The following is a 144,179-nucleotide window of genomic DNA, read 5'->3' on the forward strand; positions in this document are numbered from 1 at the left end:
AAGCAGCGAGTTACTCGTGACAAGCTGAAAGGTATCGGGGGAATTCTCTACGATTATGCGGCGCTTGTGGAAATGTCATTCCTTAAGAACCGTGGATATAACCGGCTACCAAATAAGAATGAATTTGCGAATGTTTCACCACACGTACAATCATAACACTATAGGGCAATGTTTATGAGGCTGTGGCTAAGTGGAATTTTGGGCCCCTCGATATCCAAACGAAGATCAACCTTCCTGTACCCGATGGAGGGCAATGCATGGTCTTTCCAGGCCACCCAAAGTGTAAGCCACTCAGATCTGTAATCCTATTACTGACGATTTGGCTGTTGCATCTCTGTAACAACAGTGCTCCCTACGGCATTGAAAGTGACAGCTGCACCTAGTGTGATGCCACCAGATCATTGCAAGTACCAGCTGCGGAGTTAACCAGGCCTTTGTGTGTCGTTGAATTGGAAAGGTCACAGAGGTGCCTGACAGCAACGCAGGCAGATTTAATTTGGCAGAAGCATTTTACTAATGAAGCCTGCACAGTCAAGGTGCAAGGGCGATAGATTGCACGCTACAGCAACCCTACTTAAAAGGTGGGGGATAGGATTCACTTTATTGATACTCGTATCATCTTCTGCTACCAGTGCCATACAATACAATGCATATCAATGCCAAATCCCATATGGAAATCACTACGCCTTGTTTCCACAGAGATCAGCATTAAGCTGTTTCAATATGGCCAAGGCTCCTTTGTGGCACACACACCGCAGCGGAAATAAGACTTTAATCAGTGATCACATGGACACTGATGCAGAGGCCGGTTTGACGCATTGAAGCAGACATTGACCATGAGGGGAGAGGGGCAGGGTCTCCCAATGACTGATCAGTGTAAACAAAAAATGATTGTAAGCACATTCAAAAGAGAAGGTCTTCAGGAGTCATTTGAAAGTGGGGCGAGAGGGGGCAAGGCAGAGGGATTGAGGGAGAGAGTTACAGAGTTTCGGAGCGTAAAGTAAATGTATATGCAACATAATTCTTATAATAGGGTATTATTTACTGAGCAAAAGTTGTATAAAGAAAAATACACATTATATATGCAGCTACAGTTTAAATTGTCTCACTTCAGTCAATACTCCTTGTAATCCTAGTATTGCCTCATTGCCTTTTATGTCAGGAGGATGTCTCAAAGTGCTTCACAGAATAGGCTGTAAAGTGGAGTGACTGTGTTTGTAGGCAAAAGCGGCAACCTACAGCTAAGTCCAAATAACAGCCAAACTAGTTGGTCTGGGATCTTTATTACAGTCCACACTTTTATCTCTATTTGAAGCAAAGACACTTCCTAATTAGGGAATGAATGTTCACAATCCAATCTGTAATGTTACAACTTATTTGTGGAGTCCTGTAGCTCAGTGGTTAGAGCACTCGCTTTGCAAGCAAGAGACCTGAGTTCGATTCCCGGCACAGGGCGAAACCTTGGGCAAATTTCCTTACTCCACACGCCTGATAATAATCCCTCAAAAACAAACAATAATAAATTAGTCATTTCAATCCATGACTGTTTGTGGGACGCTGCTGTGCGCACTTGGCTGCCGCATTTCGCCCACAAATATACAGTCAATTCACTTTACAGTCTATTCTGTGAAGTGCTTTACAACGTCTAGAAGACGTGAAAAGCGCTATATCAAATGCAAGGATTATTATTATTATTATTATTATTATTATTATTATTATTATTATTATTATTATTATTATTATTAGTCCCGTCTGGTTTCTTCAACGACATTCTCCTTAGTGTGAAATCATTGGTATTGTCTTTGCAACTCAAAGTGCACAAGTGCCCTCTTTTGGCAGAAATGTGGAAACACACAATCGAAAGCAAAACTATTCTGAGGGCTTTCTGTAAAATCTTTATTGATGTTACATCGATTTACTTTTTTAAATAATTGAACCATCAAATTAATTTGTTTTTTTTTCTTTTTTTTAAAAAAAAACCTTTTCATCATCACCGTCGCAGGTGAAGGATAAACAAATCTGTATCCATCCAGTTTTTTTTTAATATTCTTAGCTGCATGATCTCAACTCTGCCTCGTGAGTCGGCAGTTACAGATTTTGAAGGATTTACATTGCCACCAGATGACAAAGTGTTCCATCTGACAAACCCTCCTTAGGAACATTGTTAACTCTTCAATTGTATTAATGGTTTGTTCACAATTGTCTGTCTGCCAAGTTAGTAGCTAAGTAGCAGTCACACTACCTGATCTCCCCATCTCTATTGCATAGACAGTGATACCCACTGTGGCACCCCATTGCTACCCCAGCTGAACACAGTAAACTCAGTACAGACTGAGAATTAAATCTACAACCATTGTGGGTTCATTGAGCGATGCCTTTATCCCCAGGACCGCTGTTGCGCCCTTATAATAAATTAACCGTTTACACACATCCAGCAGTCCTTTGGGCCTCGGCCACCATAGGTGCCCTAGTGCCAGGGAGACATGTTCACACTCAGCTGATACTTGCAGGAGCCTCTCACAGTGTGAGCTTCTCTTAATTCTGCCCATAAAGGAGGACCATTGCTACAAATGGCAAAAAAAGGCTACTGAGGAGTCTATCCTGATGTGGGACAAGGGATCTTTAAAATGATAACTTTTTAAAAACCAAACGACGTGGGGAGATGGTCTGTAAAGATAACAGTCCATGGCTTTGACGTAGAGCTTTTATCACTTAACAAATCATCACAAAGCGTTTCCTTTTGCTGTAAAGTGTAGTAACTGTGTAATTTGTAAGTGAATGTTGTAGCCGATTTCCATTCATCAAAGTCGAACAAACAGCCAAATAAAGTAAGTGATCAATTTTATTGGGGGGGGGGGGAGGGGGGTTGTTGGCTAGGACACTGGGAGAAACTTCCTTCTCTTTTCGAATTAGTGCCATGAAATCTTTAACGTCCATTTGAACAGGAGGACGGGCCATCAGTTTAACGTCTCATCTTAAAGGACTCGCGCCATGCTATCGTGAGCACAACCAAAAAACTTATTGGGGTTAACACATAAATGTAAGAAAATTCTAACCCTGCATCTCGTTAGATTTGTTGCTCATTTGAAAATAACTGAACTGAAATGCAACAGATACACCAAGCTAGTACACTTTTCCATCTTTAACCAACAACACTGAAACAATGACGTACCCTGAACTGTGTCACATGAAACACCCAACAAGGCTAATGGGTATTGAATAGTTATAATATGAAGATGTTAACCCTTTTTTGAAATACAGGCAATACAGACTAACATAAAGAATACAGTCTTCGAAATATAAACAATGCAGACGAACGCAAGCGCCTTTAAAAAGTGTGGATTTGACATACAACAGTAAAAATAAAGATCCAAACATTTCTTTGTTATATATACAAAGTATCAAACGATCACACCAGCATTTCTAACCCTACTTGAAATTTATCTCAAACAGCAAAACTTTAGAACACAAATATATAGTCGCTTTTCAAAATACTTAAAAAATTGAAATTTTATAATACTGAAATCAGGTAGCATTAATGTATTAAAATAGATCACTTTGTTTCATAAATGGTAAACATAATTTCTCTGTCTTTAAATTAAATTATTAACTACTGTTAAAAAGAGTTTGCTTACAGGTGATCAACTCATAACATCTGCATGAAACGTGATGGCCATTTGTTATTGACTGAAACAGATTGAAACAAGGACACCTGATATTTATCCCTGTCGATGCGTCTGCAAAAGCAACACTGAACTAACTTACCTTCATTGTTCTTGGTGCTGAGAACTTGTATAAAACGCACCCTTCATCCAAGACAGTCAAAGATACAATGGGGAGGTGGCTAAACATTTTGGGCATCTGTTAGACAGCACAAGAAGCTGCAGAATTGGATTCAATTATAATGTATTTATTGCGAAGGTGCCACGACAGGCCATTACTTCAAAATAACCATCTAAGACGCGCTGACATCAACGGCGATCAAGGAGAGAATGCAGCCGAGGAACAAACAGCTTCCGTAGACGGGGATCAAGGAGTTAAAATAAAAACTACTAAAGGCAACATAAATAACTTTATGCCAGAAATGGTGAAGTGATAACAAGGGAATAGAAGGTGGCACACTCACTGGTATTATTCTGAATACTGAAAGTATCATTGGAAACTATATTTGGAAACTGCTGTAACTCAGCCCCTGACAATTCCACAGCTGTGAGTAATAATAATCCTTACATTGGACAGAGCACCTTTCACATTCAGGAGGATGTCTCAAAGCGCTTCATGGGATGTATTGTAAAGTGGAGTGACTGAATCTTGTGGGCAAATGCGGCAGCCAATTTGCGCACAGCAATGCCCTAAACTGTGAAGTCAGGAGAATAACATAAACCACTGAAATTCAACTCAAATATTAGTCATAATGACTCAAAGAAGTGTGCCTATCATGCACCTGCGTCAGTTTTAGCACTCTTGTTTTTCACGTACAAACAGTTCCTGGCATGCCAAGCTCACGATTAATGCATTTGTTCTCAGAGGCTGTTTGAAACCAAGATGTGACATTTGTGTAGGAGGGATTTTCAGCAAGTGGTGCTGTGTGCAACCATTAGCAATTCATTTGAAGGGGTGTGGGGGTGGAGAGGGGAAAAACACTCAATGTGGGCATTCATGTCAAGTCTCTGAAACATACAGTTCCAATAATTTCACTGTGGTACCATGATTGATTGATTGATTGATTGATTGATTGGTTCTGCGAGATTGCCTCAACTATCTGAACCTCTCAGCTGTTCTTCACATACATGGAAATTCACTCCAGTTTTCCTATTGCTCCAATCGTTTCTGAATAACCTGCATCCTTGCATAAGAACAGAAGTCATTGGGAACACGTAGCAGGCCAGGCAGTATCGATTGAGAGAGGAAAATGAGTTAACGTCTCTCCATAGATGCTGCCTGACCTGCTGCGTGTTCCCAACGACTTCCGGTTTTTATTTCAGATTTCCAGCATCTGCCGTATTTTGCCTTTTGTATCCTTGTATATGTTGTATTCACTTCCACTCAGCCTGGTTTAGCTAAGTCTCTGTGATTCCTAACACAGTCATTACTATCAACTTGTAGCATGACAGGAAACTTAAAAAAGATAAACCCACTTGGTTCCATAGTTTGGTGATACTGACATGACACCTACTGACATCGCATATCCATCCTCTACTTTAAGCCATGTCAAATATCTTGAGAGAAAGTTTACCCAAAAATTAAAATTTTTTGTTGTGNAAAAAATCTGTCAATTTTCCTAAAAGCATCTGACTCCTGTTCCTTTCTACTGTAATCTGGTTTATCTGTTAATAATGTCCGGTTAATAATGTCTGAGCCTTGATAGTGAGGACGGCTGCCAATTTGACTGCAGGGCACGTCTAAGCCAAACCTAAACCTGTCATTATCCAACGGCTGCTTATCTTGCAGCAGGAATGACTGGATAGTGATCAGAAACAGGAATCATAACTGTTTTTATTCCTGTCTCTAACCTGGGGGAGCCGAACCCTTACTCTACCCCAGGGAGCCTGAATTGTTGAGCCTCAGCTGTTGACCCAGTTGGGATCAGGGAATCCTACAGCGCTGAGTAGGATTCAGACGTAGTTCCACGTGTCTGGCTCATGCTCGCTGGCTTTTGCCTTCACTCACCAAGCCTGCAGAGAAGATAATAGCACCTCCTAAAGTTCTTCAAACAGGCTAGTACCAGTGAGTTGGGATATGTCTTAAACAGAACGCAGATATTCATTCAGTTTAAAAGCTAGTAAAGCAGCTTTTCCTAGGTTTAGGGTCAGTTAGGATGGCTACTTGCATGTTTGATAATCATATATCAGTGTTATCTTGTAGTAATGCAGTATAATGATAGATAACAGTTCTTGTTAAAGACAGCTGCATACTATAGCTGCAACAGTGCCGGATCAATTCAAGATTGAGGTGGATAGACTTTTGTTAGGTAAGGGTATTAAGAAATATGGAGCAAAGGGGGGTAAATGGATCAGCCCTGATTTAGTAGAATGGGGGAACAAGCTCGAGGGGCTGAATGGCCTACTCCTGTTTCTAACAGACAATACGTTGAAAAATGTGTCCTCAAAGCATATGGAAATTTAATGTTGCACCTTCACAAACTAGATGTAATAAAAGGTTATGTTATAATCTAATTACCGGATCAGGTGATTATTAATACTTTATCTGTATGTTTTGTTTTGCAGACTCATTCATCGATGCAATCCGTTTCCTACTTTGGTTTTTGTTAGTAAATGTCGGGGCAAAAGACATCAAACAATTCAACGTGTGAGATTTATGAAGCAGTTGCATTAACAATACATTGATCTCCCATCTTGCCTACCTAGAGTGACCCTGCCTACTTAGCTAACCCTTAAATCACATATTCACTGTAGAAGTATTTCCTTAGAGCTCACTAGCAGTGTACTCTAGGTAGGTGTGACAGAGTATATCAAAGGCGTGTTCAATACCTCTGTGCTGATGGCAAACACTTTGAAATGTTGCAGCCACTATCTGTGAGATTGCCACATAATGTACAATCGCAGTTGTACATTTTCAGCAAACGTGAATGTTTCTGCTAACTGTTCAGCCAATGATTGAAACAGCGTCACAGACAATGCAGAGTTGGGGCCCAAAGAGTGAGCCACTTTCTTTACAATCGCTGAAAAATGCAATAGAAGCCTACACACAGGCTTCATTTCTGACTTTTCATTCACTTGCACACATTTTGCACAGTTTCAGACATCAGCAAATTTCACGAATGGTTCCTCAAAACTGAGCTCTCTTTGCTGGAGTGAACGCCATTGTGTTTGAGAAAAATCATTACCAGTGACATTGTTGCGTTAAAGAACATTCTTGGACGTTATGTAGACCTGCAGAAGTCACCAAAATCCTATGCACCCTTAATCAAAGACTAAAAATGCTGGTTGTGTTGGTGAAGTAATTTCTGTGATCTTCATTACAACGGTAGCTGAATGACTAATCAAATGGTTCAATATGCCCTGGTTCAATGGTAAGATGATTTTGATCATAAATTAAAAGTGATGGTTGATTTATATTAATATAGTTTACTAAGACCTTGAATTTGTTCGCTCAAAACATACTGATGCTTCTAACAGTTTGATATAACTGTACTTGTTGAAATATGACCAGACCCTTGAGCAGCACAATGTCATTTCGTTAGTAAAAAGCAAAGCTTTCTTTCTGTGTGCATTAAGTCCAATGCCTTCTTCCTCCTTGATGCGCCGACTCTTCAATGAGTAAAATACCAGTTTTATAAAAGATATTGCAAATATGGTTCAAACCAGGCATCTTTCTTGCTTGTTTATTGGGCAAGCTTCGGTGCCACCATTAGACGTAGAGCCACTAGTGTTTCTGGTGGGGAAGTGTTTGTCAATGCTGTGAGCTGTAACTGGGGAAAGTTTCTGCCCGGGGAATCCTCACAGAAAACGAGTCATCTGAACAAACAGAAATAGAGAAAGGTTAATGTTCACTGGCAGAAAGAATATGTAATAACGACATTTGGGAATCTAAGCCTCTATGAAGCATCTGTAGATGGCACAGGATGTGCCCAAACCAAACCATTAGAGTTTCATACGGTTGAGGACATGCTCACATCTCTCTCCAAGGCAGAAAGGGACATTAACTTGCAACAATGCTTTGGACGACTGTAGACCCACCTGCCTTTATCAGGTCACATCGTAACCTGCTCACCTCCAATGACAAAAGGTCATAGTTGCTCAAGGCTCTCTTCATAAATGAAACCCCTCATCCTTAGTAACATCCTAGTGGATTTACTCTTCGTTTTTCTATTACTTTTACATCCTTCCTACAAAGAGAGTGCCCGATACAACAGTGCCTTAATGTTCAATATTCCCTCCTCAATTTTGTATTGCTTAAGTCAAACTCTATCAAAGCACTTTGTCTCCTGAGCCATCCATTAGTGTCCTACGGATACACAAGCCAATCCTGAACTCACTTAAACAAGTATTAGGAGTGCAGACACTGACCTTCATTTGAAGGTAACAAACGATCCGATTTTAGGCAAAAACAAATCCATCCCAGTCAGAGCTGAACTAACCAATTAAAAAAAATTCCGAGCATAACAGAAATTGATGGGAAAAGTTACAAAGTACAAATCTGTAAGAAGGACAATTCTATTTATAGCTTTGAATAATTGTCTTAGCAATGATCTCTCTGTTCTCTTTTAATGCATTTGGTGGCTAACTGCTAAAAATATTGACTCCTGTCTTTTTGTTTTCAAGGACAAGTTAACTAATCCTTGCAATTTGTCCACTGCCATCAAGCAGTGTTTCAAAGCGCTTCATGAGGTTTTACTGTGAAGTGTAGTGACTGTCTATTTGTAGATGAACAAATGACGAATTTTATCTGGAGGATTGTTGGCAGGATACTTTATGGAACTCTTCTCTCATCGAACAGTGCTTTGGGATCTTTAAAGTCCAACTAAACAGACAGTGAGGCCCTCAATTTAACGTCTAATCCAAAGGAAGGACACTCCAAAACTAGTGCTTTCCCAGCACTGCTCTGCACCTTTGTGACCTGCTAACTCCATATTGACCTGTTTGCTCCCTCCGCTCAGCGGGCTCCGACCCACTCCATGTTCCCGCTCCGCCCCACCATCAGCCACTCTGCTGCCACCCTTTGGAACTGCACCCCACAGTCCCTTCGCCTCACTCCCTCCCTTGCCTCTTTCAAGGCCCGTCTCAAGACCCTCCTCTTCGACAGCATCATCGGTCACCCTCTTAACTCTATCCTTCCTACCCTCCACTCCTCCCATCCCAACTCCCGGCTCGGGTCCAAATCCAGTGCCTTGGTGCATCTTCCCAACGTGAAAGGAGCTAAACAAATGTTGTTGTTGTTGTTGTTGTAGTGACAGCCTAGAATGTGTGCATTCAAAACCCAGAACCTCTGATTCAGGCACAAGAATGCTACTGACTAACTGAGCCAGACTGACAGGTCTGTAAAAGGAAATCAATGCACGTGCTGCCCTCTAAATAGAGATTGCAATTCACTCCAAAACAAATTATAAATAGAATTTTGCACATTTTGGATGAACTGTCTATTGGATGCCTCTAAGCCTCTTAATGTTTTAGTAAAAGTTGAAATGTAACTGGCATCGAATACAGGTTGGTAGAGTCAGTTGCCCCTCCCTGCACATAGCTCTCCTCAGGTTCTGGGGAGCGATTTTGGAAATGAAAATATTCACTAGGTTTCCTGCTGTGAATCCCTCGACAACGACGAGCTAATCAAATGACTTCCAGTGATACGAACGGAACATTTTTTTACGTTTAAATCGTGCCCTCCTTTCAAGTGGCAATAAAAAATGCAAATCTTTCAAACTCAGTAAACAGTGAATGCTATCTCCTCCGGCTGACGTCTGGAGATGTTCTGCTCTTTATAACCACTAGATGACCCCATGCGTCAGAAACCATTCGCAGTGGCTTCAGGTGTGTTGAATAGAACTCAAGATACATTTCCCCCCAAGGTTATGACATGTACGGAAATTCCATTTTGAAGGAAGCAAAGAGAAAACGCAACAACCAATGCTTGCTTGCTTTGTTGTCATGATTTACATGAAACTGGAGCTGAGAAAATCCACTTAAAGCACATTTGCTGTAACTCAGACAATCAAATCTCAAGTGCATTCACTCACTTTCTTACTGATTTTCTACACAGCATATTTGTTTTAACGTATCACTGTCATCATGCCATTGAAGAGAAATACTTCTAATGTGCTGGACTGAAACTGAAAAAATATCCAATGTCAGAGATGCTTAACTATACTTTCCTTCGCTAACAACAATAACTTGCATTTATATAGGACCCTTCATGCAGGATACTAACAGTAGTGGTCTTGGACACAGAGACATATCTAAGGCCGTGGAACTAGTTTTAACATTTAACTCTCTAATCCTGTATTTGCCTGCACAATTTCCTGTAAAGTGCTCAAAGATAGCAGGAGGTTATTTTGTTTTATTTGCATATCGCATTAGCATGTTGGCGCAAGGTTTGATTATTTTCTTTGTTTTTCTTCCACTATCAGGTTCAAAAGTCAATACATAAACAAGGATGTGGGAAACATCAGAAATGCTAGGGTATTAACAAAGGACATGTTTATGCAGAGTTCATCTTATAACTGTGCTGTCATACATATTGAGTTATGCAGTGTGAATAGAAAGCAAATGAAAAGTACTAAATGCTGGTTAAGCTAAACTCTGCAGAGACTGCGAACACGGATTCTTTTACAAATATATTGTCATATTTGTGCTTTCATTATCAGAAGGTTATGCGAGATAATTGTAGTTTCCATTGAATTTAATTGATTTGAATTTTGAATTGTGCTGTTTTGTCATTTATCTGGAATGTGCAAGAATAGCATTAGCACAGAAAAGAGACTCAAATCTCTCTCTTTATCTCATATGATTGAATTGTAAAACCCAAAATCAAACCCAACATCATTGTTATATGAGTTGACCAAATTAAGAATAATGAATGTTAAAAATACGAGCATATCGTATACATCATTGTACCCTAATAATAATCCCTCCAAAAAAACAAAACAATAATAAATTGGTCATTTTCAATCTACGATTGTTTGTGGGACATTGCTGTGCGCAATTGGCTGCCGCGTTCGCCCACAAATCTAGTCAATTCACTTTACAGTCTATTCTGTGAAGCGCTTTGAGACGTCTAGAAGACGTGGAAAGCGCTATATCAAATGCAAGATTATTATTATTATTACCCGCTTACGATATGAAAGAAGCTTCATAAATATTTAATACCATTTATTATTGATGATCGGACTGGTCAATACAACCTATTTGTTGTCTTACACAACACCAGACAAACTGGTCATTCACTTTATGGCTGTTTATGTAATTGTTGTTATGGCATTGTTGTAATAATAATAATCTTTGCATTTGATAATAGTCCCATAACACACCATTGAGGCGTCTCAAAGCACTTCACAGAATATATTATAATGTGAATTGACTGCATACTTTGTGGTTGAAGTTGGCTGCAGCATTTGCCTACAAATACATTGTCACTATACTTTGCAGTATATTCCGAGAAGCACTTTGAGACTTTTTGATGATGAGATATGTCTTTGTATATCAAATACAAGGATTATTATTGTATTATTATCATTTTACTACCACCAATTCATGTGATGGATCTTGTCTGGATGGCTATCACTTGTATAAAATCAATTCTATCTCTGGTGAAGACCAACACTGTAAATCGTATGAAATGACAATACATATTACAACACAGCTTTTGAAAACACGGAACATTTTTAATGCATATTTTAAAATCATTTCCACTATTTTCATGAATCTTTTACCTCTTCAGTTCTGTCCCCAGTAGAGGCAGAGTATGCAAGGTCTCCACTCCATAACACAGACAATCTGGGCCAGTTCTGCAAGAACGGCCTCAGTGACTTAGCAATTTCCTTTCCTGTGAAGAAGCGCTTGCCATCTGCTTGGAGCTGCTGCCCAGCAAAGGGACATTAGATACGACAGACATGCCATGTGGTGGATCATAAGCACAAACCTATATTCTACCACTGGAGCATGGCACACAGAGGAGAGACATTCTGTTCCATAATAGATCTGAGAGAATACAATCATGAGGCAAAGGAAGTTCCTCATGATTGAAAATATTAATAATAATAGTAATAATCATAATAATAATCCCTGCATTGCACATAGCACCTATAAACTTTTAAACATCTCAAAGCGCTTCACAGGCAATTTCCTTCATATGTAGCGACTGTGTATTTTGTGGGCTAACCCAGCAGCCAATTTGCGCACAGCAAGGTATCACACGCAGTCATGAAGCTAATGACCAACATATTTGGAGTACTTTTGGCCAGGTTAGTGTTAAGAGGGAAAAAACACAGCATGTGATATATTACACTCAATAAGATTATGGCATGCTGTGTTTTCCCCCTATAATTAAACTTCACTGAAAAAAAATCCCCATGAAGGAGTTATAGATCAGTACTCCACTAATAAAAAGTCCCCTGAAAAATGTAATGAAAAGCATTTTAAAAATTGTTGGGTGAATGGATTTTAGCAAGGGTAGAGGGTGTGTATCATTAGTACTGTCAGGATAACAAAGACAATATTGCATTGCACAAGTCTCACAATTCTGATCTTTGCTTACACCCACTCCAAAATTATTCCGATAGCTCAGGGCAACCAAATTTTATGTGCAAAATTCCTTTCTGGTGTATAAAAATAACACATTAACAAAACGCTTCAAGCCTATTGATTTAGATAGAAACATGTTTGCCCTTCAGGTCCACATGACACGTCAAAAATATCCCATCGTTTGAAGGAAGGGTGAGATGTGCACAGCGTAGCATCAAAATAACTACACGTGCTGATCTATAACTCCTTCATGGGGTATACTTTGTCAAAATAACTAGGGCTATGTTTCTGCCGTGACACTTCGTAGAAGCTCATGTAACAGTTGACGAGTTATAGAAATACAGTCTGAAGTCACTTTGAATTCCTACTCTTAAAATTGGACGATGCAAAAATAGCAAAGTTTTTAAGAGGACACAGGTCAGTCTGGCTCATTTGGTAGCACTTTCACCGCTGAGTGTGTTCGAGCCACACATGGGGAGATGGAACTAGTATAGTCCAGACCGACATTTCATTGCAGTGCTGGGAGGTGCCGCATTGACAGACGTGATCTTCCTTCAGATAAGACATGAAGAGCGACGTATTGTCTGGTCTGCCTTTTAAAGTGGACGTTAAAGAACCTATGCACTATTTAAAAAGAGAAGGGACTTTCTTAAAGCCCGCAATGTCATAAATAATAGTGGTCATTCACTTCATGGCTATTTGTGGGACATTGCTGTGCGCAAATTGGCTGTCCAGTAGCAGCCACACCGACTGCTCCATTTCCCACTACTGCCCGCAAGCCACCCCCGACCCTGACCCCGGGGGCTAACCTCTCTTCCCTCATCTGCATCCTCAACCTCCCTGTCAACCATTCCACTAGCCCCTCCCATCCCACACATCCCCCTGCCAACTGTCCACTCTGCATTGGACTTCAAAATGTCCGCTCCATCTCCAACAAGACCCTGGCCATCAATGAACTCATCCTCGATGAGAACATTGACATCATGGCACTCACAGAAACCTGGATCACCCCAGGTGACACCTTCACCCTCACTGAGGCCACACCACCCGGCTACACCTACCACCATGCCCTACGCCCCAACCATCGTGGGGGTGGTGTGACCCTCATATCCAGGGCATCACTTGCCCTTTCCCACTCCTCCACCAGCTCGTTCCCCTCTTTCAAACACCTTACCCTCTGCCAACCCTCCCACCTCTCTCTGAAAATTCTCTTACTTTACCGCTCCCCAAAATCCTTTCCCACCTTCATCTCTGACATCTCCACCCTCTTTGCTTCCCTCTGCCTCTGCTCCGACCAACTCATCATCCTAGGCGACTTCAACCTTCTCATTTCTCACCCTCCTGCTCCATCTCCTCAGATTTCTCCTCTCTCCTCTCCTCTCTCAACGTCTCCCTCCACATCCACTCTGCTACCCACACCCACAGTCACCCGCTCGACCTGGTGATCACCCAGGGCCTCAGCGTCTCGGATGTCACCATCACTGACGAGGCCATCTCTGACCACCATTTCATCTCCCTCAACTCCCATATCCCTCTCCCCACTGCCTCCAAACCTAGCAGCATCTTCTACCGCCCGTGGAAGAAGATCTCCCTCTCCGCTGCCCAGGAGTTCTCTGATCTCCTCCCCCTCTGGCCCACCTCTCGCAACAACCCACTCGCTGCACTCACTCTTCTCCACAGCACCCTCTCCACCATACTCGATGTCCTTGCCCCCCTCACCTCCTGAACTGCCTCCTATTCCCGATCCTCACCCTGGTTCACCAGCCAACTCCGCTCGCTTAAGGGCCAGGTGCGGTCTGTATGGCACTTGGCTCAAATCCGGCCTAACGGTCCACCACCACATCTGGCTGGACCTCATCAAGAACTACCGCTCCGCTCTCACCTCAGCCAAATCATCCTTCTATTCCAGGTTAATCCTGGAGGCGAAAGGCAATCCCAGGCTCCTGTTCTCCACCACTAACCGGCTCCTCCGCCCTCCCCAACACGCCTCGCAGATACTTTCCTCTGGCTCTCACTGCGAGAAATTGCTGGACTTCCTCGAGTCCATAATCGAGGGAATCCACTCAGTTGCCACTACCCTCCCAACTTCTAACCCCTCCCTACCCCCCACCCCACACAATTACCCGTCCGACAAATATCCATCCCTCCTTCCACACCTTTGAACCTGTCACTCCCTCGTCTGTCTTCAACACGGTAACCTCCATGAAATCCACCACCTGCTCCCTCGATTCCATCCCTACCCCTCTCCTTAAATCCCAGCTCCACCTTCTTGCCCCACTACTCGATGACATCATTAACCTCTCCCTGTCATCTGGCACTGTTCATTCCCCCCTCAAAACAGCCACTATCACCCCCACCTTGAAGAAACCTTTCAGCCCATCACAGCTATTCAGCTACCAGCCCATCTCAAATCTTCCCTTCCTATCCAAGGTCCTTGAGAGAGCCGTTGCCTCCCAACTTCGTTCTTTTCTCTCCTCTCACTCCCTTCATGAACCCCTCCAATCGGGTTTCCGTGCTGCCCACAGCACAGAAACTGCTCTGGTCAAGGTCACAAACGACATCCTGACTATGTGTGACCAGGGCTCCCTCGCCCTCCTTGACCTCTCCTCCGCCTTTGACACCAAGGACCACTCAATCCTCCTCCACCGCCTCTCCTCCCACTTCAAACTTCAAGGTTCTGTCCTTGACTGGTTCAGGTCCTACCTTTCACACTGCCTCCACTTCGTTGAGGCAAACAGCTTCTCCTCCAGCCCCCGCACTGTCTCGTGGGGTGTTCCTCAGGGCTCTGACCTCGGTCCCCTCCTCTTCACCCTCTACGTGCTCCCCTTTGGTGATGTCATCTGCAGACATGGGGTAAATTTCCACATGTATGCGGATGACACCCAACCCATGCATTCGTCACCTTAAGGCTTGATTACGGGAACTTCCTCCTCATCGGCCTTCCCAACTCTCCCCTTCACAAGCTGCAGATCATCCAAAATTCTGCAGCTCGTGTACTCTCACGCACCAGGCTCCGCGACCCCATCACTCCCCACCTCGCCCGACTCCACTGGCTACCCATCCCCCAGAGGATCAAGTTCAAGATCCTCGTCCTCACCTTTAAGGCCATCCATGACCTTGCCCCCTCCTTCCTCTCTGACCCGCTGACTCCCTACTAACCTGCCCGCTCCCTCCGTCATCGGGCTCCGGCCTGCTCCATGTCTCCCGCCCGACCCGCCCTACCATCGGTGGACGGGCTTTCAGCCTCTCTGCCCCCAAAACCTGGAACTCCATCCCACAGTCTCTTCGGCTCGTTTCCTCCCTTGCCTTTTTCAAGGCCGTTCTCAAGACCCTTCTCTTCGACCGTGCCTTTGGTCTCCCTTCCACCTCTCTGCCTTCCCTCACCCCTACACCCCCTCCCCCATGCTCGGGCCCCGACACCTGACTGTTCAGCGTTTTGGGATGTCCTCCTGACGTGAAAGGCGCTCTATAAATGTAATTTTGTTGCTGTTGTGTTTCGCCTACAAAATATACAATCACTACACATAACAGTATCTACTGTACAGCACTTTGAGATATCCTCCTGAATTGAAAAGCCACTATACCAAATGTAAACATTATTCTTATTCTGATTATTATTATCTACATCAATGGCTTCAACACGGAGCATGTCAAAACGGTTCATTTTGAAACACAAACCAGAATGGAAATAAGCATCATCTTTCAACACTAAAAATTGTTCAGCACTCTGTTACGTCAAATGTTTACTCATTAAATCAAAGGAAAAGCATCTCAAACATCTTGGTGAAAATCTCCCGCAGCTAGGTATGAGCTGGAGCATTTTGCTACGGTGCATCTGACACCTCTCTTTTTGTGCTGGGTAAAGATGAGCGCTGATCAAAGATTTTATGGATGTGACAACCTGTCACCTGCCCAATAATCTACACACAGTGTTAAACCACAGCAGGATCAATAGCAACATCACAGTGTATTCTGCACTAAATGATTGGGATATGTATTCAGGAATACTAGCAATTGCTAGGGAGAAAATCTCATTATAAAAAGGACTTGCTTAATGTAGACAAATGTTTGTAACGTGGACAACAAATCAGTCATGTTCTCAATACCATTAACTTAATAGTATCCTACAGAATAATATTAATAATCCTTGCATTTGCATTTGCCTTATCATGTTGTTGAGACGTCTCAAAGTGCTTCACAGGATTCACTGTAATGTGGATTGACTGTGCATTTTGTGGGCGAAATGCGGCAGCCAGTTGCGTATAGCAATGTCCCACAAACAGTGTCTGGAGTATGGAAACTTTGCCCATCATTTCGCTCTGCCGGGAATCTAAATCCAGGTCTTCTTGCTTGCGAGCCGAGAGCTCCAACCACTAAGCTATAGGACTCCACAGAATATTAACATAATAAACCTAACTGAAATACATACTGCTACGCTAAACATATACTGCACTACAGTGATAAGCTTAAAATGGCCCAAAAATGCAGATAAACATGGCCATTCTCATCTATTGTTTCTACAGTACTGTGCATGCACTAGCTGTGTTTGTTTCAATGAACAAAATGCTGCTGACAGACTGACTCTTATCCTCACCCTGACAGCTACTGTTTCTGTGGAAACAGCTACCAGATTCCCTTCTGTATTACACATGACAGGCTGCTTCATCCTAAACATCCACCTCTTTCTTTCAGATAGTTATGTTGCTCAGGAAAACAGAGCTCAGATTGTTTTCCCTCCTCTGCTGTGCCTCGTGGAGATGTCAGGTAATAATAATAGTAATAATAATAATCTTTGCATTTGATATAGCCCCTTATAATGTCGTTGAGAAGTCTTAAAGCGCTTCACAGAATATACTGTAAAGTGAATTGACTGTGTATTTTTTGAGTGAAACGCAGCAGCCGATTGCGCACAGCAGCGTCCCACAAACAGTCGTGAATGGAGTGACCGAATTCTTCTAATTATTTTTTGAAGGGATTATTACCCCCAGAAAGCAATCTTCTAATCGACTAACAACCAGATTCCTAGGCAGGTAGAGTAAAGAACTTGCCTAAGGTTGCGACCTGCCCAAGAATCGAACCCGGGTCCTTTCGCTTGTGAGGTGAGTGCTCGAAACAGTACCTTATAGGACTCCAGGTGGTGACAGTAGGACCTGCTCAACTTTCCATGCAGTGGTTTCCCCCAGCACAGCGCTGGGTCAGTTTGTACTATATCAGTTCCAAGACCTGTGGTGGAACTTGAGCTCACAACCTTCTGACTCAGAGGAGAGAATGCTACGAACTGAGTCAGACCGACACACTTCATCTCTATTTGGTCCATCAAATACCTGGAAATAGGTTTATTTCAAACCTTCTTGTGCGTACCTTCTAAAATGTGAAGGTGGTTTACGCTGTGTTGTCTTGCAATGTGCTGCCAGTAGGCGCTTCGAGGAAGAGGCATCATTGTGCCCAGCGAGGCTGTCCTTTCGTTCCCTTTCATCTGATGCTGGGGAAAAAAACAAATAAGTTCAAAAGGCACAGCTTAAATAAAAAGGGTTTACACAGGAACAATTTTGAGTTCAGACCACACATTGGTAGTGTCAAAACATTCATCGTGCAATTTGTGATTGAACTTTCAAACATTTTACCTACAGTCAAATAAACATATGAATCCATTGCTGAACACAATTATGTTTTTTAGAGGATGTTCACTTGTGGTAAACTGACAACTGCAGCTTAGAAGTCAGAAAAATAGAGGTCTTTTACTCATGTACTGTCAAGACACATGGCTTTCCCTTGCAAGACAGATCTTGAAAACCTTCCGCTATAAATATCTCAACCCAATATCGCTTCAAGTTTAGATTTATTTACTTTTCCTGAATGACCTGACACAATCTCTCACAAAGGGAAAGAAAATAGATGGAACCCATCATTGGTAAGACGTGGGGAATACTTCACCTTTGATGGCATCTTATAACAGTCCACTCACAGTGAAATACCTCACTGTATGTGTGAGAGGAAGGTTTTGCTATATAGAGGAGCATCTCTAACATGAATAATAATAATAACTTCTGCATTTGATATAGCCCACATGATATACGGTCAATTCAGTTTACAGTATATTCTGTGAAGCGCTGAGAGACGTCTCGAAGACATGATAAGGCGCTATATCAAATGCAAGGATTCTTATTATTTATAGTGTCTTATCATTTTGTTGAGGCGTCTCAAATCCTTTAATGGGCAACTTCTAATGCTTTTTTTTTAGGCAATTGAGCTCCATTAAATGTATTTTATGGTGCATTGGGTAATAAGAAGACCATCCAAATCCACAAAATTAATTGTCACTGTATAGGAGAAAACAAGCCCTGAAATATTAAGCAGCTCTTAAGTTAATCCTGAACGGAGAGTGGGCAGAGGTATTATAACTTTTGGTTCCAATCCATAGACAAAGAGTTTAAATCTCAGATGTTTCTCTTAAGCAGGAGCTAAGTGCACGGAACTGCTTACTGCCTGAAACCCTCACTGTTTTTTTTCCCCAGCATCAGGACCGAAAATAATAATTATAGCACTTTCCCCAAGTGTTTCATCTAAATATTTTGGATCACTAATCTAGCCTAACAGAGAGAATATTGACTATCTTTCATCTAGAAGCTAACACTTGGTAATGATGAACAAAGCAAAGCAGCGCTCAATGGTTAAAGCTAAAACGGCAGATTCTCGACTTAGTAATAGCTAACTAAATGGCCTTTCAAATTTAATTTAAAACTCCAGCTTGATCTGATTTGGAAAATACAGATCTACTTGGACTTATTTTTGCCTCTTTTATGCTACATTGTAGCATAAAATGTATGCACATTTATGCAATGTGATTCACTTACAGCAATACGGAGTGGGAGACCAGCTTTTACATATACTCCTCTGACTGATGGCTCACTGTGGCTTGTTCTTTATAATGTTATTGAAGAGCATAATTTTACTCAAACAGAATGTCACGACTCGGAAACAAGCCATTCACCAACTTGTCCATCCCAGTGTTTTCTCCGCACAACCTCTGCTTCTGCTCTACCCCATCTATTCTCTTCTTCCTCGTATCTGCATCAAGTTTCTCCTCAATTACTTTTAGCTTCAACCACAGCTTCCGACATTGAACTCCACATTCTCACTTTACCACCCAACCCATAAAATCCTAAACTGTATTTATATTCTCCTAAACTCTATATTTATATCTAATACCAATTCATTAGAAACTTAAGGGTACTTTGTGCTTTCAGCCTATGCACACTAGGAACTGTGTTGGAATTTCTCATGGACATTGTTAAAGGATCTAGGGATCCAAATTCATATGGAAATCTCTTCATAGTCATATAAGGGAGCAATTATCAGGATTGACAGCAACAGTTGATGACCTGAGCCAGCTGTGAAACATCAATGTACACAAACAGATGTTCTTCTCCTCTGCATGACCACGTCTTATCTCTGTCAGCAGAGGCATCAACCAATAAGTAAAAGTACAATAAATTAAATCAAAAATACCCATTGATTGCTCTGTTGAAGGTTCATTGGTTTCTACAAAATACAGGTCCAAAAGCTGTCCTAGAGAAGGGCAACATCTGGGTGCGACATCTATTTAGTATCCATTTATATAAAGCTGTTTTTACTGCTAAAATGACTCTGGATCACAATTAATGAACCAGCAGTCCCACATGAGAGGAGGATGGTCATTCATCAATCATTGTTGCTGTTTACTCTAGTGTGTAACTGAGTTGCTCGATTTATCAATAACCGACCCCACAGTATAAACACTTTAGTTCGATAAAGAATACAATAAATCTCAGCATGATTTTTTTTCCCACTTAATTACTCCAGGGACCTTCACTTCTGATGCAGCCTTATTGATATTTACGGTGCATGGCATCACAACCTTTGTTACATTCAGCAAATAACTGTAACTTCATCTTTGCAGTGAGCTCTAAGGTTCCGCAATTTCCAACCAAGTCCTTCCGGTAACCTGAGATATGTCACACGAACTCTCAGCAACCCGGCTTTGGAAGTAGGTAATAATAATAATAATCCTTGCATTTGGTATCGTGCCTTATCATGTCGTTGAGACGTCTCAAAGCGCTTCACAGAATATACTGTAAAGCGGATTGATTGCGTATTTGTGGGCGAAATATAGGTGGAGCTGGAACACAGTTCCTACGCTCATGAATCGCTTTTGGTTTCCTTATTAAGGCATTCCATTTCATTTGAAATCGCTGCATATTAAATCTTACTGTTGAATCTCTCGACTTTACTGCTGCACAGCACAGTGGAGATGTGATGAGATGAGCCACTTTGTGTTTTGCCTCCAGCACTAGCTCTCAACAATAGAGCTGTGCAGATGCTGAGCTTCTGCTCACTTATGGAAGTGCTACTGAAATTGGTACAATTAGATAGCGGCTGAAAATCAAATGTACATAAGGGATTAAAATATCTGTAGAAAGTTTTCTTTCGAGTATCTGAAATAAAATCGGTTAGTAATAGCATTTGCATTTGATACAGCGCTTATCACTTCATTAAGATCGCTCAAAGCACTCCAGAGAATTTTTACTGTGAAGTATAGTGACTGGACTTTGTAGGCAAATGTTACCCAACAAAATGAGACATTAATACCAAGCCATGCTTAGTGCTATCTCTCAGTCCTTTACACTAAAGTTACATATGTAAATTTAAGTTAATCTGGTCCACTCCACAGTCTCGGAATACCACAGATATTTATTTCCTGTAATATCTGGGTGCAATTTTGTATATTTCCAACAGAGAAAAGTGAGAATGGATCAAAAGTATTGGAACAGTTAAGCAGACAAGATGTGTTAATCAGTGCCATTCTTGGTGTACAATAAGATATTACATCAAGGTGCTGCCTGCCTGTTCAGGTGGATGTTAAAGATCCAATTATTACAAGAGAGAAGAGAATTTCTCCCAGTGCGCTGGCTGATAATCCTCTAAATAAAATCGGTCATTCACTTCACGGCTATTTGTGGGGCACTGCTGTGTGCAAAACGGCTGCTGCATTCAAATTACAAACAAATAGTGACTACATTTTATAGTAAATCCTGTGAAACACTTAAAGAGACATTTTGATGATGTGTTAAGACACAATAATAAATGTACGGATTATTATAATTATAGATTCTCCTATTAATTATAGGTATTGCGGTAGATATAGGAGGGCTGTAAATAGCCCTACTCCTTACACATCACAAAGGATACAGCGAGTGCAGTTGGGAATACAGAATCACCATTGTCCTTGGGGTTGGTACAAGCCAACATGTGATCAAGCTCCAAGCTCAGAAACTATCCGTGCAGATGCACACAGGGTATCTATGCAAAACCATGCCAATAATTCTGCCCCAGGACGTCTAAAAAACAGCTGTTCTGCATATTTCACAATGCAGAGCTCTCAGCCTCTGAGAGTCTTGCTAGGGACATGTGAACATCAAACAACACCCCATGAGTGCATACAACCCACAGCATGTGGGCTTCGTATTGGAACCTGCACCTTCCAGGTTTGAAAAAATTACCTTGCGCTGAAATATTACAAAGAAATGGCTAATAGAAGAGCTAATACGTTCCTTGTATTTGCAAGACTCAGATCTTACGAATTCAGAGTTCACATTTAATTGTGCACACTTTGCCTGAAGCCTGAATTCCCATCGTTCCCGCAGCACTAACAATATTAGATTGCCAGGTGCCAGCCAGCCTGACTCGGTAGGTAGCTCTCTTGCCTCTGAGTCAGATGGTTGTGGGTTCAAGCCCCACATCAGGACTTTGAATTCATAGTTTAGACTGAGTCTCCACCGTAGTGTTTGGGGAGCCTGCATTGTTTGAGGTGCTGTACTTCGGATAAGATTGTTGTGCAATAAGGTCACGGCTGCCTGTTCAGGTGGACGTTAAAGATCTCATGGCACTGTTCGAAAAGAGAAGGGAGTTTCTCCCAGTGTTCTGCCATTAATAAAATTGATCATTCACTTCACGTTTGTGGGACATTGCTGTGGGCAAATTGCCTGCCACGCTTGCCTGTCAGATGCACCTACTGAGCCGGGCTGGCACCTGACAACCTAATATTGCTAGTCCGTGCGGGAAAGACAGAAATCCAGCCACCACATTTTACTGTAAATCCTGTGCCGTGCATCATAATGAAATTTATTACATGGGGTTCAACTGTACAAGTCATTTTTTTTTAATTTCAGGAATTTACACCATCAAAGAAGTTTTAAGTGATAAGTGGTCGCTGTTTATTTGGAAGAAGCAAAGCTGCTCATGAATAATGAAAGCTGTGCAATGCTGCACAGCCAGCTCTGCCACGATGCCATAACCTTGTCTGTATTTTTAAGAGATAGCACCTTGGCTATATTTACAGTTTGGGATACCAATCAGTGGCAGACAGCAAACTGTCACTCTATGACTATAACCCGTGATACAATAGTACTCATTATCTGGATGCCCAGTGATGGATGTCTGTGGAGACTAGGCAAGGAAACTGGTCAACCAACACTCAGGTCCTCATCTACACTGCCTTTATACTGCTGCTTAGATTTTGTGCAGCCACCTCTTCTGATACAGGTTAACAATGTTGAAAGAGGATCTTACAGCAACATCAACTTGGATTTTATATAACATGCTTCACCTACGATAACATCCCGGAGTGCTTCACAGGGCTGGGGTAGTGGCTCCGAGCTAGGAGGAAGGGGAGAGTGGCAAGAGGGAGGTGACCATAGGCGCAGTCAAAGAGATTTTAAAATGAAATTGGAAGATGGATAGAGAGAAGCTGAGGTAGAGGGATAGAGGCAGAGACTTCCAGCAGTTGGGGACATGATGAGTGAAGGCTTTAAAAGGATAAAAGTGCTGGTTGGAATGTGGATTTCTCCTACATAAATCATAGTTGAAGCAAAATTCATAGACTCGTAAAGAGAAGGAATATTAAAGGGTATATGGGGAATGAGGAGGAGAGTGAGATTAGGTTGATTCATGCAGAGAAAAATAACTGTGGATTTGATTCGGCTGAATGATCTGTTTTCGTGCTGCAGTTGTCTATTATGTTCCGCAGGATGGGGCTTTAGCAACAGAAATCTCTTTGGGAGTCATTGAGTTGCATCAGAAGCAAATATACTCTGACTAAGAATATCTCTCCAATATAATACATAGATAACCTAATACCAGTGTATAACTCACCCTCCCTCTCCCCCACGCTTTCCCCCCAAGCAGTCAGCAGCTAATATCATTGATTATGTGACACAGTATGATAAACCATTGTGTATATAATAAATCAACCAAATCACAGTACTGCTGACAAAATTATCTATCTCCCTGAATATGAAGCAGCAGCTTAATTACCTAATTAAAAGAAAAATAAACCCAGATGTATCTGTTTAAGCAAAACACAGGCCCCTCCCCAAAAAAATCTCAGTGCTGCTAAATACCTTAGTCGGATGATACCTTAAACCAAAGTCCCAACTTTGCTATTCAGGTAGTCATTAAAGATCCCATGATACGATTTGAAAAAAGAAGGCAGTTTCTCCCAGTGTTCTGGTCAACCAAAAAATTGATCGTTCTGTTCATGTCTGTTTGTGTGAAATTGTTGTATTCCAAATGACTGCTGCATTCACCTACAAAACACTACATTTTACACCAAATGCTGTAATAATGTCCTCGGTCTTCACCTTAAGCCATTATTATTACAATATGCGATGGATGTTGACAATATTGAGACCTAGGTTCGACTGTTTGTGGGACACTGCTACTGCATTTCTCCCACAAAATAAACAGTCAATTCACATTACAATATATTCTGTGAAGCACTTTGAGACGTCCAGGAAACGTGATAAGGTGCAATATCAAATGCAAGGATTATTATTATTATTATAGTTATCTCAGAGCAGGTCATAGCATGCCTTAAAAAAACACTTACAAAGTTCTCACCCACCTGAGATTGTTAGTCTATCAAACGGGAAACAAAACTCTTGTTTAGAAATAATTCTAGTAAATGCTTCAACACTGAATTCTTTTATCTTGGGACAATAAGAACCAAAGCCAGTAAAATAATTCTACACTTATTGAATTCTACAAAGGTTTGCTCCTGAAATAATACCACTTTGGGTGAAATGCATTCATGATGTGTTGAAGAGTAAGTTGGCAACTTTCCCAGTCTCCTTCAATCCACCAGAAATAACATTAACACAGAGAACTATGGAAACAAATGTCATTGTGATGAATTGATGCTTTATAAGATGACAGGTTCAATAGTTTAGCTTTCCCATCAACAGTTTCGAGATTAACCATATTTTAAATGCTATTTCCAAGACTCTTCAATTTGCCATCCCAAATTGTCAGTTAAAAAGGATGAATTATTCCCAAATTATTTGCTCAAGCAAATTAAATCTGGAAAAAAAATAAAAAAAACAATATTATGTGTTTGACTTCAAGAGGATTTTTTTTCTCTCCAGTAAGTTGCAATTTTCCCATTATAATAAGCAGTATGCTTATTGGTCAATTTACTTTAAACCTAATTTTCCTTGCCCTCACCCCAAAAAAACAGCTCGTCTCAAATTAGGATTTACAATTTAATAAGAAAAAGATTTACTTTTAGATTTTGTCCTAATAAAACGTAAGCTGGGCTCTTTTGTTTCAAACAAGGCTTAAACCCATTTGTCAAGCCATGATTTAATTTGCATGTATTGTTATAGTTCCTTATTTGATTACAGCCCAAATTTTGTAATTTATTACCTAAATCATTGTGCAGTCCAGAAAAAAAAGCAGCATCAAACCCAGGCAATTGGATTACGCTGCAGACATTGATTAAATCCATTCTATTTCTGCTGGGCTTTTTGCTCTCTTATGAATCAGCTGAAAATTCAATTCAAACTCGAACAAAGTACTGGGGCAGAATAATATTTGAGTGTTGTGCTGCCTGATTGCTAGATTGCAATTTAATTGGAGCTCTGAGTTAAAGTTTAACAAAACAGCTTTTTTTTAACCTACATGTCACATACATCAAGAAAACACTGGCAAAAAAAAATGATTCCCAGAGATGTCATTTCAGTTGAGAAAATAGTCTTTGCAAAACTGAGATGAACAAGTATTGCAATAGCCAGGGCTTTATCGTTGGCTAATGTAACAAAGCCTGCTCTAAATAGGAGACAGACGCACCATCTTAATCATAAAGTTTGCTCAAGAATATGATAAAAAAATAAATATTAACTCCAGGCTTTTGGCTACAACTGGCAAACCATTGTCAGTCAGATTATAAAAAGAAACTCAATATGTAATAATGTCCTCGGTCTTCACCTTAAGCCATTTTAACTCGTACTAAATCATTTCTGCAACCCTTCGGGAAAAGGTTTACTGCTGCAGCCCCTGACTGCTTTCAGTGAATGTCAATATGGTTCTCTCTTGTATTCACTGCAAAAGGAAAGAATTCCCTTGTCACACTCGTCTTGCCCTTGTTAAATAACAAGAATCATCTTTGCATTTCATACACTGCCTTACACGTCAAAATGTCTCAAAGCCCTTTACAGGATACAATGCAAAGTGTGGTGACTGTGCAGATTGTAGGTGAACACATCTGCACACAGCAATATCCCACAAACACCCAAGAAGTGAATAATCGCTTTATTTGTGAGGTATTGTTGGCCAGGACACAAGGAAAAAACCCTTCTCTTATTAAACAGTGCCACATAGTGCAATTGTTGTCTAACGTGTGCCTAAATAACACAGAACCTAAGTCTAAACTGAAGGTCAGCACCTCTAGCAATGCCATTATTCTGTACTTCAATGCAAAGATTTACAGTGGATGTCACAGCACAGAAAAAGGCCAACCAGTCCGTGCCAGTGCTTATACCCCACCTGAGTCTCCTCCCATTCCTTACTTCCTCCCATATATTTCTGTTCCCCTCTCCCTCAAGTAAAAGTCTAGCTTCCTCTTGAATGCATCTGCATTATCTGAGACGCTACCCTGGGTAAGGGACACTATATAAATACAAGTGGCTGCTGTTGTTGTTGATTCATCCACTACTTCTTGCAGCACATTAAAACAGTCTCACTACTCTCTGGTGAAATAGTTCCTCTTAATTTCTCTTTCGGATTTCCAATTCAATATCTTACACTTGTAGGAATGCAAAAGTAAAGAAATCTCTGCCCTGTTCACCTCATAGTTCACAGCATGAGGCAGAAATACCCAAGGATCCCCAACTGGTACTTGATGTGTGATTTTGTAATCAAGTAGTAATAATAGGTTGTTCAGCCAGGACCCACACAATCACAAAGAGCTGACTCTAACCAGATCGGAGTTTCCATATACACCTTTGTCTTTGTAATCACATAGTAATTATAGGTTTCACAAGCAAAAGCATATAATCAAATGAAATCCCCTAGAACTATATCCAAGGTTAGGATTTTGCCCATCTGTATTTGATAGAGGGAATGTTCCACCCAAAACTTTCTTAGCGATAGCTTAGCGAGAGACTTGGGCAATCCCATGTGGTAATAACAAGCTGCAGATCCAAACATAAAATGGAAACACTTCAAGAACTCATAGATGCTAAGTTTTCCACTGAATGATTCTGACAACAACAGGCTAGCATTTGAGCAGATTCTAATAAAATAAAACCCGTGGGCCGTTCAATACAGTCATACTTGATTCAACTCGGTCTGCAAAATCACATTGTGTCGTCTGCTTACGGAATCATAATAGAATCTTAGAGCAGTGAAAAGGGCCATTTGGCCCATCGAGACTAGGTTGGAGCTTTTCTCCACCCGGTCTAACCCCACTCCCATACCCTGTAATTATGAAGAGTCCTTTTCAAACATTCATCGAAACCTCTGCTTTTCCTGTGTGATTCCTATACCCTAAGTCCAACGGTTTGAGGGCCCTTGAACATAGCCATAGCAGAACGCAATCCTTGTGTTTCTCTTCATTTCCTGTTGTTTTTCCTTCTATTTAAACTTTCACAGAGATCATACCACAGATGGGAGCTTCCAGTTAGACCTGAAAATTTGGAGCTCTGACGCAGAGAAAGGTTAAAAAGAGTTGAACCCAAAGAAGTTTTTCTAAAATGAAGGTTCTATGGGTAAATAGAGAAAGACTATTTCTGCTGTTTGGGAAGTCAGTAATAAAACAGCAGAAAATGAGAGTTTATTACTAGAAGAAGAAGAAAAGGGAATTAAGAGACGTTATTATTTTTATTTTGATGGGATTATTACCCCCGGAAATGACGACAGCAAAATTACATTTGTATAGCGCTTTTCACGTCGGGAGGATGTCCTAAGGCGCTAGAAAGTCAGTGATTCGGACCCAAGCTGTGGGTCGGGATTGGGGAGAGTGGAGGGTAGGGGGATCGAAGGCACGGTCGAAGAGGAGCATCTCGAGATGGGTCTTTGAAAGAGGCAAGGGAGGGGGTGAGGCAGAGGAACTGCGGGATGGAGTTCCAGAGGATGGGGGCAGCGTGGCTGAAGGGTCACCCGCCAATGGTAGGGTGGGCGAGGTGGGGGACGTGAAGCAGGCCAGAGCCTGCTGAGCGGAGGAAGTAGACAGGCTGGTAGGGGTTACGAGGTCGGAGAGGTAGGGGAGCTTTGAAGGTGAGGACCTGGACCTTGAGCTGTATCTTCTGCGTGATGGGAAGCCAGTGGAGTCGGGCGAGGATGGAGCCTGGTTCAGGTGAGGACAATTGCTGCAGAGTTCTGGATGATCTGTCGCCTATGGAGGGAGGAATTAGGGAGGCCGACAAGCAGGGAGTTTGCATAGAAATGGATGGAAAAGTGATCAGCCAATCGACTAACAACCGGTTCCTACTTACTGCTAGATAAACAGAGGCATGAGGAGGAAGGAAACTTGTCTAATGTTTTGCTTGCGAGGCGAGTGCTCTAAATAATATGTTACGGGACTCCATATAGATTCCATATATATCCACTGAATAGATTCAATGTCAACTTGGCAAAAAATCTGTAATTGGAGACAGACGCAAATTACACGTGCTTTTGTTGGCTCTTTCCCCTCTGGCAAATGTCAATAGCAGGAACGAGCAAATGGAGTAATCAAATTAGATCACTAATTTAGCTGATTATTAATCACAAGAAACATTCATTGCAGGTTGTCTCAAAGGAAAATGAATTAAATTAGAGAAACAAAAGTATGCCTCCATTTTATTGCATCTCTTCTTCTCTTTAATTAAAATAGCTGTGAATTTTACAGCTACAGACTGGTGTCAAGAGACGGATAAGCAAGAATGCCCGCACTCAGTTATCACCAGGTAATCACGAGTCTCACATGCACTTGTAATGTACAATGTGCATAGTTACTGGCTATGCAGAAATATTTACAATTGTTGATAACATTCAGTGCTATTATTGCACACAGATTTTGTCAGCAATGGCCCACAGTATAAACATCTTAAAAGATGGACAGCCTTGGATGCCTTGGATTGCTAACTTGGTCAAAAAAAACCTGTCCTGTAGAGCAAAACTGTACCACGCAGATGTCAGGAGAGTAATTAGTCTCAAAACTCTTGAGTTAGGGAAAGGGGAGGAAAAAAAAGCCAGAATTTCTGCTCCACAATGTTATTCCTGCAGGGTAAACGCAAAGACAGGCTCGGCAACAAATGCTCTAATAACCTGCTGACCATCTAAACAGGATTACATACAAAGAATGGACTCTTGAGTGTAGTGGTGTGGGGTGTTTCGTGTCCATGAAGCCAGATGAGTCAGTGCCTCAAGAAAAGGAAAGGGGAAATTGACACTACTGTGGATGTGAATTCAGCATGAAAGCCACATGATTTTCAATGATGGTCTTAGTGACTGGGTCAGCTATAAAATAACTTGAAGGTCATCATTATTAATTGGAGAAGAAGTTTCTCTCAGTGTGCCCTGCCAACGATCCTCCAAATAAAATAGGTCATTCGTTTCATGGCTGTTTGTGGGACATTGCTGTGTTCAAATTGGCTACGCGCAAACAAATGCACAGTCACTCAAATTCACAGTAAACCATGTGAAGCACTTTGAGACATTCTCCCAACAGGAAAGGTGTTATACCAAATGCAAGGATTGACTATTAGATTTACCATCCAAGAAAGTGTCTATACACTTGTGAGTGCACAAACACTTTCTTGGATGATAAATCCAAGTGAATAATCTATTTCCCTGTGAATAATCTATTTTTCTACCCAAATTTCACCACCTGAGCAAGATTATGGTCATCACATATGGTTAACACCTTGTCAGGGAGGATAAATGGGGAGGGCGAGTCAGATAGGTCGAAGGGACTTCTTCAAGCAAGCCTTTCTAGTGATCATGAAATCTGCTGATGAGCAGCCTAACCACAACCATGATAGAGAAAGCACAAGATTCTCAATGAATACAATATTTATAAAGCCCTGCATCCCAGCACTTATAATTTCAGGACTCTTGCATTATTCAGTCAATAGTCAGTGCACAAGTTGTAAACAGATCATATTAAGTAGAACCCAATGACCTCTCTAGCCTTCCCCTATTTCTCTTTCTTTCTATGCCTCCCAGTCTCTTTCCCTCCACATCTCTTCCCCTCCACGTAATAAGAATAATAATCATACTTGCATTTGATATAGCGCTTTTTAAACCTCTTCGAGACGTCTCAAAGCGCTTCACAGAATATACTTTAAAGTGAATTGACTATATATTTTGTGGGCGAAACGTGACAGACAATTGCGCACAGCAGCGTCCCAAAAACAGTCGTGGAATGAGTGACCAAATTATTTCTTTATTCATTTTGAAAGGATTATTATCCGTGGAAAGTGATCCACCAATCGACTGACCACCGGGTTCCTACTTACTGCTATGTAAACAGAGACGTATGGAGTAAGAAAACAAGCCCAAAGTTTTGCCCTGCCAGGAATCGAACCCAGGTCCTCTCGTTTGTGAGACAATTGCTCTAACCATTAAGTTACAGGACTTTACATCTCTCCATCCAATTCTTCCCCACCCCAACCCCCACTTTCACTGCCACAATGAGTTGTGTTATTTTACTGCATCTTAGCTTCCGTCCGATATGCTCTGCTCGCTACCTGCACTATTTAACCCTTGAGAATTATCCCTCATTAAAAGTAAATCAGAGTCAATTGGACCATCAGTTCCAGTTTACAAACCAATTACCACACTGGAGATGCAATGAATCTTACAATATAAGAATCACTGCTCCAATTCTCGCAAAACACGGCTCCAAATTAAGAAGCACAACAACAGCGTTCATTTGCAATTTAAATCATTTTTCTTTTTATAAAGAACGAATAATGTGCATAGCTAAAACGAGTTTGTCGTCTGGAATCATTTCATGTAATTTCAAGACTCCTAGCTGAATCCTCCAGCATAATTAAAAAGGATCATAAATATACAGAACAGGTGTCAAATGATTTGTGGTGTATCGTTGAAATTCAACACGGCTGCATTTAATTAATATGCCTCGGAAAGACTAAATCTTTGTGGAAAGCATTGCATATATGCTTAATTACTACAAACCATCGTTTCGGCCCGTACAGAAGAATACCAAGCCAACCCAGGTGATTATTTATTCGCATTATGAAGCATCCAGTGAACTAATGTGGACTCGTGATTCACACACTGTAACTCAGACAGAGCTACAAACATTTCTTGGGTTCACTTTCATCAGATATGTGCAGACCACCCCTTCTCCCCTCACCCCGATGTCAGTTTCATCTACTGAGAACTCACAGACACAGATTTTTCACTCGCCAGTTCCAGAGAACATCATTCCCTCCCCTGAGGAATACACCTCAGCAGGGGAACGCAGTAATGGTATGAGGGTTCCAAACTATAACATCCAGAATGAGAAACGTCTGAAGGGAACGTTGGATCTACAGAATATTATGAATCCTGTTTAATTCACACCAGACTGTTACGTGCAAATTCTGTCTCTGTCAGCAACCACACGCCACGCCTGGCACTTCCCTAACCTAGGCCACAGCCTTCTATTTGAATGCAATATTGATTTCAACGCAATATTGTGCGCTCGTCCCCACAACAATCCTTGTATCTGATATACCATTGTATCACATCGCTGAGATGTCTCTCAGGACTTCACAAGATTTTACCGCGCAATGTGTAGTGATTGTGTATTTGTAAGCAAACGCGGCAGCCAATTTGCGCCCAGAAATGTCCCCCCCCAAAGCCATGAAGCAAATGACCAATTTTATCTCAGAGACTATCAGCCAGGACACTGAGAAATTCCTTTCTCTTTTCGAATAGCGCTGTGAGATCTTGAACAGCCACATAAACAGTTTATTATCTCATCTGAAAGACGGCATCTCCAACAATACAGTACAACCCCCAGCTCTGTACTGATGTGTCAGCCTAGACTGTAAGTTCAAAGTCTTGATGTGGGGTTTTAACCCATATCCTGTGAATCAGAACGAGAGTGAGCTCGGCTGACGCCCAGGTGTATGGGGTTGCCTATTTTGTATCCTTTGTATCAGCAAGTAGGTCTCATTAACATATTATATTAATATGTTTAGCTCACAAAAATAAGCGATAGTTGGTTGCTAAAGACAGGGGAATTCGGTACATGATTTATAATGAAACTTCTCTCTCCAATTAACCTAATTTGCACATGCAAGTTAAAGCAATTAGCATATTTCATTAATATATTATTCCTCCCTGAAAAATTATCATACGCTGCAAATCTCTCAAGATTATGCTATTTTGAAGTTATGGAGAGGAACTATTTTCGTAATTATCATAATTTGTGTACAAATTGAAATCTAATAGTACCATTCATTAATGTATCATGATTGGCATAACGCATGAAAACTTCACCTTTTGAACTTTTTTGAACGATTTAGAAAGGCATTGGATCCGCTGACAGTGAGATTCCAAATGTAGCATTCGCACCCTGTGAAAGTATCCCCCAGATCAGTTGATCATTCATGTCACGGCAGTGTACCAGACTTTGCTGTACACAAAAATGGCTGCTGTGTTTACTTGCAAATATGTTCATTAAAATTGATAGCAATTACTTGTGAAACGCTTTGGGACATTCTGACGTTCTACGATGCTTTTAAATTGCAAATTCTACTAAATATATGTCTGATAAATATTTATCCAGAGAGAGAACTTGCATTTTATTTGCCTAATGTCTCAAAGAGCTTTCAGCAATAATAAAGTGCAAGTGTGGGTAAGTTCAACTTGGCGCGCAGCAAGTTTCCACAATCGGCCATGAGATGAAAGCCCAATTAATCTGGAGGATTGTGTACAGGACACCGAGAGAATCTCCCTGCACTTTTCAAATAGTTTCTGGGACCTTTCGCACATCCATCTGAGGACAGGCAGACACGATCTGAGTTGAACATCTCATCAGAAAGACAACACACCGCTCCTTCCGGAATTGCACTTGAGGGTCAGTCTCGACAATGAGTTTCAGTCTTGATGTGGAGATTTAGGTGGGTCTGGACTGAACAATCTCCTTGTACCTATTTATTGGAGCAAATACAAGAGGAAAATGGAAAGTTGAACAAACATACCCGTGAAGTTTTCTCCCTCTGTAACGTTAGTTCATGCTGTTCAGCAATGGCCAGGGCTGCGGAGTGCACTTTCTGGTAGATTGCCTCACCTTCTCTTGTCTGGAAGGTGAATAATCCTTCTCCTGTCTCGCACATTCTGCCAAGGTACAGAAAGGAACAGTGAGTGTGCGACGCAGTCCAAGTTAAAAAGGCAGACATTTCTGACACCTCTGCAGATGCCAGAGGTGTTGCATTTCATTTTCACTGTCAGCCATTGACGCTCAACGCTTCAAACGTGAAAAATGTGGAGAAGGTGGATAAGAATTGCAGCCAAAATAAATACAGAATGGAACCAGACAAGAAGGTCTTCTCTAGTAATGAAACTTCCAGTGCTGAAGTAGCCAGATCTGTTGGCACGGGACATTGCAAAGCATATTTAGTTGTTCCTTGATGTGACAAACGTAAATCATTTAATTAAGAAATACCACTGAAATTTGTTTTCATCTTTGCCATGTTGTTGCACTGTTTCGCTGTTGATGCTTTTATTATCTGACACGTGAGAAAACCATCGCAACATTTAAAGCCAGTGAACTGCATACAAACCAGACCAGTGAGAGTTGCACGTATGACTCCATCGTGGAGTCCCTTTGAGTTGATAGTTAAACTTAAACGGCATTAATTTGCTAACCTGAACTTTCAGTGGCCCTCAAAGATGCGAAGGTACATGTTGACACTAATCAAGCCCACTATCGTAGGATCTGTCGCCAAAACTTGCAGGAGTAACAAATACCATGCAGATTTGTTTTTAAAAAAATCTATGCTCTAAAGATAGGTTAGATTATTTTATCCTTTAGATTATTGGCTGTTGGGATTGGCCTCACTTGCTTTACCATCCTTACAGGTTTGAGTAATGGTTAATTATCAGAGGAACAATCGGAGCTATTACAGACCATGTCTCAGAGATTCTAAATTCAAAAGCTCCAACAACTAATCTCCTGAGACAAAATAAACATTGTTAGTAGAAATTATGTCTAAGCAGGAGACAACAGTTCACTAGTGCCTATGTCAAGCTGCAAAGTAGTACTGTAGCTCACTAATTGAAAATATACAGGAATGGGAAATGTATACACAAAGCTCCGGCTATTTTCCTTCCAGCTTTGTTTGTCTTCTCGAGGTGATTCATACCTCTTGCAAAAACAGTGAATGTCAACACGCTGTTGAGTCCTAGCCATAGTGAAGTCCAATCTTATCCTACCCTGACTTTCACACATGCACATTTTCCGGCCAGGTGGAGTAATGGATGGAGAATCATTCGTCAAATATTTTCCTTTCTTTGATCGACAATCCCAATTGGGGTATCACCCCACTGAAATTTATCTCCTGGACCTTTCATGAACAAGATCAAGTGCTTCAATTCCCTGAAAAGGTCATAAAACCTCTGCGTTTTTGGTTTCTTTGATATATAATAGAAGCACGCTTGTTCTTCCTCCAAGGGTTAATCACAACGCCAATAAACCTGCCTTTCATTTCCTGCATGCAGATTCCTTGTAAAGTCTCTTAGAAACACATTGCATACAAAAAGAAAGATTGTATATTGGATCAAGGCTGTTGAATTTTATTACTATCATAAAACAACCCTGATTCTTTATCTAACTTTTTATTGGCACAACATTATCCCTATTGAACTGAATTCCTCGCCCCTTGTCAACCTTCAAAGAACACGGAATAATTTGTGTATCGAAATAATAAAAAAACGAATGAGTTCATTCATTTCCACATCATTCCAAAAATATGTATACAGAAGTAATGTTCTGTTTTATAACATTCTGATTCAGAAACTCATATAGAAAAGCCAAAAAGAATACGACAGGCCCTAAATCAATGTTGGTTGATTTTAAGCCAGGTGGCTGCAAGGTTTCAAGCTCCAGTGAGGTCCAGTTCAGTATCACCTCTTATGTCCACAATGGTTTACAATCCTGCTGATATCTATTGAACTACTGAACTTAATTCTTTTTCGATTTAGCCAGGTTTCTGACGCATGCGGAAACCCAACATTCTTAACGCGGTGAGAGCCATATAACATAAATTGGTCATTCACTTCATGGCTATTTGTGGGACGTTTCGCCCACAAAATATAGTCAAGTTACTTTACAGTATATTCTGTGAAGCACTTTGAAACATTTTGAAGATGTGATCTATCGTCTATATATAGCTATATCAAATGCAAGGATTATTATTATTATATTGCTGTGTGCATATTGGCTGCCGCATTCACTGACAAAAACAGTCACTACTCTTTCCAGTACTGTATTTCCTGTAAATTGCTTTGGGACCTCCATTTGGACGTGAAAGGTGATATATCAAATGTAAAGATTATTACTATTAAAAACAGAAGTTATCAATATCTATCCAGTTTCAATATTCCTGAAGGTTTTCCTCGATAAGTTCCCATTGACAAAAACAACAACAAAATTACATTTGTAAAGCATCTTTCATGTTGGAAGGATGTCCCAAGGCGCTGGTCAGACAGAGTTTTGGATCCGAGCTGGGGGTTGGGATGGGGGAGGGTGGAGGGCAGGGGGAGAAGCAGGGAGATCGAAAGCACGGTCGAAGAGGAGGGTTGAAGAGGAGGGTGTTGAAAGTGGCAAGGGAGGGGGCAAGGCGGAGGAACTGCGAGATAGAGTTCCAGAGGGTGGGAGCAGAGTGGCAGAAGGCAATAGTGGAGCGAGCGAGGCTGGGGACGAGAAGCAGCCTGGAGCCCGCTGAGCGGAGGAGCGAGCAGGATGGGAGGGGGTTAGGAGGTCGCAGAGGTAGGGGGAGCAAGATGGAGAGCTTTGAAGGTGATGACCAGGATCTTGAACTGTATCCTCTGTGTGATGGGAAGCCAGTGGAGTTGGGCGAGGATGGGGTGATAGGGTCATGGAGCCTGGTGTGGGAGAGGACATGGGCTGCAGAGTTCTGGATGATCTGCAGCCTATGGAGGGAGGAGTTGGGGAGGCCGACATCCAATGAATTTGCATGGTCAAACCTCATTATAATGAAAGCATGTACGAGGGTTTCGGCGACCTGAGGTGTGAGACAGTGTCTGAGCCGGGCGACGTTGCGAAGGTGGGGACGACAGAGCGAGTCATGGAGCAGATGAGGGGTAGAAAGGATAGTTGAGGGTCAAACAAGACCCTAAGGTTCCGGACTAGCTTGGCAAGGTGGAGTGTGTAACCATGGATGGTGATGCTGTCAGCAACTGCATCACAACTCTTTCTTTTACAAAAAAATATAAGAGCGTGAAAATGTGGTGTTCCACAACAGATCTGACATGATCCTCACATTGCATCTGTTATGAATCATCACACTCTTGACCCTTATATGTGAAATCGGATAAAAGAAAATTAAAGTGCTTTGGTAACAGAAGAGAAAATCTTTCAGATGATGCCAACTGGAAAATAATGCAACTGTGCTTTACTTCAATCAGCCTACAACAGAACTTGAATAACTAATTCTATGTGGGCTAAGTAAATGGTGATAGTGATGGATTGCATGTCAGAATAAATGCAAGAAAGAAAACAAGTCAGTCATGTAATTTTTCCATTGTTTTCTTGGAAACGTGACTGTGGGGTGAAAATTGCGATGTGGGATTTGCTAATTAGTATCACAATGCCAATGAATATGAGGAGCAACATCATGATAATTAGCACATTGTCTGGTCCACTGGGTGTCCTGCAGATGAAACAGTCCACATCCTTTTCAACGCTTGCGACAGGATGTCAGTCAAAGTACCATCCTGGACTTCCATTGGTCCGTCAGTCAGCGGAACATTATCTTAACTCTGATTTCTGTTTCCCTATAGTTAAGCCATAAATCCCACTCAATCAAGGCAATATTTACATCAAAGAAAAGGGTCTGGCTGAGTTTGGGCCCAGGATTTCAGATCCAAACATATGGTAATAATAAACTCAGGCAAGACTTTGTCACTATATTAACATTGAAATGTGTAGGTTACAGCGCCATGATTACGAGTCTGTGTAGTTTTATGTTTAATTGGTAAATATAGCTCTCTTATTTGAAGATAGGTCCAATGACTAAGGGATTAAAAGCATAGCCTATCATTCAATTTTGAAAGATATACTGTGCACAAGTTTCCTAATGTTCAATTACACTACATGACTATTCTCACATACTTTTTTTTAAGTAATCAGGTGTCTCTTGAGGATGCAATCCAGTTTAACATCACACGCCAGTAAAATAAAGAATTAGCATTTTTATTGTGCCTTCTCACATCGAAATTCCCCAATAAGTGCTACACAAGTAATCTCTGTCAAGTGTAGTGACTTAGACAATGCAAGCATTTGCCCCAGCAGTATCCCACAAGCAGCCTTGAGGAGAAAGACTAATTCTTTTGGACGAATGTTAAGCAAGACACTGGGACCTAAAGAGCAGACAAGATATCATCTTAGCATCTCATCCAAAAGATGGCACTGCTGACAATCCACAATTGTAATGGAAGTGTCAGCCTAGACTATGAGTCCAGTTCAAGATCAATGTGGGCTTTGTACCCAGGACCTACTGACCCAGAAACAAGACTTTAGCCAACTGAACCAATCTGACATTGTCAAGCTGTTCTCCACTGAGCTTTGCCCTCGTTTTACCATTCAGGATTATTTTGAAATGAAATGCGATTAATTATTTTAATACGAAAACTAAAGTCCTTGTTCTTTGAGGACTTTTTTTTATCCTGACTCAACCAAAATTCCACCCCGAGGGTCATTCAATCATCCCTGTCATTTGGTGATGAATTGCTGTTCTATTTTACTTCTTTTCCCCACTGTTTCAGCCATTTTTGTAAAGCATATGTGTCTAAAAATGTCTTTAAGGCAATAACTCTAAATATTTGTGATTAATGATAGCTATGATAAAAATTGATTGGTAAAATGAACATTCCTCACAGTGCTCTGAGGTTGTGTGATACACAAAGGACATAACATAGGGGCTTCTTTTCACAATAGCGATGGTAAGCATAGGGGCTGGAAGAAACTGGATGTCTCCTTGCATCAAATCAGGAAACATGTACTCCCTGCCAAACTAAGGGTGTAGAGCTCACATCTTATTTAGACCTTCTTCCAAAGGATTTATCCCGAGTTCTGTAACTTGACTCTTAGTGTTCGATTTGGGCCAGTAACATTCAACAGTCACTGTCTCTAACACGTTGTAGCATTTTGCCCAATGCATCTTTACGTAGCTGGAGGAAATATGTACCTTTTCTAAACACATCATCTCCTAGAACAGGAACAATGAGGGAATGGGGAGGGGAGTGGAGGAGCAGGTAAGGTTAGGGTTAAGTGCGATGCTTCACTTTTAGCCAACTCAGTGAAATGCTCTTTTCTAATTTTATTATCTTGAGCGCTACATGTCTTGACAGAGAGCACCTAACATAATCAGGTCATCTGTACCTTGACTATACTGTCATTCGTATCAAGCAGCAGCTGCAGGCTATACTTGAATGGAAATATGTCAGGCTGTATTTTGTGTGGAGCAATAGGAGACAGTCAGGGAGGTAAATTCTGTACATTGCACATGTTTTGAATAGGAGTTTACACAATAACTGGTGAAATACAAAGAACGAAAAGAGAGACAGCAATTTTGTAAGGCAACAGTTTCTCTTACATTTTTTCGAAAACCCTGTTATACATAAAACCGGGGCAATTATTTCTCTAACAGAGGCAACTACCTCATTACTAAAATATTTGAATGGCCAGTCAATCTAGAAGAGATTCAACGAGGGGATGTTCGCAAAGGCAAGAGTGATAAATATTGGATCATATTTCTGTGTTGGGTCAAAAAATAACAATAATAAGGAATCTGAGTTGTATAAATCTGTTCTTCTTCCAATAACTGGAAGCTCATCATACCAAACTGTGGGAATTCCTCTCTGATGATGCCTTTTTTTAATTCAAAAGCAGATGGGAATTCCAATAGGAAATTCCAGTAGGAAATTGGTCTCAATTCAGAAAATAACATAGTTTGGTTTTGCTGAACAATTTTAAACCAAATTTACATTAGTTCAACATAATGTAAATTATGTATTAAATTATGACTGTTTATTTTGTGGGGCACTGCTGTGCGCAATTGGCTGTCGTGATTCGCCCACAAAGTACACAGTCAATCCTCTTTACAATATATTCTGTGAAGCGCTTTGAGATGACTCATCGGCGTGATAAGGTGCTATGTCAAATGAAAGTATTATTATTTAAAATGTTCCGTAAAACAGTGACTTTCAGGATGTACCCTCTGAGCTTGGAATTGAAGCATGAGAAAGATTCTATCTTCCTAGTCGCTGATAACCGAATGTCCCTGTTCTCTGGCTATTTACTTCCAGAGATGCTTAGATAAGGAATAATAATCATCCTTGCATTTGATACAGTGGCTTATCAGGTCATTGAAAAACCTCAAAGTTCTCTAGAGGATTTGTACCGTGAAGTGCAGTGACTATGTACTTGTAGTTGAGCACACCAGCCAATATCTGTAAAGCAATGTCCCACAAATAGCTATGGAGTGAAATATAGTCTGAATAGAACTGAGATTAATATGGTTTTACTAGATAATTAATTCACAAATCTTTCAGCAGTTACAAAAGTCATTTCAGATACTATGTTGAGCTAAATGTAGGTTGCTTAAGGTTAATCCTTTATTGTAAATGCAGGAGAGAGGACACAAACATGGGGAGGGGGAAACCTAAGAGATTATAGGATGATTATATTGTACTTATAATTTTGAGAGCTATGACTATCTAGATTTGGAAGTTGTTTCATTGCACAGCATCCTATAACATTCATTTATTTTGGAAAATGAAAGGATTATGACAGGGTTTAGTGCGGAGTACTTGAACGCATCTGACATCAGAGATAAATCTCATCACTGTTCATACAATCAAGTAATTGACTGATACCTTTTGAACAATAATTTCTCTCCAGCCTTCAACATATCTGCTCTTCAGTCAATGTTCATAAAATTGACTCCATAAATTTCAAATGCTAAGCACTAAAAAGTGGAATCATAAATGTGGAGTATCAAGTGGCATTTGTCAATTCATAGCACTTATAAGCTAAACAAATAAATACAGGTATATATATCACTGCATTTTTAATATAGTTACAGACCAGATTCTTGAAGGGTTAATTTCCTTGCAGCAATAGATGGAAGCTGGCAGCAAGCACTATTGTGCGTCAATTGATATGTTTGCAAACTTCAATGGGATTATTGATTGAGTTCTCAAATCATTAATTTTCTTCTTTGCAAGATGATGCTTCACATTCTAATTTTGCTTCAAGTTGTATTTTGTTTTAATGTTATAATATTAAAAGGAACAGAACTAAACGGCCTTGTGATGGGAGAAATGGGGATAAAAAAGAATGTTGCTCCATTTGCACTGATCAGAAGTGATCTGAAGACTTTGGAGAATTAAGCAAAGCACTTCAGTTAGCACTTAGCTGGTCCTCATTAAATGCTTTACTTGGTTTGCCAGTAGCTGAGCACTTTCAACATTGCCGTATAATGACTGTGTTAGGTAACTTGCACTTAGAGAGTTGAAACCAGATTGCAATTTCAAATATATCTTCACTAAAATCAGTACTGCACACAATTTTGCATCTACTATCTCTTAAGAATACACTCATTATCAAAGAACCAACAGTCTTGCACGGATCTCAATGCAATTTTCAACCAAAGCCATAAATTCATAAAATAACAACATAATATTTGACTAAGGCAGTTTCTCCTCAATGAGNTTTTTTAGAATAAAAAATAAACTCTAATGGGTGATGATTTTGCTTCCCAGATGAGAGTGCAATGCTTAGTGACACTTCTTTCAAAGATCTCAACAATTATGTGTTTATTGCAAGCTGACAGTACAACTATCAAGCCATACCAATAGCCATTTTCTACTCAAGCAATTTCTAGAATGGCTTTATATAATAATGATGATTGCTATTTGCTAGCTGTTTGAACTTTATTTGCTGTAAATAATTTTAATTAGAGCTCAAGTGATTTTGCATTAAATACTGACAGAGAATTCCTTTTACGACGGGGAATAGATCCAATTTCAGTGAAGCTCACTGTCCTTTGCATGGGGGAAAGGGCACATTCTTTAAACTATCTGTTATTTGTTTACCCAGAACAATAATTGCAGAATTCAACAGTAGAAGAGAGGATGCCGGTTTAGAATAGCAAAGGGCAATATTAGGACAGGCACCAGGATTGTTTTCTTTACTCAGAGGGGCACTAATGACTGGAACAGGTTGTCAGGAAGGGTGGTCTCAAAGTGCTTCACAGATAATAATGTAACAGGTAGTGACTGTTTATTTTGTGGGCAAACATGGCAGCCAATTTGTACACAACAACTTCTCCAAACAGCCATGAAGTCAATGACTAATTTTATTTTGGGGGGCCAAGACACCAGGAGAAACTCTTTTCGAATAGCGCCATGGGATCTTTGACGTCCACCTGGACGGGCTGACACGACGTCAGTTTTAACATCTCATCCGAAGGACGGCACCTCCAACAATGTAGGACACTACAGCGCTAAACTGAATCATCAGCATAGACTCTCTGAGTTCAAAGACCTGATGTGGGGCTTGAACCCACAAACTTCTGACTCAGAGGGAGTGTGCTATCAACTGAGTCAGGCTGAATGAACCACAAAACACAGCATGAGATGCTCCGCTAACAATGTTGTTGGTATTCAATGGCTAATCAGAATTTGTTGAGATGCGAAAAGTGTTTTGTTGCTGTATGTTTCAGAAAATAGCTGGCTTTGATGAGCATTCTACAGATGTTTCCAGAAGGCTCATCCACTTTGCCTCCAGTATTTTGTTTTGATGAAACCAAATATAAAAGAGAACAGCTTGAAACAAGTGAGAATCGGGCCGTCTACAATAAAAAAAAGTAAAGACTTCACTCTCTGTACCAAATTTATTAACATCTCCTCATTAATATGGACTGTAAAAAGTGGAGGAAAAATACTTGCGGCAAACCAGAACAAATCTTACTATACCATTATTATGGTGCAATTGGGACCCATTAAAGAAAGAATTATTTCAGATTGTTTAGGAGTCCTTTTTTTCCCACTCCTTTGTAACCACTAAGATGTCTAAATCAAGAGACGCTTGTTCAGGTGAGAAATAACTTGTAATCTTACAGTACGTATTCTGTTTATTCAATTAAAGTACTGACATTGGAAAGAATCGCTCAGCATGGGCTTTCTCCTCCGTGATGATAGAAGTTACTTCAACATCTCGTCAGGGGGCTCAGGCTTCCCTGCATAGGTCACATTGCTGTCGTTGTTATGATGCATTGGACCAAGTCCACTGCAATATTTTTGACTCTCGTGTTTTTGAAGCTTTTAGAGAGCTCCCGAAAGGAAGTTTACCGTATTATGTTAGCTTATGCGTAATATAATTGCTGTTGGTGCACAGATTATTCACGCTAATGTACCAGCACAAAGGTACAGCGAGAGTTGTGAGTATTTGCTGCTTCAGTTAAAGACATTGCCTTATACTTCGGTAGCCTGGAGTTTCTAATGTACAATCAATTTCATCAGACATGTACAGATAATTGCAGAGTCGACAGAGGGGGTGATTAAAGAAGTAAACACTAATCTAGGTGAAGCATGCAGTGTTCCGCAAAGGTTGTCTATATTTTAGTGACTGCAGCCATTAATTGAACAGCTCGCACCACCGCACTGACTGAGCCCCAGCTCTTTGGAAGAAGAAATGAAACATGGACCAGCATAAGTGATGTTAAGCACTAACATTACATGTGTTCAGTCAGGCTCAATGCACTGATCCCATTGGCATTGTTTCAATCGCCATCGAAGAGGTAATCCCCAACAGTGAATAAAAAGCAATTTTTAATATCAAAACAGCTACACACAACCATAAATTCAGATTTATATCTTTCTCCCTCTCAAGCAACCATCTGCTGCTATGACACCCGCCCCATTTGCACACCAATTGTGAGATTCGCAAGCAACGGATGGAGATAAGAGAAGGGAGTTCCTCCTGGTGTTCCAGATGGAGTCATTGACTGCTGTCATGGCGGTTTGTGGGTGCAAATTGGCTGCCGCCTTTGCCTGCACATAATACGCAGTGACTCTAATGTTGCAGTAAATCGTGTGAAGCACTTTGGGACGTCCTCTCGATGTGAAAGGCACCATCCCAAATGCACGGTTTATTGTTACTAACATTTACGACAAATGCAAAGGTCAAAAGAGAGAGACCGGCGGGAAAAACACTCATCCCTCTTGCTGCTAGTTGCGAAAGTAGCTGTTGAAAAGTTCCAAACATCTGGCAATGAGAAAGCTACCATTAGCAGCATCCGCTATAGGGGAAGAATAATCCAGTGTGCAAACATAAATGTGACTTTGCATTGTTTTTCACTCTTGTGCATGCTACAAATCAACTATTGTATATTGTACATTTTCCCTAATGCAATACAAAGGTTGTGTTTTCTGAAACTCTCTTGTCCCTCATTTAACTCTTTTCCTCTCCCCCACTCCCCCACACACACACAACACCATGCGTGGAATCAAAACAGAACAATTTGCAAGGATTAATAGAAGTCAAACTATGGCCTCAGTTGGCACCTGCTTTCGTGACAGTCTCAATGTAAAGCTAGCTACAATCCGGATACATATTAAGCTGCTTTTATATGAATAGCAGCACCGCTTTGGAGTGATTCACTTTGATTCAATTTGGGCGCAGCTTTAATGCAGCTTCACTGGAGTATTGAGAGCAGGAGCAGTGTGACGGACTGATATTTTCTCAGTAAGCTGCACACCAGCATCTAATTTATCACTTAGGCTGCCAGGAGATTGCAAGAAGAATGATCACGTTCTAGCAGAATTAACAGTAACCCGTTAAGTGCTGTGCTAGTGTTAAGCACCAGAAGCCACAACTGTTGGTGCACGTTTCACCTACAAAATGCACAGTCACTCCACTTTACAGTATATCCTGTGAGATAAGATTTGAGATGTCTCCACAACATGGTAAGGTCGTTAGTAATACTATTATTTATTATTAATAATAAAATAATCTTTGCATTTGATATAGCGCCTTATCACATCTTTGAGACATCTCAAAGCGCTTCACAGAATACACTGTAAAGTAAATTGGCTGTATAGCTTATTTTTCTTAAACAATTCTGGACTGCAACTTCCATTTCAACTGTCTCAATAACTGAACTCGAATCAGAGATATGACACAAGTGGACTGAAGGGAGTAAATTATGCAGTTGAATTTCTAATCTTGACTTACGACGTCATGACGTACAATAAAAATGAAAGGCTAACAGCCTAAAGCTGCAAGTATTAACCTTACATTGAATGTCAAATGCAAGACTAATCCTGGAGCAATCTTGAAATGTTGCCTGATTTCAAAGCTAAACTATGCATGAATGGTACGTCACACGTTGGATAGCATGTCCTAATTAATATGAATATTGCCTCTGAAGCAAGAGTCTTATTTCCTTCTTTACATACAATACAATCTGCATTTGATATAGCATTTCATGTTGGAAGCATGTCTTAAAGTGATTGCAACAGATGATGGGGCATCTGAGCTGGGTTGGGAAGGGGAAAAAAAATTACTGAAAGCAAGGTCAAAGACACAGTTAGAATCCGCAAATCACCATAGTGAAAATGCAATATTAATTCTTACATTTGATGTAGCGCCTTTCAGCTCAGGAGAATGTTTCAAAGCGCTTCACATGATCAGAAGGTTGTAGGTTCAAGCCCCACATCAGAACTTGGAATCATATAGTCTAAGATGACACTCCATTGCAGTGCTAGAGTTGTTGGAGATGCCGTCCTTCAGATGAGACATTAAACTGAGGTCCTGTCTGCCTGTTCAGGTGGACGTTAAAGATACCACAACACTATTCAAAAGGAGAAGGGAGCTTCTCCCGGTGTCATGGCCAATAAATCCCCCCAAATAATATTGGATACTCACTCCATGGCTATTTGTGAGACACTGCTGTGTCCAAACTGGCTGCTGTGTTTCGCCCACAAAATACAGTCAATCCACTTTACAGTACACCCTGTGAAATGCTTTGAGACGTCTCGAAGACGTGATAAGGCACTGTATCAAATGCAAATGTAAAGGTTATTATGTATGTACTGTAAAGTGGAATATCTGTGTGTTTTCTGAAGAAATGAAGGCCACGCTGAAGATACTCTAAGGTGCCATTGGTAGCATGTGAAGCACGGAAACGCTGCTCTTAAAGTTCTGAGACTCAAAGTAAATAAGCCTAAATATTGCTTTACTGAGAAATGCACCATCTCACACTAAGACACATCCCATTGATGCACTCTGCAAACAGTCGATAGAAAGTAAGCATCTTAAGATCATCAATAAACTAATTTTACGCACAGTCTCCATAAGAATCGCAGCCTAGTCCTGATTAAACTACAGATGTAGCTGCATTGCTTTCCAGTTTACAGCTGTTTCAAATTGAATTGCAGGATGTAAATGGGGTCATTTGAAGCTGCTCCATCAGATAGGAGCAGACACCACCACTTCTTGCTGCCGGGCGTGAGCTCACAAAGCAGAGGACCAGATGGTCTGGCTCGAAACCCCAGACCTGCTGCCACTGGAGTTTTGCCTGAAATTGCTTGAGAGGAATTTTTTTTTGTGGTTGGAAAGAAAAGCCAAATTGCCTTGGAACAAAAATCTGTCGGGACTTTGATATTAATTTGTAAGTGCAGCTCAGGCGAACCGAGCCGTGAGGACGGAAGAAGAGGAGAGGGGAATGGTATGGTAAAACGGGTGCTCTGAAATGTGCACATGGGCAAGGGCCGCGAGCTTACCCGAGTGTGTTCTGATGCAGTGAGTGGGCACATTACCTTGCACGCCATTACCTCTCACCTTGTGCCATGTTTCGCTCAAGTCGCTGTGGCGTTTGTCCCAGTGGGACACGGGGCATACAGCGATGTAACTTACACGGGATGTTTAATCCTCCCCACCCCGCAAGCCCCACCAATTGCAGAATAATCACGTGGGAGAGGTGAACAAAATGCAACGGGTGATGTGATAATTATCACCAGTGATATTGGATGGCGGGCAATTGGAATTGAAACATGAATCAATAATTATTGCAATGCCAGATGTGTAAGCACCCTCAGTTAGTTTACAACAATGCTAGTGCCAACCCCAAACCTGAGCCAGCATTAGTGAGCGCGCACACATCCCAAAAAAGATTTGTTCCATGTAAAAACCATGAGTCATGTAATCGCTCTGTTTCCAGCAGCGTAGAAGGAGTTTGCGATGACAAATGTAAAAGGTCGGATCTAATTTATTCAAATGCTAGTGAATTACGGGGTGCAAAAATCATGACGTGCGTTGTGTCCTCTCGGCCTCCTATTTGTCCCTCGTGCCCTCAGCTCCACCATCAGTGACCATGCCATCAGCCACCACGCCCCGAAACTCTGGAACTCTCTCCCTCGATCCCTCCGCCTTGCCCCCTCTCTCCCCACCCCACCTTCAAATCCCGCCTAAAAACGGTCCTTTGTGAGGGTGCTTACGGTTACCTCCCCCGGCCCTCTCCCCCCCGGCTCGTTGTCAGACGCCACCACTGTGAAGCGCTCTGGGGTGCTACCCCACGTGAAAGGCGCTATATATACATGCTAGTTGCTGTTGATGTGTTCATCCTAGAGGGAGAGAAATGGATGTACTGGGTCGGAGTGCTCATAACTACCTGCCCGCTTCAAAGGTGAACCATGTTGAATCCCGACCGTATCGTCGGAGAGCACTGAGGGGCCACGACACCAGCTTCGCTCGGGGATTGTGAATGTCCCAAAGGCAGATGTTTTCGTACGTGATCTGCAAGGTGCACTCCCCGTGGACATCCAGATTAGGCGACGGCATCAAATAAACATTGAACCTTTCTGTAGGAATAAAAAATGAACGGATCATTCGAGGCAGCTGCGTCGATTCTTTCTTGTGAGAATTCCACTTGCCGTGGAAGCTCACTCTTCTATAATCTTCGGAGGAAGGCCCTTTGGTGCAGGACAACACTGTTAGAATTGCATCTGGAATCCTTGACTTTATAAATAGAGACAGAGTACAACAGCAAGGAAGTTATGCTAAACCTTTATAAATCACTGGTTAAAAATAAAATAATAATCCTTGTAATTTGATATAGCGTTTTTCACGTCTTCTGGACGTCTCAAAGCGTTTCACAGAATATACTGTAAAATGAATTGACTGTATAGTTGTGAGTGAAACGCAGCAGCCAATTGTGTACAGCAGCGTCCCACAAACAGTCGTGGATTGAGTGATCAAATTATTATTGTTTTTTTTCTTGAGGAATTATTATCAGGCGTGTGGAGTAAGGAAACTTGCCCAAGGCTTCGCTGTGCCAGGAATCGAACCCAGACCTCTCGCTTGTGAGCCGAGTGTGCTCTAACCACTGAGCTACAGGACTCCTTAGGCCTCAGATGGAGCATTGTGTCTAATTCTAGGTATCATACTTTTGGAAGGATGTCAAGGCCTTGGAGAAGGTGTAAAGAAGAATTACTAGAATGATACCAGAGATGATGACTTCAGTTATGTGGTGAGATTAGAGAAGCTGGGATTGTTCTCCTTAGAAGGGAGAAGGTTAAGGGGAGATTTGATAAAGTTGTTCAAAATTGCGAGGGGTTTCAATACAGTAAATAAGAAGAAACTGTTTCCATTGATGGGTGGTTCAGTAACCAGAGGACACAGATTTAAGATAATTGGCAAAAGAACCTGAGGGGAGATGAGGAGACTTTTTTTTACGCAGCGAATTGTTACGATCTGGAATGCACTGCCTGAACGTTTGGTGGAAGCAGATTCAATAATAACTTTCAAAAGGGAACTGGATGTATATTTGAAAAGGAAAAATGTGCAAGGCTATGGGGAAAGAGCAGGGGAGTGAGACTAATTGGAGAGCCGGCACAGGCCTGATGGGCCAAATAGACTTTCTATGCTGTAAGATTCTATGACAAATATGTGGGTGTGTGATGTGATAAGTGGTTCAGCCTGGCTCAGTTAACAGCACCCTCACCTCTAAGTCAGAAGGTTTTGGGTTCATCCCACGTCGGGACTTTAAGCTCACAGTCTTGGCTGACACTCCAATACAGAGCGGGGGAAGTGCCGCTTTGTTAAAAGATACTGACCCTTCAGATAAAACATTAAACTGAGGTCCCATCTACCTGTTCAGGGAGATGTTAAAGATCCCATAGCATTACTTAAAAAAATTGTGGAGTTCCTCCCAGTTTCCTGGCCAACAATTCCCCAGTTAAAATTGGTCACTCACTTCATAGCTGTTTGTGGGACTTTGGTTTGTGCAAATTGGCCACAACGCTTGCCTACAAACACATAGTTATTACACTTTACAGTAAATCCTGTGAACGCTTTGAGATGTTTCAATGACATGATATGACACAATAACAAATGTACTCTGATCTCAGTGTACATCGCTCATAACCAATATGAACCAATGACTGACACCATTATTTATTATGGCCACCTAATGTAGGGTGGTATTTTGGGAGTTCAGCCTCAGGATACTGGTTTAACATAGACTGAGCATGCTAATGCCCATCACATGTCATCTCATTTTTAAACTCACCCGGGCCAGGTGTTACAAACGCATCGAGGGGATCAGAATACTCCACTATGTGTTATTGTGGACCGTGTACACAAGCAGAGTTCGAGGATTTTATGAGATCTTTGTCGGGACAATGAGAGGCAGCAGGTATCTGGGACCACATCCGGAATGTGAATTCAACTGTAGCCTCACCGAGATTTCTATCACCTTGTATTACAGAGGAAGTACGTGCGATTATCACATACTACTTGACTTTGAGCCTAATGTTGCCAATTCCATTTGTCTATCAGCAACAAATAAATATCATAGCTGATGTCAGTAGCTACCAAAACATACCAGTTTGTTCTCTCTGTACTCCAGCTGTCAGCAAGTCAGGCTCCCCTAGGCTGATGTCGTTGATCCTGCTGCCCAGACACTCCATACGCAGGAGTTTGCACCATTCCTCTGCCTCAAGGTCTATGAAAGAGCACAGATTCAACTGATTTGCGATGAACAAAAACACAATAGGGACCTGAAGACAACTGCAAACTATATGACCCTATACTTGCATACAAGTCATCTGAATTACTTTTTAAGATGTAGCTCAATTCTGTTCCAATTAGTCACAAGATTTAGCTCCAACAGCAGCAGAAACGAATGGCCATAAATACAACATAGCAGATCTCAAGGGGATTTCAAGGGGAACATCTTAAGGGTGGTGAGATTGTAGAACTGTGGTTGAAGCAAAAAACATGAAAGTATGTTATCCACTTAACTGCATATCGGAACAACTACATACTCAATTTAATTGCATAACAATTTCTAGGTACTGAAAATTTGCTATTTGTTTGCATGGTATTGCACACTGCTCAAATGCATATTGGATAATTGCACAGTTTGCTAATTGCATGGAAGATCATCGATTTCATTCGCACCTGTATAATTATTTTAGGCCTTTTGCATTGGTTGAGTAGTTGGTTGTGTGAGGTGTGCGTATGGAGAAGAGGCGGTTATGGGATTGGAAGGTGGTACCACGAATGAACTTCGGGTAATTGCATAGTCCGTGCGATCGGGTGAGCAATATAGACTGGAAACCCCCAGTTTTGCACTCAGTGCTGTGTTCAGTTCACAGAATTTAACTGGGTGGGTGACAATTGGCAGCAATGGCATAGGTTAGGAACTCTGCATCAATAAATCAGCATCCGGTTCTGACTGACAATGGGTTTTTGTTATGGACATTGGGTGATGCCAGAAATGGGCTCAACTGAACCCCCAACTGTGCTGCCACTCACTGTAATGAGTTCAACTATGGTCAATCAATCAAGTTCCCTAAATTCCTTCCCATGGAACCACGACTCAACAGAAGACCATAAGACGTAGGAGCAGGAGTAGACCATTTGGCTATTCGAACCTGACCCGCCATTTAATAAGATCATGGCTGATCTTCTAACCTAATTCCATTTTCCCCCCTATCCCTTAATCCCTCTATCCTTTAGAAATCTATCAACCTCAGTCTTGAATACGTTCAAGAACTGAGCATCCACAGCCTTCTGGGGTAGGGAATTCCACAAATTCACTATCCTCTGAGTGAAGAAATGTTTCCTCAACTCAGTTTGAAAAGGCTGACCCTTAATCTTGAGACTATGACCTAAGACAAACTAAGACAAAGTGACACAAATATCTTAAGAAGAGTATGAACTGAGAGAAAAAAAATCGACAGGGAGAAATGGATCAGGGAAAAACAAACATCTCTGATAGTACAAACTAAACAATTCAAATCGTCTTTATTATCCAGAGATAAAAAAATACAATTAAACAAACGCATAATAGGGTTCTCCACCCAGACACATCACAAGTTCACAAAAGTATGCATCACCCACCTGAATCACATGCAAATGTTTTTGAAGTATCATCAATGAAAATGATGGCCACAGCATGCTTCTTTGTGCTCTTTGGCAGTCTTGTCACAGTCTTGATATGACTGAGGTCAGTTACCTGAAAGATGAACAGTTTGCACTTCTTAAAAGGCCTTTTTCTTGCTTAATTTCTAGAAAAAGGGAGATGTAAACCCAGAAGTGTTAAAACGCATCTTAAAAGGCTTTCGTTTGGTTGGTGTCATTTCCATTAGTCAGATCAATATGCTCAATCAATGAAAGTACCACAGCTGTGAGCAAGCACAAGGTTAGGAAAGTCTAACAAAGCAAACAGAGAGGTAAGGGGAATAATAGAAAATAAAGCAACCCTATGCATAGAAATATGCCCACATCAAATAAAGTGAATGGTGAATCAATATCTAAATGTTACCAGTCATATTTAGATCATTCAGACGTATCTAGGCTATAACTCACATTTTGGAATTGATGTGGGCTAAGAAGGTGTGTACAATGGGAACAAAGGTTCACGGGGGGAAAAAAATACTCTGACTGAGTGATATCAGATTCCATTTCTCTTCTGGGATATGAGATTCACATCGCAAGTCAGATAGCTGCTGTAAATCATTCTGTCACATGTTCTATTTATACCACACGTCATTGTGAGATGATGCATTTGAAATCTCTCAAGAGTAATTTTTCTTTTTAAATAATGTATTTAATGAGGCGGGTGAGTGGGATGATGATGCTTCTGAAGGTCAGGATGAGGAGCTTCACTGCAATTATAGTGCCCATTGAAGCCGTATTCACTGTCCTTGCGCTGCATAGTGCACAGTGGAAACAACGTAAAATGCGAATCAAGTCATGTGTTTATGTATTGTGTGTCGTGCAGCTCAATTACCAGCAAGTAAATCTGGGGAAAAGCCCAAAACACCGTAAATCATTGCTCAGGGGTAGTTACTAGGTACAGTGAACCCCTTCCTACCTGAGCAGCACAATTGATACCTACNAAAAACATTGTACTCTGTATTTACAATTAGAGTATAGTAAACTAAATCATCATAGTCTAGGCCAAGGAGATCCAATTGGTGGCCCGCTCCAGATGTCTTGGCCATCAGTTCTTCAGATAAACGGGTCCTTCACCTCAGGGCCATTTGTGGTACCTTGATTTTCTGCTACATATAACCTGAGGAATAACTACAAAATTAACACTGAGACTTTCAACGTGGTAACCCACTATAAAAATGGAAATTCTGGCCTTAAATATGTCAAGTTATTACAATCAATTCTCAGTGAACCTCTCATATTCACAGTCTGGTTCACAGTGACAGAAGCTGATCCATTAAAGCCTGGCATTCGGGTCTACTTAAAGGATCCTGGATTGTAAAGATCTAAGAAATATACAGTATGTTTTTTTAAAAAATCAACCCAAATGTTTTAGGACCATTGGTTATTTATATTTTCTTTAGGAAAGATTAACATTTGTGTTGAAAGTGGTGTCTGAGTATAGTTTGGTTACGTCGATTTGTGGGCTTCAGATTGAAGTTGCATTTCTGCATTAAGTGTGGCCTTCATTGCTGCTCATTAGGTTCCGGGACCTTTGGGCATCAGTAATCAATTACACCACTGCTTTCAGGTTTTCCAATATCTATCAGAACTCAATGTACCCAGACATTATTGCTAAGCTGATTAATGTAATCGCTAGATATAGCTGACAAGCTTAACACAACTTAATGCTTTGGACATGGACTGATACCAGCCTACTGTGTCCATTTTAAATATGGGAGCGAAAGTGTGGTGGGAGATTTGATTAGTGTACTGACCCGGCCCCTCCCTTAGCTAAGGCCACTCCCTTACGATTAGCTAAGCAAGCATCAGCCTGCCTCTCTGCTCCACTCTTGGCAGTCAGGCTTTCAATTTATCTGCCCCAACTCTCTAGAACTTCATCCCGGAGTAACCTCCAAATTGTCCTGTCCCTCACCTCGTTCAAGGTCTGTCTCAAGACCTAATTCTTTGAGTCATCTTTCCCCTCCTCCCCATCCCTCTCTGCTCCTACCCGTAGCTTGGCTCCCAAGCTAGGATTGTTGGGAGCCTTGGGACGTCCTCCCAAAGTGAAATGCGCTACATAATATATATATATATGTATTGTATCACACTCAGGAGAGACTTTCCCTATCAATGTGATTTTCCCTACAAAGCAGGACAATCCATCCACACAGAGAATTGACACAAGGACATTGCGCATCATTGAATAAAGTGTTCCATTGGGCTAAAACAATGAGAGAGGCCAAATTGCTAATCTGGTTAATTCTTAACATCTGCGTAGGAAATTTGAATGCAGGAGTCTTACAAAATAGATTTACTGGCTCGTTGTCCAATATTTTGTTATAAATGTTCCAACAGCTGGCTGAACTGATTTATTAATATCCACTACACTGCTTCAATTGGACTCCTTTGCTTGAGAGTAAGTTGAATCTGAGAATTCATGTTTTATTAACAGCGGGTTTTGTTTTCTCTCATTGGAAGACTTTGCCATCGTCTAACTCAGAAAGGTGGGGCAAAATTAGATGTATTCATAGCATTTGAGCTTGGTTGCCGTTTATTTTATTTGCTTTCATAAGGGCACGCGTTTATCGGATGTGAGTCTAAGCAGGTTATTTTTGTATTTGATGTAGCCCCGTATGTTATTGAGACGCCTCACATTATTTCACATAAATTTTACTGTCAAGATATGATTTTTTTTAATGGATCTGACCCGAACATGACATAGCTATATGACAGCAGTGCATATATATATGGGAAAGGATCTCATTAATGACCCTAAAAGAAATGAATCCACATACCAAGTAAAACTTATGAAGTGCTTTTTTATTTTACCTCAGCCAAAACAAGCATGAGGGCTCCCACCTTGAGTAGGAACCCAGTTGTTAGTTGCTGGGCGGATCGCTTTTACCGGGGTAATAATTCTTTCAAAATAATAATAACAATAATAATTTGGTCACTCAATCCAAAACTGTTTGTGGGGCATTGCTGTGCGCAATTGACTGGCGCTTTTCGCCCACAAAATACACAGTCAGTTCACTTAACAGTGTATTCTGTGAAGCGCTTTGAGGCGTCTCGAAGATCTGATAATATATTGTTATTATGTGTAAAACCTTAAACAACCACCTCAAAGGGGTGTTTGCCAGACTCTCATTACACATGCCATTCCCGGTCAGTCCCAATTCCTATAGCAACGTATACTGATTCAAGACAAATTCCCAATGATACACGGACTCACTGTTGCTAATGTCTGATTAAACAAAGCAGTAAATACAGGATTAGCCACTTCATGCAGTAAATATGTACCCTTAAATGTGTTCCAGATATTTATTTATCTTTGAAATACTTTTTTTTAAACAATTATGGTGTGAAAAATATTACAGGCAATGAGGCGAGGTCAGTAAAGAATGAGAATTCTGTCAAATCATTCTCTGTTTATTTATTAACATAATCACTGTATCAGCAGTAATGTTGCAGAACATTTCGGTACAATTGCAGGCTACACACTGGTGGGACATCGTCGGGGAGTAGAGCTACCAATTAATGCAGTGGATTGAAAGGTGAAAAGGATATCTCTCATTTACTCAGGTGTTTTACTGCTGGATGTACATCCCCAAAAACACGGAGCAGATCAACAAGCCATTGAAATCTATTATCAGACAAAATATAGTCAAGTCGCTTTACAGTATATCCTGTGAAGCGCTTTGAGATGTCTCGAAGATGTGATAAGGCACTATATCAAATGCAAGGATTATATTATTATATTATAAATAGGATCTGCTCGTATACTGGAGCACACAAGTCTTTACTCAGGCTCGTGGAGTCCTGTAGCTCAGTGGTTAGAGCACTCGCTTTGCAAGCGAGAGACCTGAGTTCAATTCCAGGCAGAGGGCGAAACCTTGGGCAAGTTTCCTTACTCCACACAGAGCCTAATAATAATCCCTCCAAAAAACCCAAAACAATAATAAATTGGTCATTTTCAATCTACGACTGTTTGTGGGACATTGCTGTGCGCAATTGGCTGCCGCGTTCGCCCACAAATATACAGTCAATTCACTTTACAGTGTGTTCTGTGAAGCGCTTTCGGACGTCCTCCCGACGTGAAAAGCGCTATATCAAATGCAAGGGTTATTATTATTATTATTATTACAGGTATCTATTCTTTGCCTGTTTCTTCCTCAGATAATAAAGCTTACTTCAGCACAGAGAAAACAAGGAACATCAACCACTTGGATGCTATGGTTTTCAGGATTTGCACTCCCACCATATTTCTTGCCTTGTCACATTTCTAAGTTCCATCGTTTTCGCACAGCCTTTAATTACCCACTTGGGACCAGTGTTGCTTTGTTACTTTTGGAAGCTCCATCCCTTATAGGAGGAGCATTCGTTACAGATTAATATCATTGTGCAAAGCATGTCTAATCTCTCAGACTTAAAGAGCAGCAGCAGCATTTTTCTTTAACGCATCCATTTGTTTTGACTTGCAAAATTAAAGCACGGTTCTGAACGTATAATTAACGTCAGGTAACGCATAATTAAATGAGAGAACATTGTACTTTTCAAGATTCATAAATTATGAGGCACTTTCACTTTTAAAGGTCTATCAGCGTTTTAATTTTTCATGCAACTATTGGATACCTCGAAGATATAACTGATGGGATTCATTATTTTACTAAATTTTTGATTTGAACGCCTCACTAAATTGGATACATATCTGCGAAAGTACGGTGTTGATGAGCATAGGGGATAGATGCAACCTTGATAACAACATGTTCAGGGTCAAAGTGGCAAGGAGGGTTGCATGTGGAAGGAAGGAGAGTTTGATTAGTACAGATGTAAAATAAATAGTTTTTGCTCGATTACCTTTGGAGATTAGAAAATATCAATGCAAACAAAAGTTGATTTAAGTCAATATCCCCTGAACCAGCAAGTGCTGGGATGGCCTCAGAACCAAAAGCTGCGTTCAGCCAGCTCAATAAGACCAGCGAGCTCAATGGACAATTGACAACAACAAGATTACATTTGTATGGCGCCTTTCACGTCGGGAGGACGTCTCAAGGCGCTGGACAGAGTACAGGATTTCAGAGCCGAGCTGGGGTCAGGGGGGGAGAAGGGAGTTGAGGGGAAGGGGGGTGGCCAATGGCATGGTCAAAGAGGAGGGTCTTGAGGCGGGACTTGAAGGAGGCTAAGGAGGGGATGAGGCGAAGTGACTGGGGGATGGAATTCCAGAGGATGGGGGCAGAGTGGCTGAAGACTCTCCTGCCAATGGTGGGGCCAGTGGGTCGGGGGAACGTGGAACAGGCCAGAGTCGGCTGAGTGGAGGGAAACTATGTGAACCAAATTTGGGGGAGAGGGGAAATGAAGATGTTCACTTGCAGCTGGGATGGACTGAGGCATCTCCATGAGCTGAATTTAATATCACTGCTGATAATTATTACAACATTTTCCAATAAATATTTTCAACTGCTTTAAAATTGTTGCTACTAAAGGAAACAGGTATTCATTTTTTTGGGAACCTGGATCTTTCAAACTAATACCATTTACATGAAGTGGGACATGGCCAAAGGGCAGAGAATTGGGATTAGAAGACCCACCAGATCTGACAACCTAACTGGAACAGGATTAATGGGTTAAATGGTCTCTTCCCATTCTTGTTTCCCTATGTTTTAACCTGCACTGATTATGATTTTCATTTTCTCATTTCAGGAGCTTAGTTTGCTTTGCTCTTCTGGTTCAATAAAAGTCTGTAATCCCATTGTGCACGTCTTCTCCTTCTATTTTGTAACACTCCAACAGATTATTTGGCATAGTCATTTTGGCAAAGAAGATAGGCAGGCAATCTATTGACTGCAGAAGCCAATTGGAGATGTAGAGAATATCCGTCCTTAAAGTTCCATCCTCAGGACATGTATCTTGTTCCTGTCTCAAAGTCTTGAAAATTGCAATGAATTTTTTTTTAAAATGTACGATTACAAAAATGTCATTTCTTCCCATTTGAAGAGGTCACCTTGAAACATTTTATATCAAACTTTAGAATACAGTGGATTAATGTGGATCTGAACTGAAGAGTCTCATTCTTTCCCCCCACCCCCCTGCCTTTAAATTACTTTCGTCAGAGGCAGGTTAACAAAATCTGATTAAAGCTCATTCCCTTCAGGAATCTTTCTCTCTCTTACGCCTGCCAAACAAAAGCGTTTCACTTATATAATTAGTCAGTGCTATGTTAGTCATACTTAATCAGTTTTACTGTGTTATTGCAGCCAAATATCATTTAGGCAAGCATGGATTTGATTTCTGGATTGTTTGGTATGGCAATTCACAGGTAATTACTTATTTATGTTTCGCTCAGGAAAGTCACAGGGCACCAGGCAGGCAATTTTCTGCCACGATTTCCTTTTTTTTGTCCTAATTATTTCTTTCTTTCCTCCCGGGATATACTGAATTGAGAGAGTAATTTGTCTGGCACATGCAAATGATACCACTCTCCTCTGGCTCATAATGACTTTGTTCTGCTCCAAATCTCATCCAACGCTATTTTTACAGCATTAGTTAACCAAACTTATTAACCCTCCCCGATCATAAGAATGATCAGCAAAATAACTGGAAACTGAGCCCCAGAAATAACTGTTCATCCCATACATGCACAAGGAGAAGAGGGGGTGAATAAGATACAATATTTCTACCACTCAAAAGGTCAATGTGAGACTACTGCAAGCACAGAATTGCTGCCCAGAAAATGACTGGGATTAAGATTAAGATGCTTTGCCAAGCTTGTCATTTGTTTTACATGCTTATATGGCCTCAGCCTTCTAAGATGTGTATTTAGTCAATCTGTGCACACAATTTGTAGAATAAGAGTTCCAAATACAAATGAAGATCTGATCACAACTTGACAGGTGAATTTTAGTTTACCTTATTTTACAAAATGTGAACTGATTCATGGCTCATTCAAGTTTCTGGAGAAAAAGTACTAAAGTACACTCTAGACCACAACTAAAATCTGCAGAACAATGCATCTGGATTTTATTATATCATTTCAGCAGGTTAGTGAGGATATACAGTTCTGCAAATCAGTTTGTACTAGATCTAAAAGGTGCTTGCAGGCAACCTCCATCTATTGTGGTTTCTTAGAATTTGAGGACAAGATATGCAGCAGCAACAAGAACAACTTGCTTTTATATAGCGCCATTCACACGGGGTAGCCCCTCCAAGCAAATTCATGGGAAACCCTGAGATCTCCCGCATTAACTCTTCCCAAATTGAAATTTGCTCCTTTGTTCTCGATACATTAATGAAGAACATTACAATCAAAATTGATCCATGTATCACACTCTATCAGACTAAGCATAACTCATTATGCCTGATTTCCCCTTAGAGATAAATGTTGAAGCTCTGCAACTTGAGCAATTATAATCAATGATATTCCATATTACAGTGTTATAAATACCATTTAGGAGAGGCACAACACAGGACAGGAAATCCTTACCCAAAATGTGCAATCCATATAAACAAGGCACTCTCTAGGCTGTTGGCCAAGTTCAAGAATCAATGGTGCATATTAATTCTGGAGCAGGCGTTGGATAATTCACAAATATCATCACAGAATTGTCCATTATTTTAACATATACTTCAACAAAAGGCAAAGATCAGCTGCGTTTAAATTATGTTGAAGTATTCTAAACAGAGCACAATTCATGATTGATGAATGACTCAGTTGAATTCCTTAACCTGCTCTGTCAGCCTGGCAGCCATCATTAATTACATTTTGCCCATTGATTCTGTTTGTATCTCTTCGCAACACCAGTATTTGGAGAGGATTATGCATTAACATGCTGGGGTTTAATGAAAACTCAACACATGTAATGGGATAAAAGTTCACATGCATCAGCATCCAGCAAGTGTCGTGTAAGCAGCCTGAAAATGTGGTGATGAGCTACTTCAGACAATCCAATTCTGTGTCAATTTTATAGCCCCCAAGTGGTGATTCAGAATGACAAACTCTGATAAAGCTACATCCAACCTAGGGATATCACAATAAACCATAATAATTCATCATCATAAAATGAATTTTTTGCATCCTTCGGATGTGTTATTTTCCAAAAGGGAGAAGGTTAGTGGACGATCAGCAATTTAATAATAACTCCCCAAATACTTCAGAAAACAAACATCAAGTTGGGATTGTTTTTCTAAGTGATAAGCAATGCAACACTCCAACCAGACTGCACTGCCTGGGCTATTAGCTCAAAGTCCCCGCCTTGGATCTTGACAACCTTCTAACCCACGAGCTACCAACTGAGCCAACCAGGGGTCTGAAAGTAAGGAGGTTTAATTCAGGAATTCCCTTGACCCTTATCAAAATTCTTCTATTTGACATTAGAATCACAGTCCAAAGGCACACATCAGAAAACTGGCTAAATAAAGTCAGACAGCTGATTGGGAGGAGTGGACTTGGTGGGCAAGGAGGCTCATTGAAACACACAGAGCACAGGTAAGTATTAATTAACAAATGGTGGTGGAAATTAATTAATAAGAAACAAACCTGCAGCATTTCTTATCCCATTGTTTGTGCTGATTTACCCAAGCGATTGGGTTAAAAAAAATCCCTGAAATTCTAGCCTATCACTCCGTGGAATAGGTCATTCAGCTACCGTCATATTTAACCACATTGTTCTCCAGGGTCTGGCTTTCATGACTAAATCTTACAAAAGAAAAGAATCACATTTACTGCAAATTCAACTTCCCAGTCAAGAGAAGACACCACAAAGAGAGGTTTGTCTTTAGCATCACACACAATATACAAACTGCCTGCTGTGCAATTGAAAGTAATGATTGTGGGTGCCAGATCCAGAATGTGGGTGCATTTGAAGGCCAGCATTACATTATATCCTATCAACAATCTGATAGAAAGCACAGTTCGCATTTCTAAATACGTGCACATCAGTAGAAAATTAAATGTACTAGCTTGCACTTTCAGATTTAACATCTGTTACAGTGATAATGCAATGGCTTCTGGATACTGACTTGGATGTTTCCCATCCCCAATAATTCAAACATGTCACTGACCCCCAAAACACTACAGATAAGGCAAGATATTTACCTGTTAGCTCTTTGTTAACAGGTAAACTGTAATCTTTCAGTTCGGTAATTCAATGAAATGATGGCATCTCAATGAATAATCATCATTAATCAGCTTTTAATCAGTTTTATCCCAGGAGCATAATTCTCTTGTAGTTGAATGACCACACACAGTTCATTGCCAATAACAGTTATACCACAATTGCAAAACCACGATTCCCAACTAGCATGATTCAGAGCCTACACAACAAGTCTTGGGGACATAGTCAGAGCAATTGCCGTGAAATTTGCAGTGAAACATAAAACTAATAATTTGGTCGTTCGTCTTAACAATCTGGATAATTATTTTGATAATCAAACTATCATATCATAGAAATCTGGATACTATCTTCTTAGGCTGTCAAGAACATCTAATGCTTTCATACACCATCCCCTTTTCTCTCCAAAATGGTATCATTGTGTTCTTTGTTAAAAAAATCTTATCAATTCGCTCCCCCCACAAAATAAACTTTGTTTCCTAATTTAGGGCTCACAAGCACTTGATTAGTAAACTTATGCCCATCTCCATAGATGCCACAGCTTTCAATATTTTCACAATTTGTCACATTTCTCCCGCCCGAGATGATCTGGGTATGACTGGTCAAGGGTAAGTCTGAATGTGAATGTCAGAGAATGCCTTTGAGCTTGGACTCCTTGTGCACAAGAGAGATTTAAATGAAGAAAATAGTTCTTCATTTAAACTGTTCCTAGCAACGTCTGTTTTTGTTTCAGATTTCCAGCATCTGCAGTATTTTTCGTCTTGTTTAAATGAAGGATTTTTTTTGTCTATCTGATCTCATCTTTTCAGAATATCCACCCGACAGTCTTCCTAGCAAAAATCTTTTTTTAAAAAAAATCAGTCTGGCTTCAATCACCCTTCCGGATAACCTGTTCCAATCATTAGCTAATTACTGTCTGAAGAGAAAAAAAATGGTCCTGATTCAAATTGCCCTTTGCAACTCAAAACCCATGTCCTCTTGTTCTTCTATCTTGATGAATCTGAAAGTATTTTCCTGGGTTTACTTTATCAATCCCATTTTAAATTGCGTATGCCTCTCTAATGTCCCTTCTGAGATGGCTTCTTTCAAGACTGAAGAGCCCTGACTGGGATAGTGGTCCTTCAAAGTCATATCACTGAATCACGCGTCTACTTGAGCTTTTCTTTAACTTGAGGTTTTTGCATATCAGACTTCGGAATGATCTTATGAGCACATCTGCTCGGTGTGCGGAGAAGGGAATTATGTATCTCCATTTTGTTTCCCCAGTGGCGACATCAGTTGTTCTTCGCTGCAAATATGTCACCAATCACATGCAGTGCAGAGTACTCCAAGCAGTGTTCCATGAACAATCTGCCTCAGCACTAACTTCAGAAATGCACCTCTGCACAGTGCGATCCATCTATTTCCAGCACTTTGTTTTAATGGTTTCTCCGCATGACATTTCTGAATTAGAGCCAAGTTGGAGTTGGGTTTTGTATTATGGCTGTTTACTTCCTAGGAACTCTGTGTGGGCACTGCTTCACCTTATTAAAGGATGATAAGAAAGTAGGTAATCCTCTCCTCCAGATAACCGCATGCAACAAGGTACGAGGGCAAATCTCTATCACAGTGTGCCGTACGTTTCTTCCAATCTTCAGTTTTACAGCATGCAGTATGTTGTACAAGCAACATTGATTCCAGATAAAGTTCACAAAGCTGATGAAAAAGCGCAATATTGAATGTTTTGTCACAATAGCACAGCTGTGTGTTGAATCTCAGTCGTAACCAGTACCGAATGTTGCACAAGTTCCACTTGCCTCTGGCACTGCAGAATTAATTTTACTGTTTGATAATTGTCAGGCTTTTTTGAACTCATAGAGTCTTGCCAGACACTCCAGTGGTGTCATTATCAGAGATGCCGTCCTAAGATGTTAATCAGAAGTCCCATATGCCTGTTCAGCAGGACATTAAAGATCCCATTGCACATTTGCAAAGAGAATGAGGGTTTCTCCCTGTGTCCTGATCAACAGTCCCCCAAATAAAATTAGTCATTCATTTCATGACTGTGTGTGGGACAATGCTGTGTGCAAATTGAATGCTGTATTTGCGTATAATATACAGAATCACTCTACAGCATATCCTGTGAAGCATTTCTTGTTCCTTATATGCAGAAATGGAGGGTCATTTATGATTTGCTTAAACAGAGCTGTTAGAGTCTGGGAAAGTTTTGATTTTCAATTAATTATTTACTGCATTTTATTTGCATTTACTGAACATCTCATGCTTGTGGCCTTGATTTATTTTTTAAAAACGCTCGTGGAATCATAATAAGTTTGTTACTAAAACAAAAACTTGAACTTAGGCAATGCCTTTCAATGTAAAGAAACATCTGAACGTCCTCGGGAAATGCAGTTGTGGGCAGCCAACAGGGAAAAGGAGGATTTAAAAATGGTGAGCAAAGGCTTGGATCAAAGAGAAACACTACAATTTACATTTAAATAATGCCTTTCTCACCAGATAAAGTATTAACCATATAGTGTATAAAGTTCAGCTTTACACGGCTGAACTGGGCAACCAAGCCATGGTGGATTTAAAGGAGGATTTTCCTTGCTCAACTCTCGATCCCTATGCCATAAACTTCCTGGCAAAGAATTTGGATGTTTCAATGCTTATTATTAAATGGAACCATCTTGGAATGTAACCAAGCACATGCTCAGATTGGATGCCATCCCAGCCATCCCAATTCGTGGCCAATATTATCCTATACACATAATGTTATTGGTTTACTCCAATTTATTAGTGAAATGGGGCAGGAGGTCAACCACAGTATCCTGGATATTGAGTTCCCAATGTGGATACACAGGACCAGAAGCCAGAAGTGTAACATACTTCCAGTAATTGTGAATTGGTCACCAACCTTCTAAGCGACGCATACCTTAGCAAAGCACATTATAGCAGAGTCGTCCTGTATTGTGATGAGACAGCAGTCAACAAACAATAATAAGATACCTAACCTCAGCACACAATGGGTAAAGAACAGCAATGCTACACAGTTATGCTCACGAGTACAGTACACATAAAATAACACATGAGTGGCAGTGCAAAACACTACAGTAATTGAATGTTGGGCTCTAATAACATCATAAACTGTGAGAATGAAGCTTGAGTAGTCCATCAATGTTAGCAGTACTATAAGGTTAAATGCTGCCTTGTTTCTGCCAACTATTTTCAAATTTTTTATATGGTATTTGCCATTTACGTTTAGAGCTAAAGCATACAAGGGCCTGATGTCGCTTCCTGCTGCTGGCTGGCTGTCTAAAGGTGTGCGAGAATGAGCACTACAGATCGGGTAGATATGCTGTGTGAAGTGCAGTTCCCGAGATAAAGTGCTTCATTTTTAATTCAACAAAAAATTGCACAGGGATATTAGTTCTGAAGTGGGTCATGGGATATATTCTTGACAACACGTTTAGAAGAAGTGATAAGGCAATATCAAATATCAAGGATTATTATTATTATAAGAAAAAACGATTTTTGTTGGGGGAAAAAATTAATATTTCCTATGACAAAAGCTGCACCCCCACATGGTGGACAATCAATTTGGAAATTTAACTGTAGGATTATTGGCTAACACACCTGCGAGAAACTCAGTTTAATGTCTCATCTAAAAACGTGGAGATCTGTAGTTCAGTGGTTACAGCGCTTGCCTCGCAAGCGAGAGACCTGGGTTCGATTCCCGGCAGGGCAAAACCTTGGAAAAGGTTCCTTACTCCACACGCCTGATAATAATCCCTCGAGAAAGAACCCATAATAAATTGGTCATTTCAATCCACGACTGTTTGTGGGACACTGTTCTGCGCAATTTGCTGCCACATTTGGCCCACAAAATATATATAGTCAATTCACTTTACAGTATATTCTGTGAAGCGCTTTGAGACGTTTCAAAGAAGTGAAAAGCGCTATATCAAATGCAAGGATCATTATTATTATTATTATTAAAAGTAGGCACCTCTTACAATGCAGCACCCCCTCAAACTAGACTTTTAGATTCTATTCTCAACATGAACCTTGAACCCACAACGCTGTGACCCAAATGAAGTCCTAATATTCAAGCCTCTTTCAAAGACCCTCAGAAACACGATGGGTCAAATGGCCTAGACTGTTTGTTTCTATAGTTCTACCTAATCTTAGTCTGCACGACATGTTTGTCTGAAAATTTAAGATAGCGGAGAATTGTGGATAATTCTTAAATTTGGTTTCAATGATAGTGCTTTATCTGTTTACCAGTGGGTGGATTACACACATGGTTTGGAGGAAGAAGGCCCTTCAACCCATTTGTTCTCATCCTTCCAGAATACCAGCACCTTGGGACGTTCTCCCGACATGAAAGGCGCTACACAAATGTAATTTTGTATTGTAATACCCACTCTGGCATATTCCCATCACAACATTGAGCTATGTTATTTAAATTGAGTCCAGCATTCTGGCCTCAACCACCTTTCCTAGCAACCTATTCCAGTCATTCTTTACCCTCTGGGTAAAGAAATACTTCCTGGCGTCTGTCCTGAAATTGTCCTTACCTTGTGATAGCATCGGAAGTATGCAGCTCGCTCATCAGAAAACTTTTCTAGTCGTTTTGGGCCTTTGCTTGATGCTTTCTTTAAGACAAGCCAGCATCTCTGATAAATCTGCAAGCAAGAAAATAAAATGGAGAAACAAATCAATTACTTGCATTCTGAGGCATCTTGTGATTACGTTGGACTGAGAAAAACAATTTAATTAATCCTAAACAATGTAAAATTAAAAAAGAGCCCACTGTACTTTCCAGAAAATGGGAATGTGACTAATATAGTATCTTCCTTTTCTGCACTATATCTTTCTGTTCTTCATTTGCTGTTCGTTCTCAAACTCAACAAGAACCTGCATTTATATAGTGCCCTTCATGGTGGATAGTGCCTCGGAGCACTTACCAATGGCTTAGTTTGAAGCTGAATCAGAGAGAAAGGGGAGATGACCTTAGGCACGGTCGAAGAAGGAAGACTTGAGATACGATTTGAACAGACAGATAAAGAGGGGGTAAGACTGAGGGATTGAGGTTGGGAGTTCAAACTGAGTTCAAATTGCTAGAGCACTCTCTGGGGGAATGCGGAGGTAGAAGGCCTGTCATTGGCTACAGATTGCTTTGACTGACACTGAAAATGTTGAGATTATCTGCCAACTCACTGCTAAAACAGAAAGCATAGAGCAGATGTAAATGGAACAACAGAGGAAAAGGAGAACAACTGTCCCATTAAGTCTACATCACTTAGAAAATCATGGACTGTGGTGCGAGATGCAGATGCAGAGATGTAAGCAGTGGAATGTAGACTGAATAGCCTTCACTGCTCTCTTCTGGTTACCTCGGCGTATTAATACATGCAGCAGATTTAATGTATGCTATAACTTATATTAATGGTGGTGTTTCCCAGTATCAGTTGCAGATCAGCTTTTAATCATGAAATGCTGTACACTGTCCAGCGCCTTGGGACGTCCTTCTGACATGAAGGGCGCTGTACAAATGTAATCTTGTTGTTGCAGTGATCAGACTTTGCATTGACAGCCATGTCTATACATACAGGATATCTTTCCATTCAACTGAGCTAGGATATGTTACCAAAGCAAGATAATTACTAATGTAATTTTTGAGTTCACGAGGCAGTTATAAAGCTCTAGAGCATTCTATGCGGTTTATGACAATCTGCACACATTTAATAATAATATTTGTTTACATGTAATGGCTCTTGGTGGGATATTGCTGTGCACAAATTGGCTGCTGCATTCGCTTACAAAATATACAAAACACACAGTCATTACAGTTTGCAGAACATCTAGTGAAACACTTTAAGATGTCTTCCGTGAAAGGCGTGATATCAAACGGAAGGAATATGATATATTATTTTGGATTTAGTACATCCATAGATTATTGCATGTTTATTTCATTTTAAAATATTCATATATATTAATCATAAAAATAAGATGTTAAGGTATATCTGATACATAAAATGAAGTGTTACCATTAATTAGCTGAAAAGCATTATTAATTGGTTGACAAAAAAGCTAAGCGTTCTCATATTTTTATATAAAATATAAAATAGTAATGTTAAAACGAGATCCGTCTGCCTCTTTAGGTAGATCTTAAAGATCCCATAGCACTATTCAAAAAGAGAAGGGAGTTTCTCTCTCCCAGTGTCCTGTCCGACAATCTCCCTGATAGGATTGCTCCACGGATGTTTGTGGGACATTGCTGTGACCTATTGTGCTGCACCGTTTGCCTACAAATACACAGTCACTCCATTTCCCAGTAAAATCCATTGGAGTCCTGTAGCTCAGTGGTTAGAGCACTCGCTTTGCAAGTGAGAGACCTGAGTTCAATTCCAGGCAGGGCGAAACCTTGGGCAAGTTTCCTTACTCCACACAGAACCTAATAATAATCCCTCCAAAACTAAAAACAATAATTAAATTGGTCATTTTCAATCTACGACTGTTTGTGGGACATTGCTGTGCGCAATTGGCTGCCGCGTTCGCCCACAAATATACAGTCAATTCACTTTACAGTATATTCTGTGAAGCGCTTTGGGACGTCCTCCCAACGTGAAAAGCGCTATATCAAATGCAAGGATTATTATTATTATTATTCTGTGAAGCGCTTTGAGACGTCTAGAAGATGTGAAAAGCGCTATATCAAATTCAAGGATTATTATTACATCCTGTGAAGAGCTTTGAGAGGTCCTTTTGACGTGATAAGGCACTATACCAAATGCAAGGAATATTATTATTATTACTTTTCTAAAATCAAGCGAGTGGCAAGAAAGCTTGTACTCGTCACATTTGAAGAATGATATTTGAAAATGATCCCATTTATCAAAAGTGATAATGAACATTTCAGGCTAGGAATAAGAAAGATACCTTGAACTGATTAAAGAATTTGGCTGACTAAATTTAATGAGCTCCTTGACATCTATCCCTGTAGGAAACACTGCATCATCGAGTCTATCATTTACTCCAGTACAGAAATATTGACACAGCACTCAGACCAATTATTACATGTAGTTTACCAGGTAATCCATTTGCAATATTACATATGCAATAGCTGCAAAACAGACCTAGTAAGTTAACAATGTATTTTTGGATCCCTCACCCAAACTGCAAAGATGTGAAGAATATTGTATTTTCTGTAAAAAGAGTGTATTGAGTCATTCATAACGTGCTTTATTTTTAAACGATTTACTGCTTTGATGGTCTATTCGAAAAGAGAAGGGAGTTTCTCCCGATGTCCAGGCCAACAATTCTCCCCCACCCTCCCCCATACAATTGGTCAGTCACTTTGTGGCTATTTGTGGGACATTACTGTGTGCTAATTAGCGGCCGCATTCGTCTACAAAAATACAATCATTACACTTCACGGTATATCCTATTAAGTGCTTTGAAATGTCCTCCCAATATGATGGCACTATATAAAATACAAATGCAAGGATTGTTATTCACAGGGCCAGGTGCTGCAGTCAGAAACGCGCTTTGAGACGTCTCAAAGACGTGATAATAATCCTTGCTATATCAAAGGCAAGGATTATTATAATACATTATTCACAATTCACAAGAATTTTGTCTTGTGAACGATTCACAGGACAAAATTCACTAAATAAAACATTGTGCTACGCTTAGCCCTGCTAAGCTCTAGTGCTCAAATTGGATCCTTATGCACATGCCTGCCGGTTTGCCTGCAAGCAATAGAGGTGAAGTCTCTTGGTCTGAACGCACCCACAAAGGCTATTCACTGCATATACTCACATCTATTCTTCCTTGCATGTGCACTTACATAAGAGATGACATACTATGCATAACAGGAGCATTGGCCCATTAAGCTTGTATTTTACTGCAAAGTGGCACAAGTGTTAAGACTGGTGCAAAGTAAATTGACTTACACCAAGGCATGAAATCAATATTTTATTAGGTTTACTATTGCAGCATCGAGATGGGTACAAATTGGATGATAATGTGGCTAGCTACACTGCTCGTCACCAAGTCTGCTCAGTCTCGTGGGGTAAAAATAGCTGCAGAAAGCACGGTTAGGTGAAGAAACCGTTCTTCCTTGACTGTCTCTCATAATTGTCTTTGATTTAAGGCAATTGTGAACTTGGTCAAACAATTAGGAGGCAGCAGAAGAGAAGCACGAAAAACAAATTAGTAACGTGGTAACACAGCAACACAGCAAAGTACCAGGTTTTAATGATACTGGCATGAATTTTAAAAAAAGTGCTAATTTTAATACAGAGTTAAAGTAATTTACAATCCACTCTGGGAAAAAAAATGTTACTGAGCAGTTGACAATACCAATAAAGAATAGATGTATAGTGTATAAAGGGAGCTTGTCAAATCCACCTCCACTGCAGAATGCATAAAATTTGTCCCTTCATTGAGTCTACCAACTCATTCAATCTCCCGAGGGAGGCAACCAATTCATGGGTATGTCACCAATAAGACATTTCTATCTGTTTCTCAAGAGAGATGAAAAGATATTAATGCTATCTTACTTCCCATAATCAAGGCATAAGCCGATCCTTCTCCCAGGTGACTATCCTAGATCCCAGCAGCACATGAACCATCATATTCCATTGTTATTTCATCACTTCTTTCCATTCTTTTCCTTGTAAACTTAATCTCTGTCTTAGGCCAGACTTTTCTGTTAAGGAAGATCCCGGTTGTAGCATTAACTGTGTTTAAAACCAAATCCTGCAAACTCACTTAACAGCTAAGGTGCCACATCAAATGCAAGGAGTATTATTATTATTTATATAAAATATGGTCCGCAGGTGTGGCAAGTCAACTTTGTGTTTTGAACCGTTAAACATAACTTGAAATAAAAGAGGATGGAATCCAATGATCTGTCTGCCAATCCTAAATCTGTATATTGATTCCATTTCTCATACACTCTCTTTTTACCTTGCATTAGTCAGAGCTCCTCATGCTGCAGGCTGAATTGCTGTTCCAATGCTGGCATTTTTGAGAGTTCAAGGTCCTTGTCCTCACGTTCAAATCCCTCCATGGCCTTGCCCTACCCTACCTCTGTGATATCCTACAAACATACCGACCTATCCACTTAGCTTAGCATCGACCTCCTTCACGTCCCCCATCCGATCCGCCCCACTATTGGTGGGTGCGCTTTCATCTATTCTACTTCCTTGCAATGGTACTCCATCCAGACCCCTTTCATCTTGTCCCCTCCCTCCTGACTCTTAATGCCCTCTTTAGGACCTACTTTTCAACTATGCTTGAGGTCATCTATCCCTTTCCCAAATCAGGGACCCAGTCAGCAGTAAATGTAAATTGTTCTTGCATTCTATCTATGTATTCATTTTTCTTGCGCACACCTTTTAATACACAGGGATGCTCACTGCAAGATGTCTTGTGAAGGACAACCAATTCAATCAGTGCATGTGCATGACACATCAGGCAACTCCATTTAGATTTCTTAATTAAGAAATCCCATTAAGAAATACTATAAAATTGTCCTTTTGGCAGTTATCTCCAAGGCATATATTTGAGGTACCCTCTTATTTATTGGTTCGCATTTCTCTTTCAAATTTCCTTTATGTAATAACATTTTTTTTCACAATCTTGAGGTCAGTTCCATAAAACCTGCTGTCTTCCTTTTTGTCAATGTTTCCTTAATTATAATCATCCGTTTTGAATGTTCTGCTTCACTGCCACATCGCGTGTCTGAGTTAATTCCCCCGATACATCAAATTTCTCTCTCCTCTCTTCATCTTCCTCTCTCATTATGCAAATGCTGAACTCCTGTACGAAACGTGTTCTCCTGGTTTTCCTTCACACATTGTAAAGCGCAATCGCACAATCTATGTGAGCATGTGGCAAATCCTCTCGGAGACAGAAAAGGACACTGCAGAATTTGTTCAATTTTAATCCATTTCATGAAAGCAACACATCCTGCCCTACACTGACACTGCAGAATAGCTTCCGAAATTGTGTTTCTATCTCATTGTTCACAGCACTACCCAAGTTTTTTGTTCAGTAGTTAAATGATTCAAGAGCTTCAGTTGTCTTACAATCAAGTTTGTGTCGTTTTAACATCAGTCAATGTACCTCACAAAACTTATGTCTCTGCTTCTGGAACTGAAGCTCTACAATGTACTGTGTTGAGCTTTGATGTTGGTCACTAATGCACCACATTAGATGTTACACCTCCTTTCAAGCGGACACTGTCAAGATATTGCTTTGGCCCTTGTACCTTTTGTATGTCCTGGTTTATCCAATGTGTCCTTCTTTAATTATAACTTCCTTAACAATAAGGATTAAACCACCCTCCTGCCTTTCTCTGAGAAACAAAATCAAAACGATTGGCACTTTTCACCCCACGATTTCCGAAAGTTTCATTTCACGCTTGTGGATTTCTGTGCTTTTTAATCGTTCTCGTCTTCTGCTTCATTTATCCCGCAATCACACCTGGTGAGAGAGCTTATCCTATTGAAAGTAACTATTAAATCATAATTATCACCTGGGAGATACGCTGACACATTGTGCAGCAGTGCATGGAACCAGTTCTGATCAGTTTTCTTTATTTGGTGGAGAAAAAACCTTCAGATTGTGAGGGGTGAAAACTAACAACATTGATAACTGCAGGGGAATCGATTCCATGATTATCAAAAAGCCTCAACAGCAATTTACAACCATGTGTCTATCATATCACACCTCACAATTTTCACCCCAAACAACAACAAAATACATTTGTATAGCGCCTTTCACATCGAGAGGACAAAATACACAGTCACCACACTTTAAGGTAAATCCTGTGAATAGCTTTAGGGCATCCTCCTGATGTAAAAGGTGTTATATCAATTGCAAACATTATTATTATCATCATTATTATTTATTGATGTGCAGCAGTTTACTTTCGAACACCTGAGCCACAATTTCTGGCATTGAAAAAATAGTTTGTTTGGCTGAATACATTTCATTCATGGATGGAAATATTATTTGGAGCAGGGGAAAAAAAAACTATCCTCTCCGGGCTAGGTAGTTTTCATCTCCAGGAAGCCTGGAGATGAATCAACAGCAAGATGGTAATATCTGTGACTGAGGCAATCCTGTCCTTTCAGTAGGAGGTAGACAGACATGTGGTTGGTGCTTGTGAATGGAAATCAACTAAGAAAAAAATAAATATCTTCGCATTTAAACTGAATATTTTCCTGAAGCTTCTGTCAGGCCTGATATAGATCTGTAATTTCCAGCAGGGAAGGATATCTCTTTGAATGGGGATGTAGAGATGCATAGAAAGAAGCAAGGCTGCCTTTAAGCAGATGACAGCCGTGGGGGTCATTCTGATCAAAATAAGAGAAGGTGTCGATGGAGAATAAAGCCACTGATGATGACAGTGCCAAAGAATTTGAGAAAATGAAAGAAACTTTTTTTAAAAAAAAACTTGGATTCAATTTCTGAGGATCTACAGATTTTCAGATCAAGTCTCGAATGTTGTCATCCTGTTTGCTAAAGAGGGTAGGAGCTTCCTCTCAGCATGCAATGCTTAGAGGTTGTATTGTCACTGCAACAAGAATCCTGAACGTCTAGAGGGGACGAACAAAGTAAGCACCAGCTGTCAGTGGCTCAGATGCATATCAGCCACTATACTACTCAATGACAAAGCCATTTATCTATCAAAGGAACAGCAGTCACTTGGTTAGATGGCCGTGAGTGAATCAACAGCAGCTTTGATGCGCACATACTCACCACTGATGAATGTCCCACCTACAGACAGCTTCGGTCTAGGATGAGGGTTCCACCCACTTGTGGCATGTTCTGGAGCCATTTTTAGACCAACTCTTATTTAAAACTTACCACTGACTGATTCAAGAACACCTACAGACAAGCCCATACTACAAACAAAATATGCAGTTAAACGTTGACGTCAATTTTCGGCGGTATTAATTATTTCCACCAATTATGAGGGGGCAATAAACCATATGCTGCTGGTAATATTCGATAGGTAAAGCTGGTCACTCACTTCACGGCTGTTTGCGAGACACTGCTGTAAGCAAGTTTGCTGCTGCATTCACCCACAAATACAGTCAGTATACTTCATTTTTAAATCACATGAAGTGCTTTGAGGCATCTCGACAGTGTGATACCATGTACTGCAATGTGTATTTCTGGGACAAAGCTCTGCTCAAAACTAGCTGCCAGGTTTGCTTACAGAGGTATATAATCATTATTATTGTTATTATTATTTTACTTGTGCCAGTGCTAATTAACACAAAGAAAGGTTAAGGAATACTGCAATTCTAACCTCCATCATCATACCTAAAGCACATCCACATGTAAGCTGATCTAAATTGGTACTAATTTGCATCAATGGGAAACAGTCTAATTTGGACAAGTTCTGATCATTCTCCAGGATTCAAATGCTTCCTGTCAGCATTTCATTTTCTTTGTGACATTTAATAGTTGACAATCGTGATTAACCTACATTAGCTCTCTGGGGAGTCAACGTTATTTTACTTGCGTCTGTCTCAAAAGCAGATTTTAAATATATCTGCACAGCTTTAGTCCTCATGTTCGGAGAATGCACAAGAAACTGTCAGGGCTCCATTAGTAGGCATTCGAAGACTGTAAACCAGATGGTGCAGTCTGAGTATTATCAGCAACACATCAACTTGTTCCAGTTAGAATTCATCAGAACAACAACAACAAAATTACATTTGTATAGCACCTTTCACATCGGGAGGTCATCCCAAATTAGCCTGTTTCCCATTGATACAAATTAAGAGCAATTTAGACAAGTTTATATGTGGATGTGCTTTAGGTATGATGATGGAGGTTAAAATTGCAGTATTCCTTAACTTTTCTTTGTGTTAATTAGTACTAGCACAAGTAAAATAATAATAATAATATATCTTTGTTAAGTAGATCTTAAACTCCAGTGCACAATGACTGACCTCACGTAATATGGCTCGAACAATTATCCATTAACACCGGAAGATACAAGCTGTGAAACCTATAAATCGAGATGCAAGTGTGGAAATCCTGAGTAAGTTTTCACCGCCCCAGTGATACATCTGCGAGGCAGTTCAGCAACGGCTAAAGATAGGCTGTTTATCGCCAGCTGGCGCCTGCCTGAACTAGCTACAAGACTCCAAACCTCAGCAGCTTGACTGAAATACTTGGGAGTTTCTGGGAATATTTAATCCAGTCGAAAGTTGGTCAGATATTACCTGACTGCAAAACAGGAATTTCTGCTCGCGAACCAAGATAGCAATTTGGATTGTCAAAGGCACACATTGAGCGTTGTTCGAAAAGTCTGTTGGCTATAAGGGCCCCATGAATAATGAGTTCAGGCAAACTCCTCATAGTTCCTTGTAGGCGAAGGCTCATAGGACAAGAATGCCCCTAATGTGCTACCAATGTGGCAATCTCATTCAGGGTTTGGGGAACAGGATACTGGTTTGGGGAAAAGGAAAATTGATACAGTAGAGGGAGCTCTTCTGATATTGTGGCTGAGGCACCTTGTGGGGAGCTTCACTGGGTGTCGAGCTTTATGGCATCTTACCTGTTTGTGCTTGATACTGACATTGGGCTCGAAGTTACACTGACTGCTTTAATGTAAGGCTTTTCCATTGTAATGATGTAAAAGATAACCACTTTTAGCTTCCAATGTAAAATAGACTCCCCTGCGACCACCCTCCAACTAACCTCCACCAACCACTGGATGCTTCACCATAATGGCCACTACACAACATAGTGGAAAAAACAACCTTTATTCCAAAACTAATTACGACAAACTCACATTTCCAGTTTTGGTTACTTTTGTAGGACATAATGTTGTTGTAAGTTGATACAACCACGCTGCTTCCTCATCCTTCCCGTGAAAAGACATGGGCCTTTAACAGTATGAACTCTCTCTAAAAAGTTCCCCCTTTCCTGAGTGCAGATGACACTGCTTCACTTAAAGACATATCATTGTCTGGGTAAAAGTGCCTTCCTAGCCATTTCACTAAGTTTAGAAACCAGTTCTACTGTCAGGGATGCTTTGTTTGACTGGTCATGTAGTTTTACATCTGTGAATTAAATTTTATGAAGATAAATCCTTTCCCACCAGTGTAATTCCAGCACAAATGACATTAAGATCCCCTGGCAGAATAAACATTTCTCTCTCAACGGAAACCTTCATGGATGGTTGTTCTTTGGGAACAGATGACCTAAAAAGCTCTTTAAATTCATTCGCCTACACAATGGAGTCATTATACTTTGCAGTGAATCCTGTGAAATGCTTTGAGACATCATCCTGATGTGAAAGGTGCTATATCAAATGTTAGGATTTTTTTTCCGCGCACAAACTAATCGCCATTTTTAAGTAGAGATTCTGTTTAGTTCGATGAGAGTGTGTTTGTGTGTGTCGGTGGGGGTGAGGAGGGGTAGGAGCATGGGGAGAGGGCAGGTAAATGGGACAGAAAGGATTTACTTTTTAATGAGCCAGCACAGACACAATGGGCCGAATGGCCTTCTTTCATGCTGCAAATTCCTATAATTCTCAAATTTTTTAACAGTGTAAATTCTCTGCGCGCCAATGCATTGTTAGTCTGAGTTCCAAGTAAGGGAAGGTGTGCGCAGAGACAATTTTTAAAGCAAAGATATGGGGGTGAAAAATATGATGCTTCAAAATAGGTTTGATGTGATAATAATCTACCCCATTAATTTACCACGTTCTTTTGGTGATACAATGATGTACATGTGATCTTTTATACAGAGGGGCCAAAGGAAATGGAGCAGGCCTGGCCAGCTGAGCGAATGGGGGGGGGGGGTGGAGGGGCAGAGGAGTGAGGCACAGCATAATCCTGTGTAGTACTTTGACGCGTCTTGGCAATGTGCTAAATCACTGTATTAAAATGCAAGGATTAATTAAATAAAAGTGAGGTTGCAATCTGCATGGTGCAGTTGCTTTTGGTGAGATTTTCATTAGACCCATCATCTGAGAACCCTTCAGATGCAATCCGCCATTTGAACCTCTCAATTTGTGCTTATCCTTATAATCGTAATCAAGTTCTCAATCAGCTTATCTTCCAGCTGTATTTTGAGATGGGGGTGGGGGGAAAACTTAATTCACACGGTATTAAATGCTTTATCTGGAACTTTATGAACTACAAGAATAAACCCAGTTTTCAATTATTTCCCACATCTGTAGATTTTAAAAACACATCCTAGGAGGCCACCTCAAGGCACTTTTGAGCAATTTATGAAACGGGGAATAACTTTATGGCAAAATGTGCTTTGAATACTTTAATCAGCTTTTCAAGTGCATTTCTTGTTTAAAAAACAGATATATACTTTTAAATTTGCCAGATACTGTACTGTAGTCCTGATATGCCAAGTTATGCTGTTGGCTGTTACGGTTATGCTTGCAGGAGTAAAGTTTTAAGATTTGATTCCGGGAATAATTTCTTTAAAGGGAAACAATGGTGGATATCTCAATTATGCAGTCAAGACAGACAAAGTCAGAGGCATTCGTAGAGAAATTCCACCTGAGGCGAGATTTTCTCTCTTTATGAAGCTTTCCAGAACATCCAGAAAACAGCAAATTGTTGAATTCAGTCTTACTTTTCAAGTAGGTTTTAAAATAATAATAATGGATCATCCGATTTGGCTCCTTTTACATCAGGAGGACGTCGGAAAGCACTTGACAAGATTTATATGTAAAGTGTATTAACTGTATTTTTTAGGTGAAAGAAGCTCCTAATTTGCACACAGAAATGTCCCATAAACAGCTATGAAGTGAATAATCACTTTAATTGGGAGAAACTCCCTTCTCTTTTTAAACAGTGCCATATTTTTAAATAGTTCCGACAATAATAATCCTTGCATTTGATATAGCGCTTTTCACGTCTTCTTGACGTCTCAAAGCGCTTCACAGAATAAACTGTAAAATGAATTGACTGCATTTTTGTGGGCAAAACACGGCAGCCAATTGCGCACAGCAGTGTCCCACAAACCATCCTGGATTTAACTGACCAAATTATTATTTTTTTTCTTGAGGGATTATTATCAGGCGTGTGGAGTAAGGAAACTTGCCCAAGGTTTCGCCCTACCGGGAATCGAACCCAGGCCTTTCGCTTGTGAGGTGAGTGCTCTAACCACTGAGCTACAGGACTTAACCACTAAATCTTGAAAAATTGAGAAAATGGTCTGGTGGACAAACTTAAAATTATCAATGCCAATGGAGGCAATGTATGTTAAAAACATAAATCACTATTGTATTTTGAAAATAGGTTTAATTCTGCTGCACACATAGTAGATTCTAGCTTTAGAAAAAAATCTGCATGTTTCATAACAGTCAAATATTTGGAATAGTCATCTTCAATTTAAGGTTTGTTCTCAGGTAAGAAACATGAACCAACACTGGTCAACATTAAGGCTGGTCTTAAGAGTGGAAATCACTTTTTCCAAGTTTGAAATATTGAGGACACGAACAGATTGGGCTTAACGCAGATTGAAACCATGCTTGAACCCACAACCTTCTGACTTGGAGGCTATAGTGCTACCAACTGAGCCAGGATAACACAAAAAAGAACTTTAAAAAATCCAGTCACTCCACTTTACAGCAAATCCTATGAAGCGCTTTGAGACTTCCAAAGACATGATGAGGCACAATATGAAACGCAAAGGGTCATTATCATTATAGACCTTAGTCAAATATGCAAATGACAGATATGTAATGAAGTTATAATTCATTAGAGTAATTGCTTGCTTCAAACTATCAATTTGCTGTGTCACCGTTTGCGTAATTCAATAAAGTAATTGCAAACTGCACAAGTGTTTGCCCCACTTGAAATAGCACACTGCATCAATGTCTAGCAAACTGGGTTATAAAAGCGTAAATGGATTCTGTTGGGCACCATCATGAGCAAGCTCCAAAAATAAACCCATCCCTCAGGATTGACAGGTGCCACATCAATGTTATTGATCAGTCTGACGCGCACTGAGATTGACCGAATAATCAAGCACTTGCCTGAATCGTGCAAAAAAAACACGCAGACGATGATGTGGGGCATCAGTTTTGCCACAAATTAATTTTTTTTGCAGGGAAGATGACCACTGTTTGACCCTCCACCTTTCAGGCGGCAGAGTGATCCGCCATAGACAACAGTCAATCCTGTCCAATGTAATTTATTAAGTTGCTGCTACTGTACACAAGAGTAGATAGTGCTACATCAGTCTCTCAATATCCCTGCAACAGCAGATTGGGGAAAAAAAGCAGGGTTTCTTTGCGCTCAGTGCCTTTCCTATTATCTTGGATGCTGTTATTGATGGTCACATACTCGTCCATTAACCCGTTTGGAATGGATATTACTACCTTAATAGAAAGGTTTCTATTTTATTAATGTACAAGTGATATTCAATTCTTATGGATGGGTATCCAATTTCCTGGCCACATTCCTGATCCATTTATCTTTAGCAATGCAGGGCTCAGCCAAAAGAGTTCAGGAAAGAGAACTGACTGATGGATCAGGTGATTGATCCTTGATGGCCACACTCCTCTCAACCACATCACATCTCTCGTGATCTTACTGGAATATTTTATAACCCAGTTTTATATTAGTTCACATGGTAAAGAAACCGAAGATGCAGTTTTTATTGTGAAATGAGGAACAACTAGGTGATTAAAGCACTAAGCAATAGACAAGGGTTTTGTTGATAGCACTTTTGTCTGAGTCAGAAGACTGTGGGTTCAAGTTCACATTGGGACTTTGAATGCCCAGTCTAGGCTAAGACTAACTGACAACATTAATAATAATACTTGCATTTGATAATGTAAAGTGAATTGACTGTATAGTTTGTGGGTGAAATTAATGTAATTAATGTCCAAATCATGTTCAATACAGATGAATGGAAGGCATTGCATACATGAAGCAAAGTACAGGAGATGTGTGCAATCCATAATAATAATAATTCTTGCATTTGACATAGCGCCTCATCAGGTCTTTGAGATGTCTCCAAGCGCTTCACAGAATATATGGTAAAGTGAATTGATTATATACTTTGTGGGCGAAACGCAGCAGCCAATTGCGCAGAACAGTGTCCCACACACAGTCGTGGATTGAAGTGACCAATTTATTCCAATTTTTTTGGAAGGAATTATTACCCCAGAAAAGTGATCTGCCAATCAACTATAACCGGGTTCCTACTTACTACTAGGTAAACAGAGGCGTGTGGAGTAAGGAAACTTGCCTAACATTTCGCTCTGCCCATAGAAGAGATAGAACTTGCCAAAGAGGAAATTGAAAGAGGTCTAAGATTTGTTCACTCACCAATGTCCAAACAGTGTGAGACAGCTATAAACAAGGCCGAAAGGGTGCCAGACTATATTGCTCCATCAGCTTTGTTCAGCTCCCTGGAAGTCATGTTAATGCGGTCTGATCAGTCTGCGCCTGTGTACAGTTCTGGTGGCAACAATATCTATAAGCTGCCTGGTCCAAGTGGCAGAGTATGAGGAGAGCAGTGAGGCTGATTCTCAATGTTAGAGAGATCATCAGGATTGACAAGATGAATTAGGATTCTTCAGTCCAGATAAGAAGTGTTTCAGAGTGAACCTTTCTAGAGGTACAGAGATGCTAAATGAGGCATAGCAATTAATACTTTCAGATATACCAGGACTAGTTGGGTTGAATGGGCTGTTTCCATGCCATATCACTCCATGTAACTCCACGTCAGACACACGGAGAAAAGGACACAAGTTCAAAGCTGTGAAGAGCAGTTTTACGGTCGAAACAAATGTATTTCTTTACGCAGAAGGTAAGCAACAGCTGGAACAGGTCAGAGGGGACAGAAGAACTAACTCATATAAGAAACAGCTTGATGCTGTAACAGGATAATTGGGAGAATAAATCGGGTGGGCATCAGGGAAGGATGAGATCAAATGGGCCAAAAGGCCTTCTTCTTCCAAACCTCTTTTGAGATCACACTATTCAACCGGTCTCACTGCACAGCACCTCCCCTCAACCTCCACAGCACAGGGGTGAGCCAGCTTTGTACACTTTGCACCATGCCAGTAGCTTATTTCGGAATGAGAACAGCAGAACATTTATGTATCTTAAGTAATTCAGGATGGCGAGAGGCAGAGCAGATAAAAGGAGACAAAATGAACAGAGAACATAGCATTAAAATACAACTCAAAAAATCTGCAACCGAATTTTAAAATACCGCTCTACAGTTCTGAGTCTCAGCAAGGCATTTGCCAAAAATGATGAACGATGCATTCTGCAATATTCCCTCAGCTCAGGACCTCTGAGTGCCCTGCAGCTGACTACAGCAAACAACCACTGTAATTCACAGGTCAATTACTTTTACTAATAAATGTAACTTTAATAACATACCTACAAAGTCGAACATTGTAAGATTACTGCAATATGAATGAAGCCCTGAACAAGCTCTCGCTGGAACTCATTCCAGCCACACTGGTGCATTCAGTCAGATTCAAAAGATTGAAGCTTTGACCTTCCTTTTGCTGCCGTATCACACAAGCCTTGAAAATGTACAGAAATGGGAACCTGGGGTATAGTTTGAGAAACCATGGCAGCTACACGAATATATATCCGCATGGTTTATCTAGCTCCGTGGAACACGCGCATGGAAGTGCTAAAACCTGAACCGCTGACTAAGTACAGGAAATTTATGCTGCGTCAGATTTAATGAGAGGCACCAAATATCTGCCTCATGCCATGATTACAAATGAGTCTCCTGTGTTGGGGCTTTATAGCTCTGCTATCAAACACCACTGATAGAGCCAAGATACTGAACGCCGCTTCGCAACTAGGCAACTATTTGGCTAGGTTTACGTTACTTCCTTCACGATTCCTCCTCCTCGATCTCTCCGCTGCCTTTGACACCATGGACCATTCGATCCTCCTCCACCGCCTCTCCTCCCACCTCAACCTTCAAGGTTCTGTCCTTGACTGGTGCAGGTCCTACCTTTCACACTGCCTCCACTTCGTCGCAGCAAACAGCTTCTCCTCCAGTCCCCGCACCGCCTCGGGCGGTGTTCCTCAGGGCTCTGTCCTCGGTCCCCTCCTCTTCACCCTCTACACGCTCCCCCTTGGTGACATCACCCGCAGACATGGGGTAAATTTCCACATGTATTCGGATGACACCCAACTCTATCTCTCTGCCTCCACCCTCAACTCCAGGAATACTGGTGTCCTGACCGACTGCCTGTCCGACATCAAGTCCTGGACGAGGGCCAACTTTCTCCAACTCAACGTCAGCAAGACCGAGGCCCTCCTGATTGGCTCGGGCCAGCGCCTCCCCACCTCAGGCACTGACAGCATCAGCCTCCACGGCTGCACACTCAACCTCACTAAGCCAGTCAGGAACCTGGGTGTCTTGTTTGACCCTGAACTGTCCTTTCTCCCCCACATCCGCGCCATGACCTGCACTGCCTACCACCACCTCCGCAACATTGCCAGACTCCGCCATTGCCTCACCCCTCAGGCTGCGAAAACCCTAGCCATGCATTCGGCACATCAAGGCTCGATTATGGAAACTCCCTCCTCATCGGCCTTCCCAACTCTTCCCTTCACAAGCTGCAGATCATCCAAAACTCTGCAGCTCATGTACTCTTGCGCACCAGGCTCCGTGAACCCATCACTCTCCCACCCTCGCCTGACTCCACTGGCTCCCCATCCCCCAGAGGATCAAGTTTAAGATCCTTGTCCTCACTTTCAAGGCCATCCATGGCCTTGCCCTCTCCTACCTCTCTGACGTGCTGACTTCCTACCAACCTGCCCGCTCCCTCCGTTCAGTGTGCTCCGGCCTGCTCCATGTCTCCCGCCCGACCCGCCCTACCATCGGTGGCCGGGCTTTCAGCCTCTCTGGCCCCACACTCTGGAACTCCATCCCACGGTCCCTTTGTTTCGCTTCCTCCCTTACCTCCTTCAAGGCCGGTCTCAAGACCCTTCTCTTCGACAGTGCCTTTGGTCTCCCTCCCACCTCTCTGCCTTCCCTCACCCCTACACCACCCCAACCCCCTCCCCCACCCCTCCCCCATCTAGGGCCCCGACACCTGGCTGTTCAGCGCTTTGGGACGTTCTCCCGACATAAAAGGTGCTCTATAAATGTAATTTTGTTATTGTTGTTGATTCTCATTCACCAAAGTTCACCCACAATTTACACAAGACACTCCACTTTAGAGCACAATGAGGCACTTTGAGACATCCTCCCAACGTGAAAGGTACAATACCAAACGTAAGGATTACTAAAGTTTAAAAAAAGGACCAAAGAACCTTGTTTAATGAGGCATTAAACCGAGGTCCCGCCTGCATGTTCAGGGGGATATTAAAGATTCCCTGGAACTATTTGAAAAGAGAAAGGTGTTTCTACTGGTGTCCTAGCCATAAATTCCCCAGATAAAATCACTCACTTCATCCTGTTTGTGGGATATGGATGTGTGCAAATTAGCTACCATATTTTGCCTAAAAAATACACAGTCATTATACTTAAACCTGTGATGCACTTTGATGTGAAAGGCACTATATCAAATGGAACGATTTGAGTTCTAACGAAGGCTTGTGGACCCGAAACACTGACTCACTTTCTTTCTCCATAGCTGCTGCCTGACCTGCTGAGTCTTCCCAGCGACTTCTGTCTTTGTTTACTATTATTGTTGTTGCTGTTAAAATAACAAATAGTGTTTGAGCTGATATTAATTTATAGGATCTTGTTCTGAGCCTGCAAAAAAATAGCTACATCATGTGAAACTACATCCTGCCCACTGCTGAAACATGTCGACGTTTAATCATATCAATATGGCAGCAGTTGATTTACATCGGATTGAAATTTCCCACTGTTGCATTTAATTTTTGTTACACTACATATGAAATGAAATAAAAAATTGCTTGCAGGCATGCCTTACACATTTTAATGAGGTTAATCCTATGCAGGCAAAGCAGACTGTATCAATTCTGCCATAAAATATGAATTATTTAAGACAGAGCTCCGAAAATACAAAACAGGCCCATAAGGCCAATATAATCATTGGGATGGCAGCTTTACAAAATACTGCAGAGGGACCTCTGAGCCTTGCTCATGTCCAAAAGCCCTAGTGAGTTTCATTCCCAATGGTATTCAAACGTTGCTATGGAGAAAGAGTATTCCCATAGGAACTGCAACAACTGAGCTTGCTCTGTATATTAACCTTTTAAATACAGAAGAAACATTGTTTGGTTCCAGAAAGCAGCATTAAACACAATGAAGCAATGCTAAAGTATTGATTCCCTTACTGGTACCAAATGAACGCTATTGAGAAACATGTGGCCTCCAGCACCTCGTGTTTAGCCTGAATCACCATTTTTTCTTAGAGCGCAGAATTGCCCAGTTTCTTCAATTTAAAGGCAAAATGGGCTTACGGGCTACGACTTAAATTCCACAGTTTCTTAAAGAGGCATAGCATCCATATTAAGAATCTCCCTCAGTTTGGCGTAATATTGCATTTTAAGGACCAAACAGTCTCGAGGTGAAGATTAGTTGGAATTTCGAGCCGTTAAGGTGAAATTTGCAGAGTTTCTTAACCAATTCCTTGTGCGAGTCAAAACAACAAATAGGTTAAGAAGCTACTTCAGATTTTACCCCATATATTCTTACACTGCGCTCTTAAACACGAGGGCTCAGATATTTTCCTCAAATCCATTACTCTGGCAAGAGTCAAGGCTCACACACTGGAATCTCCTGCATGGGACATTGCAACTTATTAAAAGGCATGACTTGTCACTCTGACACAACGCGAGCAAGAGAAAAACAAAACAATTTTTAAACAAAAAGCCAAAAAGCAACTTATGATGACATGACAATTAGTATATCACACATCGTTTTTTTCATTCCTAATTACGTGTGATGGGCTGTGGAGCACGTATTTATGTGTTATGTAAGGCGTCAATGCATCTCAGAGATCAGAAACGATTGCACAAATTTCACCGTCTTCTGGCTAATGATATCATCTCTGCCCCTGCACAATTTGCCACGTACTAACACACTGGCTATCCTTTTATCTTTGCAAGCTAATATCATTGATGTTGAAGTCAGGCAAAGGACCACAGCTTCATCTGCTATAAAGTCGCAAGCCATTTCAACACTTGGGACAAACTGAGAAGATGAGAAAGTCCCAAGTCATACAACAACAACTTGCATTTACATTGCGCCCTTCACATATGGTAATGCCTCGGAATGCTTTACAGGGACAAGGTTAGATGCCGAGGAAGGAAGATATTCAGGATCTGCAGGACATACCTTTTGCACCATGCTGCTTTCCTGTCAATAACCGGCATACTCTCTTATTTGACAAGAATAATTACTACGACTTAAGAAGAAGGTATTTATAACCCTAATAGCAACGACAATGACCAAGTGCAGACCAAATGTTGCAAATCACTCACCTGATGAATGTAGTTGTGCAACAATAGACTATAACACAATGATTTAACGGTAATACGCCAGCGTGAAATATTTACCCTGAATACTATCAGTATGGAATCAATATAGATACTAAGATCGGTATTGTAGTGATGCAAAATATCTTGTTTTGTTCAATCAGAGGGTTGAAAGCACCATCTTTCCTACAGTTGAGGGTTTGCATAAGTTTCAACATTCATCTTTAGAAAGAACGATGGACATTGCATTAAGCGGCAATCTCAAAGACATTTGTTATTGGGTTTCTAAACCAAGACAGTGACCATTTTAGGAATTTCCTTTGGTTTCTGCCCAAAACAATGATATACACACATGCGTCCTATTCTTTAACGTTTAATTACTAGGCAACACGGTTTAGTAAAATCCAGCGATTCTCTTCACTGGCACCTGCAATGAACCATGGTCATGTCCTGTATTCTAAAACTGTTTGCGGTGGTTTTAACAGCTGCCTTTGATTCTTGGAAACTAGTTCACATTTAAACTGCTGCAACGTGAATTGAGATACAGTTATATAAAAATCCGGATTGCCGCGTTACATTCTCAAAGGCGAGCTCTAAAACGACAGTAAATCAAATACAACTAATCAAAGCACTTGACAATTGCTCGACTGGTGAATCACACCATCGCTGCTCGGTTCGGAATGAAAGCTACGCATTCAGCCACATTAACTTGGGAAGATCACAGCGTGCTGGATGTGGGTCAAGGGTCACACAGTAAAAACCATACGACAGCAAGTGAGTTATCACCACTCAAATCCTAAATTGGTTGCCATTTGCTCCGATGGCTATTTTATTGACAATGAAGGAATCGCACAACTATGTACGTAATAAATTCGTCTCCACCAGAAATTAATTTGGAATCATCAGCTAAAGGGTGCACCATTTTCACCTACTGCGGTGTTATGTATCTGGCACGATCCCTCAGACATGTAGTGGAGGAAAAGTGTACTAAGGGCGGGCTGGCTGACAGTATAAACATGTGAGGCCCACTATGGTATAATGATGGGAGTGCAGTGCGTTTTCATTTCAAAAGAACTCGCATTCAATTAAACAAGTGGTCCTATCCTCCGATAGAAATACGATACCTGCGGTTATAAATGGATATTAAAATGGGTGCTCAGCATAGAGGGAAGCAAAGCATCAAAGTAAGAGCTTGATTCCAAATGATTATTAGCCTTACTGTGTATAAAATTTCAATGATGTGCGCAAATTGGTTGCCATGTTCACTTACAAATACAATCACTATACTTTACAGTAAATTCTGTGTAGCACCTGGCGACATCCTTCTGATGCGAAAGGCGCTGTCTCAAATTCAAGGATTAATGGTATTATTATTTAGAGCTGCCAGTTACAGGAACTGAATCAGACCAATGACTTGAACATGGGAACAAATAATCTGATATTTTTCCCCCTTTTCGTATCCTTCCCATAATCTCCTCGCACCCCACAGATTATAAACAGAACAATAGGATTCAGCCACACATCGCTGTAAAGAAAAGTAGATCAAGGTAAATGACTGAAAAGAAGCCGATCTTTCGTAAGGGATTTTCTAAACCAATACAATAATGGGGAAGAAAAGCCAACATCTTAGAGAGTATCCACTTCATAGCTTTAATATACGTTTACACTTAGCTACAAACCAGGTCTATTTTTGGCCGGGTGTGTAGCTAAATATCTGTTCTTCTTTCGGATCATATGTCTTCTTAAAAGCTAGGAGGAGCCGGTGTAAAAATACAGTAAGCTGATAGTGTGTCAGTGCACAGTGACTACCGATGTTTGAACCCTTCTTCAGTTTCAGTTCTCGTCATGCTAGAAAATAACCGAGATATCGAAGTGAAAAGCCTTGCGGCTCTGTCGAAGGAACAACATGTTATCACAGGGTGGGGATAGGGAACGTGTTGCTGATTGAAAATTTCCAGAATTTTTTTCCACCACCATTCATCTCTGGCCTGTAGTGTTCCACTGGCATCACTCCACTCCTCCTCTGAGCAACCAGTTCATAAAGTGATTTAACCTGGAAGGACACCTAACTGCTCATTGCACAGAGGTTAAATGCACGTGAAAGGGGAGCAAATATACATAGCCTCACCCTTGAAATGGGTTAAAGCCACCACATCCCCTTCTCTTAGCAGAGCTCCCAGAGTCAGCCTGGCTCAATTGCTTCTGAATCAGAAGGTTTGCGAGTTCGAGCCCCACTTGAGTCCAGGCTAACACTGCAATACAGCGCTGAGGGTGCTCTGCATTATCAGTGGTGCCATCCTTTGGAAGAGACATTAAACCGAGTTCCATCCGCCTGTTAAAGATGTTAAAGATACCTTGGCGCCTTTCGAAAAGAGAAGTGAGTTTTTATTGGTGTCCTGACCAACAATATCCCAAATAAAATTAGTCATTTACTTCACGATCGTAGGTCATTGCTGTGTGCAAATTCGCTGCTCGATACACCTACAAATCACACGGTCACTCCACTTGACAGTAAATCCTGTGAAGCGCTGCGAGACATCCTCCTGACACGAAAGCCGCATGTTAAATCCAAGTGTCATTATTTATTATAATCATGGTTATAAGGAGTTAACTCTAGGTTCTGCACTGGATCAGAGGAAATAAAGCATTGTCCACAACAACCCGTTACATAAGAACATAAGAAATGCAAGACGAAAAAAGACCAAGGTCCATCTAGTTCGCCTTCCACCTTCCTGGCGGTCGCATGCACATACATATGTCCCAAACTACCTATGTACTATATCCCATAATATTCCTGTCCTTCTGTTAAGAATCCCTATTTGCAGAACTTAGATTAAGAAATATTGCGTATTCAAAAGCCAGGAATTAAATAATCCACCAGTTATTCACTTTGTAAGGAATAATTATGAATATACAAAATATAATCAATCCACTGCCTCTTCATTCCAAAACCAGTGACATCTTTCTGCAACTGAACTGCTCCTGAGTTGTATTGTGCAGTGAAGTCAAATTTTATGGGTAGGCACCGTCAATGGCAATTACTTACCCACAGAAAGCTCTGTGGTCACAGATTGTTTTGCTGCGTTGCTTTATTTTTAAATGATCTGTTTAACGGTAACATTACAGACCAACCTGGGGTTGAGACTAGATGCTCAAAATTATGGAGTAAATCTGGTAAACAGGATTCTCGCTGCCTTATATCACTCAAATGCACAATTCTTCGCTTGTTGATGATTCAGTGCTGCACTTATGCCAGAAAACCTCCTGGATAATAAAAATAATAATAATAATGGATGAACCATGGTTAGGGGCAGCATGAATCACATTGGATCCCAGCGATTCAATATAACTGGTGAGAAGGGGCAGGGAATATGCGTGTGTGTGTGTGTGTATGTGAGTGTTCAGGAGCACTTTAATTTGCCTTGTTGCAGATATACAGTCCCAGCCCGGTCAACAATCCTCCAGATAAAATTGATCACTTAAGGGCATTATCACATGCAAATTGGCTGCCACGTTCGTCTACAAGTACATAGTCACTACATTTTACAGAGATCCAGTGAAGCATTTCATGTTGTTGAACAATGTGATGAAGTGCTAAATCAAGCACAAGGATCATTATAAACACAGCAAATGGGAAACCATGGGACCCCTGGAAATTTCCCCACCATTAAAGCACATCTTAAGACCTTTCTTTTTGACCGTACTTTTGGTCACTTTTCCCGCTCCCCCTTTCCTCAGCTCAAGCTCCCAAATACATGAGGCACTTTGAGAAGTAAGTGCTTTGAGACATCTAGATTATTATTATTAAGTCCTCCCAACAGGAAAGGTAATCTAAATATAAAATTGTTGTCGTTTTGCTGTCGTCATTGTTGAAAAACTCATGGTTGGTCCAGTGGATTATACAGGAACTTCTGAGGACCTTTTTTCTAATTTAACTAGGTGTTGATTGGAACATCAAAAAATCAAGTCAATGTCATGGTTCTGATTATGCAATGAAAGTCAAAGAAAATATAGATTAGTCATTGGTCTCCCCATTGTAACTCCACTGAATGTGATGAGCATAAACACGCATTGATCAGAGATCAGAGGGAATTTGTTTAAGTCATCTAAGGGCGGGAAGGGATTGTGCGAATTATCTCTCGCCTGTTCATCAAATTACTTGCACAGAGCACAATGGGCTGTGATGCAAATCTTTTAAGATTGGTTGTTCTTATCCATTTTCATGGGAATCCTAAACTTGGTGCAAAAGAAACTGAAGCAAAACATTTCTTGGCAATCTACCCCTAAATTTCAGTGGGGCACAAGCAAATACACCTTTGAGACCCAGTTCATAAACCACTACTCACAAATGCAAAAAGGCACAGTTTCATACATTTGAAGAGATTGGAGCTATTTTAATTTGCTTGCTGGATAATGAGATATCCGAAACAGAAGCGAGGCACAACAATGCAAGAAGACCAACATGTTTGTTCTTACTTCATATCTTGAACAAAAGGAAATTGAGCCATTTGTTTGACTAAATCTTACGCTGTATTTTAATCCATTCTACATAGCATTACCTCCAACTGGCTTGTATTATGTCTCTGTGCCTTTCAGCTGTACTTACTGTGATTCTGTTTATTTCATGTGTCACTTGCAGCCCCCTCAGTGTGTTTTGAAAGATGAACTGAATAAATCACATTTTAGAAACTCAATCTCTGTTCCCAAGAGAACAAATATTCACATTATGATCCATTTTGTTTTTAGACCAAAAACTAAATAATTGCTATGTGAAATGCTTCTTTCTTGTTATTTAGTACTCAGGACTTTATTTTACTGATTATAACTTTAAGATGTTGCATTTCGGGCAGTCTAATGGCAGAGGAGCAGGTTAGCAAACCAATGCAGCGGTAAAGAATCATCTATGCCCTTACTTCACTTTATGTCATATCTCAATTTCAGCACAATGACAGAGAGACTTACTTTGAAGAAATTATAAGGATGGGGAGGTGGGGGAGGTTACACTGGGCTATTTCCCAATTGCAAGCTATTCTACAGCACTTCCCTTTGCATTTATCAACAGAAAAAAATGTGGTCACTCAATCCACGACCATCTGTGGGTCACTTCTGTGTGCAATTGGCTGCCGCGTTTTTTCCACAAAATATGCCGTCAATTCACTTTACAGTATATTCTGTGAAGCGCTTTGAGATGTCTTGAAGTTGTGATAAGGCGCTATATCAAATGCAAGAATTATTATTTTATTCAGTTAAAATTGCCACTCAGATGTCCACAGTTTGCAGGAGCCCTGCTCTTCTACAGAAATCCAGCATCAGAAGAATTTTTTTTTTTGAGTTTTCAACTCGCTGTGCACCTTTAAGATGACTTCTAATTAAATTGTCTCAGTTCTTCACTTCTACATGTGAGTTCACCCCCTCCACCACACTGCGCCCTATTTTCTAATTTTAACTCTCTCGCGATTTACACCCTGGGTTTGAGGTCTGCTCAACACAGAGAAGAACAAAAACATAAGTCAGATCATACCAGCTCGACTTCCCCCTCGCCATCTTCTGAGACCAATACTACATCATCTCGGTACCAAACACACCTTTTCTCTCTCTGGTCTGCCAATTTGTTGCAATTTTTCTCCCCTTTGTTTTGCATTACTAACACCTCTTTCCCCTTATTTTATTGCAATCCCCCAATTTGTTTTGCATCATTAACACCTCTTTAATCCATCGTCCTCTGTCCTCTACCCCATTTTCTACTTTGTCTTGCTGGCCCTGCCTCCCCCCTCTCTATTAGCTCTTAAAAGCCTTTCTTTCCCAACGTGCTCCAGTTCTGACGAAGGGCCTTGGACCCAAAATGTTGACTCATTTTCCTTTCTCGGTAGATGCTGCCTGACCTGCTGAGTGATCCCAGCCACTTCTGTTTCTGTTACAGAGAGGTGCTGATCGTCCAATCCAATTTTGAAGTGAGCAAATATCCATTGTGTTTACGAGGGTAATCTTGATGCCAACTTTGCAGGGGAATCTACCAATTGCCAGCACTTTATAATGAATTTGTCGCTAGGAAGATTGTGGAAAGTTATTGTTTAGCCTCGAATTCCCAATTGCATACACGGAACCAAACAAATTATTTGGAATAAAAAATGCATATCATATATTTTATGCCTGAACTACTTCAAAAGCATGAATCCCGGGATACCAGACAGATGGCACAACAGGTTACAATTGACAATTCACTCGGGTAGAACATTTGTGTATGATGTGTGTTAACCTCTGTACGTGCGTGCCCAGTGTAGCGGAGGAGCCAATATTCGAGAGAAAGGAAGGGCCAACATGTATTAGTCATGAAGGAGTCAGCATTCGTCAAGCTTATCTGGTATCTTGCGATATCTGGTATCACAAGTATCTGTTGACACTCTTGAATTTATTCAGGTACTTTCTAAGAAGGTTGTAGATTTTTAAAGGTTCCAGTTCAATAGCTCGGTGGCATCATGTACTGTGATGTTGGTTATTATAATAATAATAATCCTTGCATTTGATATAGCGCCTTATCACGTCTTTGAGACGTCTCAAAGCGCTTCACCGGATACACTTTGAAGTGTAGTCATGCACAGTATGTCCCTCCATGGCGAGAATCTGTGTTCCATTACAGACATAGGAATTTCCATGTCTAGGTGATTTGCATGTAACTCTGAGTTTGGTTTGGATACTCTTAAGCATGGTGATGGGTTTGCACACATGCACACACCTGACTGACCACTACACAAAAAAACTCAATGCCCACCTAAACATGGAACACTTTTTTCGCCCACTTCAGAGCATTTCCAAGTCTCGTAAGTATCACCAAGTTCTTTCGAAATGCAAGTAACTGCAGAGTGCAAAATGGGGTAATAATGCGACGTGTGATGTGTTCACAACAACTAATAATTAGCAACTACTTTGGAGTGTGAGCACTCTCTCCCAGGCTCTGGGACCACAGTTTGGCTCGAAGTCGTCTCTAACCACTGCCATCGCTGTTGTGGTATTTGATGCCTCTACACGCTATCCCAGTGCACACGTTTTTAAAAGTAAGAACAATAATAACAATTCGTATATTTCATATAATTGCCTTTCACATCAAGAAGTCATCCCAAAGTGCTTTGCAGGACACACTGTAAAGTGTAGTAACTTTGTATTTTGTAGGTGAATGCAACAGGCAATTTGAGTACAGCAAATATCAACAACAACAAAAAGATGCATTTATATAGCGCTCTTCACACTGGGTAGCATCCCGGAGAGCTTGACAGTGGTGGAGTCTGACCCCGAGCCAGGGAGAGAGGGAGCGGGTAGGTGACCTTAAGCACGATCAAAAAGGAAGGTCTTTAGGTGGGATTTGAAAGTGGGGAGGGAGGAAACAAGGCGGGGGGATTGAGGGAGAGGGTTCCAGAGGTTGAACACTTCATGTCCCACAAACATGAAGTGAATGCCAAATATTATTTCATATGATTTAAGGGCAAACAGCAATGTCTGACTGTTTTGATTGTCAGTTCTGCTAATGTGGAACTGGACAAGAAGCAATCAAGTAAATTATAACACCGTCCTCAACAAGGTTAACAATCTACTAACTCCACTACCCTTCTCAGTGACAGCTTATTTAACAAGTAGGTGGGGGGTAAGAACAAAGATATATTTACAACAATGTAATGTAAATAAGCACATTAATTAAACTCTCCTCCCAGAGCAGGACACCTCACAGCTCAGTCACACTTGATAGCTATGATAGCGGAAGTGTAATAACAGTTTAGCTCCTTAAAACGTTTGTAACATTTTACAAAATGCTATGAATGAGATCTTCCAAGATCGTTATTGAGTAAACGGTCCGGCTCAATCTCTGCTCCGTGAAGTACCGGTTGCTCTCATCTGAGGCACCAGGGATGGCATCTACACTACTCGGACAAGAATTTTTAAAAAAGCCTGGGTTTCCGCTCCTCGCTACAGCCCCAGGCAACATTTTATAACCAGGTTCTCCTGTATCTACTACAACAACAACAACAACAACAACAAGATTCCATTTATAGAGCGCCTTTCACGTCAGGAGGACGTCCCAAGGCGCTGCACAGTTGGGTCATGACCCGAGCAGGGGGGAAATGGTCAGGGTGAGGGGAGGGAAGGGAGGGAGAGAGGAGGGGGAAATGGTCAGGGTGAGGGGAGGGAAGGGAGGGAGCGAGGAGGAGGAAGAGGGTCGAGAGGGGAGCTGAAGGCACGGTCAAAGAGAAAGGTTTTGAGACCGGCCTTGAAGGAGGAAAGGGAGGAAGCAAGGCGAAGGCACTGGGGGATGGAGTTCCAGAGCCTCGGGGCTGAGAGGCTGAAGGCCCGACCACCGATAGTAGGGCGGTTGGGGCGGGGGACGTGGAGCAGACCGGAGCCAGAGGAACGGAGGTTACGGGCAGGTAGGTAGGGGGATAGTAGGTTGGAGAGGTAGGAGGGAGCAAGGCCGTGAATGGCCTTGTAGGTGAGGATGAGGATCTTGAAATCAATCCTCTGGGGGATGGGGAGCCAGTGGAGGCGAGCGAGGGTAGGAGTGATGTGGTCCCGAAGCCTGGTGCGGGACAGTACACGAGCTGCAGAGTTCTGAATGACCTGCAGCTTGTGGAGGGAGGTGCCGGGAAGGCCGGCGAGGAGAGAGTTCCCATAGTCCAGCCTTGAGGTGACAAAGGCGTGAACTACGACAACAACTTGCATTTATGTAGCGTCCCTCACGCAGGATAGCATTCCAGAGCGCTACCCCGTTACAATAAAGCTTTTAATGCAAACGGTAAAAGCGCAATATCACTGCTGAAGTGTACTTTGCATGGGAAGCACATCCTTCCTTATATCTAGCACAATCTTATCAAATAATCAGCGCTAAAGACAATCTTTTACTGAGAAGTTTCATTGCGGGAAGCTGCTCTTGCTGACGTAAGCGAGCAGTTCTTGTCAGGGATCAGGACTCAATGATTCAACACAGATATCATCTCGACTTGTCATCTGGGAACAGTGATTTGGTTTTTTAAACTGATCCCGTCAAAGGGTGGCAATGAAACAAACACTATATTTAATTCCACAAGGGTTTACCGTCACTCTTTATTTTTATTTAACCATGGAGAATAAATCCAAGGTTCAGACACTCATTGGAATTTCTGGACAAGCGTGCCTCTAGGGATGGGATTGGGATTATTAGCTGCTAAGTGTCTCTTCTCAACTCTCACATTCTTAAAACAAAGCCTGCCGCAGGTCTGAGAATGAGAAGCAGCAATCCTGAGTGATATTTTCCTCTGTGACTAACGCAGCGAACAAACATTCAAATGGGAGCAGCTCTACTGGCATTCACTCTTGACTGATCTCAGCTAATTTCATCACGTATTGTGGAGTCCTGCAGCTCAATAGTTAGAGCATTCGCCTCGCAAGTAAGCCACCTGGGTTCCAGTCTTGGTAGGGTGAAATGTTGGGCAAGTTTCCTTACTCCACATGCCTCTGTTTACCTAGCAGTAAGTAGGAACCTATTTGTCAGTCGATTGGCAGATCGCTTTTCCGGGGATAATAATCCTTCAAAAAAAAATTTGGTCACTCAATCCACGACTCTTTGTGGGACGCTGTTGTGTGCATTTGGCTGCTGCATTTCGCCCACAAATATACAGTCAATTTACTTTACAGTATATTCTGTGAAGCGCTTTGAGACGCCTCGAAGAAAATACAAGGATTATTATATTAACAGAGCACAGCTCAAAGCTGAGATCAAACCTGGCACATTTCGCATTTGTATCCCTCAATTTCGAAACAAGGTAGTGGCTTTACTAACTGAACTATCAGGAGAGTTCATCGATTCCTCTGAATGTTTTGGCCCTCAATAAAGCAGTGCCTTGAGGTTCCTCATCAGTGTTACAGCATCTGACATTTTCATTAGCAATCTCTTATTCTACTTTCTTCTCCGTAAACATTCACGTCTCAGATTCCTCAACAGGAATGGAATATGATGACTGGAAACAGTTACAATGAGAGCACTTGCAAAGGACTGGAATCTGGTACAAAGTTATTTTCTCTTGGGGGAGAAGCCCTGGCATTTCACACAGTAAAACATTTCCCCATGTTGAAAGCGTAGATCGCCCTGGATAATAGATTTTAATTCACAATTACCTGGGAAAGATTTTTTGGGGGATTTTAAATGTTACAGTTGCAAAACCATCAAATGTGCTTATGAAACAGAAACAGGAGTTGCTGGGAAGACTCAGGAGGTCTCAGCTCTCACCTTCCCTCAGCCTTGCCTCCCTGCTCCCCCTTTTCGATAACCATTCATAAGAACGAAAACAACAACAAGAATAATATTACATTTGTTTAGCGCCTTTCATGTCAGGGGGACACCCCAAAGCACTGGACAGTCAGAATTTTGGACCCAAGCTGGGGGGGGGGGGGGGTCAGGATTGGGGAGGGTGGAGGGCAGGGGGGGGGAAGTAGCATGATCAAAAGCATAGTCGAAGTGGAGGGTGTTGAAATGGGTCTTAAAGAAGGCAAGGGAGGGGACCAAGACCAAGGTCCAATCTAGTTTGCCTTCCTGTTGGTTGCATGCACATATATCCCACATCCTCTGGTTCTCAGACACATCTTTTCTTTCTCAAATCTTACACCATTGTGTTCTTTTGTCTTGCACCATCAACACCTCTGTGATCTCATCACCTCATGTCCTCCACTTAATTTTCCTCTTTATCTTTCTTTCCCCACCCCCACTTCTCCGTTTGTCCTTATAACCTGCTCCCTTCCCAGTTCTAACGCAAGGTCATCAACCTGAAATGCTAACTCACTTTCCTTTCTCCATAGATGCAGCCTGACCTGCTAAGTGCTCCCAGCGGCTTCTGTTTTTATTTCAGATTGCCAGCATCTGAAGTGTTTTGACTTTTGTTAAATGTGCTTGCAATTGAATTTATTGTTTTACAATTTAATATGTTGGTTCGCTTTGTGCTAACTAGGAACACAGGAACAGGAGGAGGCCGTTCAGCCCATCGAGACCATTCCACCACTTTATCAGATCACGGCAGATCTTTTCATCTCAATCTCCTTTTGCCATGTCGTTTAACACCTCTATACCGCTTCAACCCAAGTACTTCTCTGTCTGCCTTTTAATCGGACAATAGAAATCTGTTAATATCACATTAGTGAACAACAGCAATTTTGTTCAGAGGATCTTTTCAGAGTCGGCCCAGACACAATGGGCTGAACGGCCTCCTTCTGTGATTCTATGATCTGTAAGATTTACACGCTCTCTTGAGTTACAGAACATTACAGATAACATAAGGGCAAAAGGTACTTAACACTACATACAATGAAAGTCTCACCCAGAGTCATTTGAGAGTACACGTGAGTCACACTACTGACTGGCAAAGATTACCTTGTCAGTTAAACTGAGCAGAAAGGTTAGGCCTGGGGTTTAGAGCACATGGAGATTGGGTATCACATGGTCCCTATGGATGCTTTGATGGATAGCAAAGAGGCTGGGAAATCCCTTTGTAATAGTTGATTTTATCATAGCTGTGAGGGACTGGAATGACTGTATTGTAGGTCCACAGGAGAGTGGCCCATACATCTTGCACTTTTCCTTAGCACAATCCACGTAATTGACACAGACTAGCAAAGGCCCAGAAAGAGTTAACAACATGATTCTTGCAGAATGTTGGGTTCTGGTGATTTCTGAGCTGGCAAAGTCTCTTGCCTTGCTTGCGGAATATCAAGCAACCACAGGGCATTAGGTATGGTAAGGACAATCATGGCGATCGCTGTCTCACTGGGCAGAAAGTCTAGAGGTGAAAGCTTGACTAGTCCGTGGTTAAGAGTTTGTCCTTTGGCCTTAAATGCTCCGGGACTTGTCCTCCAATGTTTAATGGAAATGTTACAGCTGGTGGTGGGAAACATGGTGGGGAGGAGTGGAATGTTGAGGTTCATTCAATACAGGATTCTGAGCTGCGCTTATCCTGATGCACATGATTGACAGCTCAAGATATTTTGCTTTGTGCTGAAGTATAATTAGGGCAAAATCCTGAAAAGATCACAATCTCCCCCCCCTCCTTATCTAATCATTGTAGTTTGGGCCTTTTCCGTACCATTTCTTTAATAGCTTCCAAAATGTGTTTGCTTTCCGTCAAATAACATCAGCAGAAGTGATTTGCTGGGAATCTATTAAAGAGAGATTGTCGGAGAGGTAAGAAGCCATGCATCACATTTTATCTCAATGACTTCACATGCGAGTGAGAAGATAGCGATGCAATGTGATGTCCTCACAAAGCAATAGTAGTTTCTAGTGCAAATGATGTGATTGTGGAAGGGGGAAGGGAGGAATGGAAGAAGGAAAAGAGTGATGAAAAAGAAAAATGAATGCGTGCACAAGCTTCTCCAGAAACCTACTGCATTTCAAAAGGGTTCACATGAAGTTTTCCAAAAATATCTTGGCCGGCTATGGAATCCTATCTGAATTCAAATTTTTTTTTCTTTAGTGCTAAGGCGGTTTGTCATATGGTGGTGTCAGTGAAGGAGCTCGTCTCCATCTGTTAAAAATTTATTCTGGGAAGATATCATTACACTCTATTAATATTGATATGTTAAATTTCACATAACTGGAAGAGAAGGATGTTCTGATAGATGGCATTTTCCAAATGATCTCAGCAAATATTTTAAGATTTTTTTTGCTTGACACAAATACTGGGGAAAATAATTACATTTAATTGTAACATAATGCGACGCATAAATCATTGAGATGAATGGCAGACAGGAAACTGAAGCCTGCAACCCAGATTTAAACCTAATTCAATCCAAAAGACTGAAGGTCAACTCTGCGTGGACAGTCTCCCTAAACGAACCTTGAGAAGTTCAGAGTGACTTATTACTTTTATTTTCAGAGACACCTGAATTTCAGCAGAAGACAGAAGCTTCGCACCAGTGTCACAATGGAGAGTAGTCCAACATTTGGGGTTCCAATGTATTGTAATGCAAGTAGAGTACAGAAAAGAGTCTGATGCTCACGCTAATTGGGATCATTGTAGATGTGAAAATAGTGCAGATAATTGGTATCCGTTTGTACATTTGTGTGAGCACCTATCCCCATCTCTCTCTCTTTCTGCCTTGCAAACTGTTTGTATCTCTCTCGTCCTGTCTCTTTCCACATGCCTCTCTCTCTAACCTGAATTGATACCCTGATCTCCTATTTACTTCCCTGCTGTCGCACTCCATTAAAATCTTGATTCTGTAAGGGAAGGGGCAGTTTAACATTCCTATTGAATCAACTAAAACTATGTAGCAAAGTATAGGATTTCCATTGGGAAGCTTCCAGCTGCATGTCCAGTTGGAATCAACCTACCAATTAGGATGCTGTTTTAAAGGATTATCAGGAGCCGAGGAGAAAGAATCTTATCCCCAATTAGATGTCCTCCAAATCCCAGGCAGCCTGAACCCAATCTAAAATTGTGGGCTTTTACTACAGATTAAATATTCCCACACTTAGCCTCAGTCAACAAGATCACAATGAATCGTTAGTTCTGCAGCTTTTATCCTGGAATGGATAACTCATCGAGACTTTATAGGCTATAAACTCTACCCAGTCTAAGAGGCAATTTTGTCTCAAAATTTAAGATTGCACAAAACTGTGGAAAATGTCTCAAATTCTCTCCACAATTCTGCACCATCGTAAAATTTAGCACAAATAATTGTTTTGGAGGTCTTACTAGCCGATTGCTTCTCAGTTGCTACAGGAGTAAACAAACTGCCCTCAGATGTTAGTTTCCAAACCTTAAACACCTTTTGGATGTTTGAAGCCCTCAGCTATCTCGTCCTCTCCGCATCACTATCAGGGGCTGAGCAGTCAGTTCCTTTGGTTTTAAGATTTATCTTCCTCCCTCTAGTCCTCCCCTTCTTTAATCTGTCTTTAGGTCCCCCTTCAAATCCTACTCCTTCGACTGCACCTATGACCACCTCCCCCTCCCTCCCTTGCTCAGCATCCAACCCCGTCCCTTTAAAGCTCTCCGACGTGTTACCCTTTGTGAAGGCCGCTGTATAAATGCAAACTGCTGATGTTGGATCACTTAGTTCTGCAGCCATCATTATCGCAGACGGTTCAAGGAATTAAAAGAAAAGGGTTCCTACATTTATTTTTGGGAATCATTTTTGCTGTGTTTGTATCTGTTGGCAGTGAAGAAGTTCAGAACGCATTTCTAAAAGGTTGCTTCTCAAAAAATATGGAGCGTGCTCTCTAATAAACACTGGTCACCCAAGCAGATTCTTAAATCAGTCAGCCATATACTGATTCGATATAATGAATGCTTTTGGCTACAGTAGAGACGGAAAGTTGATTAATGCACTCGGCTGATCCTCCTGCTTCAAGGTTCTGGATTTCAGTGGAAGATCGATCGCAACTAAGCAGACAAACGTGGAATTCAGTTTCAGAATCTGACAGTGCACGTGCCTTTAATACATTGTGCAGTGCTGCCTCTGACAACAATAATAATCCTTGCATTCAATATAGCGCCTTATCACTTCATTGAGACATCTCAAAGCGCTTCACAGAATATATCGTAAAGTGAATTGACCGACTATTTTGTGATAGTTAATGCTCCGGGTTTTTTCTTTTAGGAATCACACCATGCATCAATGCCTGCTTTGTTATATTGCTAGCGATTTGATTGCTTGATTCAATAATACCCCGTTCGGAGATCAAGAGGAGTAGCAAACGCGGTGAAATTTGGTCCCAGATGCGGCCGCTGTTCCCGACATTGCAATTGTGCCTCTCTCAGCAATCTGTTTGCCCGATTTCATCATTTTATGGATTCATGCATTCCCTGGCTGCGAGCACAGAGAGGCAACCTGCTTCCAGGCCCACAATACTGTGACAGACCACTCGGAAATGTGAAAATAATGCCTGAATTGATTCACCATCTGTTTAGCTTCTCTCCTTATGGGGCTGTTTGTGCACTAATGTACTATGTAACCAGGGCGACGAACATTAATAAACAACTAATCTGTGGTGAGATTCGAACAGGTTTTCGGTTCGTTGCTCGGATCGAGTTAACACGGTCAATTCATTCCTGCTCTTATTCTGTTACGTCTAACAGCGCTATTCAATCCTACAGGGTCTTGCTCTGAGCAACCGATCGGACTTGGTGAAAAAGTGCGGGTCATTAAATTCATAAAAATGGATCGTGCACAGTGACGGACTTCACTAATAAGACCTGCATTAGCCTGTGTTTCTCCTGCTTGTTTCCCTGTTCCTCGGAAGATGCTCAAATGTCAACATGACCATTGTACAGAGCAATCTGTGGACGAATGCAAATTATTTCTCAATGGCAATAAAAGTAAATTGGTTACCCTCAAAAATTTGCTTTCAAATATCTCATTGGGTTCTGCTGTATAATCATTAATGCACTTTTTCTTCACTTATTAGAGTTGTTTGTTCGTTATTCTATTCATATGTCCCACAAGGCTTCCTCAGTCACACTGTAGCTCTTGTAAAAACCGAAGCATAAGCTAAAGATTTTAAGCATTCGTTTTGTTAGGTAATTTTTTTTCATAATGATAATGGCCATTTGAGTATAAAAACAAAGCTGACATTCATATTAATTATTGCTTTATATTCTTTTGGCTCTTTTGGGCTCTGATGTTTTATGTATAGATATATATTTCGCCTAAGTCAATGTACATTAGTGCAGTAAGTTTGTTAGTGAGACTGTATTCACACTGGGAGCAATTATTTTTACACATTTACAATATTTGCTCTTGGATCCTAGCTATTGGTTGTGCGAAGGAGGGGAAAGATCAACTGATTAAACTGCTTGGCTTAAACTAATGGTCCTGATGTTCAGGGTTGCTTTCTATTACCTGTGTTTAGGCTGGTCATTTCTGTTTAAGTGCTGTTAATGCTATATGCAGGGCTTATAGCTTCCAAGGACTCAACTGCGAATGATTAATTGATAAACCGAGCATCGCAATGTCTCAAACTGTTCAATATTCCTTTGGAAACGTCATCCTGCATTAAGACCATGGACCACACAGGCAATGTTGACACAACAACAACAAAATTACATGTGTATAACGCTTTTCACATCGGGAGGATGTCCCAAGGTGCTGGACAGTCAAAGTTTTGGACCGGAGCTGGGGGCTGGGATCGGGGAGGGTGAAGAGCAGGTGGGGAAGCAGGGTGATCGAAAGCACGGTCAAAGAGGAGGGTCTTGAGATGGGTCTTGAAGGAGGCAAGGGAGGGGGCGAGGCGGAGGGATGTAGGATGGAGTTCCAGAGGGTGGGTGCAGAGTGGCAGTGGGACCACCCTCCAATAGTGGGGTGAGCGAGGCTGGGGACGTGAAGCAAGCCGGAGCCGGCTGAGTAAAGGGAGCGAGCAGGATGGTAGGGGGTTAGGATGTTGCAGAGGTAGGAGGGAGCAAGACCATGGAGGGCTTTGAAGGTGAGGACCAGGATCTTGAACTGTATCCTCTGTGAGATGGGAAACCTGTGGAGTCGGGCGAGCATGGGGGTGATAGGGTCACAGAGCCCGGTGCGGCAGAGGACACGGGCTGCAGATTTCTGGATGATCTGCAGCCTATGGAAGGAGGAGTTTGGGAGGCCGACAACAGACAAATCAGAGTCTCTCCCTCCCCCCCCCACCCCGCACCACCTCCCCCACCTCCCTTTCCCCCCCACCCCCCACAGACACCACCAGTACGCAACCAAGACGGATATAATTTTGAGCAGTTAGAAACTGTTTGAGTTACGCTCTTTCATTTTATGCTCTGAACACTCCAAATCAACACAGCCCAGTAAACCCTTCAAGGCATTCATTAGTCTATTTGTAATACTTTTCTCTTGCATGGAAGCTAATTAACATTGTTTAATCTCTATAACTATCTTTGAACAGTCAAGTAATCTTTAAAAATTACTCTTGATAAACACTGCATTCCAAATCTCTCTTATCGTCTGTTAATGTGTTCTTTTTAATGCACAAACCTGTCAGGTACCTAACACAGTACAACGTGGGCCTAAAATAATGGTTCAGGATGAATATCGCCAAAAAAGTAATGCTAATCTTGAAAATTGTCCACTGCATTTCATAATGATTTTTAATGTTAAAATAAATTAAGTCTTGTACATTGATACGTTATACACCGTCTCTGCCTTCAAACACAGTTACTACATTTTACAGTAACATTTTTGTGCAGAGCTTTGAGATGGTTCAACAACAACAACAAAATTACATTTGTATAGCACCTTTCAATGACTTAATAAGGTGCTAAATCAAATACAAGGACTATTATTATATGATAGTTAAAAAAAAACTGTGGTCTGGAGATTTATGTTATCAATTACATTTCTGTAGCATTTTACCCTATATAATGACCAGAAAACACCCCCCCCAGCACCAACATTGGAATGTCAGCTTGGATTAAGACCTCAAAGTCCTAATGTGGGGCTTGATCCCACAACCTTCTGATTCAGAGTCCAACCAACTGAGCCAAGCTTTAAACATACAAACTCAGCCAAGCTGCCATAAGTTCCCCTGGAGAACATTTCAGGATAGAGTGGGAGAAATTCCACCTGAGGCGCAATTTACACTATTTCCTTAGTTTGCAGAGTTTGACAAATTCTTCACATCCATCTTTATTTTGAGGTCGGTTTCCTGTAAATTCTTTAAGGGATAAACATAAGAATTCGCCAAACTCTTACCTTGGGACGTCCTCCCAACGTGAAAGGCGCTATACAAATGGAATTTGTTGTTTAAGAAAATAGTACATGTCGAGACGCAGGTGAAATTTCTTCCTGTTGACTAGCTCCGGCCTCTGTTCCAGCATATCCCTCGTGCCCTATGTTCCACCATCAGTGGCCATGTTTTCAGCCACTATGCCCTGAGAAATCTGAAACATTCTTCCTCTATCCCTCCACCTTGCCACCTCCTTTCCCATCTTCAGGTAGCACCTGAAGACCTTCCTCTTCAACTGTGCCTACGGTCACCTCACCCCAGCTCGGTGTCATGCTCCACTATTGCCAAGCGCTCTGGGACGCTATCCTGAGTGAGGACGTCATATAAATATAAGCTCTTGTTGTTGTACATCCAGCCAGCAAACCGGATTCTGCTTGCAATTAAACCATCTCGGTTTAGTTATAAAGCATTAACTGTTAAGAATATTCTTATCAGCGCCTTTTATGCTGTGTGTAGTTCGCTCCATTAAAGTGAGTGAAGTTTAATTATTTTTCACACAAATCAGACTGGCTGTTTGTGTGTTGAAAGCCAATGTGTTTAGGCAATTTCATTTTACAGAGTAACTGAGACGAGGGGGAAAAAATCCTTTCTGTTCCAAACAAGTATTTTTCGTAACACTTTGTTCCAGCTTCATTCAATAGTTGTGCAGTAACTTAGGTCAAACATAGATATAAATGTTGATTTTTTTATTGAAATTTAATTAGAATTAAAATCTAGTTGTCAAGTCAGATATTTTAACCAAAAACGATTTGTTGTAAAGTTGTTACAGTTCAACAACAACAACAACTTGCATTTAGGTCGTGCTGGATAGTGTCTCAGAATGCTGCACAGTGTCAGGGTTAAATGCTGAGCAAAGGAGAAAGGGTAGGGGAGTTGATCAAAGGGGCTGTCGAAGAGGTCTTAAGGTGGGATCTCTGAAGTCTACATGCCTCCAAGGTAGACTTCCAGTTGCAAAGGATTGCAACACATTTTTTTTAAAATAAAAAGGGAATTTAACCTGACAGATAATCATTTTGCACTGGGACCATTTCTAATAAATAGAATATATTTAACTCTCTGCTCTAAAAAACTCTCTCCTCCTAAACACAGAACCGGAGCAGACGCCAGGCAGAGATTAAAACCATCCTGAAAATACAGCAAAACTGTTGTTATCATATCTCTCCAGGTCATAATCCATTTATCATGAAAAAAAATCAACAGTTTCCTATCTACGGATCCAACATTGCTTCAGGTGCCAAAGCAGCCTGCTTCACGTCAAAGAATCCTCTTACAAAACCTCAGCAAACTTGAAATTTATCCTAAATTATAGATTGAGCAAAATCTGGCACATTAATCTTCCATTCCACTCTCTGACCTACATATCAACTAAATATAATTCAGGACACCCTATGTTGTCGAGAATCTCCTCCTATAACCATTGCGAAAAATCTCCAGAAGCCCATCTTTGTCTCATGTCATTGCTTTTATATTACTAATCTGGTTCAGTTATCTCTTGAACCAGTTTGATAGCAGAACGCACTTAATACAATTTTTGCTAGAAAATTGGTTTTGGCAATACAAAGCTCCACTGCACTGAAGTTCACCGGCTGAATAAAAACATCTTTCTCTGTAACGGCTCTTGTTTACAACTTGTCTTGCAAGCAGCACGATTTATTTTTTTTATTGGTGATATGAACAAGCTCTTACTACAGTAGTTGAAAGTATCAGCAATTGACTTAACAGCAATGAAGTCAATCTCAAGCAAGTAAAATGTTAGGGCAATTATTTTAAAACAAAAGCACTATTGGTTCAACACAAACAGAGTGAACAAATTGCTGAAATGTTCCATTGCTTCTCAAGGGGTTGGAGACCAAACCTCAGTAAATCATGTTACATGCACATCAGATACAGACCACTGCACCCCTTAGAAGAATTTTCTTAGCTCGACACCAGCTCAGAACCTTAACCATGTAATTTGCATGCTGTTGATATTGAGACAGGGAAATATAATTTGCCTGTTAAAGCAGGAGAGAGGAGAGGGATTTGGATAATATAAAATATTTATGTAAAAGCCAGTGGGGAGGCTTCCATTCAGCATCAACTAAGGCATTTTAAGTGACTTCAGTCAATCGTTTTAATCTGTTCAGATCAGACCAGTCCATCAACGGAATTAATCTCATAGAGTAGAGTGATCAAACTAAGCACCAGATGGGGTGTGACACAAATAGGAAAATTCAAGATTTCTGTGTTTGTTTCCACTGCAAACCAACTGAACCCATGAATTTCTATGAACGTAGAGCTAACACTTGTTTCTAAATATTCTCTCATGCAAGTGTTGTAATTGAACAGTCAAACTCGTGGAAAATATACCCTTGCTTTTTCCAAAAAACTATAGCTTGTCCATCCCCAGTTTTAAACTCCAATTCACACAATGTATGTGTTGCTGGTCTGCTCCCAGCCCTGTCTGCAACAGAAGAGCCATCCCAGATTTTCACCAGACTCCAATTTACTGCAAATTGATGCCTAAATTGTTTATGACAGACTAAGCCTGGCTTATGCCGAATGACACAAAAGCTCTTGCACTGAGGCATTAAAAATACATTTCAGTTTTATCAAATGCAGGGATGGGTTTTCAGGGCATTTGCACCTTTCATTTTTTCTAGATCTCTCGCAGAGTGAAATGGCCATTAGCAAATGAATTAGAATTAACAAAGTGTTATGCTCCCTTTTCATACACTGCTGAATTTATCTGCAGACAATTTGAACTGGGGTTGGGCAACGGCTGGTCACATTGGTAACGTGTGAATCGGAGCTTAAAACTGAAGATGACAAGCTGTGGTTTCTGGCAAGGCAAGAATATCATTTTGATAAGCTTGAATGTTCAATTACAATTGAGGAATAGTTGGAAAAAACAGTGGAAAATAAGCACCCATCGAAATTCACATACCATCTCTGCAGTGGGAGGAATGTACATTTTTTCTGCCCACACATAATCCTAAAACACCCTTTTATTTTGTTACAGCATCTCATCATGTCATCGAAACATCGCAAAGCGCTTCGGAGGATTTACTGTAAAGTGTAATGACTGTGTGTTTGTAAGCAAATCACTACATTTTACTTTGTGAAGAGCTTTGGGACATCTGACCTTAAGCATTGTACCAAATGCAAAAATCACTATTATTATTATTATTATTATTATTATATAGGAAGGCACCCAAAGTAAATATAAGACTAGAAATGAGAAAATACCATTCATTCCATCCAATTGGTAGTGGAAATCTGGAACTTTGTCCCCCATAAGATGCAGCATCCATTCAAATTGACAAGACTGAGGTGGATAGATTTTTGTTAGGTAAGGGGATCAAGAGATATGGTACAAAGCTGGGTAATTGGAGTTGAGGTACAGATCAGCCACAATCAAATAGAATGGCCGAACAGGCTCAAGGGGCGTAATGGTATACTCCTGTTTCGATGTTCTTAATTGATTCTGACTGAATCTATACTCTGCAATTCAGTTCCAAATGGATAGTTTTATCCTCACATCTCTCTGTATCAAACCCATACCCAGCTCTACCTGCCAAATTGACAATACACAGCACCTGCCTTCAACAAAACACATTGTATTCGCTGCATCTAGCAGTAATTTATTCAAAAACAATACATAACTCTGAACAAGCATTTACACAAACCACATTCAGTTCTTGAATTCTGAAGTTTAATATCACGGCCATCGATTCTTCGCTCTTTCTTCTTCACAAAGTACATCCATATTCCTCTCTCCATATATAAAACATGCCATTCACATGCTTCCCCCATTGTTTTCTTTTCTGCTGAGCACAATTCATGTCTCTCACCTCAGTGATATTAATCCTGGAAATAACTGGCATCCTTTCAATGCATCATTCCAAACACAAAATTTATTTTTGGAGAAAGCAAGTGTTAAACTAGAACCTGACTATTATATAAGAGTTTGACACAATAAGAGGCAAGCAGGAGATAGGACACATAGTTCTTGGAGGATTTTAACCAGGGCTGACACCAACAATATGGGACGTCCTCCCGACGTGAAAGGCGCTACACAAATGTATTCTTGTTGTTGTTATATGTAGTTCATTGTCCAATACACATTGTGTGCATGTTGTGACCTTGACATTGGCAAGCCAAAGGTCCTTGATTGGTCACTGGCTGAAAAAAAACAATAAATTACCTTGAAATGGATGAACTGTACTCCAGGGTATGTAGAGAGCAAAAGACGACAGATTTGTGAGATGCTGAAACCATTTTGATGGAGCCAATAGACACTGGAGAGGTTCCAAAACTGGAAACAGGCAAATATTTGCATATTCAACAAGAGTGGCAGAGCTATATATAGCAAACGCATGCCTTTTAACCTGACCTCAATAACTGGAAAGCTAATGGAATCAATAATCAGAAACTAAATGAAAATTGCCCATTTAGAAATAACCTTTTTAGTGACTATTTACAAAGCTTCAAAATGCATTGATCTTTCCTGACCAACCTCTTTCCTGATTTATATAGAGGAGATAAACATGAAAACATACAATTCGATTCCAAATACACAGTTGCTGGATTTTAAGAGTAATACCATCGTGTGTACAAACAGCAATTACATTTGTGTAGTACCTTTCATGTCAGGAGGACGTCCCAAGGTGCTGGACAGTCAAGAATGCAATGACCACCCTAGTCGTTAAAGCTTTGGCTTTCAGAATTAACAAGAACTGAGTGAGAAGATTCCCTGTTCCACATGTCTGCTCTGCCCCTCCAAATCCTGCCAATGAACTAGGCTGGCTGGCCTGTCATCAGCAATACACTAAAGTAATGTGTTCTCGCCTGACTCAGGAACCAGACTACTGAGACTTCCACAGAGAGTTGATTTGATTCTAACATAGAGTTGTCAAGTTTGTCACTTTGATGCCTGCTCAGCTCCAAGGAGACCCTGCTTGTCTTCCCCATCCCCCCAACACACACACACATATATACACACACACACAGAAGATAGTCATGTGAACAATCGTATGATACTATTTCAAATGACAACAGGTTTCTCGTAATATTCCAAACAGAAACCCTCCAGATAAAATTGGGTTAATGGCTGGTTTGGGGAACTCACTGTTTACAGTTACTGCCCTTCAATGAGGCACTGAGGTGATAAAGTGACATAAAAAATACAAGTTCTTTCTCTCCAATGAGAATCTTAGTATCATGCATTATCTGCCAAGGCTCTGTAAATCAATATGAATTATCCCTGATACATTAAACTAAATTCTTTCATTGACATTTTTATTAGCTTCATGAAACAATTTTAACTATGTAGGGTGGCAGCCATCGGGTATTCTTTTCTTTTGGTCAGCCGGATATCTGACGCATCACCATACGTAAGAGTATCCAAAGCAGACAAAGATATGCATGCCACCTACCTACTCGTGGAAATTCCTATGTCTAGAAGGGAATGTGTAAACTCTCTGGAGGCACTCAGGCTGCTTATCTAACTCTGGTGTATTTAGCACAGGTCGGCATAAGCAAAGGTTTGGGGACCCATCGTGTGCTTTGGGGCATTGCAAGAATCCAACCAGCTAAAACCGCATAGCTTGGCATTGAAAGTACTGTCTGGCCAGATTCCCACTCCTTGTTCAGATAGGACCACCCTATCCTTTAGAGCAGTGATGGGCAACTTGTAGCCCGTGGGGCTGTCAAGGAGCAACCCACACCCCTGAACATTCGCACGAGTCTAGGTAAGTCCGTAGTCGATCTGTAGTGTTATTTGTGCTTTTTCCTTGATTGAATTTTTCTTGATTTATGGCATGACTCAAGAAATTTTCAGCCGAACAAATTTTATTTTGTTGCTCGGCCATAAAGGTTGGCCACCATTGGTTTAGGCTTTTGACTTTCAGGATTTAACAGGAGCTGAGTGGGAAGAATCCCTACCTGCATGCAGTAGGTGCTCGATTCATCATTTGACTGATATTCTCTAGGTCTATTTTGTTTCCATTGAGGAGGCTTTCTGCTGGCAGCAGACATCCATCCCATCAGATTGCTTGGTTGTTAATTGATGTAGGGCCTAAATGCAGGTAGATTAATGCAGAAAACAACATGGTTTTGATTTGGACAAATAACAGCACAGCTCCAACTAAGGAATACTGAAGTGGTCAGCCTTGCTCAGGTGGCAGCACTCACCTCCAAATCAGAAGGTTGTGGATTCAAGCCCCCTGTCAAGACTTTGAACTCACGCACTCTAGGCTGTGCTATGGATGATCCGTTAATGTCTTTTCAGGTGGATGTTAAAGTTCCGTGGCACAATTTGAAAAGAGAAAGGGATTTCTCCCAGTTTCCTGGCCAACAATTTCTCATGCCTGTTTATGGGACTTGGCTGTGGGCAACTTAGACAATAATATAATAAGATGGACAGGCAGTTTTCAAGCTAACTGCACAACATGAAACCACTTCTTACTCCCTGTATAATCTCAACCTCTTCAAATCACTGCACTGCCTCTTCCAAAAGACCAAAATGCATTTTCTGTTGTTTGAATGCTAACAGCAAATTGGCTGGTTGGATTGAAAACTGGTTAGGTAATAGGAAGCAAGAGGTGATAATAAAGAGATTACCTCAGGCCCAGGAAGGAGGGGAGGAACCAACTGAGTTCACCATTCACATGTGACCTGAAGGATGGGATTTCTTACTTTATGATAAAATTTGCCGATAGCCTACAATAATATACAATTATTTCTGTAGTGCTGTGGCTCAGGGTGGGGAATGGGGAATGTTAGAATAATAATGTTGCTTGCATTTGATATTGCGACTTTCACGTCAGGAGGACGTCTCAAATCGCTTCACAGGATTTACTGGAAAATATAGTGACTGCGCATTTTGTAGGTGAATGTTGCCTGTGGGGGGAGTGAATAGTGGAGATGTGAGGATGGATACATCGAGAGTTTCTGTTTCATTACCTTTGTTTGGAAAACAGACTGCATCGATGCAGAACTTTTTTCCTGGTATATGGAGACCATATCCCACAATTAGTTAGTACACTTTGACCTTCCGTAGTTGTTGAGCTATTCGCCTAAATGATTCAGCATTTCCAGATTTTTTTTTCTTGTATAAAGGCAATGACTTGCCCTTAACCCAGTTACAATATTACTCTGTTTAGCAGTCTGCTGTTGATATGAAACATTAAACCACAGTTGCAATCATTTCCTGAAAAGTTCTCTTTTCAGTGTTAATTCCTGGTAGACGTTGCTACTACGCAATGCGGTCGTTTTGCACAGATCAGAATTTCCTGGGTCCTAAGCCCCCCTCTCCCTTAATGTTTGTCATATGGTACTTGAAGGAATTGAAGACCCAACTTGCTTTCCAGATGATTTATGCAATTGTACCTAGCGGGAGTACAGAATGGTGCCAAAGTTGATGATGCGAAGGTGCTTTTTACTTCCGCAATCTAAAAACAAAAAGAAGCTTTTAGCTTGTGCAAAACTATTCAGAATCAATAATAAAACCTGCCCCAAACCCTCCTCAGTTAAACAACCTCCACAACTGCAGCTCGCTCTTTATAAACAAGCGGGACTGTCCCTGCTATTAACAATTTCCAATGGGACTTCTTCATAAGGACTCTCAAATGGGCTTCAGTAAAATAAATGTACGTCTCACTGCCCCAAGGGAATACTACTAATACTCAATGCATTCCAAAACCGATGGATTGGTGAGAATTGTAAATGATCCAGTTAAGAAATGCTGCAAGGTAGATCATCTATACGTGCAACAGTCTTAACAGCCATCCTTCAGATGAGACATTAAACCAAAGTCCCGTCTGCTTTATCAGGTGGACGCTCAAGATCCCATGGCACGATGAGAAAAGAGAAGGGGTTTCTCCTTTTGTCCTGGCCAACAAATCCCCCCAAATAAAATTGGTCACTCACTCCATGTGCCAAATCCTGTGAAATACTTTGAGACATTTTGATGTCATGATAAAGCACTATATCAAATGTAAGGATTATTATATGAACACAATGCCAGTGCGCTACCAGATCAGTTTAGATCCCACAATCGATGTTTGACATCAGCAGGGCTGGAGCAGGATGAAAATCTTGCTTCAGTTCCTCACTCTAAAGAAGTGTGGGAGTTGGTAAAGGCAGCCAAAGGTCTTGCTCTTGATAGCTAGTTAATGAGCGACACTGAACAGTGTATGGGCGCCAAGTGCCAATAGGATCAGATTCAACTGCAATCCTTCATGTTTACCGGTTGTCGCTGTCTCTCCTCCTGGCCTCACATATAAACAATGATGACTCTTGACTATCAGACGCAAGAGTTATTATTACTCAGGTGATGGAGTGGAAGGCCAATGCCAATCATTGAGACTGTGAGTCAAGTCGGAATCAGCACCTCGTGTAACGAAGGGATAAAGTAACGGAACATGAGAAATAGTTAGCAGAATAATTTCCTCAATGACTCAATAGTTTTATACCCTGGTGAGATCTCTATAATGTAGGAATCGAGGCTGACCTCAATGTGTTTTCGGAAGTGGAATTCATTAATTATTTCCTGCCTTATTTCATCCCTCTGCTTTCTTAGTTTACCCAGATTTTTTTTCCAAAGAAAATGTACATCATTCTTAACGTTCTACTACAAACTAAAGAAAATGCAGGCATCAAATATTCATACACTAGAGTGAATTTTTCCCTCTTGAGAACCCAGCATTTCCAAATATTCTTACGGATAAAAGTGCGTGGCGTAAATAGCAAATGATCAAAACCATTTGAAAATACTGAATTCATTGAGTCTTTGTAATTTCCGTTGTTATTTTCCGCAGTGCCTGTCTCAGACTAATCTAGCCAGCCGTCCGCAGCTCCAAAGTATTTATCCTTAAACTTTATATAAAAGGGAGAAATCACGCAACAATTCTATTCTATTCGCTATGAGAATGTTTCTAAATATACAGTTAGTATTTTGCTCATAACCAAATGCATCCAATCAGTGTCTGAACTATTTGACTGTCATATCACTGGCTCCAGCAAATTGTTGATGGATTCCTGGGGGAGATTACATGCTGCTTACTGTAGACAAGCCAGTGCTCTCAGACTCTACTCGAATAAAGAAGCAAGATGCAAAAAAAAAACAGCTTTGGCAAACAAAGACTCTCATTGATCTTATAATAAAACCCTATTTAAAGAAGGTACAAAAAGAAGGAATAACACAGACTGGGAATGTCGCCTTGCAGTGTCTACTTTGATTGACTAGTTACATCGCAAGAATAAGACGACAATGCATGCATTCACTTTATGGCTGTTTGCTGGACATTGCTGTGGGTAAAATGGCTGCAATGTCTGTCTACAAAAACATAATCACTACCCTGAATTCCCTGAAGCACTTGGAAACGTCCTCCTGATATTAAAGGCACTTTGTTAAATTCAAAGGTTATTATTATTACTATTATTATTATATAAGCCACAGAAATGTCTATGTCAGAGAGGGTTCGATGGGTCATCTCCTGTTCCCAACTTCCTGCATTGCCAAGATGCCCATCTATGTTGATGGATGATTTTTCTTTTGTCCTGATCTACAATTGCTGGAGGTAATCTGGAACGTCAGCGTGAAGGGTCAATGCAACAAGCACCAATTTCAACCCAGTACTCCAACAATCCATTTGATGTATGGTACTGTGATACTAGACTTGATCTAGGCCAAAAGCCACCAAGTGATTGATTGATTCATATATCTTCTTGCTATTCTGCTCCATTCTCCCGGCAAAGGGATAAAAACATATATTTTTTCCTACGATATCTTTACACAGATCCGAATCCAAAAGGAAGCCCAGATTATAAGGGCAAAGGTGTATGAATTTGCTGATGCTATTACAGTGATGAACCGGTTGAACATGTCCATCCAAATCGCCCAGGAATCACTCAAACTGATTTGAGGCAGAGTCTTAAGAACTACTACCAGATAGAGTGGTTCCTGAAAATAAGATAACCCTGAGTTAAAGCTAACGCATTTTGAATATTGAAGTGGATCTTTTCAATCTAACACCACCTTTACATTTCGTAGGAGCTCCCAAGTCCCCCAAACAACATCAGAATAGTGTAGCTTCTTTGCACAGCCTCAAAGGTTCGGGAGAGCAACTACTTCAGCAGGGAGAGCTGCATCGTCAGCGGTGCTGTACAAAGGAGACGTTAAATCGAGTGTCGTGTCTGCCTGTTTGGGTGGAGGTTAAAGATCCCATGACATGAATCAAAAAAGGAGATGGGGAGTTTTTCTCTCCCAGTGTCCTGCTGGTCAATTCTCCATGTAAAATTGGTCACTCACATCATAGATGTTTGTACTGTGCCCAAATTGGATGCTTTGTTCACCTTCGAAAATACAGTCACTGCCCTGCATACTGGGAGAATGTCTGCTTTAATAGGGGTTCTGTTCAAATGTGGATGTCTTGACATCATTGTATTAGCACCGCAATTGCATCAAATCATTGGCGCAAGAGTGAACTGTCTGTAGAATTTATTTTACGGTATATAAGCTGAATCATAGCCAGTAGGAGTCTCTTGTTTTGAAGATGTAAGATTTCACAGAATAGTGGAAAGTTCCTGAATTCTTTTTCAATCCAGAAACTGGTTTTCCACAGTTCTTAAAAAGCTGCTGGCTTCAAAATTGAGGCTGAATTTGAGAATGTTCCATGTTTCCCCGCAATTGTGATTGATCCAAAATGGTCTTACAGGCTCAAAGTAGTTGGGATTTTGGGCCTTTTGTCTACCAACCAAACACCGAGAGATGTGGGGTGAAAAACAGATAATTTTGCCCCCGTTCTTTTATGAGATTCTGCTAACTCCATTTAGTGAACTGCCAAAGATCTCTCAGCTGCTCTCTCCTGGTTTGGGGAAGAAGGAATAATCACTAGCTAAGGACTCGGACGCCAGATCCATACCTAATGATCAACCCCCACTGCACGTTGAGAGAGGAGCAGATCAGGCTGTGCTGCCATGATAGCCTCAGTCAAATAACCTGTCAACCCTCACAGTGCCGCCTCATCACACGTGAAGAATGGTCACTTAGGTGAGTCACTGGAGGGTTGCTAGTGCTTATTGAGCTATGCCGATTCATTAGTCACTGCCTTCTGCAAGGTGGGGGGGAAGGAAATAGAAATATAGTGGTCCTTAGATAGATTAGCCCTGATATAAATCAACCTGCAGGAGAGAATCTGATGAAGCAATATGAGTCAAAAGCAACTAGAAGCAGCAATAATAATAATAATATTCCTTGCATTTGATACTTGCCTTTATGAAAGGAGATCTCTGAGTCACAGAACTGTGGAACCAGTGTTTTTATTACTTTGCATTTTCATGGCACCACAATCTTTTTTCTGAGCTGCCACAATTTAAGTGATAAAAAGTTATTTCAGGTCATGGAGTTTTAAGATCTGAAATGGAGCGTGTGAGATTGCAATATCTGTGTGGGATTCAAACTGCGTGGGCTCTTTCATGCTCCCTGATCTGACCTTACATATAAGAAATTCTTTGCTATCTCAAGGAGGTCTTGGCAGTTTCTTATATAATGGCAACTGAAACCTGAGGCACCTGAACTTCTTATCATTCATATCTGTAAACATGTCCTCACAACACAAACAAAAGCTTGACCTACAGGAAGATCTAGGACCCATCCTTAGGCACACAATGACTGGGTTTTTGTCATCATGATACGTATCAGGTTTAATCTTTTTCAAGTCCTGAAGATAACAGAACGACAAGCTGCATCCACCCAGTGGATTGGTACACAGAGCTGAATCCAACATGAATTGCATCCAAACTTTCACCAGAAGTCAATAGACCTTCATTAATTTACTTCCTGGTTAGATACTTCTCTTTAGATATATAATAATAATCCTTGCATTGGAATATAGCACCTTTCATGTCAGGAGGACGTATCAAAAGTTGTTAGCGTCGATTGGCGGATCAGTTTCCAGGGGTAATAATCCCTTAAAAAAAATAATAAATTGGTTGCTTCAATCCACGACTGTTTGTGGGACACTGCTGTGTGCAATTGGTTGCCGTGTTTCGCCCACACAATATCCAGTCAATTCACTTTACCGTATACTCTGTGAAGCTCTTTAAGACGTCTTGAAGACCTGATCAGGTGCTATATCAAATGCAAGGATTATTATTATTATCAAAGTGATTGGCAGGTTTTATAATAAATTGTAGCAGTTGTGTATTTTGTAGGTAAACACAGTAGTTAATTTCCACACAGCAACGTCCCACAAACAGCCACAAAGTGAACAACCAACTTTATGTAGGGGATTTTTTGGCTAGGACATCGGGAGAAACTTCCTTCTCTTTTCAAATAGAAGGGATCTTTAACGGCCATCTGAACAGGAAGACATGACCTTGTTTTAATGTCTCATCAAAGGAATTGCATCTCCAACAAGGAAGCCCCGAGCCCCCTTCCTTCACTGCCTCAGCAGTGTTAGCCTACACTGAGAGTTCAATGTCTTAAGGTGGGGCTTGAACTCACAACCTTCTGGCTCAAGTGCTGAGAGCGCTCCCAACAGAGCAGGCTGACACCTAAATATCAAAATGAAAACACGTTGCTTCTCACTCTCTCAGACCACGCCAGCTTAAACCAAAATTCCAGGACACAAAGAGGACATTTGGAGAAAAACGTTCCAACTTGTGAAAAATTCCCCAACCGACACACTCCCAGATGTCTCTGACACACCCTGCTTAAACCCAAAAAGCCAGAAAACCTATGAATAGTTTTACATGTACAGTTAAATTACAAAAAGGCTGTAAATACATATGGAAAGATAATGTGTTTTTTGGAGCCTTATCGTCCAATAGTCCTTCAGACTCATTCCAGCTCTAAGCATCCGAATTTATAACATACTAGTGGAGCCAAGAGCTTACAGTCTTAAAATGAGGAACACATTAAAGTCTAATATCCTTAGAAAAGAGATAGGGTTACAATGTACACAAAGTATGATGTTGCGTTGTAACAGGTAGTTAAGTAAATCTGATATCACTGAAGTTCTAATCACATAAAGCCTCGGTTGGATTTTTGGAATTGATTCCCGGAGCCCAAGATCCATCGCTTTTTAATTCGACTCCAATTACTGGCACAAAGCATCCTTCCAAAACACAGAAGATATCAATGGCAAGCTATGCGTTTTTTAGCTCGTTAGACTCCAGCAGTTACCCCAACGCACACTCCGGGGTCCCCAAGCTTTGCCTCTTGCCAACCTTCGTCTAATACTTTCCGGAATTAGGTAAGCAGGATGGGTCCCTTCAGGGAGAGAGAGAGCGCATTCCATTCCAACAATCTATCTCTGGGATTTCCGCGTGTAGGTGGGATGCATGGAATTCTCAGTTTGGTTTGGATACTCAGAAGCATGGTGATGGGTTTCCGCGTGTGACAGACACCCGGCTGACCCCCAAAAAAACACGCAGAAGGTGACTGCTTTCACAAGATTCACGTTGTCAATGTCTCAAAGCGCTTCATAGGTTTTATTGTAAGGTGTAATGCCTGTACATTCATAGGCAAACATTGGAAATCATTAGAAACTCATTGTTTTTAATGTTTGCCTATGAATGCAGTGTTTCCGAGGATTTAAAACAACCTGGGGGCTTGAATTCCACTGATACATATGCAAATGTAAAAAATCTTCATGCCTTCCAGCTTAAATATGTAGATGTATAATCGCAGAAATTTACAGCTCAATGAACTTTGGCCTGGAATGTGTTTAAACAAAGTGGATTTCAAAGCAATCACAAAAAAGGTTTCTGAAAGTGATCTATGATCACACTTTGTTTTTCATCACAGGAGTGAAGTGCAGTTTAGCGAAGCTGAAGACCCATCGCAGTACAGAAGTGACAGTAGCGAGAAGAGCATGATTGCGCAGCCACAGTTCTATGCAAGCTATGCGTTTTGCTCCCACAAAACTCTCTCCATTTGGGAAAAAACAATGCACACTCTGCAGATCTCAGCAGCCTTGCCACTGAACCTTCTGCTGTTAGAAAGCACTGGAATTCCATTCTCTCTCCTCAACCCACCGCATCCTCCCGATTGCGCAGTATGTAGGCAATTTCCAGAGGGAAGTTAACAATTGGAACAGATTGCCACGAAGAGGAGTTGAGGCCAGGACATGGACTCATTAAAATAATCAGCTTGATGCTGTGACAGGAAGACGGTAAGGCAGTGTTCTGGAAGGATGAGATTGAATGAGTCAAACCAATCTTGAGATGTCGTAAAGATTACTAGGCCATACAGAGTCGAAGATTGCACAGTTGAAAGCGCATCTTCACTGAGTTATTTTTGAGAATGGTACAAGACCCTTACTAACAGTGCAAGACACCCACAAAACATACAGTCAATTCATTTTACAGTGTATTCTCTGAAGCACTTTGAGACATCTCGAAGATGCGATAAGGCTCTATCTCAAATGCAAGGATTATTATTACCAATGCCAAACTCTGCATTTATGCATCTAGCTTTGCTGTAGTGCAAAAGATCACGCTACACCAATGCCAAATGAACGGGTTTAATGTGCATATAATAGACAAAGTCTAATCGGTCATGTTTTGATTCCTGTTTCAAGATCATTTGGAAGTTAATAGGGTTTTTAGATCATTTGGAAGTTAATAGTGTTACTTTACTGAGAGGCTTTTAAATATAAAACAGTTTTTTCAGTGCAATATGAATTAAAATGACATTTTTGCAGTCTCAGTGATTGTTCTCTGGGAATAATGTCCTTAAAAAAAATGATTTAACTTCATTGGATTGCAACATCAGCAAACTGTCTAACACAACGGAGAGACTGAGCAACGTCTTATTCAGAGTGAAACACAATGCAGAAAAAAGGATTTTTGTTTTTGCATTGAAAAAGTGCACAGCACATTCCAATGGTAATGAAATACTGAACTGAGTTATAGGGAACAGAAAACGTCTCAAGATTTAACCTTCTTGGCTTTCTCATGGAATGCTCCGTGCTTCCTCTCTCAACAATTTCTGCAAGGATGAAAGATTGTGACAAGTTCTAATTCACCTGCTGTTTTAGGTTTCATGATCAATGTATTTCCATTTGGGCTGAAACGCAGTTTTTTGCTGAAGTTGTGGTCTTTTGTTGTACCATTAACCTTAATGGATTCCCACGCACTAAGCAGCGAGTACATCTACAACATAGTTTACATTTCGGTGGAATGTTTCCAAATCACAATGTTGGACGCAGACCAAGTGAACTTGGAGGAACAGAATGTATATAACATGTCCGAATGCAGTGAGAGCTGAGGACTGAAGAGCTCTTGCCACATTATAAAAGATCCCCAAAGAGAACTGTGGGAAAGTCAATTAACACAAATGAGTAAACAAACATTTTCTTCTTTTACAGATTGAGCTTTCATCTTTAGAATCTGGGAGGAGAGAATCAAATAATTCCTGGAGGTATATTTTATTTCTCATCCCGCTGAAAAAAAAACCACACATACACAATAACAGAAACAAAAAGGCATTAATGGGTTGTTATACGTGAACTGTTTATTGCAATTCTATTAGTAATGGCAAATGAAACATTTTTTATACATGCTCCACTTGGAGCTTTTGATCTCTGTAGGTTTTAAATGACAAGCTAGTGAACCTGAGAAGCTTGATCATTAACACAAGCACGCGCTCTCCTGAGGGACTGCTTCAGGAATCTCTTCCCCTCGCCCCTCTGAGTTCCTGCCATGCTTGCAAATGCAAATAACCGCAAGTATGCACTGTAACTAACTACACAACACTCCGAAATGTTATCCTATGTGAAGAGTGAAGGGCGCTGTTTTGAAGCAAGTTGTTGTCCTTGTTGTTGCATGTAACAACCTGTAATTAAATCATCCAAAAAATTTCTACTTCACCTACCCCATGCTATGTTTACCATCTGTCATACAATAATGACAATTTATGTTGGGAGGAAGTCTTCAAGTTCTTCCCAGATCTGACTGGGAGCCCGAGTTTCGGGTTGCGGGGATAGAGCTGGAGGGGGGAAGCGTGGTCAAAGAGATGGGTTTTGAGGAGGGGTTTGAAGGTACTAAGGGAAGGGGTGTGACGGAGGGATTCTTGGATGGGGTTCCAGGAAGTGGGGGGGCAAAATGGGTGAAAGCTCAATCACCAATGGTGAGGCGGATGAGGCAAGAACACGTTAGTTTCGAGAATAATTTTTGGGTGAATTTTATTAGTTTACTAGTTTAAAGAAGGAGCCTAAAACAGGCGACCAATAATATAACACCTCAGGCAGATCAGTTGATTCAATTGCACTCGGGACCTGATTGGACTGGGATCCAATTCTGATGAGCTATTCACTCTTTTGAGGATGATATAATGCATTAGCCAAGACTAAAAATACCCACCAAAGGAGGAAAGCAGAGGGAAATGCGACTTCCCCAGGGTGCAACAGGCTCTGAAGATAGATACCCAACAAAGACAGGCATATCCACAGTCTGCCAAAGGAATCTTAATGGTTGATTGGCATTTCTTGTTCAGCACTATGGCTTGGAGGTACAGATATATCCACATGCCAGCCAAAGCCTTGATAGGTAAGCTTGGTCGCAATTGAATTTGCACAAGTAGCAAATCCCCATTTTACAAACTTATTGGGCGTTACATAACTGTGGGGTTGATCAAGTAAACTTTGTTTTGAATTTGAGTTCAGTATCAGATGATTAATGGATCGTAAATGAATAAGCACCACGATAGGCTAAACGACACCATCAATGCCGCAGAAAGCATTTAGCTCAGCCCAAGAACTTTCAGAGCGGAGCGTAAGAGTTGCCATTGTGAAGTCAGCAAAAAGCAACCAAGATAAATATCAGTTGTTTTATTCCAAAGGCACTGCAGAATTCCAGCTCCATAGACTCCTGTCTTTGAGAACCATAGCAGTCAAGGTCTCCGCAGTAGTACTGCTTGGATCATTGCGTCCCCAATCGCTAACATCACATCACTCCAAACGGGCAATAGCAGTTATTAATGTGACAACAGGCTGCTATCAAATGCACCATGAACTTATAACTCATATCATGGTGAATAGATCACACTCATGTTCTCAGTTCTAGGAACCAGTGATTCACAAGTGGACGAGTCACTATCCCACAGTTTGCACCGTACCTGGAAAATTCCAGTTAAAGTACTGCAGGAAAATATACAACTAGCTGTAATCTAATAGTGCTCAGGAAATCAAGTGCAGTTTGTACCTTTATGTAGGTTAGCATGCTGGGATGCAGTTTAGCATTCAATAGTCCTCAATATAAAGCACACAAGGTAACAGAATGAGGCTGCATGAAATCTTTCAATTGATATAGAGGCCTTCATGTTGGGAGGCAGTTATCAAAACGTTTCTCAAAACACCTCAACCAATTTCTGCACAGCAATGTCGCACAAACAGCCATGAAGTGAATGACCAAATTTATCTGGTGGATTGTTAGCCAGGACACCAGGAAAAACTCCCTTGTCTTTTTGAATGGAACCATGGGATCTTTAATATCCACCTGAACGGCAAGCAGGGCCTCAGTTTAATGTCTCAACACTCAAAGCAATGGAATAAAAGGACACAGGTTTGTACTTGCAATGTCGAACGCAGCAGCATTTCCATCACATCACTGTCATGGTCTTGAAAGTGAAGCAGCTACGAAACCCCATCTCAAAAGTAGCAACGAGAAGACATTTTAGAAACCTCTATTTTGGAAAGTCTCATGTTGCAGAAGTGTTAGAAATGAAAGGAATTGAATCAGTTCAGACCATTAACTTCAGACAAGTGGTGTGATAGGTTTCTATTGGCGGTTCATGCCTCAGGTCGTGCTATCACTAGCTCTGTTCCTTTGAATTGCTCAAAGATTACTGCTGAAAAACAGTAAGCTACGTAATAATCATTGCAAATACAGCCTGTGTTTAAGATTGGATTGTATTAACAAGCAACTCCTTAATGTACTACGCATAATGAAATCGATTAAATCCCACTGCATATCTAATGTTTGAATATTTTATGAACTTTACCTTATTCTTTATTCTGCTTTGCTTGGGGTGCATAAACCCCAAACACTGTAACACAAATTCCCGTGAATGAATGCAAGCCAGCACTTCAAACCAAAAGAGGTGCACAGCTGTGTGGCTTGTTGAAATATTCCAGCGCATTGTAAACCAGCAAGACTCATATCTGACTGAAGGAGTGGGGGGGTGGGTAGGGGAGAGGGAGAGAGAGAGATGAAGGTCCCTGGTGCATTTTCTCTTTCAGATGCAGGTGTTGGTGATATTGTGCTGCAACACAAAAAAGGTCAAACCAGCGCTTGCAGGTTTTTAACAAATGGCAACCAGTCCACCTGGATTTTATATTTTAAAATTAGACAATGGGAAGATCGTCTAAACCACGAGGGGGTGCAGTTTAATTTGCGAGGGCAAAATTCTCAACCATATTCCCTTTATTAAAAAAGTGGCAGCATTTTTCTGTGTTCTGTGCTGAGGAAGGTTTTGTCTGAAGTAGATAAATACCTACGACAAGGTATCAGCTACAGGGGTTTGGGAGGCAAGGACAGGTAAATGGAACTGAAAGGTTACTTTTAAAAGAGCCAGCATTTACACAATAATGGGCCTAATGACCTTCTTATGTACTGCATATTTTTATGGTTCTTACGATGATGGCACCAGGAAAGCAACCTGTCAGAAAGTCTGTAGAATAATCAGGAGTTTTTTTTAAAGAATTGGGAATATTAATAATTATAATCCTTGCATTTGATATAGTAGCTTATCATGTCTTCGAGACGTTTCAATACGCTTCACAGAATATACTGTAAAGTGAATTGACTGTATATTTTTGTGGGCGAAAAATGGAATGGAATATTGGAACATGATGGAGCAATAATAATGGAACATGAGGATACATTTTAGGGGGGTTCCTGTCCCCACAGACACACAAAATATACTTCTGGTATTCTCTGCCAAATCAATAAACAAGAAATAGGAATTGCAGTCAGGATTCAATAGCGATAATTGTCAGTTACTTGACTTTTGCAATGCCCTCGACAATGGAAAAACATGGTATTCACTGCAAATTACGGAGGCTGCAATTTCCGTGCCAGCTTTACACTGTAGTTATAATAAGGCCCATCTCGAGACATACCTGTTTTGACTTCATTTTCAGTCATTGCTCTTCCCCTCCCGCCAAATCCCCTTTTGCTCCCTTCCCAGTTCAAGTGGCCAGACTGTAGTGTCAAGTGTTTCAAGATGTCCTCCCATCGTGAAAGGCGCAATATAAACGTAAACTATATTGCATTGTAATAATAGTCCTTGCATTTGACATAGCACCTAAAATGTCAAAATGTCTCAAAGTGTCTGACAGTTAATTTCTTTAAAGTGTGTGTATTTGTAGGAATGTGTGGCAGCCAATTTACACATAGCAATTTCCCACAGCCATAAGCTTACATGAACCCATTGGGTATTTAATCACACTGATGGTCATTGGCGGTGTTGGATTATTATCGACACCAAAGGCAATCAACTTTCCAAAGTAACCGGACAACATGAGAACAGTTCAAAAAACAAATTCTTCACAAACTTTTATTTTGGGATCAGTGATAAAAAAAAATCTTTGCATTTGACATGGCGCATTTCAGGAGGATGTCTCGAAGCTTTTTGCAGGATATATGACAAGGTGTAATAACTGTGTAGGAGAACACAGGAGCCAATGGCTGGTGGCCAGGACACTGGGAAAAATTCCCTGCTCTATTGGAATAGTGCCATACGATCGTTAATTCCCACCTGAACAGGCAGTTGGGACCTCAGTTTAACATTTCATCTCAGGGACAACATCTCCAACAATGTAGTGCATTCCTCAGCCCTGCACTGGAGTGTCAGCATAGGCTTGTGTGTTCAAAGTCGCGATACAGGGGCTTGAACCCACAGTCTTCTGACTTGGAGGCGAAAGTGCTACCAACTGAGTCAGGCTGAAACCTGAAAGCTCCAGTCTCACATGCAGATAATAATCTTTGCATTTAATATAGCACTTTTCACATCTTCTAGATGCCTCAAAGCACTTTACAGAATATACTGTAAAGTGAATTGACTGTATTTTTTTTGTGGGCAAAACACGGCAGCCAATTGCACACAGCGGTGTCCCACAAACAGTCATGGATTGAAGTGACCAATTTATTATTGTTTTTTTCTTGAAGGATTACTATCAGGCGTGTGGAGTAAGGAAACTTGCTCAAGGTTTTGTCCTGCCAGGAATCAAACCCAGGTCTCTCGCTTGCAAGGTGAGTGCTCTAACCACTGAGCTACTTTGAACACACAAGCCTACACTGACACTCCAGTGCAGGGCTGAGGAATGTACTGCATTGTTGGAGATGTTGTCCTGTGCCAGAAAGATTCTCTCAGCCATTTACATTTTCCAGAGCAGAAGCAGAAGAAAGACAGGTTTAAATAGAGCAGAGAGTGAAAGAACAACTCTGACACTCTGACTAGGTTTGAACGAACCAAGGTATTGTTACTTCAGATATCCTCCTGACGTGAAAGGCGCTGTACAAATGGAATTTGTTGTTGTTGTTGTAGAGAGAAAAGGAATACAAAAGACAGAGAGAAAAAAGAGAGGCAAAACTGGAGGGAAAAAAAGGACGTTTTCATGCAAATTAACAAAATTAACTTTATTGGGAAAACCAGTGTTAAAAAAGAGATTAATGCTGTTTGGGGAAGTTTTCAGGAAGCTTTAATTTGAGCGGTGACCTACTCTGAAAATGCCAGTCAAATGCTATCATGCTATCCCTCAGGGAACCTGATGTTGTGACAGAGTCAAGAAACTGCAGCAACATAAGTTTTTTTTATTATAAAAGTCCAACCCATAAAACCTGAGCACGGTGTAGGCTGGCATAGTGGGGTCAGCACAATGACAATTTCACCTGTGGCAATCGAGATCAAATCCAGTGCAAACAGATGGAATGTAAGTTCCTCCCTCTCTAACAGCTGCAAGGATCTTATAATGAAATGAGAGCGTGTAGTTTAAATCCATTTTTAGTAAATTTGGACCCATGTACCATAACTGCTCAAAGACTGAACCAGAGATGTGGTATTTTTGACACTGGTCAAAGTGAGGACTGAGTGGTTGAGATTATGAACAAAATCTTATAAGGAGCAATCTAAAGCACTGATTGAAGCAGGTTCTGGCAGGGAATGTAGGATTGAAAATGTCAAACATAATAAGTTGATTAAACAATTGTGTAATGATCTTTTTGATTCAACATGGTACAGCTCGTTTTCATTTAAAACAACACATTAACGTTGCCGTTTAAACAAGGGCTTTCTAAATGGAACACCATTACTTTTGAAAGGCCAGTTACACTTATTTAATCAACCTGTTAAAATTGATATTTCGAAAACTACTAAATATGAACACGGAAGGCAAGTAAGACCAGGAGGTACTCAAGAAAGCTTTGAGGGGATTCGCTGTTAAACAAAGGATTCTGTTGGATTATGCATATGAATGTTAGATCCAACCATGCTGTTTGTGGGATGTTGTTGCTGAAGCAAATTAGCTGTCATGTTTGCTAATGCAACATGTCATTACACTTCACAACATCAAAAGATTGGTTTGGATGAAGAAGGCCCTTTGGCCATTCTGATCTCATCCTTCCACAACACTCACCGTAAGCATCAAGCTCGTATTTTTTTAAAGAGTGCTCGATATTCTGCAATGAACCACCCTTCCTGGTAAGCTGTCCCAGTCGTTAATCATTCTCTGGGTAAAGAAAAACTTCCCGGTGTCTGTTCCGAAATTGCCCTTTGCTAATCTAAACCTGTGTCCTGTTGTTTTACTGTCTGTCTACTCTGTGATAAAGCGCAATATCAAATGGCAGCAGTGCAGAGCATGCATGCAACACACTTGATGGACAAGTGTATGTGGCAGTAGGGAATATGCACAGACAATGTGGTTTGACAGTAACTGGCAAAATTATTATGAATGACAGACTCTGAGCTTGCAATACATTAGAGTATCATCAACTATTTTTGATATATGTGGAAAATACCCACCCTCTCTCCTAAAATTATATAGCAATGCTCCCTCAACAGTTAGCTCATCAAAGAGAATGAATAATAATAATAATCATAATCCTTGTATTTGGAAAAGCATCCTAACACATCTCAGAGCTTTCTGTAAAGTGTAGTGACTGTATTTGTTGGTGAACAAGGCAGCCAAAATGGCAAACAAACTCTCAGAAATTTAAGAAGTCAGAATGGTAAGGACTAAAGTCTTTGGAATGAATAAGCTGGAGCAGAAGAGATTGGAATATCAAAGACACTGAAAAGAATTGGTTACACCACAGTGGTGGCTAACATGTTGTTCATGAAGATCAGCAAATGTTGTATTCCTTCTGATTTTCCCATTATCTAAGTGCAAAATGAAAGATTCACTGGAACAAGGCTTTGCTATAGGGTGAAGGCAATCATGTAGTTCGAAGAATTTGGAGCTTGGGAAGAACAGGCAAGGATAATTCAAACAAACAATGACTACCCTGGCTGGAGATTGTAAGGTGTCCATACATCAGCTTCAGATACAGAAATCTGGACAGATTGCTTCTTTCCAATACATTAGCTTTTTCTTGAGCGAACACAATTTCCTTTAGGGCTCAACTTGGGAAGTGTTAACACAACATCCTGCAAGATGCTACCTTTTTTCCTAAAGCATCTCCAGCAAACCCCATGGGTGTCTGTCTGGCACTCAAATCTATCAGCTGCACATTGGATGAACTGTGTCAGTTTCTGGCTAGATTGGTAATTGAGACGCTCAGCAGAAAGTATCTCGCTTTAAAGGGAGGAGGAAAAAGGAAATCACATTGTCTGACTTGTATTTTGTGGCAGGCCCACCGACCGGTTGGCAGCTGAAGGGTGGAAGCAGTGAGATGGTGATCAGAGAGCAGTTAATTATCCTGTCCACCCATCTCCCTGCTACCGCCTGCAGCTGCTGATGGCCTTTTTGATTATTCATTGCTGTTAAAGCTAATATCATCAGAAGCGACCTGTGTTTGGGGGTTAAACCTTGTGAAGCGGGAAACAAATAATGAAACTGGAACAGTGTGATTTTTGCAATTCGTGGCTCAAGGGCAAGATGGAGCGAAAAAGTTTTGAGCGCTGTACTGCCTGGCTTGCTGTGGCAAATGGGTCAGATGAAGAATGATGGCAGAGATGTGACTGGATGTGTCACCTCATCGGTTGTGCTGTGTATCAGCCTGTCTCAGTTGACTGCACACACTCGCCTCCGAGTCAAAAGCTTTGATTATTAAAACCCCACATTGGGACTTTGAATGACTAGCTCCCCTCCCTTTCCCCCACAACTCCCGCCCTCCCTGCCTTTTTCACCTCCTCGCTGTTTGGTCCTGGACTTGGCAAATGGGCTGAACAAAGCCCTTTCATGGGATGCCCTGGAGCTCAGAACTATTGAGGAAACCAACACCGCAACACCGTCTGCAAACAGGAGCAGCACAGTTCTATCCGAAATGCCAGGAACAGCAACACCAAGTCCATTCCTCTCGAGCCATCCAATACATCGTTGATGGATGGGTGACAGTGGACCACTTTGTCTTATCCCAATTTCGGAAGGGATAGGCAATCTCAGATTTTATCCAGGAGGTACACTTTAGCTCCAGATCCTTGTGAAGGGGTGGAGGGAAAACTCCAAAATAATCACCTATGTCCACATCTCCACTATTGCACTCTGCCCTGTTTCTTTGTTCAGTATTAAAATCCTTGCATTTGATACAGCGCCTTATCACATCTTTGAGACGTCTCAAAGCCCTTCACAGAATATACTGTAAAGAGAATTGACTGTATATTTTGTGGGCGAAACGAGGCAGCCAATTGCACACAGCAGTGAACCACAAACAGTCGTGGATTGGAGTCAATTTTTATTATTATTTACTTTTTGAAGGAGTTATTACCCGCGGAAAAGCAATCCGCCAATCGACTAACAACTAGATTCCTATTTACTGCTAAGTAAACAAAGGCATGTGGAGTAAAGAAACTTGCCCAACATTTCACCCTGCCGGGAATCAAACCCAGGTCTCTCGCTTGCAAGGCGAGTGCTCTCACCACTGAACTACAGGACTCCATATCATTGCCCAATGTCTTTCCCCACACACCCTCACTACCAACAACAGAAAAGAACAGTAGCCTATCCCATTAAATATTTATTCACATTGGTCCGTCCCAAAGTCCATAAATCTTTATTGTTTTGGGAAATGTTTAAAGCTTTTTGCGGTGTCTAAACGACAAAATATAGCAGGCTCAATTTAATGTACCAGGAACTTAAACAGCTAGTGGCAGGTCGGCAAAGTGGACAGTTACAGGTAAGTTGGGGGTTGTGCTGAACTTTCTGGGTTTTGCCCATATGCCCTATTCCAAGCAGCACTGAACTGAGCTCCTATCATCAATGCAACCTAAGAGGATGGACGGAAATTAGAAAGGTAGAAGTGCTGACATGAATCTTCTAATCACGTCTACAAAACACAAATTGCGCTGTCGTAAAAAGTGCTGAGGTCAGCGCACAAGAGGAAAACAAACCCAATCTGCTTTAGTTTGTCCTTTCCTATAGTCAGTGAAATATGAACTCAATTTTACTTTACTATTAATCAACCACGTCACTGAATTTCATCCGTGCTGGTTAGATGCTAAAGCCTCTTATGCCTATTGATATGCAGATGATTTGAAAACAATTCTGCTGCAAGCTTTTTCAAGCTTCAGTAACACGTGAAAAAAAAGAATTAAAAATTACACAAAACCCTTATTTTTCGATTCATTTCCTCTGCCACATATTTATAGGGCGCTGCACTGAGGATTCTTTTGTATATGTAGTGCCCAAGATTGTAAAACACAGAGAAAGCACAGTGGAAGAACCAAAATTCAGCCTTTGTATCCCAAGGTACAGTATATGTTCTGGTACTTTATCTATTATGTAAATGTGATGCTGAAGATAGAACAATTGAAGGGGTTTGGGCAAACAGCATGAGATACAATACAGGCTCTGCTAAGATCCACTCACTGCATTGACATGAAAGAAGTCAAATGACATTCATTCCTTAAGTAGAAGAGGGCAATCATGCGGTACAACAAAGGTGGGCGAATAAGTTACTCAGAATTATTGCAGAGACTGTAATGTGCAAAGATCTTCAGAAAAGGAAGAGTGAAAGTAAGAGATACAAAATGTAATTCTTGCAACAAGGAACTGCGGTTAAAGCAGCCCTGCATGAAAATCCGTCTGAGTTCCACGATTGGTTTGCTTTCGATGTATCATTCTTTTTATACCATCCTCTGACTGTTGGTGCTCCGCTCTGGGACACTACCTTGCATGAGGGTGCTACATAAATCCAAGTTGTTGTTGTTCTTCCTCTTCCATTAGCTCTTCATATACATCACTGTTCTTCAACTGAAAGACTGCACAGCCAAAGTTGCTCTTTAAGTGCTCAACAAGAGCTGCACACAACTGTGTTTGTGCGACTCATTTGCTATCTTCCCTCTTTCTTCCTGAGCCAAGCAGCTCATCCTTGGTTTCAGCACTTGGACACCATTCGGCCACCAATTGTCCTGCTGTTTAAATGTATTGTCACACTTCGTATAAACAGCAGAACAAAAAAATACTTTCAGGAATAGGAGTCAGTCTTTGTGGTATTTGTGGCTTTTAATCCTTGCTGCACAATCCTCCAAACAAAATTGGTCATTCATGTCAGGGCTGTTTTTGTCGGACTTTGCTGTGTGCAAATTGGCTGCCATGATCTCCTACAAAATGCATAGTCACTATACTTTACAGTAAATTCAGTGAAGCACTTTGAGATGTCCTCCTGATGTGAAAAGTACTATATCAGATGTAAGGATTATTTTATTACTGGAGGTACTCCAAAAGTCTGTGCAATACTAATAGCCTTGTGGATAAAGACTTTGGCTTATCAACTAGGCATCAAGCCATAAAGGCCAGAAATTATTTTTTTGATGTGTGCTGAGTAGCTGATTTCATACAGCACAGAATCTGGGGCACGACAATTCCCCTTAATGTCCCAGAGCGAGGGAGGAGAAAGGGAGGAGAGGGAAATCAGCCAACTCAGTTCTACTTTTCCACTTTAATCATAATTGTTTTTGTGTGTGTGTGTGTGTGTATATGTGGGCATGCTCACTGGAGGAATGAAATCAGATGGGCCAAAGGGCTTTCTTCATCCTAACCTATCTTGGAAGCTTGTGTATGCATTGTGTGTGCATATATATGTGGGTGATGAACCCTATTATCACATAATACTAATAGATTCCACTGCATGAACTCGCAGTGGTTCAAATACAATAGCTTTCAAACTTTGAGATGTGTGCCATGCTGTAAGCAATCACACAGAGAGAAGCTACTCAATGGTACTTCTGTTCAGCTTCACAGCCATCCCCTCACTCTAGCTCATAGCTTTCCATTCTATTGATTGATTCTTCGGTGACCTTATTCTCTCTCCTGAATCAAGTTTGTTGGAACTGACAATGTAACCATGTGATTAAGTGGATGGATGCGAGATTATGGTTTGCAGATTTTTATGTTGAAACTACAAGTTTCATTTCTATCACATTGGTAAGCCTTTGAGTTGATTGGCTCAGCCAGCCTCCGCTGCCAGTTTTTTTCATTCGCAGCAGCTCCTTATCTTTTTAATCTTATTTCTCTGCTAAACTTTGGCTTTGTGTACGAGACATATACAATGCACATAGAGCATAGATATTGGGACAAAGCACCCGAAATACAACCACAAACTGCAGCAGGAAGCATCTTTGTGCATTCCTTTAACAACTAGAAAGCATTTATTTTTTTAAAGCAGTACGTGCATGTAAAGAAATCTTGTGTTCTGTATGCTCTGAATATTAAAATGTGATCCTGCATTGCACTGGATCCTTGTCCCAACACATTAAAGAATGAACATTTCTATCAGAAAATGTGTTACAGTTGGAATGAGGTGAGGCCTTCAGTGTTAGCCTGTATCGTTTCATCATGATAGAGGCTGATTTCGAGTTAGAGGACATTTCAGTAATGCAGCAATAAATATTATAATGCAGTCTAGTGAATCCCAGCTGAGGATATTAATGCTTAACTGGACGTTTTTGCAATGATCTTCCAGCACTCTATTATAAGACAAAGTCAAAATGAATTACCCTGGATTGGGAATGCTGCAGAGAAGATTGATTGACTTTTTTTTGGATTAAGAAGATAGAACCATCTGCCATTTTATTAGTTTATGGTCGCCCTTTATCTGAAATATATACAGTAATGGGTGAAGGTTAATAAAGGTACTGAACAAGAAGTAACCCAGCTGAGATGCAATGTTTTAGTTACAATGTGTTAAAGGCACATTTGGAAAACAGACATAAAATAAATTACCTTTCACCTTATTTGGGACCGTGAAATCAGATAGAAAGCAATTCAAGCGCAATCATTTAGGTTCTATTTTCGATAAATCGAGTTGATTCCCATTCTCTCTCATTAAATGGAACCACGATTGCACGTTATTATTTAATATATTATTATTTTTGTTAACAAAAGGTGCATTTAGCTGAATTTTGACAAAATATGATTTACAGAGGCAGGTTTAGAGTTAGCTACAGATGTCTGAAAAATGAAGTATGTTAAAAGCATAAGAAGCATTCATACTTACAAGCTGACGTGGGATAGACATGAGTATTTCATATGCTTACCCCCCACCCCACACGAGGCAGGTTCAGTTTCAAAGAAAGGTAAAACTGAAAGCAATTTCAAGAGATCATGATTAAGAAGATAAAGAGAGCTATTTGTAATGTGAAGCATATCTCTGGTTGTCACCCTGTTATGAAATATTCTTCGCCTACAAAATTCACAGTCACTACACTCTGCAGTAAATTCTGTCCAGAGCTGTGAAAGGTTTCAATGACATGATGGCTGTATCAAATGCAAGCATTATTATTTCTATGATTATTTATTACTATTAATTGTCCCATGAGTCAAGTAAAGGTATCTCAAGTGAGTGTGTGGGGTACCCCAGTTTATCAGTCAAAATCAATATCATCAAATCAATATTCAGTTCTTAGTTGTTGCGTGAACACAACCTTTATGCCTGCAAATCAACTTTGTGATATATCTTATCAATCTATATTAGCAAAATAATCAAATAAAGTGTTGATTCATCACATGATGGAAGCGAAAAGCAACACTCTATAATTACCCGGAGATTTGTCTTTTGATTAAAGTATTTTTGGGGGGGCCATTTTCATTAACAACCATTAAATGTCTGACGTTCCTTGGAAGTGCTCCACAGCCAATAAGTGACATTCGGAGACTTTGCGCCAATATTTAGCCTGTGTTTCATTATTTAGTGCATGCTCTATGAAGACATTTCCGCAGTAGCTCAAATGAATGAGCCTAATCCTGATCGAAATATCAAATGCCGATGTGCCAAATCGTATCACATTTCCTCTCATTGTAAAGGAGCCCTAATCCAAGCACAACATTTAAATACTATATCCTGATCCAACCATAAAATCTCCCACATAATGGGCTGTTTCTTGTTGCCCTAGGCATCAAGAAAAGGTCAATCTGCTGCCACATTCACCAATGTGCAGTAAACTATTTCAGTCAAACTACTTCGCCTTGGATGACTTGCTAAGGATTTTTCTTACAGTACCCTTCCACTTATATAATAATCCTTGCATTTGATACAGCACCTTATCACGTCTTTGAGACGTCTCAAAGCGCTTCACAGAATAGTAAAGTGTAAAGTGAGTTGACTATATTTTGAGGGCAAACACGGCAGCCAATTGTGCACAGCAGTGTTCCACAAACAGTCGTGGATTGAGTGACCGAATGATCATTTATTTTTATTTATTTTTGAACGGATTATTACCCCCAGAAAAGTGATCCGCCAATCGACTAACAACTGGGTTCCTACTTACTGCTAGCTAAACAGAGGCGTTTGGAGTAAGACTCCACAAATTTCCTCTTCCAGTTTAAGTCCCCTGATCTTCCCCTCACCTCAAAGGTAGGTACCATTTCCTAACTCATGGGACAAAGGTTAAGGAGAACACTGCCTGTCCCAGCCATCAAGAGATGTGCAGGAGCAACATTGATCAACTCTCCCGCTCCGAATTTCCCTCTCTCTCTGGGGAAGTGCCTCATCTTGGCACCTCTTCCTTATGGCTCAGCCAGTTGCTGAATAAATGATCAAATGGGCTGCAGTAGAAAGATCTGTATGCTGTCAGAGTTTAGAGAATCCCTGAGCACAGCATTTTACAGCAAACAACTTATGTATTTATTAGAATTCAACCCTGAATAACAAAAGCCTTGGCATGTCCATTAGGACCAAAATCCTACTTAAGATGAATTTAATCTTGATTGTTCTCGGGCTTTACCTGGAGACTTCGAGATATGTTTGCAATGATTTGAATGTCCATTTTCTTGCATGGAAAATAAATCCTTCTGCTTAGAGTAACAGTGCAATTCACTGTCGGCTTCTATTGATTTAATACAGTCGGGTTCAATATTAATATACGTCAGGGAGAATGAAACAAGGAGAAAGGATTAGTTTGTAATTCATGTATGTGGTTAAGGCAGATACATAAAATGCACCAAAAAATAACATTCTGGGATTTATATGACATTGGATGATATCCAAAAACTCTGCAATGGCATTTCGTGTTATTCTTTCAATGAATTGACTAAAATATTGTTGCATGAATCTAATTCTAAAAGCTGCATTTGTTTAACGGTGATTCATTATTGCATTTAACAGAAATTCACCATAAAATGTACAGCTCACAGAATTGTTATGACTCCATGAATATGTTTTGTGGTTGAAAAGGCGGTGAAATATCCTTCAACCCCCAACCCCCCCACCCCCATCTCCCCACCTTTCCTCCTCCGCAAACCTTACCAACGCTGCTTTACCATTACCTCTCTGCACCCACCCAATTAAAAGAAAGCTGCTGTGTAGCAAAAGAGATAAAATTGTCAGTGTTTCCCTGGAGATGACAAGCTTGACTCCACAAGGCTGAGTATTTTGTTTGAGAACCAATGTAATTCATTTTACATGCAGCTGATGTTTGGAAATCACTGAAGATTACACCTGTGGAATGGGCAGCCAAGGTAACACGAGGCTGCTTACAACTCTTATTAACACAAAATAATTGGCATATACAGGTCAGTCAATATTACCAAACCAATAGTTAAAGTTGGGATCTTCTCTATATACTGATGCTATTATATTTAGTGGAGTCCTTGGAGTCCTGTAGCGTATTGGTTAAATCAGTCGACTCGCAAGCGAGTGGATTCGGTTTTCATTTAAGGGCAGGGCGACACCTCAGGCAAGTTTCCTTACTACACATGCTTCTGTTTACCTAGCAGTAAGTAGGAACCCAGTTGTTAGTCATTTGGCGGATCGCTTTCTTGGGGTAATAACCCCTTCAAAATAATTAAATAAATTGGTCACTCAATCCACGACTATTTGCGGGATATTGCTGTGCGAAACTGTTTGCTGCGTTTCGCCCACAAAATATAGAGTCAATTCACTTAACACTAGATTCTGTGAAGTGTTTTGAGATGTCTAAATATGTGATAAACACTATATCAAATGCAAGGCTTATTATTATTATTATCTAAAATAATAATAAGCCTTGCATTTGATCTAGAGTTTGTATTCAAACTTCAATGACCTAAAGTAAGTCCATATAAGGTGCATTCTGATAGCTGCTGTTTCACCCCAAAATGTACAGTCAATTACCTTTACAGTATAATCTGTAAAGCACTTTGAGATGTCTCGAAGACATGATAAAGTGCTATATTAAATGCAAGGATTATTACTATTTACTCTATTTCTGGAAGCATCCACGATCATATTAATAGTCCATTTTCATATCTGGAAACAAAAAATGCCCTTTCTTTGTGCATTTTTTTCAAGAAAATATAACAAATCCCTTTCCATATTATGTGCATAGAGGATGGAAGTCATCAGCTAAATTAATTTCTGCTGGATAATTGATTCTGACACTTCTAGGTCAAAATGCCACGAGCTATAATCAAGAACCAAAATGCTAACTCAATCAGGACTTCATTCATAATTCTTTGAGTGGTATCAGTACGCAGAACACTCCAGACACACACAGCAGCTTCCAGAAATGTGTTGCAGACAAGTTTCAGTGAGACAGTGTAGCAGCAATTATATATTAACAAAACAGCAATCCAATGGGGCTTGGTGCCATCTGAGGTTGGCATCTCTCGTTGTTCATCAAAGAACAACTCTATTTCTCTGAGAACGTGAATACCAATTTGGTATCTCTTAACAATCATATCTCAGATCCTCAACCAACAATGCTTATGATTCTGGTAAAGTTTGGGAATGTTGCAAATGAGGTATTGTAGTGCTGTGGAGGAGGGGATGCTTTGCACATCATTCTGAAGCCAAGGTATTTAAATCTTGCTGAAAATTACACTTACAGCCACATCTGTCACTGTGTCCAGGCTGTGGAAAGGGGCAGATAATGAGGATAATGATGGCTAAAGACATTCATGTCAAAATAACCTGTGAGCAAAATAGCAAATAAATAACCTGCAGAGTACAAGTGCTAAATTCCACTTCTATGCAAATAGCAGTGTATTGATTGTCACCTTGCAATTCACTGGAGCTGTTCATTCTCGGTGGTCTGTATTAGTATTCTTAGAAGATGCTACTTTATACAGATGATACAATTATTCCTCCAGGTTGTATTTAGCAACTCTGAATAAAATTGACAGGAATAATAAACTGGTTAATTAAAGATCAAATGATAAGGTTTATAAGACGTACGAGCGAGCAAGCTTAATGAATTATAAAGGTACCGTTTAATAAAACAAAACATGGTCTTAATATTATTGTTTATATTCTGCAATATTTTCATAAAATGTTAGTGAAGCCTAGATTTTTTTTTGGGGGGGGAAACTTATTTTGAAAGAAAAACTACCAAATTCACAGTTTAGCGATCAGACTTCAAGCACTTTGAGAAATGAAAGCATTTATAATCCTTTTATTATCAGTTTGCATTTTGCAGAAGCTCTAATTAAGTTCTGTCTCTTACAAAGTTATCTCTAAACATTCTCTTTATCGATTATGTCTTAAATTTTTACAACACATATAGAAAATGTTATCCTAATTTGACCAGAGTGAGGAAACAACTAATTTATTTATTCTCATCCTGCTGCGTTCTTTCAGTAGGAGTTTACAGCACAGGCAGCCATTCAGCCCATCGTGTCCATGCTGGCCCCTTGACAAAGTAACCTACTCAGTCCCATTCCCCTGTTTTTTCCTCCATTACCCTTTTAGATTTATCTTTCACTATCCTCCTTCGTATGCACGACCAGTTGCTTTGTCCTCTTACCTACACACTATCAGTTATCTTGTCATCTTTCCTCTACACTACCATAACCGTTTCCAAAGGATGGCAAATGCCCAGCTCCAAACACAATCTCCGGACCTTCACGCTTGTCTCAGTCAATGGGTTGAAAGTCCCTTTAAGAATTTCAGGATAGGCTCGGTTCTTATACCTCCGGGCAATAAACCTGCTGCAATGCCAGATACGTACAACGAACAGGTATGTCATTCAGCGGGCAAGCTGCTATTTATAAAGAAGGTAAATTGCCTTTTCAGCCCATGGTACTGCAAATAGTCAAAGTTACAGCATGGAGAATATTTTGCCCTTTACCTCATAACTCCATGCTTTCGAGATTGATATGTAACCATAAATTTGCAGTGTAAATGGTTATGTGTTTGCAGGCTCCTCATAAGATGAGCTCTGGCAACTATGACTCAATATGTATACTGCTGGAAATATCTATGGAATGAATAATAAGATACCATTTGAATATCAATCAGTAAGGAAGTTACGGACCGTGGTTGCTCAGTTATAAAAACATTCTGGGTATAAATGACTGTAATATCCCAGGGTGCAAGCTCCGTCAAGTTGACCACATTTATATTCTGTATGGATTTGAAAGCACTGAGAACACAACTCGAACAGGGCATTTCAAAACCTTATCCACTCCAGGTTGTTTGAAAGTCACGTGTGTGACCTTGTTTTTTTGTTCTGGTTGCTGGAAATTCACCAATAGCTGAGCTCACAGTCAAGCCAGACACTCCATCCCAGTACTCAAAAAGAGCAGCGTCCTGGCAAAATTGGTCATTCACTTCAGGATTTTGCTGTGCACAATTAGCTGCCGCATTTGCCTACAAATACACAGTCCTGTGCAACGATTCTTTATGAAGCACTTTGAGAAATGGATTTGATAAGGCACTATATCAAATAGTATTATTACTTTATTATATTATTATTGTGAATAGCCAGCAAGAGATCCGATGATCTGCAACGTTCAGGTCCTGTGTGTTCCTCCAGTCCGAAACCCCCGGTGTTGTGTTGCAATCAGCAAATGAGATCCAGCACTCAATATGTTAAGAACCTGGTAATGGATATGCAGTTTCTGCAAGTCCAGTTACATGGCCAGTCCACTGTCGCAGAATATGCATCAAAGTCAAGCATGTTCACAGACTGCTAAAGCGGGCCCGATTCCCCTGTCTCCATCTTAGAGCCTCCATTGAAAAATCAAATCACAATTTTGCTGTTAACCTCTGTGGCCTCACTCCTATGCAGAAGTGGGTCTGATATTTAGTTTTGATATCCCTAATTACTTTTGTTTTTACACCCAGTTCCATTGCTCATGGTGCATTTTCTTTTGAGTAAAGATTAACGCTATTCACCTTATGGAAAGCATCAGATGGACCTTTCTGTAATGCCCACTTGGGAATTTGCTCCCAGTTCTAGCAACCAATGCAGATCCATAGCAGGCACCCAATGCATTACTTGCCGTTATTTATACTTTATAAATCCTTCAGATAAAACAAAAAAAATCAAAAGCAAAGATAAAACATTCTTCCTGATCAATGCAACCTTTGGATATACTATCATGAGGACTTAATTATTCCCTACAAATGAAAAAGAAAACCTCCTCTGAATTGTTTCCATAGAAGCACCCTCCGCAGAAATGAAACACCTTCATCGATGAACTCTCTGCTCTCATTTCTATGGAAACGTCAACTTAAAGTATGGAGAGAATTTTAACATGTCAATTAAAGCAGTAACATTATTCCACGCAGCTCCGTATTGATCTTCCCCAATGTCTTAGATTGCTAAAGTTGCTGCTGAGTGTGAAATTGAGCCACACAGGTCTCAGGCTTGAAGGTAGGAACACAAAAGAAGTTCAGATCAACTCATCCTTCCAGCGTACTATAAGTTTACTGTCATCCCATGTCATCCCATCTTGGCATCAAGAGGTTTTGTAAATGAGTCCAGCATCCTGACCTAAACCAACCTTTCTCGCAACCCATTCCAGTTGTTGAATACCCTCTACCTTCCCGCTCCTTCGGATGTCCTCCCGACGTGAAAGGTGCTATACAAATGTAATCTTGTTGTTGTTACATAAAGAAATGCTTCTTCACATCTCTACCCTTTACAACCTTGAACCCATGTATGAAACTACTGTCCTGTGTAAAAGAATTGGATGTTAATACTTCCCATATTTCAACACTAAATCAGGAACCTCATTCAAAGAGCTTATCCTGTCAATCAACAGAAGAAATGGACAGATATCTCTAAAATTTCTGACTCTTGTTTGGGTTATAATTGCATTGAGCCCAACACTTTGATTTGTTGCAGTTTCTCAGCTTCTAAACTCAGGGATGCAATTCACGAATTCACTTTGGGAACGAGACACACACCCTTATGAATCCCTTTTATTTAGCAATCACCAGCCAGAGAGAAATCTTCTTCGCCTTAAAAGTACCATGCATTCTCCCAGCAGCTATGCAGTGCTGCAAATAACATTCATGAATTATGTAGTAGAATGAAGAACAGCGGTTGTTGAAGGTAACACAATAGGAAGCAGAAATACCGTCAGCAGTTCAAAATAATGCACATCCAGCACCTTTTCACTCAGTTCTCTTATTGCCACATCCCAGTGTTAATACTCCTGAATGATCATTCAATTACTGCCAGTGATTCGCATGTAATTCTTCAAGGTTTAAATGAAAGTCACCTTTACATTGATGCTTCAGACTGTGGTGGAAGAGTTTAAGATTAGACGGTGTTGCTGTAAGCATATGTGATGCAGGGTATGAGATGCTACATTTAGCAAACAACCGCCTCATCTTCCTTTTACTTATTGAAAGTAAACTATTTGTTGCCATCTTCAGTCTTTATAGCATAGTTCTATCTTCCACAAATTTGTTTCCACAAAAAAACATTTTGCCCTCAAAATACACAGTCAATCCACATTACAATATATTCTGTGAAGCACTTTGAGACGTCTCTACGACGTGATAGGGCGCTATATCAAATCCAAGGATTATTATGATTATTATGATCTCACCTGGCCTGATAACAAACCCCCTCCCACTCAAGAACTCCATCTTATACAACGTCAGTCACAGGCACTCAGTTTCTCGGTTCCCGTTGTTCATCCATTGCTTCTGATTACGCACAATTCCAACCACATTCGCTACACAGTCAGTGTGGGCCAAAGCTTCAACCAGGAGCAATCAATGCTAATGCAACTGATCCTGCACACCGAGGTCACAATGTGTACAATCTGTCTCTTCCACAACCAATAACAACCGCTGACTTAACCTCCGACTCCTTCTGAAACTACTTCCAGAGAACATCTGCTCCTAGGAGTGCCCAGCGAGAGATTGCTGCTGTTTATCTTTGACTAAGCGCTCTGGGACGCTACCCCTCATGTAGGGCGTTATATTGTTGTAGTTTTTGTTGAGTTTTTATTTAAAATTACTCCTTCACCCAGACGATACGTCAACAATATCTTCAGACGGCATCAGAAGCAAAACACGCCCGAGTAACTGTTCAAGTAGCACATTCATAATAATAAATAATAATAATCCTTGCATTTGATATTGTGTCTTTTATTTCAGGAGGGTGTTTCGAAGCCCTTCACAGATTCACTGTAAAGTGTGGTGACCGTGCATTTTGTAGATGAGGTTTTCATGACATGATCAATTTTGTGGAGTCCTGTAGCTCAGTGGTTAGAGCACTCGCTTTGCAAGTGAGAGACCTGAGTTCAATTCCAGGCACAGGGCGAAACCTTGGGCAAGTTTCCTTACTCCACACAGAGCCTAATAATAATCCCTCCAAAACCAAAAACAATAAAGAATTGGTTATTTTCAATCTACGACTGTTTGTGGGACATTGCTATGCGCAATTGGCTGCCGTGTTCACCCACAAATATACAGTCAATTCACTTTACAGTGTGTTCTGTGAAGCTCTTTGGGACGTCCACCCGACGTGAAAAGTGCTATATCAAATGCAAGGATTATTATTATTATTATAGTCAAAAATGACTCACGCGTACGCACACACCATGACGGAATTAGAGCAGACACATGCACGATGGGATTAGGGAAGACGCATACAATGGGATTAGGGAATAGACACAGTCATATTGGGATTAGAGAAGATACACAAACATACATGCATGAACACACATGCACACACACAGACACACACAGCAGCTGTCTTCAAGCCCTAATGTTAAATCCATGGTTACTTTCCACTCTATCTGCAGCTGTTAACAACATGACGTACTCTTGATCAAATACAGCATACGAAGATTAAATCTCCATTTCATAATGTATAAAGCGCTCACATCGGGGGTGGATTGTAAAAGATGTGGATGGAATATTTGTCGATTAAAATCCAGAGTGACATTTTAAGTATCTAGGAGTTACAGTAGTGAATATGTTTTTATCTTATGGGACCAAGACAAGTCCTAATTCTGTCAGCTCCATCTATCACAAATCAGAGTAATTACCATATTGATTTAAGTCGTACATATTGTGCTATGATCTGAACAGAGTTTTAATGGGATCTCAGCATAATTGATATAATGTCACAGGATTATATCAGCAGCACTTGCAATGCTGCAAGGGGTGGTGGGAGGGGTGAAGAAACAGAGAGAGAGAGAGAGAGAGAGAAAGGAGACCACCAAATACTTAGAATATGGAAGAAATGTCAAGCAAGATGGTAGAAGGATTGAACTGAATGGTGTAATGGTGGATAAAAGAGCATTGCTGCATTGGCCTGAGGCATTGCCCTTTAACCTGTGACGTCCACTTTGAAATTCAGCCCAGAGAAATGAAAGGAAGATTTTTTTTCTTGCTGCTGGCTGTTACAGGTCTCAAGTGAAATGAAGTTTCATCAGCCCACAATGCACACTGCTCCGAATTTGGTATTACAGTAATTGACATGAACAAACAATTTAACAGTCTCCATCAGAGATGCCAGAGGACAAATCATATGGGAAAATTAAAAGGTTATGATTCAGTTTGCAAAATAATCCTTCCAAGAGATACTATACTGCACTATTTTGGGAACATTCAAAATTACAGAATTCGTGAAGGGCAATGTCATTTTCAAATTATAAAGGACATAGTGCATTGGGATAAAGGAAGGCCATTGAGCCTATCAAGGCTGCCTCTGTCCATAGAGTATGTAAAGCCACCCTGTGTGTCCTTGGGTGCATTTTTATCTCCTGTGAGAATGTTCCCAATGGTAATCAAGCAATAATTCCCACTTCCACTATTCAAACCTGCTCCAAGTCCCAATATCATCCCAGAAACTAATGGGTCCTATATGTTGATCTCAGTCTGGACTGATACCTTCATCTTTCAACACAATTATCAAGAAGATTAGTTTTCCAGTTTTTGAAAGGAGTGCAATGGTGCAACATCAATCAGTTTTGTTAAAACTTCATCTCATAATCTCTACTAATGAAACAAAGTCTGTCTGTCTGTCTGTCTGTCTGTTTATCCGCCAATAACGCAATAACCGATTAACGTAGAGACATGACTTATACCTCATCGGAAAGGTCTTGCATGCGTGAGAGTCAAGGGAATTCTTTTGTTTTCAGGCCTTATTGACAAAACGCTTTCATTAAGCCCCAAAATATGACGTATGCATGGTTTCTGCAGAGGAGTAGCCACAGAGGAAACCACATACCCTTCTAAAGAGATACATATATATGGCAGTTTATTTGCCTTGCAATAACTTGAGGGCCTGCCGGATGACGCAATAAACCTCTTCGGTTAGCGTAGCTTTGATAGGATTCCTCCAACAGAGTGCTCCCAAAAGGAGTCCTGCCACTGAGTCCTCCCAGCTGAGTATAGATAAAGACAAAATGTCTGTCTGTGTGTCTGTCTGTGTGTCAATCTACATTCCATATTGGATCCTTTGGTGGCAAGTGAAGATGCAATGGGTATTTTTATCTTGTATAATACATATATACATTGTTCTGTAGGAAACAGTATTCCAGTTACTGGTCCCACTTATTTTCAACCTCTGTCTCTTGTGATGTTCTCATGGTTTGAGTCAGGTAACCTGCTTCCACCCAGGACATACCTCTCATCATTTTAATGATCCTCCATGATGTATCCCATTCCACAATCTACAACAACAACTTGCATTTATATAGCGGCCTTTACGCGTGGTAGCTTCCCCAGAGCGCTTCACAGTGACGGAGTCTGACACCGAGCCAGGAGGAGAGGGAGGGGGAGGTGACCGTAAGCACAATTAAAAAGCAGGTCTTTAGGCGGGATTTTAAAGTGGGGAGGGAAGGAAGGAGCTTAGGTGTCCAAACCTGCAGTGGATGATCTATGTTAAGATAACTTATTTTCCACTTAATTACTCTTAAGGTGCAACCACGTATTTGATACTTTTAGCAAGTTCACGTTGATTGGAAACCTCGAGTGAATGGGTAATAACCACAGCCAAATCATTTTCTTCTCCGCCTCTGCTAACAAGAATCCTTTCAACGTAATCACATCTTTGCTGTTTCTTCTGGTCCAAATTCCTGATCGTCCAGCGCCTTGGGGCGTCCTCCCGACGTGAAGGGCGCTATTCAGATGTAATTTCTTGTTATTTGTTGTTGATCAATTTGAATAATTTTTTGAAATGATTGGGGTGTCCAATCACTAAAAATAAGGAGCTTTTTATTCTTCATTCATCATTGGCAAAATGTGGTTGACTGTATAAGCCATTTGACCTGAACTACCTTACAACAGTTTATCCATTATAATGATGTCCATTTGGATTATAACCAATTCAAACCTAAAGCACATACAAACAAATCATCACCATTCCCATCCAATCAATGGACCTATGTGATTCCAAATCCTTAAGAAAAAGCAAACCTACAGGAACCAAGTAAAGGATATCTTAACCTACAGAAAGCCATGTTCATCTAAAAATGCATTTCCTTCACTCACAAAGTTACAGCATTGTTTTCCCTCTTACAATTCATTGGGGATGCCATCAGGTAAATATCATCCGACAATGTATAATCCTTGCATTTAATATAGGGCTTTATCGCCTCATTGAGACGTCTCAAAGCGCTTCACAGAATATACCGTAAAGTAAATTGACTGTATATTTTGCGGGTGAAGTGTATATCTTTTCCTGGTCATCTTGACTGAGAATTAGTCATGGATCTTTCTCAAAAAGAAGATTTGTCCCCGACAATCACACTGGAACAGCAGCTGACTGTGATAAAAGAATCTGCAGTACAGACTGTAGATCATCAATCCAGCGAAGATATAGTCCACCCCCGGCAGGACTGTGCAATTCAGTAATACTACTATCAATTCAGAAGCATTTGTCGGCCAGTATACTTCATCCACTGGACTTATCAAAGGGTTTGTACTTCAGCACGAACAATCAATGGAAAGAACACAGAAAAAAAATGTTTGTCTGAGAAAGCAGCTATAATTGATAGACCATCGAAAAAGGAGCAGTTACACTCAAAATAGTGGTCTTACAGTAACTATGCTTTGGTAGTATCATCTTGATAAATAATGGTGTAATCTGTTCGATAATTGCCATCCCATCTGATTGCTAGCCCTGCTTGCCTTGCTCCAGGATCTCAGCGATACTCAATAGTTGACCAACGTCAGCTATTGCAAGAAAACATGACTGAGATTGGAAACTACAGTCTGAAGAGTCCTTATCCTTAGCAGAATAATGGCACAGGTAACCTGTTCCACGCAATCCCTTGTGTAACATTTTGTTTTTTAAACTTCTTCTGATGAATTAGCTTCAGGGGATGGGCGGAACCGATATCCAACATAATCCAAACTCCCATTCCTAAATTATTAAACTTCATCTGACAGAAGGATAATAATAATATTCTTTGCATTTGCCAAAGCACCTCATCACATCATCGAACTCTCTCAAATCGCTTAACGACAAGATTTTCCTGGTGTCGTAGCCATCAATCCTCCAGCTAAATGGACCGCTCATCCTCATAGTTGTTTGTGGGACCATGCATAAAATAGCTATAATTTTTTTGGTACAAAACAGTCACTACATTTGTAAATTTAATATGGTACTACATATTCATCTTTTTCCAGTGCCTGAACCCCCTCCCACCTCAGTAGACTAATGTAGTTCAGAACCAAATTAATTTTTTTCATTAGATACAAAGTTTGGCACAATCAAAATAAACATATTTAATCAAAACGGAGACCTTTGCTACACCATTTGCAGTTAATAGGAACGTAAATGTAATTTAATAAAACACTGTTGTAATTGAATAGCAAGATAGCCTAGGACAGGATCATAGTGAACCCTAAGGGAGTATCGGTGTGTGTGTGTCTTTACTAGTATATCTTCTCTTAATCTCATGGATAAACAGCATGACCTCTGCACAGCATTTACCTCTACCTTTTCAGTGCCTTTGTTGCACACTTGACATTAACCTATAAGCTTTCCCTCTTTCTTGAGTACATTATATTTAATCTTACACTCTCTATACACCTTGCATTAAAGGGGCACTGCCTTCTTGAAAACGAAAGCATTTGACCAACCTGATTGTTTTGGTTGCTTAGAAAAATTCAGCACAATGATATGGACTGTCATCGAACACACTATCTCTGACCCACAATATTTAACTGGTCTGAATTCTCCCTCCTCAAGCAAAAGAAAAAAGGTTTGCAAACACATTATTTTCAAGAAGGCAGAATCTCTTTAACTCACACATTTCCAATTCCATTCCCCTATCATAATTGAATTATCTCTGTATAAGCATAAAAAATTCTCTATTCCATGTACTGTTGTCCAATTTCCATCACCACAAAATACTGTCTGGCAACCAACACCATACAATTTACGATGTTGGTTTCATATAGCTAGTAAGTTGGTAAGTTTCCACTGTTTCCCGTCTGCTTTTTATTCCATTTCATTCTAATGTCTTAGGGTTGGTATTGATCAGAAATACAGACAAACCGATACACATAGTGGGATGAAGAGAGCAGCAGGCCTCGCTAATGAAGGGAAGAGTTAAATAATTTGGACTGGGTGACAATGCAACAGCGGCTGACATCTGCATGTGCATTATGCTGCCAGTAGTCTAATAACTAAAATCATAACGCTACAAGTTATTTTAAAGAATGCACAGTCGAGCCTGGAAATTTATCACGCAATATAGCCTAACAAATCGAGGAAATAATTCAGGTAATTTATCAGGTTAATTATTTGACCAATTAATGATCTGTGCTCTGTTAAATATTTACTGAATAAAAATGCGGTCGTCGTTACACCTTGCTCCCCCACATATCTGGAAAATAAACTTGTGCGAAACAGCGTTTGAAAGAAACTTGAATGATTGGTGGTTTCGCATTAACAACCCAATCTTCAGAGGAAATGCACATTTACAGCTCTCATATTTTATCTTTTGCACAGTACGGATATGATGTCAAGTCACCTATCCCTAAATCTAATTTCCATTCAGATGACCCGATTGTAAATATATTGAAATTTGACAAACGTTACCATTTTTTTAACAAAAAGTTAGTAGTAACTTTCTCATCCCTTAATAAACAAAAATATCTTTAGAATTAACATGTCGGTTGATTATAACGCACTGCCCTATTGATTCTGTTATTGTCTTGTTAAACAAAAAGACAGCCAAGCACAGTCCTTATGAACCTTGATTATAATCCCTAGTTTACAGTAACAGCCAGAACCCCAGCAATATTCCTCACTAATGACATATAGTCCAGTGATGCCAGTCATTGTAAATATTGACAATAACAAAATGCTCTGCTATAAAGAACATCAAAGCAAATATAGGAAGACACTTACCCCCAAGCGTCTGCTACGAATCTTCACATATCCTTGCTTGACAATATCATTAAAATTTGAAGCCATTACTTTTCTGCTCAGCTCAGTAACAGAATAATATGCCAGCACTGTACTCCAGCTCTAATGCAGTTCTCCCGCTCTCAGTTTATCCACAGCTCAGCATCTGCTTAAACCTCCCGGCCCAGAGGCTAGCAAGCAAGGCTTATTCCACCTACAAAGTGAGGGAGAGACAGTGAGGCTGTATGTCAGAGTGAGAATGCATCAGCTGATACACTATGATTGCTGCTTCATGGAATGTACCACCATTCCCACTCTCAGAAGGGCTTGTGTCAAAGGGTTCACAGTCTAGTAAAATGAAGTTATTGGCTCAAGCACAATGTTTTAATGCCAACAACTTGGGCTGCTGTCAAAGAACTAAACAAATGCTTTTAATCTATTGTTAAGTTATTTTTAAAAATCCTTTAAAGCGACAATAATTTAGTTTTCATCCTCACACAACCCTTAATGTGCAACAAAGGCATTGGAATTAAAAGGTAGAATTAAAATCAGAGAAAGGCTACCTTTTACAATTAAACCTATTTACAAAATAGTTGTGCGCAACGCACTTCACTCCCCTATTGTAAATTAATTTGCTATCCCTATTAGATTTAATGTGTTTGCATTGCACAGAAGATGTAATATATTTTGCTGGACAGATTGTGACTGAAATAATGCAAAATCCTCAAAGATGTTTTTTTCTCCCCCTTTGTTTATGTAAAATATTAATGCAGGAAATCCGTATATAAAATAGAGTAGGAATGTAGTTTATCCCTGTCTATTAATCATTTCATCAGTTTAAAAATATCCAGTGTCATGAGGAGCTCAATCCTTTGATGAAATGCAATAACATTTCTGCAATAATTAAAATGTAGCAAATACAAAACCACAGCACATTTCACTCCAGTTTAGTTTATTCCAAGATTTATATACGTTTTCCTGGTCCTATATATTTTGATGATCATATTTCACTTGAACCACTTTTCAGCTGTTATTAAAAGACGCATTCATTGTCAAACATTAGAAAGGTTCACACAGGACTCGAAGATCAAATACAATCACGTAAAAATGCACTTTAAATCGTGCGAGTCTGTATGGGTCGGTCGAGTATTTTTCACTCATAAATAGATCACAAAACTAGTGTATCTGTGGAACATTTGCTTATCAGTCTATCTATCCCTATAATCTTTACATGCTATGGTTCCACCAATGGCTCAGGGAGAGAGCTAATGGTTGCCATCTGGCTGTTTATCTTAACTAATACAGTTTGTGACCGGTGCTCTTTTTTAATGAAGATCGGTTGACCGCATCTTGTTGCCAGCAACAAAGGTTATTTATAAAAAAAAGTCAATTCCCCCAAATCTCCAGTCCAAGTCCCACACCAACTGGCATACCAGTCAAGATGCCAAACTAGCACTGCGCCTCACTACCATCCCTCCTCACTGTCATTCGTATTGCGATCTTGCAAGAGTGCAATTTACATT

At 40.7% G+C, this 144,179-nt stretch overlaps 1 protein-coding gene across 1 annotated transcript; it reads right to left on the reverse strand.

Annotated features, from left to right (window-relative positions):
- Positions 1-6,990: 6,990 nt before the first annotated feature.
- dok6 (docking protein 6) lies at positions 6,991-106,419 on the reverse strand. Its single transcript, XM_007912050.2, has 8 exons — positions 106,401-106,419; positions 63,875-63,982; positions 50,170-50,284; positions 48,647-48,766; positions 46,433-46,622; positions 32,714-32,849; positions 17,559-17,679; positions 6,991-7,478 (listed from the first exon to the last, which is right to left on the reverse strand). The coding sequence occupies exons 1-8, from the start codon at positions 106,404-106,406 to the stop codon at positions 7,414-7,416; spliced, it is 861 nt and encodes a 286-aa protein (XP_007910241.2). The 5' UTR covers positions 106,407-106,419; the 3' UTR covers positions 6,991-7,413.
- Between the last annotated feature and the right edge of the window lie 37,760 nt (positions 106,420-144,179).

Source organism: Callorhinchus milii, unplaced genomic scaffold (assembly GCF_018977255.1).
Source record: "Callorhinchus milii isolate IMCB2004 unplaced genomic scaffold, IMCB_Cmil_1.0 Scaffold18, whole genome shotgun sequence".
Taxonomy (NCBI): Eukaryota; Metazoa; Chordata; class Chondrichthyes; order Chimaeriformes; family Callorhinchidae; genus Callorhinchus; species Callorhinchus milii.

Coding starts and splice junctions, on each gene's coding strand:
- dok6 (XM_007912050.2), bottom strand. Junction 50,285..63,874: donor ACTTCCGATGCTATCACAAG/GTAAGGACAATT, acceptor TTCATCTTTCAG/GTAACTGACCTCAGTCATAT. Junction 48,767..50,169: donor AACATTTGCATGTGATTCAG/GTGGGTGATGCA, acceptor GCTCTTTCATAG/ACCTTGAGGCAGAGGAATGG.